This window comes from Lepisosteus oculatus, chromosome 13, assembly GCF_040954835.1.
Source record: "Lepisosteus oculatus isolate fLepOcu1 chromosome 13, fLepOcu1.hap2, whole genome shotgun sequence".
NCBI classification, from domain to species: Eukaryota; Metazoa; Chordata; class Actinopteri; order Semionotiformes; family Lepisosteidae; genus Lepisosteus; species Lepisosteus oculatus.
The window spans coordinates 7,206,713-7,350,891 of record NC_090708.1 but is presented as its reverse complement, the minus strand read 5'-3'; the positions used below and the strand labels follow the sequence as shown (position 1 = coordinate 7,350,891).

General features: G+C 36.2%; 1 long non-coding RNA gene across 2 annotated transcripts; it reads left to right on the top strand.

Moving 5' to 3' along the window:
• The first annotated feature begins 56,872 nt into the window (after nucleotides 1-56,872).
• On the top strand, nucleotides 56,873-136,907 carry LOC138242222 (uncharacterized). Of its 2 annotated transcripts, none has more exons than XR_011191475.1 (4): nucleotides 56,873-56,937; nucleotides 91,170-91,230; nucleotides 113,436-113,575; nucleotides 136,858-136,907. It is a non-coding gene; the product is annotated as an uncharacterized lncRNA (long non-coding RNA). The 2 variants fall into 2 exon arrangements; XR_011191476.1 differs by lacking the exon at nucleotides 136,858-136,907 and adding an exon at nucleotides 114,605-115,104.
• The last annotated feature ends 7,272 nt before the right edge of the window (nucleotides 136,908-144,179 follow it).

Below are 144,179 nucleotides of genomic sequence, written 5' to 3'. Positions count from 1 at the left end.
AGGACCCGGCACCTGAACACAATTTCTTCTCCCTTCTTTCTCCCTTCTTTTTATAGCAGCGTAAAATGCGACCAAATTCAGTTTTTTTTTTACTGCAATCAGACCAAAGTCATTTTCAGTCAGTTGTGATTCTGAAGTCAGCCCTGGATGTACAATGTCCAGTTTGTCTAGACAGCTTGACATCATCAATATTACGGGCAAACAAAAAAAATTTGAAAGGAAAAAAGTAGTTTTACAATCTAACAGCCTCAGAGTTCTGGAGTTAGTTATTGGTTTTACAGTGCTCAGCTTTGAACAGTGAACTTCCCAGCCTATGTTATTGTTATTCTCTAGTGCTATGTTTAGACTTTGGCAGTGTATTTTTCCTGATTAAGAACAACAGAATAAGAATGATGAATAGGCCCCAAAAGTTCTACTATAATGATCATTACATGTATTGAGACGATGGTTTTAATATCCAATTTCCAGCCAAGGTGTTTTTAGAAACTACCCTAATATCTCTATCCAAGCATAACATATTCACTTCGTACTGCTTGGTCTCCAACTAGATACTTCATATTTGTTCTGCATCATTAACTTCACATAAAAAGGGAATGGGAGGGTTAATCAATTAAAAATATTCACTTTTTATTACTTTCCATGTAAATTCATTCTCATCTCATCTCATTCTCATCATCAATTGTGCTGCTACATAAAACAATGCTAATGGTAATTTTGACACAAATTGTGTTTTTGTTTAATCTTTTTTTGTGGCTGTAAGATGGTTCTCCTTGGCTGTCTGACCACTACAGCATTTTGAATAGAACAGCCTGCGTGCTTTGTGAAAGTTGCTGCTTTCATACTCTTGATGATTGTCAGATAAAGTGTGTTCATGTTATCACAGTACGACATTGCTTAAAAACATAGATCCATTTGAAGACTGTAGTTCTATTCTCTCCATTTGCAAGGGAAGCAGCATTTCACAATTACACAGCCAATCTTCTTGACAACGTGCAAATCTTTATGTTAGATGAAAAGTAGATTTTGTATTTGCTGTATCTATACACCCATTGTTTTTACAGATTTTACTAACACTTTTCAAGTCTAAGTCTGACTTGGAAAGTCTCATCAGATCTGAATTTCCATTTTTTCTTAATGATAAGGTTTTAACTGCAAAGTTTTGGAAACCGTGAAGCTTAAATTGATGTGTTTCAAGAGCTGATGTTAATCTTCACTGTCATGTTATTTATATTTGTTGACATCTAGGTGTGGCAGTATAAAAACATTCCAAAGTGAACATTCTAGAGTCTTCACATTCGTTAAATATCAGATAATTGAATTGAATGGGTAAGCTCTAAGGACTAGTTTTGCAATATGTGAAAAATGGTTACCTACAGCCTAGAAAGTACAGTGTGTAGACATTTTACATCCATGCTGCAGATCTATCTTTTAGACAGGAAAACTTCTTTTTTTTTCTTTACTTGCCTTTCAATTTAAGTAACATCAGTCAGTTTTTTAAGTGAATTTTCTTTTCTGGTGAAGACAGCATTCACTTTGCACCTCACCTCTGATGTATTCTAACACAAAACTAACAGAATGTTTTTAAAAGACAGTAATTTCAACCATCCCTGGATCTTATTGCAGAAAACTATTTCACCCCCCCAAAGTCACTTAATCAGGGCAGTAGTGAGAAAATGAAATAAAAGGGTTTAATGAAGGGAAAGCAAAATTGTAAAAAAATATCCCTCCCGAGGGGGTTTTTCAAAAGAATCCATTGAGAAAAATGAGAGCATGCTGTCTAGGATGTCAAGATTCTATAATGTTTCAAATCCAGATTTCTTTTCCCAGTCCTTTTGTGTATCCTTAGATAATATGACAGAGAGTATTTTTTTACAGATTGACCAATATGGCAGAACTAGACAGGCAAGACCAGCTGTTATGTTGAATTCCAGCTGCTGTCTTTTAATACCCATGAAGCATCAGCAACCAGCAACGATTCAACCAATAACACATATCCTGGCTGCTCTCTAGGGACAATCCTCACCAGGGGAGGCAACCCACACTGGCCATCATGATTGAAATTCAATAACCCATCATCACATTTTAAAGCCGTGTGTCAGTTCACAGCATAGGATAGAAACAGTACAGAACAGTGCAGACTTCTATTTTTAAGTTTCTCTGTTTCAAATATCCATACTGGACCTATTGAACCTGTGCCAAAGTCATAGTTTTTACTCAGGAGTTTCATACAACTTGCTCCTTCAGTTTTTACACGAGTTTTAATTTCGCGATTCAATGAGCAGTCATCCCATAGATATCTTCTTCCTCCAGCTAAACCCTCCTGTAGTGTGAAAGACAAAGCTTCTGAAGGAAACCTTATCCCACGAAGCACCATATGTTTTTGTGGAAACCTATCTAGGTGAATAATTCAGATACAAGGGAAGAAAAAAAACACTAAATAAAATGAGCACCAGCTTGTTAAATTCAACCCTCAGACTTCCAACCAAGTGTTTAAATTCATGCAGATCCTGGATACATACTGATTACTGAGGGATTCAGCTGTAAAGTTCTCAGCTCTATGTCATAGTTTTACAAAAAAATAATCTGCAACTTAACCTCCAGTGTTAAATTTAAATAGATATTGTCTGTTTAAAAAAAATAACAAAACCTGACCTAAGGCATCAATAGAAAATGTTAACTTTTGAAGTTTCACTTGAAGGGGATATGCTGCATTTAAAAAAAAGTTTTTCCTTGTACACATGGCAGCATATAGCTTTCTTTATGTTTTACTGAAAGGTGATACTGTGTTATTGTGCAGGAAGAACTGAGATCACTTTGGAGTTTGAACTTGAAGAATATAATCAACCATAAAGACAAAAATACCTATTTTTAAGAAGAAATTTTAAACCTGCAGACCTTGTCAGCTTTGTGTTCCTTTCCCCGTTTTTCACTTAATCCTATTTTAAATACGTGTCAAATGTGGAAAAATTGAGAGATAACTTCACTTAATACTGATACCAGAGGTAATTCATCAGTGACTTTCTACTTTTTAATTCAGAGGCTTTGTATTTGAGACCAATTAAACCACTACAGTCAGAGGTTAAGTGTTACTGATGCAAGTGAAAGTGGTCGAGAAATGTAGCCAGCTTCAGTTCTTGCCGGACAATATGGCGACACTGATTTATACTGAGTTACTTATGGTATAAACCAGAACATTGTTCCAACAAGGATGAATCATTGATGATGAAGCCGTTTCTAAGACCACATCTGCAAGGCAATGTGTTCCAGATTCTTACAATTCTAAACATTTTGATGATGGCAGATGAACTTTTAATGCATGAAACTCATGCTTGCGTATTCCCTCACCCACTAAGAATTTGGAGATCTATAAAAGATTATTTTATGCTGTGTAATACGTGAGTTCAATAGTAATAGTTTACAGACACATCTCAACATGTGTACATTTGTTTAATATATACATTTCAGGTTCAAGATTACAAAAATCTCTCTACAGATTTTTAGACATACTGTGCTATTACAAAAGTCTTACACATCTGAGATGCAGAAAAGAGTTAGAATTATGTAAAATACAAATGTCAACATTTTATTCAAAGCCTCTGCTAAGTACATATGAATCAGAATCTTCAAAAATTTCACTACAAGTGAAATTTAAATCATGTAGTATCTAAGTATTTTAATGTTTTGCACAACAGTGAGTTCCTTACAGTTAAAGTAAGGAACTTTCATTCCAAAACTTTTCACATATATAGTAGGAAAGGACTAATTTAACCCTATTTTCTCTGGCCAACTTCCATTCTGCTCAATCTAGTTTTTCTAAAGCTTCTTTTTAATTCAGTTGGTGAAGCCATTTCCTACCCCTCTGGTTAATCGGCTGTGAAGTGGGGCTGCTAGTACAGAATGACTGCTCTGTATCACCCAGTAGGCTGGTCCATTGCAGTGGTACTATAGATAAACAACCCCACTCTTATAGACAGTAACATAAGATCTTTCATGAACTATTAGTCATTAAATGAAGTCAGGATCTTGGTTCAACATCTCATCAGAAGGACAGTAGCTCCTACAGCAGTTTTCCTGATCACCATAATGGGAAACTTTGACTATTCTGGTTCAGTGGAAAAATACCACCTACTGGTCCAGCAGACCCCTTGCACCTGTAATCTGGTTTACCTTAATGATGTCCCATCCCTGTACAAGTCCTTGTTTAACTCCGATGGGATAGAAATGTTGCTGCCACAAAGCAGTGTACCACAGCGTCTATAGTGTGACCAGCAGAATTCTAACCTCAGTGTTACTGAACAATTTCTAACAGTCTTTGGAAAACAAATGTGTTGTGTTGCTAGAGAATACACACGCTTTCTTTGTCTTAGAAAATGAAATTAGTAAAACTACTTTCGTACAGGTCTGGTTTGTTTAATGAACATTTCTCCTTTTAAGTTAATTTGAATATTATGATGTTTTTCGGGTTTTTGCAGTAACACAAAATTCCTGAGGAAAACAAACGTAACCCCCTACTCTCTCTGAGAAAAAAATGGCATATTACCAGTCCTGAATGCTATAATGTTATCATCATGCTTTGCTTGCATTTTTCATATAGCCTTAAGTGTAAGAAACAAACCAAAAAAACTTTCATAAAAGGCAATTTCTGAAACATAAACGCCTAGAGGTTCACTGACTACTAACATATGACATGGAGAACCGTCCTTGGAAAAGACAGACTCATATTTTCCAGAGAGAAAAAAACGTAACCCTTTAAGCAGAGTTGTGGCAGCTGGTGCAGCTTCACACTTGAGTAAGTGCTTATATCAAAGACTCTCCTGGAGTCGACGGCAGCCATTGGCATTATCTTCCAAATCTCTGAGGTGCAGATGTCCTCTAATGGCGGGGATGTGTTAGGCAGATTACTAATCGCTAAATCAAGCAATCTTAACCACTTGGACTTAATGCATTATCTTTATGTCCAGCTGCTTCGACACTGTGGTAGAAAATCTCTTCATTCATGTATGTGTGTATGCTCAATTTTATAACTAGCTACTGTATCTCAGAGTATCAAGAATGCAGCTTCAGCATTTGATCCAGTGATTCCTCCCCCTTGCCTACAACTTAATTAATATTGATCTTTGCGACGGAGATTTACAATGCCTCCTTATCTTTTTTTTTATCCCATAGCTGCTGTGGTTGCTTTGTACCCTGCTCTGTATTACAAGGAATATTTTACATTTGCTTCAATGGACTTTTCAATAGATGGCTTTCATATTCAACTTAACTAACTTTGACTCCAGACATTCACTTCTTTTGCTCGTGCATGTGTTTTTAAATGAATTGTGCTCCTTCATCGTTCTCCTCCACGTTGGCTTAATGCCTGCCCAAGAGAACAATAAGCCATCATTTTTTAAAAACAACAGATGTGATCATTGCTCTTTAAGTCAGTTTCACCAACATGGACTGTATACCCTCATTTTCAAAGAGGACGAGTGATGGGTATGGTATTGCCATTGGCATTTCATAAGAAGACAAAAATAAACAAAATATTTTAAATAATTGAATCTTTCCCTGACAGGAAAGAGCAAAATTGAGTTTCCTGCTTAAAAATGATAACATAAAAAAAACTACAGTCATGAAAATACATTTTATTCTACAATTGTTTTAAATAGGGACACTGGTATACATCATTCATATAATGATTTCCTAGAATTATATTATAGCTTTCAAATAAAATCAATGACAAAGGACGTTTTTTCTGTTTAATTCCTTTTTAAAAGTTCCTTGAACAAAAGACAGATATCTTGGCTGCTCAGAAAAACATGGAGATATATAATAAAAGCATTAATGTTCAATTTGTATAGGAACTGCAGAGCAACGCAATGTATATAGAACTATGCGCAAAGTCAGCAGTAGTGAAAGAATGTGTCTTAATAATCTACTTCAGCTCTTAAAGTGAACATATACTAGTTTTGTAACACTACACTGTGGTATTCATTTTCATCATTTCGAAAAGCGTTTTGCTGTTATACAGTACACAGTACATACAGTTTCCTGTTTTCAGATCGAGGTTATTTGATGAAGTCCTCTTTCCCGTATCTCTAGGCTATCAGAAAGTACCTGAGAACTCTGCTTTAAATAAACTTTTATTTAAAAAAAAATAAACATATGGTATTTAAGTTACACAGGTTCAAGGACCTTAGAGAGACCTACTGTATACAGTATAATGGCAATATGGCCGCATTGTCTTCTCTCAAGATATACAAGTACAGGGGCGGGTTTGGGGACATTTGAATGCTTAAAAATTGTTGTTACCGTGTCACAATTTTCACCAGGCCTGACAGATATTGGCTATAATTGAAGTCAAACAGTTTTGTCTTTGGGGAAGAGCCAGAGAAATGCAAACCTCTAACAGGTCATAATGGAATCTTGATGAAACTAGGCAGTGACAGATTAAAGTTTCAAAGGCATTAAAGATTGAGCTGTGGTCATGAGGACAACCAACTGCTCCGGTCACTCCCTCTGCTAGCTAGCCAGTGCATAAAACTTCTTAAGGTCAGACAATTCTCTATGGGATCTGAGTGATGCTTGATACAATTAATTACCAGACCTCCCGTTTACACTCAGGACAATTTCACCCCATCTGTGTTAAGCTTATTGCCTCAAAGATTTTGCCAGATTAGCCACATGTGCTGCTGCCTGTGCCAGATGTAACCACCTAACAAGTGCTGACTTATAAGGCTACTGGGAGATATTTGTCAAGAAATAAAACCCAATGAAGCAATCAACCTTGTCTAGTAAATGACCATCCAGGGTATTTAAACTTCCAGTGGAAAAGCTGAACAGGTTTGCTGTTAGATTCCTTGCTTAGCCCAGCACAGTCGTTAAGCCAGGATCCTGTGGCACCTGCTGAGAAATTGATTAATGCAGTTGGTGTCCTTGCTCAATTGCGAAGCTCATGGTCTGTACCTCACATTTGTTTCCACAAGATACAATGTCAAGTACAGCCTGCTAATTTAATTTACACTGATGTTTGATAATTACAAGAAATGTCAGCAAAATTAAGATGATTGTTAATTACCATTATTACTGAATGCTGGAGAACAAAGATTAAAGGAATAATTATTACTCAGCCTTTTGCATTTATGTTATTTGTTTAATATTCTATGTGGTTGTCTTAATTAAATGAATTTGAATTTTGCATGGAGATTCACATTGAGACCCAAATCTCCTCCTTACTCTATGATGTTTGCACTGTCTGATGGTGATTGCCAAGTTCACAGTCATCTGCTCTTTAAATGACCTTGTTGGGAATTCTTGGGCAATTTCAATGTACATGTATAAAATACTGAATTACAATAACGCTACTGCTACTGTACGTATTGCATAGGAAAATGTTTCTTGGAAAAAGTTTCAAAACCACACAAGCTGATGTCTCTTCATACATGCACACCAGAAAAAGGCTCCAGAGCTGAAACGATGTGTCTCTTTTCTTTTCATTTCAGCATGGAATAAACCTTTATTTGTTCCTTTGCAGCCTACTCTCTCTTGATTTATTACATTGGGCACCAAATTTCAATATATACTGTCAGGTTTACTAACCATCATTTTTTGACCTGTTTAAGTAAGTAAATGTACCCTTTTCCCCTCACATATAAAAACAAATAGAAGAAAAAAAAATTCAGTTTCACTAATACTGTAGCTGATGTGACCACGTATACCAATTTAGTAGTCCCCCAATGTTAATCTAAAGAGAATGTAAGGTACTGCACTTTTTGTAAACAGACAAAAGCTCTTGCCTCAGTTCAGCTGAACGTCTGAATCGTGCGAGCTGGCTTTAAGAGAAAGTGAATGATGTATTGTTCAAGAAGATACAGACTAATGGCTTCTTACCGACTAGGCCTAGAGTAAAAACTAATGGAGAGTGACGTGTTCAAGAATGGCCTGTTTTCAATGACAATAATAATAATAATAATAATAATAATAATTGCTTACACTTATATAGCGCTCTTCTGGACACTCCACTCAAAGCGCTTTACAGGTAATGGGGACTCCCCCCCACCACCACCAATGTGCAGCCCCACCTGGATGATGCGACGGCAGCCATAGTGCGCCAGCGCGCTCACCACACACCAGCTCAGTGGGGAGGAGAGCAGAGTGATGTAGCCAATTCATATATGGGGATTATTAGGAGGCCATGATTGGTAAAGGCCAATGCGAATTTTGGCCAGGACGCCGGGGTTACACCCCTACTCTTTTCAAGAAACGCCCTGGGATTTTGAATGACCACAGAAAGTCAGGACCTCAGTTTTAGGTCTCATCCGAAGGACGGTGCCTGTTTACAGTATAGTGTCCCCGTCACTATACTGGGGCATTAGGACCCACATGAACCTCAGGGTGAGCGCCCCCTGCTGGCCCCACTAACACCTCTTCCAGCAGCAACCTTACTTTTTCCCAGGAGGTCTCCCATCCAGGTACTGACCAGGCTCACACCTGCTAAACTTCAGTGGGTTGCCATTTGTGAGTTGCAGAGTGATATGGCTGCAGGCTATGACGGCCTTCACAAAGCCTTAGCATTGAAAAAAGCAGCACAGAGAGGAATTAAATCAAATAATGTAGCAGCGGTGGTTATGGCAAACCATGGAAGCCATTCAGCAGCACCACAACCCTGTTGAATCCCCCTTGTAAACATTTATTAGGCGGAATTGCATGGTAACTCTACACAGGATGCCTTTACCCCAGATAATCTATGTTTCGTTTAATCCCGTGCTTGCACTGCAGAGGGGCTGAATACATTTGATTTGAAAGGTTTTCTTTTAAGACTCTATCATTACTTTGTAAACCTGTCATTTTGCACTCATATCACAATCAATTCTCTGTTGGAAAAAAAAACCACATACACAAAATGATTTATAGATTGGGAAATTCCATAGTCTGATTATTGCCTTTTTAACTTTAGATGCTTTTTAGGCTGTTTTTAATTAAAACAGGTTTAAATAAAATGGTTTATCATTCACAGTCCTGTGCACATTGAAATCCTTTCCAATGAACTCCTTTTCTCATTTTGGGCACACAACAGGTCAATACAGTCCAGGCTATTTTCTTAAATTGCAGTCCTGTAAATTGCTGCTCATTTCATAAACCTAGATATGACCCTGAAGTACCTATGTGTATTTCATGATGTTTGTTTGTATTTTCTCATTTAGTCTTCTCATAAGGCAGCTTGAATATTTAGCCTTTGGTTGAATTCCAGAGGTTGTGCGGCATCAATAATGCATTCTGAAGTGTCTGCAACCATTCTGTTTTACTGCAGGGGGATATACTGTCAGAGTCATCTATATTTCACTTTTGTTGACTGAACAGAAGAGTACATTTTACAGGCAAATTGTTATTCTTTTAAAAGACTGCATTTCTAAAGTTGATTGTCTTCGTTGTAGAGGAACATAGCAGTCCACCTGACACAGAAGCTCTGTAATAAATTATAAGTGATAGTGTCTGAAGTTCAGGAAAATGGTGAGTATAAAGTTTTTCAGTTTTTGAAAATCTTAATTTTAATCCATCTATCCCAACAGTACATTTTCTAACTGCTTTACCCAGTACAGGGTCAAGAGGAAACCAGAGCCTATCCCAGCACGCATCTTGATTTTAATGTGCTTTTTAGAAGATGCTAAAATTGTACAGATACAGTCTGGTTGTGATTTGTGTATTATAAGATTTATTACTTGAAAATGGTTAAATAGTTTTGACATGTTAGGTTATACTCTAGCTGATAACAAATGTTCTAAGTGGTATAGAGAACAATTCATGGTTTTGTGGTTACAGTTTTAAATCAACCTTTTGCTGAATACAGCACAGTTTAAGACAGGTGTATTGAGCCCTGGAGCAGTAGGACTATGAGGTCACTACATCCCAGACTCGGATCTGTGGGGAACTTAAAGCATCAGAAACACCACGCTGAAGGGCTTACATTTCATAAAAAATACAAATACCAGTGAGCCTAACCAGGAGCTGGGGATTCATTTTGTTATTGTGTTGGTCTAGTTAAAATTGGATGGAGAAGCAGATACAGTTCCCTCGTTTTGGAAGATTAGCAATAAACCTTAATAAGCTAATATAATTTAATGAGTTTAGAATATAAACAAGCAGCTCAAGCCATCTTCCACTTGGGGTTTTTTGAACTGGAAAGGGACAAGGCAGGGTGGCGGAGGGGTTAGCATCTGGAGCACAGCTGATCCTAGCAGCTTCTCCCCAAGTCAATAATGTGTGATTACGTGGTCATTAAACGATGATTGCAATCATTAATTAGTTTGCCACTGAGTCCTTTGATCTGTCAGGGGCTGCACAGGCCTGGGTAGCTATCACCCTCAAGGTTACATTTCAGGAGACTCTCTTGCATTCTGCAGTCTTACCGTATTACTCACTGTAATCCCCTGTATCAAAGAATGCTGCCTACAATACATGAAATGTTCACCACTACAAACCAGATTTCTTCATTTTTGTATCTCCTCACTGTCTCACAGACAAACCAGCTGCCTGACCAAACTACACCCATGGAAGTTACAAAAAGATCTGTTGCTGTATACAAAACAAATCCAAAGGTTTTCTACCGGAACAGCTGGAAAGCTTCTATGTACGTTGCAAATATTAACTGCTTTAATAACATTTTTTTTGGCGGCTGTCTACCGGAGGAAATTCCTCTCATTGCGTGTCTGCAAGATGGGCGGTCTCGCTCGTCCATCCAGAAATCCTTTCCCAAACGTGTCACTATGTGATCGAGATGGCGGCGTGCTCTGGATTCAGCTTCTCTTGTGTTTGACAAAACTTTACAAAACAAAAGAGCGCTGTAAGATTGAGAAGGGTTACTTGATTTTTTAAAACCCGACCAACACTCGAATTTTCTGATCTAACATGAAGACATATAACATTGAGCTGAAGCAGAAATAAGTTATCCACAACTCAGAAGTTACAATTATTGTCTCACCTAACACAAACTTTTTTTTGTTGGGAAACAGAACCTTAATTGGCTACAGATTTTACTAGTTACTGAAAGAAGGATGCATGTTTTGAAAATTAAAATGCATTTGGACCAGTTATGGTATTTTAATTAAAATGCAGAAACACATTGTAGCTTTTAGCTTACCCAGCTCCTTTCACTCAGGATCCATGAACAAAGTTAAGCAATGAATACTGCCACTGTGCTTTTTTTTAAATTTACATGCACATTCCTGATTCTGTTACCATTTATTTAAAATAACAAAATGTAAAACCATCTCCTCCCCATTAGATAAGGCCTTCGAGGCCAAGTTCTTTTTATTTGGGCCCATGTCAGTTATAATCCTCCTGCGTTTACACACTGCATAATCCATCCAGACCTCTACAAAACGTTTTGCCCGGCCACAGATATCCAGACCCGAAACAAGAAGGGCCTTCAGGTTTGTGGGAATGAGCGTACCGCTAAAAATAAATAGAAACGGCCGTGCGGTCTTAAGCTGTCCACGGATTTATCTTTGAATGTAATATTCTGTTCATTCTCAAAATGGGAGCGAAAGCTCACTCTAATGGGTATTGCTTGACCTTTGACCCTGATGACAGCACTGTCTTTCACATCTTCTCAGCACCCCAGCCTCTGGATCTAGGTGCTGACAGACTGTATACCCAAACCAGGCACCTTTAATGACATTTGCACCGACATGTTCTTGGATAATGGTAAAAAACAGAATTTCTAAGGGTTTTTATGTATATTTAATGTATATAAGTCCAGATTTCTACCCTTCTTTTGTTCATTTACAAAAATGAAAAATATTTTCTTACAAACAAAATATATTCAACTTCATTTAAGGTGTGTGTGGTGCTCTGTGCAGAAAAGGGGAGCTTTATTTGTGGAATCAGCTGTTAGTTGATGTTTAAGTTCTCGAAATAATTAATAAGAAGCACTTCAATGAGCAAACCAACTGCACAGAAATGATCTTTCTGTGCAGTTTAAAATCCCAAACAGGAGGCTATTGTTGAACACATTCCAATTTGCAGGACTGGATGATTGGATTTGTATGCCAGAAGGTTTATGTTCAGTTTTGCGAAACACATCTAAAGTATGCGGTCCTGGCTGAAAACCTACTTTGGCATGCAAATTATGTTATTTTTTTAGTTTTATCTGAGTTCAATCAGAGTGAGGACTGATTATAGTCAATAAAACTATTTCCTGTTGCTCTTCATACTACATGCAATACATACATGAAAGGTTTATGTTACTCCTATACTTCCTGCCCCTGACAGTAGCCACCAAACAATGGGATAGCAGTGCCAAGGAATTTTTGCAAACCAATCCAGAAACATCTCATAATTAGACACAGTGCATTTTCAGTTTAAAAGAAAGTAACATACAGTACCGGGGCCTCCGAGCAAGATGTTATGATGTCACTCTCCATATCCATTCCTGTTTCACAGTGCTCATAGACAGCCTTCATTGACAGCAGAGCTAACTAAGGTGCAGGAGACAAATTCTGTAGGGCAATACTCAGGAAGCCAGATTATCACAGTTTCTTGACCTTGATTACTTGGCAGATGGGCAAGTGCGCCAATAAAAGGTGATACACTTAAAGTGCTTTTTTTCTAAACCTGGCATGAATAATCCAGTTATTAGGGCATAAATTAAAAAAATATATATTTCTGAAAGGCAGGCGTAGGGAGGCACGATTGGATAACATCAGTTTCCTTTCCTCTCCACATAGCAGAACACTAGTCCCTGGCCAATAGACAAGCATGGAGATGTGAAAAGGCTGTTTTCAGCTATAAACTTAAGGTATTCCAATCTTGGTACACTAGAGACTCTTATAGAACAAATTAATACATCATAACATATGACAAACAAAACCTCTGACAACAGCTAAAAGTAAAAGAACTATTACCAATTATAGAGAAAAGAGAAATTTTCAATACACTGCTAATTCAGAGGCTCCCCATATTCCTCTCTCTGGCCCTCATATCCTTGTAGCTCCTGAAAACATCTTAATTTTAACCCCTGAAGTCTCACTTTTGGTCTTGAAACTTAATTATGACTATACTAAATGTCTGGTTATTAGTAAAACGCCCCACTTCTGGGTGGTGGTATGAAGGCTTCTGCAGCTGAGCTTGAAGATGTGTGTGTGTGCATCAGCATTTCAGTTTATTTGTGCCTGAGATCTACTGCAGTGAATTTCATGCTGGATCATGGCAATGTAGGACAGCTCGAGGAGGATTACAGATGAATTTAGCTGAAGTATAAATCTCCACCTTATAAAACACTCCGTATCCTCTTGAGCATTAGACAGTTCTAAATGGGAAAGCTCAAATAATTTTGAAAAAAACAGCCACCTAGTGCTTTCCTGCAGAAACATTGAAGATTGACCTTAAGAAAATCAGCAGGTGATCTACAAACTGTAACGTTAAGAAAATGTTCTTTCTCTTTAAGGGCTTTTGAGGCAGTTCACCTTTACCCTTTTATGGATGTAACTTCCTGCACGAAAGAGGAAAAGAAAAGGGGGTAAATGGCCTGTTTGTGAATTTGTTTATTTTTTATTTCTCATGCAAAAGAATGTTTGTTTTTAGCAGGAGATGTTTTCTGTGCCAGTGCACATTCGCTATTAATATACAGTGGACTGTGTCATGTGATTGCTCAGTATTGCAATGCTTAGTCTTTTGCTGTCCAGATTTTTATAGATAAACAAAAGGCACAATGGACTAAATGAATGATGAAGAAAAGTTAGAGTTCATTTAGTATTATCTTTCATATACAATGGTGTTAAGAAAGTATCAGAAATATACAACTGTAGGTTGTACTGTGGTAAATCAGCTTTTCTGTTTTAGTACAGTTACCTAACAAAGAATAAGAAGGTATCTCAACACTTTTAAACGATGATGTACATTTCTTAACAGGTAGGTTTTTCATGTTATCCCAGCATTGGCTCATTTTCTGCTCTAGTGGCCGACAATTGTGCAAGAGAGTAAGAGGATTTCTTTTGGAACGGTGCTAACATAAGGCCTTTTTCTTTGTGATGGGGTTTGGTCGCTCAAGAAAATGTGTACATGTCTTGATGAGAGGCTTTGGAGTATGTCAGGAAAAGTAATTTCAGTTTTGAGGGAAAAAAGAACATGAATGCTGTGGGTACCTCCTTTCGCTGGCTGATTGAGCCAATCACTGAACGGTGGTGTGTGCTGAATGAACAGGCTTGCTTTTAGTTGTCTTCCTGCAAGTAATCAAAGGCATACCAATGTCTGGAAAAAACAAATAAGAAATTATTGAATCACTGTTTGATTCCTGCTTAACTAAACAGGAAAAGGGCTGCAATCATTGGATTGAAGTTGCAATCATTCCCCACAACTCCCCATATAGGGCTTAAAATCATTTACTGACTAACGGGAAACGGATACAAAAGACTTAACTATGCATTTTTTGGTTTCTTTTAATTTCTTTGAATTAATAATGAAGCTTGGGATTTCTTGTCCTATATTTAATATGTGCTACGTGAAGTGTGGTACCCCATATTTAAGTGTAAACATATTCTGTTGGTGCCTACATACTGTAGTTTGTAACAACAAGCAGGGCCTATGATTCTGACTGGTTGCACACTGTTTTTAAACTTCTGAAACTCAAAAAGCATTTTACCTGCAGTAGATGGAGTTGCATAGCTTTTCATTATAAGGTGCCTTCCACCCCATGATTCACTAGTTTTGCTTTACAAGGTTTCTACTTTTTATATTATTTAATACAATGTGGAGCCAAGCTGTTTAGGCATACAATACATGAAGGGAACAGAAAGCTGAGTGCTGTGCATGAGGTCTGGACAGTGTCCACAAAGCAACAGGACCATACTGTCCGAATAATCAGAGACAACACTATTGTGTACTTTCACAATAAAACTGCCCTTTGTGAGGTTTCTTCTGCGCTTGAATTCGGCACCAAGGGGTGAAGTGCTGCCAAAAATACTCAGGCATTCTTTCTCTCCCACTGATTGTGTATCATAATAAATCTCTGCGAATGAAAGATAGCCCTTTCTTTGAATACTGTATTCCTTTATTTGTACTTTCTTTTAAATGTGCCGATGCCAGAAGTAGTCTCACTGTTTTGAAATCCCATGGTGCGTGTACAGTATGTTGTTCAGAATAGTTTTATGCGAGCGTAATCTATTTTATCTGTCAAACCACCTTGTGACATTTCTGAGCCTGTTAAGAGTAAAGGAAACTTGGCCTTTTATTAAAAGATTGTTTGGAAATCATAGCTCTTTTTGCCCAAAGTGTTCTGTGCTTTTGTAACCACCTCCAGAGAGGTGGCTCTTAGATATTTGTTTTTGGTGATTTGTGGGTAAAAGAGTGCAATGGTAAACACAGAATTCTGGCGGTTGCAGAAAGGGATTATAAAACCCCTTATACAAGAACTTTTTCAAATGTTTGGCAAGTATACAAGAGAAGTTAGCAATAAAAAAAATATAGGATTGTCTGCAGGTGGTAACTACTTAATCATTTCACTAGAAAAGCTCATCTGAAGTCAGAGTGATGTCAATTGTGTTCTGTAGAATTTTAGTCAGTTTTTTGTCAATATTTTGATAACATTCATCTTCTATGATCTGAGAATGTCTTTGCTTCAATATTTAATACCATTCATCTTATGTTATATTCGTGCAGACACAAGCAGACTTATTACTCATCCAACTTCTTATTAATTATTAAGGCTATCAAATTTATTACTTTAGAGAAATGAAAGTGAGTAATGGTCAGAGAGCTTACATGCTTTGCTTATTAACAAAATTAAATAGAAATGGGAACTGGAACAAAAGAAAATCAACAGCTAAATAAAGTCATTAATTAATTACGAGGTTCCTTGAAGAAAATACATTGCAACATTGCAGAACAATTTAATAACTTCTTTCTCAGCTGTGAATGATCTTGTGTGGACTACTGTAATGTGGAGAAAGCATTAGAATGCTATTCAGGAGCGTCAAGCCAAATTAAGAGAGCTATTTGTTATTGTGTACTGTAACATTTTGTTACATGACACGCTACAATAAAGTCACTCTCCCAATTTATAACATATTGGAAAATTATGCTTCAGTAACACAAAGCGATGAGCTCAACAGGCAGTTGCCAAATAGGGAAAACAAATTTGCTCAGTAGCTGTTTGTAGCAGAGTGCTTTATCTTCTGGCATTTTTTTAGGTTTATCTTTATGCAAGGAATGCTAATTGATTGTTAATGCTCTTTTTGAAATATCTCAACAGTGCTTTTATATGCTGTCCAGTTTTGTGATGATTTTGAGAATTGCATTGTAAAACATAGATATGTAATTTGCAGCTCTGTTACAGTTACAGATTAATTAGAACAACATCAAGAAAAAAGCATGAATTAGTAGTCTACTAAATGTCAGATCAATACAACAATTCAAAGTAATTATATTGCAGAGAGGTGGGTTATTAGATTATTTCAAAAAATGTCTTGGTACGGAAGAGGAAGGTTTAATAGTACAAGTCACAGTGCCAATTTTCTTGGATTTCACAGATATGAAATTAAATGACTCTTTATAGAAATGTCACCCATGATGATAGCCATTTGCTGCAGATCTCAGATTTTAATCCTTTTGCTTCCAGGTAGTAAATTCAAGATGCGATCTCTCCATCCTACACTTTCCTTCACTAATTTGTTTTCACTACGTAACAGATACTGATCAAGCCTGGCACTATTGCAGATGTGGCCCTAGTGGAATAAGCATAGCTAGAAATCCTATTTTCATCTTCACTGTTATTAAATCTGCTAATCAGCTGAGTACCCATGTCCTAGTTTTTAATGTTTAACTTGGAACCTCTAAGCAAACACTGCACTCATTTCCCCAGTTCACTGTTTATATTCACTTTCCCCATTCAGATTACCCTAAGTGAAAACAAATATTCAGAAAGGTTTGGAATGTTCCTATGCTACTCTGTACACTATTCTGGGGAGAGACAGACTGCCTGTTTCACATTACGTTTTGCTTCTTTAATTTAGCACACGAACTTTATTGTTACCTGCACAGCTTTTTTTTACATTTTCTTTTTAAGTATAGCTCAGGAGATGCAGTTTAACACTAAGAAGTAATGAGTTTGTGTTAAACAAATGAAGACTTACAGTATGACCTGTTTTAGGTTTAAGCCACTTGGTTTGCAGCACAATAAGTAGGGTGTGTGGACAAGGTAGTAAGAAACACCTGTAAACTGATCCAGGGCTTTACGGGGGGAAGATACTTGAACAAAGACTGCTGGGAAGGAAAGTCTGATGTTCTATATTTATTGTACCAGATATCAGGTGATTTGTGAGAATCGAGGCTTGCCTTCCACCTGATCTGTTGTTGTTGAAAAAATAAAAATTGCATCTGTTAAATCCACTTATAAATCCACAATAAATTTCTAATAATAATTTATTTTAAGAACAAGTACTCGTGAGGGGGAGAGGGGCAGGGGTAGTGTGTAAAAAACAGCATGAATTCAACTTGCCCAATGAACTGAATCTGCATGCATAGGGCTGAGTGCCATAACAAAATGATTTACTTTTAAGATTTTAAGGTTTTACATTTCCTACTCCTCCATTTTAAAAGCCCTAGCTGTATCATGTGACTAGGCTGTCAAAACATGCGGCTCTTCAAATGCTCATGTGAAAGACACACAATAACTAGCATTGTGGGTCTCTAGTAATCACAGGTAGAGCAATAGCCAGAGGGCAGGAGCTTTGCAAGCAGCATGGGTGTGTTTACAGCGAACTTTTTAGAGCCTGTGGAAAGACTTGCATAACCACCACACTGTACCACAGATTCCACACTCTAGCAAACAAACTTCAAAGTTCTGGCTTTGTTGGGCGCAGTTGGGCTTTCAGTGGCAATGATCTGCAGCCGAACAAAAAAACACTTTTTGAAACATGGAATGGGGATAAAGAGAGAGAAATACAGGGGCAAGCCATGGCAGTACTTACAGAGTGCATTTTCTGAGCAAGAGAGCATAAAAAAGTGGGAAAAGCACTTGAGAAATTTAGTGTTTATATTCTGGTGTTCAGCTGTTTGACCTGCATGAATATTTAAAAAAAACAGCTTTTTTTCCTCTCCTATTTCCTTCCAACCTTTAAAAATGTGCCTTTGTTCCGGAAGAATGAGTCTAATGCCAACTCACTTTATCTCACTGCAGTCACTTCTTGAAAAATGTTTGTTTTGCTGTGTGATCGGGTAGTGTCTTCATCAGGTCTCCAGTGTCAGACCAGAGCAGTTTTACATTTCAGTGGCTTCTTTTCGGTGTAAGGAACTATTTGTGTACATAACCTGAAAAATATGAAAAAGAAAATCCTTAGATTTGTGGAGAATACAGTTGAGATGGTCAAAAATGTTCACATATATAGTGTTAATATGTTCTAGGCTTTCTTGTGTTTAATGTTTTTTTCCTTAACCTTGTATGAGGCTGCTATTTATCTTGGTAAATATTGCATACAGCACTAAAATTACAAACATCTTCCAGCAGCTACTATTTCAGTGTTTATTATGTTATGGTAATGAAATATACAACAGTATATTAATGTATATAATAGTAAAAACCGACTTTCAGATGAGAAAAAGCAGTGAATCCTTACATTTTCCCTTCCTCAAAGTGGGGGCGGGGGCTTTAAACTGTGTATACAAGGTTATATAAAAAAAGAAGAAGAAAAAAATTAACTTTGTCACAAACCTAAAGTTTTAAAACTTTAGTCACAAGACTAAAACTGCTTTCTGTTCGTCAAGGGATTTCAGTTTTTTATCATCTCTCAATCAGAAAACTCAACAGTTTAATTTTAGGACAGGGGTACTTTTTTCCCTATTTGATTAATTATTACGATAATTATTATTATATGACATTTAAAAAAAAATATATATACAGTATTTTGAACTTCTGGCATCCAAAATTAAACTATTTCTAAATCTCAGTATAGTATTATACATATTTGCTTCTTACAAATACAACTACCTTCTACAAAAGCCCTAATCAGTTCTGTTTTCTGTAACATTTCCTGTGTTCTATATATTCTAATACACCCAGAGATGTGTTTCTTCTAGAGTACATATGAGAATGTGTTTCCAATTGACACAATGAAGAACTTAAATTATTTTATTTTTTATCCATTAAAAATATGCATGGTACAAGTCAGGTTTTTATTGGCATAGATACTGTATGTGTGTGTGTCTGTGGACAAAGCTTACAATTAAACATTTTTTAAAAAGCCACAGCTAACAAAACATTTATTTAGGAAACAAAATAAACAAAACACTTTGTCTTGTGTTCAAGAATATAAAAACGGCAAACAGAGAGATGGATCAAAGGCATTTGTAATCTTGTGAACTTGAATCAGAACGTAAATTGATTGGCTTCCAGAAGGATCCCTGCTGTTGGGGCTGAATTGTCCACTCATCTGTATATTTGAACAAATTTGTAATTGGATCTGAACGTTTTGCATGGCTCTGAGTAAATATTGAGAAATGTCTATCTCAAGTGGTTAAGCAATAGTAAGGTAAAATGTTTTTTCTGTTGCCTATTTCAATGGGTGAAATTCACAGCATTTAATATTTCTGATCTTTCTATGCTATCTTTGACAACTGATATTGATTTCCAGTCAAATTTACTTTAATTACTGAATGTTTTGTTATTCTCTTGGATATTCAACACTGAGTAAAGGTCTTAAAGTGTTAAAGATGTGACTTCTTCTTAATCCAGGGCTGATTAACAACAGAGAGTAATAGGAAATAGGGAAAGTAACAGGCCTCTCCTGTACAATGATCAGCCACTATCACAGCCACTATTACTCTTAAGTCCCTACACAAGAACCGAAATTCAGGTCCTATTTTAGATTCAATTGTATAAATATGAGTTTAAGGTATGTTCCATTAATGAGTCATATGATAAATAGACTGTAAGTAGATCCTTAGGAAAGTCCTGGAGTCGAAGGCTTACTTTTAATCGTTGTAGTCCTTAAAACCATTATTTTAATTTGCGTTTTACTTTTTTAAAACTAATTGTGTATTATTATGTAATTTTGTCTGAATTTTCAGATTCAAAGATGTCTTTTTTATGACAAATCCTCTGCAATCTGTTTGATTGGCTGGTAAGGAGGCCCCCATTTTAAGATTTAAGGGATAGAGGCAGTCCATAAGGAGTACATTATTTCTATCAGATCTGCAGGTTTGCTGTTAGGACAAATATTCATTCCAGTTTCCTGTTTTGGATTTCACATATTAAGTAAATGTATGCGTTCATTACAGTAATAAAATTGGACTGTTCAGTATTCATTAATTATATTAAGGTGCTTTTCAATTTTCCAGTTCTTTAAACTATCATGTAGAAACCAGAGCAAATAACGTTTATATAACATTACCAAATGGTAACATATTTTAAACATGATTTTTATCATTGACAATTAAGTATTGTACATGACTGTCTGTAATGTTTGCTTTCTGCTACCCCTAAGCAGTTTGTTTCCATACACCTTAACACTATTTAATAAACTCAGCACACATTCAGAACTGTTATCTAAGTTCAATATTCAAATTCTTCTCCAGGCTTTTCAAGTGAGTATATTTTAAAGGTGCTGTTATACAGAGTCCTGTTATACAGAGTAAAGAAGACTTTTGTTTTTTTTGTTCTGCATTTAAATACGTTATGGCCCCTGCGTTGGCCATTGGGAATTCCTGAGTTGCTTCAGAAAAATCAATATTGCTACAATCTTTCGTAGACTGCCTCTTGACATTGACATTTTTCTCATTCTCTTCAAAGGCTAGTTAACTATGCGATGAATAAACCTGTCACTTTTAATTCCCGATATCTATTCTGAGCCAGTACCCATAGATGTGTGCATCACTGCCACTTTTCAGCACTCAGTATCAATAAAGGCCTGGATTGGTCTGTAAGAACAATGATGGTGACTGATGGGTTTGCTTGATTGGTTTCTCCAAACAGCAGCTCTGACCGATAGCTGCATTTGATTGGATGCTTCTAATTGATATACCGGATGATGAATTGTTGAACTGCCCATCTCGCTTAGTAAGATTTGTTTTGCTGTTTGCTTTTTATAAATGCCACTAATTAAATGGCCAAAAAAGGAATCTATAGTACCTAGAATAAATAATGTTCTCTTTACTCCCCTAAGATAGGAGTTTTTTCATACATCTAGTTAAAGACCTAACATGCATCCATCACAAAAAACACAGTTAAACATCTGATACATCTTTAAAACCACTTTTGTTTAGTCAGATACAATGCGATCAAGAAAAATGCTGACCAAATGCAGCGTTAAGAGACAATCTAATTTTGTATAGCTACATTTGCCAAATCAAAACCGGAAACAAAAAGGACAGTCTACAAAGATCCGTTAGATGACCCCATATTTTTATTTGTAAATATAAATGGAAAAATAACATCCCTCTTTGGTTACTATTAACCTTCCTGTCTACCTTTTTATAGTTTTTGCATAGCTATTTTTTCATTATTTTCAAATACCCACTCCTATTTTATGCAGAGGATTTTCTGAGAAATGGATGGATAGACTTTTTAAGGACAAGAAATACAACCTGTTTTCTTTTTCAGGGAATATTAAATTGAAACCAATACTGTATATAAGAAATGAGATTGGAAAGTAATAGTAAAGCATGTAAAGCATATTACTAGAAAAATCTGGAAATGCCATTTGAATTCAATTTGAAATCTGGATTTCAAAACGGCACTCTTCAAGTCCAAAATTGAAGAATGTTGTTCCTAACGCATGAGTCTGTAATTATTAAGCTTTCACATTTGTGTGTACGGAGGAAGGGTTTCAGGCTTACTGTACAAGCACTGTTTAAGGACAACAGTGAGACAATATATAACATCTAGCACAAGAAAATGGGTTATTTAATGTCTATGTAAACGTCCAACATTAGCAGTAAACATAAGATGCACAAGAACTATGTCAAAGTGCTGGAAGTCTTGAAATATGTCCCTTTCAGAAGAGCTGTATTCTTTTGCCAAGGCTTCTTAATTCATGCCATACCTTGTATTTTTTAATACTATTTGGTTATTAGCAGATCATAAAGATATATGACATAATGTGGTTACTGGGAGCCATTGTGGTAAACTAGCCCACTGGTACTTGACTTGGCTAGAGCCCTGGCAGCATTCCTTTGCTTTAGATTGAAATAACAAGTCAGCGATTTAAGCAAATATTTAACCGCATTTTCAGTTGAGTTTTATAACCCAATATTAAGCTCTGGCTGAGCTCCAGAGACTAATGCTTTGTTTCCTTTTGCCAGATAAGAAGGAATCCTTGGATAGGCTCACAGTTTCAATACTAGGAAGTAAAAGAAGACTGCAGCTTTGCCAGATTCATACCATTCTCCCAGGTCTTGTAACCAAACCATGAGCAGTAACCAGAGAGTAAGAGGAGGTCCATACTAAATTAAGAAACACCAGCCCAGATTTTTCACGGCCTTTACATTCCAGAACATTCTTTTTTCAAGAATAAATTAAACCCGACGTAACCAACATATGTGGTTAAAAGAAGGACCATAATAATTATTATACTTTTTCTTCTTCTTGCATCAGCTAATTACTATAATTATTTTTTAAAAGGTAATTAAGACATCTTCATAGCCCTGTAGCTATGAGAAGGCATGGTTTATGACACAACTTATACTGTATATTAAAAAACAGTATTTTTAGCAGGTATTTAGTAACTGTATTAGATGGGAAATCTTGCTGCAATTTATGTAATTTTCATCTAAATCGTTTTTGATAATGCACACCCAGTAATCTGGTTTCAGGGGTTTTTAATCAGTTTATCCTCTGAACCCCCAAATAAACCCTGATAAACTCTGTCTGGTAATGTTTGCTGTGCTAGCTGTATGATGAAATGTGGCTAAGACTTCCTGAAGTTCAAGCCATTGCGAACTGGCTTGTTAAAATACTGTCTGGGGTTTTGTTTCATGACTTGTTAGAAATCCCTGCAGCCACAAAATATTATTAGACCTCCTAAAAGTAAATGTGGAGAGATTAACAGGGGATATGAAATTATTTATATTTGCATATACCATGACAGTTTTTATTCTCTGAGAAATAAATGTTTCCACTCAGTACCCAAGAACTCATCAAATCAATGTTGTGAACATATTTAACTTTCTAAAACCATGACCTGTCAGTGTATCTACCTGTACATGAGTGCTTTCAGGTATAGTTAATAGGTATTCTCAATCTAAACTCCTGGTATCGATATCTGGTTGAGACCCAAGGGAGTATCCCAGATGGTGTAAGGTGTCATATGTAGACCTAGCTCACAATATACACTACACTTTAAGGAAACTTTGGGATGTCAAAGTTGACTTATTGTGTGACACAAATGGTGACATCTCAACAAGATCACAAGAGCTTATGCAACACCAGTTGACAATCTTTCTAAAAAGAAAAAATCTAAAAATGCCAATTGAAAATTAATTTCCTGTCATCTAATGCAACCTCTGCTGTACTTAACTCATTTTCCTTCAGTTGTAGGACTCACTGTTTTCAGGAACTCAAAATTAATTGGTTTCAAATGTTAATCCTTCTTACTGAAAGGCAATCTAATCATTTCAAACATCGATCTGATCTATCCAAACTGAATTAATTGACTAAGGACTGATAGAGGATAATGAATTCCTGTTCATTTTGAATAACTGTTTGTAAGAGTACACCTGGCTTCTGATGGATTACATCTTCTTACCACAGACCATGAATGAAAACAGTTTTCACAGTGTTGTCATTCTCATGGAAGACATGAGACTTGATTTACACCATACCTGATTTATGGAGTTTGCTGATATCTTTAATTACACAATTTATTGATGTAATAAGTGTATATCTTAATTTTTAAAAATATTTATTATGATGTCTCTGTAGATATACTGTAGAAACAAGGTGAATATTTAGAAGGTACAAAAAGAGGCATTATACCCACCTATAATTTTGCCGACTATCAAAGATCTTTTTTTTCAGTAAGAATTGTACTTTATTAAAAAATAAAAAATGTAGAAGTAGGTTGTTTGTTTTTGTAGCTAACAAGCTATAAAAATGCTGTATGGTACTGTATGTCCATTTAGATCTAAAATACTTGGTTAGTCTGGTGGCTTTGCTATTTGGATACACCCTTTTATGCAGAACATTTGTATTGCATTATGGTTTGGAAAAGATTAATGCTTTTACTGTACACCAAAATATGTCTTAGGATCTTTGTTGGTGTGTAGCCCATACTCAATTATATCAATTATTTTGAGTTCTTAACTTAAAAAATCATATTTGGTTGAGTCTGTTAGGTTTCTATATTTTATTTAGGTTTCCAGTGGCAGAGATAGCTAGTCTTCTTCAGCACACTATGCTCACATTGTTAATGGACAGAAAAGTGAGGGTACATATAAGGCATGAATTTTCAAATTAGGGTGATGCAATTAGTGGAGTTATTACAGGGATCTTTATTAGTACCAGTGCTCATCATGATTTATGTACAGATTCTGAGATACTGTATATAGCAATCTATATACAGTATATTCACTAGCAATCTAGTGAAGTTTGTAGATGACATCGAAATAGAAGGATAAGAAATCACTGTTGAAGCAACGGAAAAAAATTAAAAACAGACAAAATTCAGAACTGAGAAAACACCTGGCGATATTCGATGTAGACAAAGGCAGACTGGTACACACATATGGCAAAAACATAAACATAAATATAAAACATGATACATCAAGCTTGAAAGGCTTAGGTGTTTATGTTTACATTTTATATTTACTGCATGTTTACATCCTATAGACTGCGGAAAGCTAAGGCACAAATGACATGTACATGATGTGCAGTTAAAAGTGTAGAATTTAGGTATGTGAAGATTCAAGTGATGGTATCTTAAAACGGAGCAATGCTTTTGTAAGACTGCTTTTAGCATATATCGTAAAATGTTGCTTACCCCAACGCAAAAAAAAAACAGCTCTAGAATCACTACAGAGTACAGCAGCCAGATTCATTCTTGTGGTTGAAATGAATGTCAGCCATCGATGGGCTAACAGAACTGAATTTTAGTCTTAAAGCCGAGAGGGCTAAGATTCAAGTTCTCAAAATGCTCACAGCAATTGACAAGCCAATGCTATGGTCAAGTTCAGAATCTGAGGTGGAACACAAACCAGAGAACAAAAGGGGAAACTTCTGGGAAGTGCATTTAAATCTGGGACCAAGAGGCACAAGCAATGGAGCCTAGGAGAGGTCACCCATCCATGCTGCTGGAGTTGATATCCTGGCTTCAGAAAATGGCTGGACGAGATCCCTGGATCAATTATCTACTAAAATTCAACCGAGCTAGTCGAGCAGAAAGGCCGTCTCTGTTTTGCAACCACTCCTATGTTTTCATGAGATGTAAAAAACAGTTCACCCGGGGATGTGTATGAATGTGTTCTGCTGCTAAGTTGCAGAGCAACTTTTAAAAACAGTCTTGCTTGATCTCTTGTGTCTCTTGTTATAGCGGCCCTTTAAACTGAAAGCTGTGAGATTTACCCATTTTGTTTTGCCATGTAGCATTAATATTTTTATTGTTATTATCAGATTGCTGCTTTGGTCCACTGACACACTAGACAGGATCCCCAGTGAAACCAATAGCATTACAGACATTTATCTATTCCTCATATGTGCAACTTAAATACTAGGAACAGGGTGATAGTAGTGCTCTAAAATCATATGATCTTTGGCCATTATTTTTAATACATAGTATTCCAGAATAAATGGTTGTGAATCTCTTTCCAGTCCATTACTTGCTTTGGCTGTGTTAAATTAATTCAGTGAATGATATGGGTCGTACTGTACCAATGAAAAACAAGCCACTTTTGTAACTCACGTTTTTATGCTGTGGAAAAAGCAATTGGGGAGGAGTTCATGACTTGACACACTTGGAATGTGAAATTAGTATTGTACCCTGGAGGCGGCTGGTTTGAATCCAGGCTATGCCACTTGCCAGCTCTACAAAATTAGTGGATTGCTGCCAGGTTTGTATAAGGGTGGAGCCAACTAGGGTATTCTCAGCTTACCAGACACTGGTCAGGCACCTGCAGGCCTGGGCATTATCAATGAGAGCAGTATCCATCCTCTGGTGCACAATACCTTTGCTGTTCGCTTTCCAGGATTGGAGATGACAGGAAATAGTTTAGAAAATCCACTTGTCTCAGTGGATGTGTTTGGGTTGTTTAATGCTCCCACAGGCCAGTGTAGGTTTGCCATGGCCATTCTGATAGAAAAGCACTGCAGGCTTCTGAATAGGACAAACCTAAAATGTTAAATTACACTCATTTTACACTCATCCGGCATCACATTCTCTCCACTACGGATATAATTTCCATACCTCCTTCCTCCTCATCCAACTTCTCTGGTTCCCGTCTCTCCAGCTTCTCTCTTCTTGACTCAGCATCCCTAAACAAACTAGTTACGCGCATGAAACCCACCACATCTATTTTAGATCCCATTCCCACCACTTTATTCCAGTCCTGTTTCTCTTCTCTCTGTCCCATTGTCCTCAATATAATACATGAATCCTTGAGCACCGGCATTGTAGCAACGGTCCTCAAAACTGCTGCTATTACCCCAGTGCCAAAGAAGCCTAACATGGCTCTCGACAATCTTAACAACTTTCGCCCCATCTCCAACTTACCCTTTCTCTCTAAAATTCTAGAACGTGCTGTCACACTTCAGTTACATAACCACCTCATGACAAACAACCTTTTCGAACCCCTCCAATCTGGCTTCCGTCAACTTCACAGCACAGAAACCGCCCTAGTCAAAGTCACCAACGATCTCCTAATAGCTTCTGATTCTGGTTCTCTTTCCATACTCATCCTTCTTGATCTCAGTGCTGCCTTTGACACTGTTGACCATAACATCTTGCTTTCTCGTCTCGAGACTGTGTTTGGAGTCTCTGACACTGCCCTCAAATGGTTTAAGTCTTACCTCACTGATCGCTGTCACTTTGTCTCTCTCAATGGGTACAGGTCTGAAATTGGTCTTGTCAAGTCTGGTGTCCCTCAGGGCTCAATACTGGGCCCCTTGCTCTTCAGCATTTACATGTTCCCACTTGGTCAGCTTTTAAGATCACATGGCCTCAGCTTTCATTTTTACGCTGACGATACTCAAATATACATCCATACCAAACCCGACACTGATGTGGCTGTCTCTATTCTATCTAATTGCATCTCTGACATAAAAATTTGGATGACTCAAAACTTCCTTCATCTTAACTGTGACAAGACTGAAGTCATGCTTATTGGTACCCCCCACCAACTTCGTAAAGCCAGTCCTGTAACCCTGTCTGTAGATGGCTCTGTACTTGAGCTCCAATCAAAATTGAAAAACCTTGGGGTTATATTCGATTCTGGCTTAACATTCGACCCACATGTACAGCATACTGTCAAAACATCTTTTTTTCACCTTAGAAATATCGCAAGACTACGCCCTATGCTATCATTAACTGTGGCTGAAAAGCTGATCAACATATTTGTATTCTCTCGAATTGACTACTGCAATGCTCTGCTCCCTGGGGTATCTAAATCTACTCTGAACAAGCTGCAGTATGTCCAAAATTCAGCAGCCAGAATCCTGACCAGATCTAGTGCAAGTGTTCACATTACTCCTATCCTGGAGTCCTTGCACTGGCTTCCGGTCAAATTCCGCGTAGACTTTAAAATCCTCATGCTCACCTACAAGGCTTTACATGGCTTGGCACCTCAATACCTGTCTGAACTTTTATCGCCCTACTCCCCACCTCGCAACCTCCGCTCTTCAAATTCTGCCCTCCTTACTGTCCCCCAAGCCCGTCTACATTGTATGGGCGACAGGGCCTTCTCCTGCTATGCCCCCAAGCTCTGGAACTCCTTGCCCAAGGATATTAGAGAGTCACCTTCTCTAAACTCCTTCAAATCCAGACTCAAAACCCTCCTTTTCAGAAAAGCCTTTACTTAACTGGTTCCATTCTTCACCCCTCTGCTCTTCTTAATACCATCTTCCACGGTCTCCTCTATTGTTATTGTTGTATTGTTGTAATTATAATTGTGTCCTGTCTTGTGAAATTTTCTTATTTATTGTTGTAGTCTTCTTATTTATTGTTATTGTCATCCTGTAAAGCGCTTTGAGAAGCCACCTTTAAAGGCGCTATATAAAATAAAGTTTATTATTATTATTATTATTATTATTATTATTATTATTATTATTATTTACTTTGCTCATGTACAGTAAAAACTATAGTGTGGAAATTACAACTGGATTCTTGGGAGTTTACTAAATTAAATTAAAGATATAATATAATATATTGGCCTTGCCAAGTGTAGAGCTCTGAAATAAATGGAAATGTTTCATGGAGAGGAGCTGTAGGATGTTAAAGTCTCTCAGCAGGAGATTATCTAACAGGGCCACAGGGCAGTCGGAGCCTATCCTGTCAAGTAATGCCAGTCCATTGAATGACACACAAAATCACAAACTTGTACACACTCACACCAGGGCCACTTTTTCCAGAAGCCAAATAAGCTGCTGTACTAGTATACACTGTACTGTATGTCTGTACTGCGGGATAAAAAAAGAGAACCTGGAAGAAGCCCAAGTGAACACAAGGAGAACATATAAACTTTACACAGACAGAACCTGAGGAATTGAACCTAGGACTCCAGTTCTGCAAGGCACCAATGCTAAACACTGTACCATAGTACTGCCCTACATTTAATTTTGGTGTAAGAACCTTTGAAAACTCACATGTAGGTAGCTAGATCATTTTGCATTGCATTGTACTGTGATTGATCAAAAATAACTCAAATTAATAAAAAGTGACTAAAATAAACATGACAAATTTCAAAATCTTACTTTCTGTATATCCAAAGATACTGAAGTGTCATGGTGCCTTAAATATACTGTACCATGGCTATAAACATATAAAACTTAAATGAACAAAATATAATTTTGTTCACATTTTGACTTATTTTTTTTTAAATATTAGACATACAAAAAAATTGTACACACAAAGCACAGAAGGTAGTTGGATATTTTTTCTCTTCATTACTTATTATACTTAAAATAATTAAACCTTAAATAATATATTTTATGACTCGGAATATATTATAAGATATATTTTGGACACCATTGCAAAATGTCAGCTCAAATGAAAAAAACGTGAATCCCTAACATAACTGATAAAACGAAGACTGTGTGTGTGTATTCTTTAAGCAGCACTTAGTATCCTGCTCAAAGTTTTGAATACTAATAACTGCTTCAATATTCTTGCACAATATGTTACTCACCTGTAGCTCATTTGGGCCTTTATTTTTAGAAATCCACATTTCATTATTTTCAGGGCTATCGGTTTCATATTTGAAAAGGTATTCATATTAATATTTATATTGGGAAATCTTGATTACTTAACTGGTTTGCAGTTCTACAGTATGTTGTGACATCTTAACTTTGCCAGACACCCTTTGATCCTAGTATTTCCAGCCATAGCAATTATCCAGCATTCTGTCATGCTCCTCAATCAGTTTTCTGGAGTTACTTTAAAAAAAATGCTTGCATCATCTCTTTGTGTCTTCTTATATGGATGTTTCTTTCCCAACTAAATGTCTGCTTTCAAGGGGGGATTCTTGCATGTGTCACATTCCATTTGATTGGTCTGTCTTTAAAGTGGACGAACTTACAGTACCTGGAGAGCATTAGAAGTCTTTTTTCAAAGCTACAGTAGTCAGTCGTAAGCTTTCTCAATAAGAATATGCAGATGAAAAATTAAAAATAGCAGATTCCATATTTGAGGAAAGAAGGAACCATAATAATATGCTGTAACACAATACGTCTTGGACTTAAATTTCACAACAGGACTTCATAAAGTGCTGGTGCTGCTATTAAGAACATTTGGAAACAATTAGAAGACATTTACAGAGAGCTTTGTTTATGCAGCTTTATATGGAACTTGGGATTTCCTTTGACTCAGTCACGCTGTCTGATTTTATAGGTCTATTTTATGGTGAAAGATTTATGATAATTTAGAAAACTGTAGTTTGGCACAGTGGTGTGCAGTTAGCACTGCTGCCTCACAGCTCATGGGTCCTGGGTTCGAGTCTGGACTGGACCAAATTCTGTGTGAAGTATGTTCTTCTCGTGTTCGTGACAGACATACTTTATAGTCTAATCTGTGTCTGTATGTCTGTTTGTGCCTGTCTACAGTATAGCCTGATTTGTATCCTATGTTTGAGAGTTATGCTGCAGTTTGCTGATGTGGATAATAGATTAATTCAAAAGTGGATGGCAAGCTTGTTTGTATGATACTTTGTTTTTAAGAACATGTTCTAGCCAGTTGCTGAGGTGGCTTCTCTTTTTACTGTCTTCATAATCCCCTGAAAAATAATATCTGGACAATATTTAACAGTCACATGTACAGAACTACAAAAATCCTTTGATTTTTTTGTTGTTGGGAGAAATAGAAAAGACCAAAATTCAAATTTGTCTGTGGAGCACTTTGGCTCTTCTAAGCATCAGACATACGATATGTACAGTAACTCACAAAAAAAACTCTTTTCAGTATTCTGGTGACTTTCAAGAGATTTAATTCATTGCAACTTCTTACTCTTGAATGACACTATAGCCCTTTCAGAAGAGTAATTCTTATTGTGTAATATATTTAAATTCCTTAAGTTATTTTAACCTGCTTTTCTGTTGCTGAACTATTTCATTTAATATAAAAAAGACCTAATCGCGTTTGGACCACTATTAGTAGTACTAGTAATAATGCTGCTGAATGCTGGCCTATTGAACCCCATGAGTCATGACTGTAAATAGAGCACATAGAGACAGCTGGGAAACTAAGGAGAATCCTCCCTGTCTCCTTCAGATACCGAGGCGTGAATGGAGAGGTGAGGAGAGGCCATATCAATGGCATGTTAAAAACAGCACTGCATTTTTAGATTTAAGGTGCCGAGTTTGATATAAGATAGCACAGCTGGCCTGTCCAAGCCTTTCTGAGCCAGAGTCCTGTTTTTCCACCCATTCCAGTTCTCCATTTCTTACCTGAACAAAATGCTAAATTATTTCGTTAAAATGAACCTTTTCCAGCTCTTTGAAAAGTTAAGGAGGTGACAAAGCTGTGGTTGAGTCCTAAAATGTGCATACATTTAAAAACAGACTACAGCAATTATTGAAACATGTACAGTATTATGTAGATTACAAAAATAGTTCTTATAGGTCTTTTCCAAAAAATAAAATTCTCCATATACTGTCTTAGCTGATGTTCTGTGTGTTTACTAAGCATAATAAATTTATTGAGGAGCTGTGCTGTTCCTAAATAAATTGTAAACTCATTTTTCACATAAACACAATAATTACTATAAACTGATCAAGGAACTAAAGATTTTAGCTTGCCTCACTCATCATAGATGCTCCAGGTTTCTTTATGTGTGGTACAAACAGCTCGTAGAGAGCTGCTTGTATAAAGCCAAATTTAAAAAGCAAGTGAAGTGAATTTACTGGCCTGTGACATTTAAAACTGTACCCAGGCCTCCAACATCAAAAGCGTTCCAGAGCCATTGCAGCAATAAAGTGAGCACCAGAACTCCACTGTACTTTTACAGAGCTGTTAAGTTGCTGGGACAAATGCAAGGACCGCATGCAGTTAGTGCTAGAGGGATGCAAACTTTGGAATAGCAGCAATAATAGACGTGATGATTACATGATTAACACTTAGGAGCCTCAGTCCCATGACCCACAATTACAGCACTGTCACGGTGTGTTAAGCTGAGATATACCTGAAGTGGTTCCACTATTAGCTATGAAAACAACCCATCTAGGATAATAACCCTATAGGCTTGGAAATTCTCCATGAATGGATGGTTAGTCATACAGTAAGAAGCACAATGAGCTATCTGTAATGGAGCTGGAATTTAAATTCGTTGGCAGGAGCTGAGGTAGATTGTAGTGCAATGCCCAAAATTAAATCGTGGACCATGCAAAAGGGAAGCTCGCAGAAAAGAGTCGTTTTTCATGCACACTTAAATATTATCATTTTTATTTTATTTCCAAGAGATGTTTGTGTTATTTTGCATTGTTAGTTCACTTAAATCAATAAAAGCAGAAGCTTATAGGTATTATGACTTTTATTTATAATAATCTTGTGGTCATGTGTTGTGTCATTGCCTCATTTTATTTTGGTACATTGAAATTGACCAAAAAAAGTCAAGTAGCGATTAACAGAAGGGCATACCTGATAAAAATGTCATGCTTACTGTAATTGCATTATTTGTTTAATCACTTCGTTTGCAAAAACACGCCTGACTATCCACATTGCATTATTTAAACCCTTAGTATAATCAACAGTGACAAGATTGGTATTGGACTTTTCACAGAATATTTAATGGCATTACAGTATCTCCCTATTTCAGAGGCTTATAACAAGAGTTAAAATGTCAAACTTTGATTGCCTGTAGTTCATTACTCATGCCTCATACTTAAACTGTAACTGTTTTTCCCAAATGTAACATACAGTAGTTGCAAAAGTATAAATAAGGTAAAAAGTGTTAATGTCAGAATGTTTTCTAATTAACTGATCTCACATGGAATTAACTGTTCTTTTTTTAAAAACTGTATAAATCGTTACTATGCAAAAAAAATTGAGCAGGTAAACAGAGTTGCCAAACTGAGGCAAATGCGGTTGGGATCACATCAGCAGTAGTAATGGTATACAGTTTGAAAACATCTGTTCTTTACTTTTGTGACATAAAAAGTAAGAAAATGTGCTTGTCAATTTAAACTTTGTGATGTGAGAAATTGCATTGAAGCCTACATGTTTTTTTGCTTTTCCTCGAACAGTGTTTTTCCCAAACAGTTAAAAAAATGCTATCTGCCTCAGAAACCATATGGAAGAAATTGTCAAAAGACTTCTTAATTTCGCCACTGATTATGCCTTTGCTATAGAAGGAAAACCTCAAAATTTCTTCCCCTATTACAAAGTTCTTGAAATTCCTGTCATGTAGTTACTTCTTTAAAACTTCGAGTAACTTCGACAGTAAACAGCACTGTCCAGCTTGTCTCGCTAAAGGTAAGCACTGAATTTCTCTCATTTATCCAGAATAACCATGTGTTGTTTTCTTTGAAATTATGTTATCGTACAGTTAGAAGTTAAAAAGACTTTACAGTTAACAAGAGCATTGTGCTTGATTTTACTTACTCTTTTGCTACAACTTGCAGCTCTTTTGATGATAACTCATGTGTGTTAAAACCAGCAGTAATGCCTTATTTGGTTCAGGGTGACACTTTGGGGTAAAATGCGCTCAGCGTATAAAAGGAGCCCTTTGAAGAACAGCGACCGCAGCAGACATTTAATCCAGGGCTTTAAAGCACGAGACGTGACAGCCGTGTTATGATAATCATCAGAAAATAGTGTGTGGAGGAAACTATTACGAAATTGTTCACGCAATTCCATTTATTCATTCCTGTCAAGAGCTGTATGTAGCAACAAAAATGAATGTGAATTATTGAAAATTCCAGCCATCCATTATCACAAAGTCACTTTTTTTTCCCTGGAATTCACAATCTTGCAAATTTTTAACGAGGATGGCCTTCACCTGTTCCAAGACCTGCTATCGCAGTGTGAGCTACAGAGCTCTTCCTTTTTTTTTACTTATGTCTACACTCTGCAGTGCATGCCTGTGGCTCACCCTGGGGGGCGAGGTTGTGTATACAGTACACCCAAAGCCTGATCTCTTTGATATTGTGGTAGAACAGAGGAACAGACTTCCTGCTCTGTGCCTTTTTATTACAGGTTTCGAATAAGCTCTTTGCAGCCGCAGTGGCTATTTGGAATAGGACTTCAGTGTTGCAGATGAGGCTATTTCCTCAGTCAATATTTGATACAATGCAAATTGCACCTCCAAAAATCCTAATCGCTGAATGACCCATTTAAACTGCATTCACAGAATGTATTTGATCACATCTTATCAAAATAGACCATACACAGGTGAACATGTTAAAAGTTTTTGAAGTGTCCAGAAGTTATTAAGTTCTGGAAACTAGTCTCTTCCTGTTTGTCCAATATCATAAATACTCATATTCCCTGTTAACATTTCATACCCTTGCTGGATAAATAATCTAATCCTAGCCTCTCACAGCAACAGAAACAGGCAGACCTGATTCCAATTAAATGGTTGCTTGCATTGTATTGGTAGCTTCCACAATACCAGATTGTTTGACCGGCACCTAAACTAGAACTATTTACACCAGACACTTTTTGAACTAACAAGTTATGAAGTACAGCAAATTAACAAGTGGAACTTGTTCAGTACTCCAGACTGAAATTACTTTCTTTCTAACTACTGTATGCCATCACATTGTCAGACTTGATATGACCACTTCTTACCCATTCAAATCCAACTGTTCTGGCATGTACATATTTTTAATGGATCTGTAGGTTTTTCTGGTGATTATGAATGGTCAAGTATGCCCTTTTATCAAAAAGCCAGGAATTTGTGAGATCACAGTGTGCATCAAGAGCGATTTAAAGAAGAACTACTATAGATTTGCAGGGTTTGTTTTCTGTAACCACATGTTGAGATGCTGTGATAGCTGCTGTTAGAAAAAGGCCCTGTGACTGGGACTTGTCTGGGAAGCAATTGCTGGATAACTTTGTTAGATTTCTTTTGAACCAAATGATGACAGTTCCAATATTTCATCAGGATCAATAAGCTGGGCCTGCTTCCAGTTAAACAGCACAATCTCCAAGACCCCGAGGGAGAAGACACAATATTTAAATGGACAGAAAAAATTGTATAATCCTGTCATTTACAATATCAATGGCAGTGCAGCAGCAGCACTCTTTTTATGAATATATTTTGCCATGCATGTAAATTACAGTGTTAGTGCCATAATTATATTCCAGGTTTTATCTATATGTTCACTATAGAACAACACAGGGTACAAATCCAGCAGAATCCAATAAAATAAAATGACTCTTATTTCAATTCAGTCACCAGCACATTATTAAATCTAAAAAGAAACAAATAAATCGCAATCTGTCCAAGGCTGCAGCATTTGTTTGAATTCACAGTGGAAACACTGCTTCTGACCATCCATTGGATATAAGGTTTATATTCAATTTTACAACTGATTATCACATAGTTTAAGACAACAAATCTAGCAAATTTAAAGGAAAGTTTAAACACTACTTATACTATATTTTAATTCCTAATTCCAATACAATTTATCTTTAATATTTATTGATGTCCTGGTTCAAGGGGAAGTCTAACACTAACTCTAGCGCCAATTCAAACCAACTAAATATACTGTACAAGCTCTTATGTTAATTAAAATACTTTAAATTGGGATTATATTGTGCCCTGCAATGGACTGGTGTCCTGTCCAAGGTGTAGTTCACCTTGGGCCCGTTGCTTGGTGGATGAGGCTCCAGCATCCCCAGCAACCCTGTACTGGATTAACAGTTAAAAAATGAATGGATAACTTATATACTAGTGGAAATGAGGAGGTCTAGGGAAGTAAAGTTAATAAATGTATATTTTGATGACTGAATGACTTTTGAGTCACTTTTCCAGTGACTTTTTTGTCACTTGCCAAGATTGTGGATTGAGACTGAAACTACTATTAAATGACCACAAACTGCAGGGTTAGAAATAATCATATTAATTCCTTACACTTATATAGTGCTTTTCTGGACACTCCACTCAAAGCGCTTTACAGGTAATGGGGACTCCCCTCCACACCCACCCATGTGCAGCCCCACCTGGATGATGCAACAGCAGCCATAGAGCGCCATAACGCCAGAGCTTCAATGGGCTGCCAGATGAGAGCTGCAGTGTGACATTGCTGCTGGCCCATGCCACTGGGCCAGAAATAGTCCCTGTTCGTGGTTAAGGTTAGATACCATAAAACATAGTGTTACAGCAGTGTTTTACATGGCCTAATTTACAGACGGTGAGGTCAAATTTAGGCATAGGTTGAAAGTTCTCCGTGACCTTGACGTGGTAGGTATATAGTAATGTAGGTAGGTGATTATCGTAATGCAAACGCGATCCCTGACTCCATCCAAACAATATGACTATGAAGTCAGGCATAAATGTATTTGTAGCATCAACTGGAGCGTACTGTACGTTCAAGGGGAACCGCAGCCCTAGGTCAACTTAAAACCTATAAAACCTATAAAATTACATTTAAAATTTTTTTAGAAGGGCTTGATTTATTTTCTGTTTTAGCAAAACTTAACAAAAGGAAGCAAGGCAAATGTACAGTACGATTGTGTCTTTGGACTGTGCGAGGAAACAGGAGTACCCAGTGAAAACCCACACAAAAACAGGGAGAACGTATTAACTCTACACAGACAGCACTCCAAGTCCAGAATTGAACCCAGGGCTCCAGCACTGCAAGGCAGCAATGCTCACCACTGCACCAGCATGCTGCACGACCCATGACATTTTTTTAGAATTCAAATTATAATCTATTTGTATTATATTTCAATGAATTTTCAGATTTAATGTTGGCAGCAAGATTTTTTGAAAAAGAGAGGAGAAAAAAATCTTCAGAATTAAGTAGGAGAGCTCTTTCTTTAAAATGAGTTTACTATAGTCTCTTGTGATGCTGTATTACATTAAACACAAGATTTTAACATCAGTGCTTAAAAAAATAAAAGATATACAGTAGGACTACTGAAGCAGCTTTAATCTTAAATGTCCTTAGTAATATAGACATGGACACATGCATTCACCTTTAATATTATAATTCAATGCAATTATAATGTGCTCTCTTGCCCAAGCAAATTTAATTAAGAAGAATTTCTCATCTGAAATTCAGATAAGCACAGAGAGAAAAGAAAAAAGTTTTCCTAGTTTTTCCAGAGGTGCACTGGCCTTTTTTTAAAAAAAAAGTGAAAGACAATATTTGTGGAATCAACGTCTGTGTTCTTAAAAAACAGAGAAAACGAACTGAACATAATGATCCCAGCCCAAGGGCTGGCACAGTGATCCTGAAGCACGTGTGAAAACAGAACAGCCCTTAAACTCAAGAGGCCATCTGCTTGGAAGGCTCTGAATGTTTTGGAACTATCCATCAATTATGATTTGTGCCCTGGAAACTTAACCATTATACTTGTGATGAATAAGTAGATGCCCCTGTGTACAGTACATTTCCAATTCCCCCTTAAGATATTACTTTTATTTTAAGGCTTTCCCTCAGTTTGTGGAGCTTTTGTACTGCACAACCTTTGAAGGCACAGTGCTTTGGGGGATCAAAACATTCTTCTTCACGGACTGTTGCTGCCAAAACTGGCATAAATATAAGGGCATCATCAGGGGGAAAAGTGATGTTGACTTTTACAGTTGTTCACAGCAGGTTGCTGTCTGAAAAGCGCAGGACCTCTACAGTAGGTTATGCAGAAGACAAATAGAAAATACAGATATACTTAGAAAAAAACTAAAAGTGGTAAGGGTTAGAGGAAAAAAAGTTCTCATCCATCTGTGATTTTGACTGTGTTATTGGATTATTTCATGTCCTCTTGGCTTCCATTGGATACCAAAGGGGATTTGCATAACCAGACACCCCATTACCAGCGTCTGACAGGGAAAAAAACATGGCACTTTTGCTCTAATATGGATTGAGCTGCACAGGAGCAGAAAAATGGAATTGTCATCGAAGGAGAAAGGATTAAGGGAATTTCCATGGAGGACTGATGTTCTGGTAGAAAAAAAACATGAATTCTAAAGACTTCAACATGAGAGGGAACACAGCACTGTCCACAAGAGTCCGTCCCGTCATAAAATGAACACAAAATTGCATAGCCACAGTCCTTATCTTAGAGAACAGACTGCAGTGAGATCACAAAGATCAAAATCACAATAAACACCTAGAATTAGTCAAGAAATACTGTGTGTAGCAGGAATGTACTGTAACTATAAATATCTCAAGAAATTATTTGTAATAGGAGCTGTCTGGGATAATTATAATAAAACTATTATAGTATGTTTGTTCGTGACGTTTATGGAAATCTGTTTCAGGTGGGTTATAGAATAATTTCCAGCAAAGTCAGAGTGACAAAGTGAGAAAGTACAGAAGACAGCTGCTCTAACATAGTAGACTAACATCTATCTTCGGCCTTACATAACCTCCATCTGTACCCAATCTTTGAGGAAGTTCTTATTTCCAAAGGTTCTCAAGTGAAGATCATCTGTCAGCACACTTTTGGAATTTAAATAGGAGAAAAAAAACCCTTGACATTTGACAAGTTTGTGGGCAGACAGGAAATATATTTTAAAAAAAAGTTCAGAGATACTCCTGCATTTCTCAGTAAGGAATGTTGTAAATGATTCTCTAGAAAGCTACTATGGAAAACTGCTGTGAAATGCATATAATGTACTTAACAGGAATACATAAATATGGAGTTTTCTTTATAAGTGCAGATTTATTATTTTTTGGGAACATAAAGCAGATGTGTTTGAGAAGTCCAATATTTTCTTATTTGCTCCACTAGGAGTCAAAGTTTATTGACAGATCTGTGTTTCTATCTTATCTTTTGCACTAACCAAATTAATGGCAGAAATGAAAGGTAACAGTTTTCCTATAATCTTAGCAATACCATAGAGTAAATCATTATGACTGGTGCAGTGATTGTTTAGAAAGAGATCCATAAGAACATTTAAGAAAGGGACAAGGCCTTTCAAAACCTCATAGCTTTATTTTGTGTTACTGTAAACGTATGACTATTCTTACACCATTGATGCCTGAACATTAAATACTCTTAAAAGGCTACCTTGTGAAAGATGATAGCATGTGATGGTTAAACATGAAACATCCGTCCAAAACGTTATTTTGAAACCCAATTTGTTGGTTCAAGAGCCAATACTTCATCTAGTGTGGAGCCAGTTTCATGCATCATTTTCAGGTGTGTGTGATTAAGCTTAGATCTGAGCACAGTTTAAATTTTGTTATGTCTAAAGTCTTTGCTCAATTTTGTGCATTGTATCATAAGTACAAAGTTGTAGGAAAATCCAAGAAAAGATGAGTGTATAAGAACATACACAGTAGTGAGACATCTTATCAAAGATCTCAATTTTTATTTAAGCTTTGAGAATGATATCCTGTGAATGTATGATTTAGTCTTTTCACTCTTTATATTAAAAACAGATGTTATTACAACCACAATCTGAGAGCCCTGACTCTTTCAAATCCAAAAACCTTAGCAAAACTTAACAAAAGGAAGCAAGGCAATTATTTTAATGGATGTAAGGCACAACATCCTAATGCAAATATTACATTGTCTTCTTTTGAGTAACTTTGCCATTTATGCCCTTCTTATGAAGCACACTTATCACAAAGGCAGTGTGGAGCAGTAGTTATTTTTCTAGGCTTGTAACTGGAGTGTTGTGGGTTCAAATCCCAGGTGATACACTTTTGTTGTACTCTTGGAAAAGGCACTTCACCTGAAGTGTTCCAGAAAAAAAAATACTCAGCTCTAAAAATGGTTAGAAATGTAAAGTACTTTGGATAAAAGTGTAATCCCAAACAAATAGTAATTAGCACAAAACTGTATGTACAGTAACTTCACAGGCCTCATATTATACAGGAATCTCTGTTGTAGCCTAACACTGCATGTGTCAGTCATCTGTGCACAGGACAATCCAATTAACACAACAACGGTGCAGCTATGTACTAGTACATTGGACCTATCGAGCCATATGCACAGTGACGCTGGTGCATTTTCATGGTAAGGTGTCATGCTGACTGATAACAGATTGTATTTCTCCCTAAATGTTGTGGGCCATCAGCTTAGGCAGGCTCACTATAAATGTGATGATAGAAAGTGAATTTGAATCCTTGTGCCTTCTGTTTAAGCAGTAAGACCTCAGGATGCCCCTTGCTTCAAAATCATCACTGGCTTGTTGGACCTTTCCTAGTCAGTACCAGCAAGGTGTGAAAGCACTAGACTGCTTTAACTCCAAATTTGAAACCCAGATCTATAATAATTTTTCAAATGTATAAATATTTATGCACATGTACTTATTTATGTATGAATATCGCATGACAAATTAAAAACAGTATATAAATTAGAAATCAATATTAACATTTCTTTTCAGGAAGGAAAGACATCATAAAAATATTGTTGTAGCATATAGGGCAATAAAACCTGTGAAGAGCACCATTAGCTAATTCAAAAATGGGATAAACAGATAAATATGTTATATTTTCTTGCGTATTTTTATTCACAATCAAAAAAATAAATGACACTTTTTTATAATTCTACCTTCTTAAACATCATTGTTGTGGTGAGCACTGTGGTGTCTGTTTAAGCGAGAGTTCACCTTCAACACTGGTACACCTCTGGTGTGAATCGATGCAACTGTACTGCTCAGCGATTGCTTAGACAAAGTCCTCCCAGGTCCAAACAATGTGAGGCTGACAATGACACGACTTCAAGAAGACAGTGTTTTCTTGCCATGACCACCCTTTTCTTCTGACCTGAGCCCAACAGATCGTCCGTGAGACCACCTTGCAAATGTCATGAACATCCCGTATCTGTGTCTTTCAGAGGTTGATCACATTTATGTATCACTGCGGTTGTGATTGTGTTAGCGATCAGTGAGGTCACACCTGCCACGTTTTCATTTTCAGGGATCATGGTACTTTGATGTGTATTTTTGTTCGTGTTTCTGGATTGTTGTTTGACACCTATGGATCCCATTTTACTGCTTCTGAAACTGTAAACTTACATTTTCTTTCTACTTAATATTTTCTTCCAGTCTCAGTTTTTAATAGTTGTTTTTCCACCAGCATCTGATGTTTTACAATAATAATCCTGATGCTCATTATGCAGTTTTGTCACAGAGAACAATTTCTCATTTAGGAAGCATTGATTTAATTATGCAAAAACTGAACACTGTTAAAATTGAATGCAATTAAATATTTTGCCTAAATATGCATTTAGCTAATGTTATTTACATATATTTCACATGAAGCAAAGCTTTAGTTAACACTGTGCATTGAAGCTATATGCCATACAATATAATGCATTGTGTGGGTGTGTAAAAAATATGATTTTTGACAACAGTTAATGTTTTTCTCTGGCTATGATATAGAGAAAGGAAGATCATCATTTCGGTTCCAAAAAAAAAGCAAAACTAGGAGCTTTGTTGCACTTTTTTGCCTTGGTTGTCAAATCTTAGCAGTGATCTAAGTGTCCCTTTGTCAGAGAAGGAGATGCTTATGAATAACCTCCTGCATTGTGTTTGTTTACTTTCTGATTGTTTTTCTGAATTTTCTCCTTTAGTGAGGAAATGACAAGCAGATATACCTTTGACCTTCTCTCCCCCGAGAAGCCAGTCTCAGTCCAACATGTGCTTGCCTCATTTGGGAAGGAGCCAAACTGTTTTCTTTAATTGGCCGTGCGATCTCTCACAGCTGTAAGAGATTAGTGACAAATTCCCCCTGTACAAGGTTTGCAGGTTTATAGTGTGTAGGAAAAGAAGGAAAGAAAGCTGGGCCAATAAAAATGTCAGATAAGAGAGTGACATGCCATCTTTTTCCTAATGCATACCTAAAGTTATGGAAGATATATTTTCGTGTTCAAAACCATCGGAGGAAGATAATTATTGATGCCAGGAGTGCTGTGAAATAAAAAACCCATAGCCAAAGCATGCAAGGTTTCATATTAATCACAGCCCACGTTTTTGATCAAGGACGCTGTTAGATTTTCAGAATCAAATGGTATGACTGCCAGCTTTCAGGATGAACAGGATTTAGATGGTGCTTAGGGTAAAAAAAAATGGTTTGAAGCAAGGTTTTATGAAACACATTTTTTTGGATTACATGTCCCCAGCACCTACTGAAGCTAATTCCTCCAGTCCAAAAACTGACACTGAGGAGCTGACCAGCTGAAGAAGGAAATAAAATGTGTGAGGTGAAAAGAACAAATGGATCAATAAAAAGAACAACGGCATCAGTATAAAAAAAACAACTTAAATGTCAAATTAAACAATAAATATGGTGAGGAAAAATAACCTGGATAGAACCGCAGTTACAGAGAAATTATTGTACTGTATATCACGTTGTCGTAACCCCTCTTCTCTGCTTCAGCCCTTTGTTGAAGGCTTTTTTTAAGAGAGAATAAATCTGTTGCCATATCTGTAACAGACTTTGTCATGCTGTGTGCTCATTGTTCATGCTGTGTCCTGTGTAGATTGTCATTACGCACATTAGTTGGCATGCACCATGCTGTGTCCTGACTCAAAGAGGGAAAAAAAAAGTTACATTTTGTTAGATTAACAGAATTTTTTTTTCCCCAATTACAAGTACATGTTAAGTGAAGTGTTGGCTAATATGTGCTCTGTAAAAAATGTAAAATCTACTATGTTTTTGTGATGAAAAGTGCACAGAAGGATTGCATTTCACTATTATTGTGGACAGAGAAATCTTTAAGACCTTTGGGTTTATCATTGTAACTTTCCTTATTAGTTAACCAGAGTAACATTCCTTCGCCACTAATTGACAGTGTAGCTGCAGGTTTTCGGTTTGAATATTCACTGAAATATTAGAACAGAAACTGAAAATTATCTGATACTATCATCTGTTTTGATAAGAATATTCCCAACGTACTTGTAGGAGGTTTTTTTTTTTGTACCAGGTGATTTAAACGCAATGCAATGTATTTAGGTACAGACTTTATATTTTAAAAAAGTTTTCAAAATAATTAAAATTGCTTGAAATATAGAATTAGGGAAGATGAAAGTTTATATTTTGTAAGTAAATGTTGTTGATGTCATTTCTTTTAAAGGACTCTTCCTTTAACTGTATTATGCACACTCATACTCCAGACCTGATTCACACTTGTGCAAGTCAATCAGATTCTGCTGCCATACATATATCAAAGGCAAGGCTTGTTGCTAAATTGTTCAGATGAGCATTCACAATGACATCAGAACTCAAAACCTTCCTTACTCAGAACACCTGCATTTGACACTTTGTCATTAAATTGTTAATGAAGTAGCCATATGAGTTGGAATTGAGAAAACCTAATCAGATTTAAAAGAGTGTAGTACCTATCCATTTGAACAATGTGGATTAGTCAGTGTTCTAAAAGTCTCTTGTCTGTAGGATTTGTCTTTAGTCGAAATATGTACAGTATTATCTGGAAGATTCCATATCTCATTGGAAAATAAAAATAATATTGTGTAACACATTAAGATTTAAGAACATTCTTAGTGTTCAATGAAATGTTTAAGTAGGAAGAAGAAAGACTGACCCTTAAGATTTTAAATTAATAAAGTTTTAACATTTGTCAAAAATAAAAAATAAAATAATGTTCGTAGGTGTATTTTATGTAAGTAGCCAGGAATAAAATAAACTTTAAGGTATTTGTGATTAATGTGGTAACAATATGTTTCATGAAATTTCAAAGAAGAATAAAACAAATTGCCTGGTGTTGTAAAATGCTGTCATCTATATTTTCCTAACACTGCAAGAGACAGCCCAGTAACAAAAATTCTGATATTTGCTAAGTTATGACACTGGTGAAGAAAGATGTCCCACCATTTCATTACCAACTTTCACATTTGCTAACATGTTCATGTATAGCATTCGTCTTGCATGTCTATCATGTTTAACAGGCTATTACATTAAACTGCTGTTTTATGTTTTTCGCATGTGTGTACAGTATGTACAGCATATGCACACTGAGTCTTTATAGACTTGGCTGCATGATTAAAAAAAGTATGGCTTTCAATTTTAAGAGCCTGAGTTGTGTTTTCAGATATGTTTCAGATTAATATTTTGTGTGTCTATTGAAGTTTGGCATACTGTATAATTTGCATGCATTTGAAGTCCACTGGTTTACCAACTTGTTGTGAAGACAATTGCTTTAAAAAAAATGAAACGGCTGTTCAAAACACCTTGACAACTCACATTGAAATCTAATTACACACCAACAATACGTAGGTCATAATTATTAGAGAACACTAAAACATGTTTTGAAGAGCTAAGACCATGTCCTCTGGGATTCATTTAATGAAAGTTGCTGATAGGTCACCAATAAATACTGACTTTTGAACCTTTGAAATTATTTTATTTTTCTTCAGTTCTAATAGCCATTATATTTCTACTCATTATCACATAAGAGAGCATAAATATACATGCTTTTGTCAAACAGCTTCTGGTTCCAATTGTATCGTGCTTATCAAAAGCTGACATTTTTAAAACCTCTTCAAAATACAGGTACATTAGATGAAGAGCAGATGATTAGGAGTTCTGGGAAAAAAAGGATAAAGGTGTGGTATGCAGGGTTTTTTCGGGTCATTGTTTTAGTACATTACAACTATGTTGCATGATTAATTAATAAAAATAAGTAGCATTTCTTGACACATCTTGAGTGTTTGAAAATGAGTTCTGAATAAGTCTTCATTGGGGAGGCAAAAATGGTGGCAAGGACAGATTCTGTAGCCACATCTACGCAGAGAGTCATGCACACTTGTAAAACAGAGGGTGCTACAGTAGATGAGATTCAGGTTCTTCAAATTGTGAAGTAAAAAATAAAGGTTTCTATTACTACCAGCATCGGACCACTTGCTGAAAGTCTATGCTGAAGATTTTGTGCTATCGTGGTCTCATAAATGATAAACAGTCTCATAAATATCTACTGTACATACAGTATAAGTAATATAATACTGTATATATCGTACATCTGTATTTACTGTATGTATATACAGCAAACAGTACATTAACCTCCTAATTTTAGCTGTGTATAATTCTTATTAAATGTATAAAAACACAACCAGTATTAAGGAATACATTTGTATTGTACACTTGAATAAAGAAATAACAAATAAATGCAATACAACATTCCTAGCTTGGGAAACCTGTCCTCAGTGACCACCACTGTTACAATACTAAGAGCTCTTCTCAGCCTCTGATTTTGTTGGTCTGCTACAATGCATGCATAGTCTCTTTGAAAAGAAATCTGAATAATTAGGATATTTCAGGCCTAATCTGTTATGGTTGCTTAGGGAAGTCATTTGCTGTGTCTTGTTGAGTCTCAATGTGAGCTTGCTCCTAATTTGCATCAGCTGGGCTAACCATTGGATATGGGGTATTTTAATGCAAATTAGGCCTCCAAATCCAACAGATTTTGATAATGCAGAACAAATACATCATATATTTTGAGCCATCAACTGGTATGCATTCTATTAGCTGTAGCCTTGGTACATTGTAATCCATATCACTTTCATTAAACTCAGGACTAATCCTCAGATTTCCTCGGAAATTCCCTTGGATTTATCCCCCCTCCTTCTCCCTTTGTTCTTCTTTATAATACGTTTCCTTTTCCCTGCTTCTCTGATTTGGTAATAACAGTGTAATTTACATAGTTGTACTTCATCTACAATAAATCCATATCCGGGAGTAGTAAGACTCAACAAACTGTACTCCCTGCTTGCTACTACAAGTAACTGTGTACAACTGAAAACATCAGGGTATGAAAAACATTACCCATCCTGGTTTTCTAAAGAAAGTATTCATTAGAGTATTAAAAGTAAGAAGTGTATAATTGCGAAAATACCCCGGTTAAGAATCAGTGGGCACAAAATAGTAGGTTTTATTTTCTTTAGTGTAAAAGTCATGGAAAACATATTACAGTGTAAATATATTGAAGTCTTACTTGTTGTTTTTGTGAAATAAAAGGGATTCTCTTTTTGTCACTTATGAGTACCTTTTTCAATTAAAAAATGTAATTGCAGCATTGAGAGAGGTACTTTATTTTTCTGCCAGATAATGGTGGAAGGGCAAAGAGGCTGCTAATACTGACACAATTCAATACTGTTGAATTGTCAGGCTCTGTGGTTACACTGCTATCTGATGTGGTCCCCTAGTTACAAAAGGATATATGCATCATATAAAGTAAACAGTGCTTATTGTGTATTTCATGAGGTCATTTTTTATTGCTTTATCAGTCTAAATGAACTGCAGAGAGCTGGTTTGTAAAAGACAAAGTATTTAAAAAGCAATTTCATAGATTTAAATACAAGTCTGTCATTGTGCTCTAGTGATGAAGAATATTGACTTGTTTTTAAATGAACATATTAGTTATACATTATTGTCCTATGGCAACATGTCAATCAAACATCTTTTAATGCTTGTACAGTGTATTATGAAATCACAGCAATTCTTTTTCTTAATTTACGAAATTGCTTGTTTTCTTTTACTTCTTTCTTATCTCCTTCGGACTGTTACATGTCAAAGACCATGTGGCTCTTGATGTTGTGAGAAGAAAAACACATATAGTTTCCATGTTTTCCCTTCCTAAAACTAAAAATCATATGTACATGGAGAAAAGCAGGCACTGAGAAGAAAATATCTATTGTGGCTTGAAGCTACAGTTCAATACGTCATAACAAGTGAGTTTTGTGCACTTGACACCAACACAGTCACATAAGAAAGACAAAAGCACTGCCTTTGTAATAGGGTACAAACTGTTCTGGAAGTCTAATTTTCTGAAAGTGAAATGTTATCAAAATCAGAACAGAGTTTATGTTTAGACATTTACAAATGTAAACTGACTAATCTTGAATTTTATTCCTCTCCTGATGCTGTCATAATCTCTATGCACTTTGCATACAGTAGCTAACTATAGTACCTATACTGTATATGGGTGGCCAGCAATTTGGCTCAATTAGTTACTGTACATGACTTAGACTCGTAAATGAATAGTTTCATATACTATAGTTTGATTTTCCATTTGTTTATTTTAACACTCTCAGCTTCAAACCCATTGATATCTAAATGATCGAGCCCACTGGCACATAGATTATAAATATCTAATAACTTAATATACCATTTTTCAATGTTTTTGTGCGTATTCAGACAAACTGTAAAAATATCATTTTGAGACGCATTAAAAAACCTTGTTATATATATATGTGTCTTCACCTCCTACAAGCAGAGGGTAGAGTGCTTTTTATTACTTAAACTACAGCTTGAGCCTAGCAGTATATACTTGCTCTCCAACTTGGGCCACCCGAAATAATGGAGCAATTTGTCAAAGTGATGGATCCTGTGACTTTTATAACAGGACTTCAAAGAAGTTTTAAGGTTAATGATATTAGAAAGAAATTTCTGCAGAAACTTATCATTTCCTCCTTTTCCTAGCATGCTCAATTGTTTACTTGTAAGAAAGCTCTGAGATTTTAAAGTCCTGCTTGAAAACCTTTCCATTTAGCAGTGGAGAACGCTTTGGAAAAAAAGCGACTGCTTTTCTCACTATGGAGTAAAACGGTGGAAAGAGCATTTTATACATTTATATAGCAAAATGGCAGGGTTATTACATGATGTAATGTAAAATAAGTATTATATTGTAACACAGTAAGAGTCTGAGTATTTTTTGAAGGAATTAATTGTAGGTTTTTTGTAAGCTAAAAAGCTGTCCCCTGAAGAGAGTAGATACAAAAGACTAGGGACAACATTTTTCTGATAGAATCTACGAGAGGCCATGTACAGTCTGTGAAGAAAATTGAAGTGAATAATTTGATTTTTATTATTTTTTAAAACAATTTATATCATCCCTTAATGTAGTTATAGCAAATTTCTTAATCTTTAACATCTAACAAGTGCCTGCTCTGAATAGTAAGAACTGCTACATGTTGGTATCAAGCCTTTAACAACAACAAATTGAGGAACATAATCCCTTAGGTTTGTCCTTGAAATCCAGCAGATTATGCACTGGGTGTGTGGACTACCTTGCCTTACATCCTTACATGCACTGCAGGAAGAAGACACAAGTAAAAAAGACGAAAAGAAGAGCCCGGTAGCACACATTGAGACTGCATATTCTGGAACAAGCAAAGAATGTCCTTAAAATACTAGTTTTTGCAAAAGGAAGAGAAAGGATACTTAGTTTGCATAGAGTTTGTGTTTAAGCATTATGGAGTGTGGTAATACCACGATTTCTGGAAATTTTAAAATCTTTTGCTTAACACCAAGTAGTAATTAAATTTCTAACTATAGAACACCAGCATAAATTAAATGCTAGAGTTTGTTTGGAAAGACCAGACTTTCTTCAAGTGGATGCCAAGTGTCAGAATTAAACCGAAGAGAGATCTCTAAACAAAGGACTAAAAATAGAACTTAACGTTTGTCAAGACTTGGATTTAATACATGATTGCTCCCTTCTCCATAGGATAGAAAGTCTAATATGCAACCTATCCCAGTACTAACGAGGCAGAAAAAGGAATCATAAAACTAAAAAATTCACACGAGGGAGCACTTTAATTTTTATTATGGAAACATACATTTGAAGAGAATTGGGAAATGTATTCATATATTCAAGGCGGTGTCTACCTATTTAAAAATATTATTTTTTTCTGTAAAAGTAAGTAAAGGAGACTAAATCTCAGTGCCAAGGTATACAGTATGCAGTGTTTGTCAAGTGGCACAATCAGAGATGAGCTGTTCTTTTGCATTACAAAACTTAACAGTGATAGGCTTAGGCCAATTCATTTTTGAGTATTTCATCCTGAACGAGCACAGAAATCATCAAAAATAGCTGATCTGGAAAGGACATTGTCGACATTGTCTACATATAACAATACATCATCAGCACAGAGCTTTATGCAATATTTAGTTTTTTGCTGAAAAAGTGGTAGTAATTGTAGATTGACAGACAGCAAGGAAAATTTGAAATTGGGGATTTGGGATGATTACACTTACACACTGAAAACTGGGAAGAACACTTGCAGTCTGTTGGTTTTATGCTGTAATAAGTTTACCATATTAGTGAAATCTGATCACCAACCAGCGTTTTCTATAACTGACCACAGACATCCCCATTTAAGCCAGTCAAAATCCTTTTCGGGTTCCTAGGAAAGCCCAGTACAGGAAGAGGCAATAGTTGTAGCCATGTGTATAATGAGGAGTAGGCCGCAAATGTTATCAGACACAAGACGCCATTTAATAAAGTCTGTCTGGTCATGGTATAGTAGCTTGGTCATATAGTCTATAGCTGGAATGATAGTACATTAGGATACCACTTGGCATTAAAACAAATTAGAAAGATGGGATGATAACTTATACAAAGTCTTTTTATTGCTTTGTCTTTTTTCAATAACAGGGATATAACAGCAGTATTAACATTCTATTAAAATTAACCTTTCCTTATAGCAGTTTTATATCATTTCAAGGAAAAGGAGATCCAATTAGACCCCAAACTTCGAGAGGCCTGCCATCTGGGGATTTATCCTTTATGTCCAGGACCACCTCTCTGTGCTCAGACAGAGATATAGGTGCCTCCATTACAATAGCCTCAGCAGGGGAAGACTATGTAAATGAAGAGAATATAGAAAAACCTCATACAAAATTTAAAAAACATTTTAAATGTCAGAACTGTATAACTGAGAAATATGGAGATTACCGACACGCAATTTGATTGGGATTACGTCATGTGCCAAATGTAGAGATGGAATGTCTGCATGAGTTTTTTAAAACTAGTAAAAGACTGTGTTGAGTCCCATTAATGTAGTAATTTAGTTTTGTGATTTCAAAACAAATAAGCAAAAGATACTGTACCACCACATAAAAGGCTGCTTTTTGCCCATGAAAAACACAGCTGTTATAGAATCAATGCTATTTTATTTCAATGATCAGTGTAGTTTCGTAGTCAACAGAAATAAAATGCTCCTGTCAGGTATGCCACATTCACACTGACTACAATATGTTAAATATATTTATTGCCATGCATGTGGTTGTGCGCTTGGTGGTGTTTCTACTCGAACTACAAAAGACCTAGAATGGATACTCTCCCCTAAGGCTAAAAAAATTCAAATTCAGCCTCTCGGTTTTGACCAAAGGCACACAAGAAAAGGCGTAGGATGATACAGTACTGAGAGTTGAATAATGGTTTCTCCCTCTGCGTCTGAACCCCAAATTGGGGTCATTGTGACTTTTTTGTGGCAAAGGTGACAGCTGATCTCATTAGAAAAAGATTGACCAAGGTGAAGGCATGTGTTCCATTTCCTGCATTCAAAGGCATGTGCAGGGAACTCTGCAGGTTCTCTATCAATCTGCTCAGCCAGCATAAATAGCTTAGTCTTGTCTTGGACAGGGAAAGTTGTAAATATAGCAAATGTTCTAAAAAAGCAATAAAACTGGAAAGAGCTGAGAGATTAAGTGAATTGGTCTCCTGCCTGGGTGCCTATGATTGTCAGCTCTCCATTCAGAAGATGTCAGTTTTAAAATGCCATGAATCTTTCTTTTTCGTTCTTAAACGTTCTTCACATGTTTCATTTACGCTGACTGCACTTCAACTGCTTTCAGTGTATGCCAAAAGGCGCCTGACTATATGAGTCAAAAAAGCCTTAATAGAAGACAGATATTTTTCCTTTTAGGCATATCACATTGGCAGGAAAAAGAGAGCAGGGCTTGAAGTAAAATGATTAAATGCCCCACTTACCCCAGTAGAGGGTGGTCCTTTTTCTTGTGCTTCAATAAAGGCTGCCACTGCATCACACTTATCTGTGTAGCATCTAGTCTATAAACAGAGATGGTAAGATGTTAGTCTCTGTGACTTCCTTTTCCAGTCCTTTTCCTTTATGACCACTTAATCTATCATGAGTTGTAAGCAATTTATTTTTTCTCAAGTGCCCTACAGAGTTTTCAACTCTAGCACCCTACAGATGATGTATATAATACTGAACTAAGGCCAATGTAGCATTTATTAGTAATCATAGTAGTATTACAGTAATGTGGATTGAATTTTTTTTACTTGTCAAAGATAGTCTTTTTGAAGTAAACCAAGGCAGATTAAACTTTTGTAAATTAAGTTTTAACAGCAAATTCTGTACTAAAGGGATTTGTTCAATACACAGTTTCTATATTGTTCTTTCCTCTAATGCAATCATTCTTGATTCCCTGCAGTAATGGAACTTCTATATTATAATAAAACAGTGGAGTTCTATATTTCAATGTTGTTTTTCAACATTTTTGTTGATAAACTGAGCTAAACTGAGTCATTTGTACTGAGTAACTGATAATGGATCCTAGATCAAGCAGAACAAATAAATGCAATTTATTTAATTTTCCAGTCCTGAGTTTAATATTATTTTTTTAGGATTCCTGCAAAATTTTCAGGTTATAGAAGTTCTAAAACACATGCATACTCTTCTAAAACACATAATGGTAACTGCAAATTGCATATGATTTTGCATTCACCCCACTTCCAAATGTAGGAAAATTCCAGTGGATTATGCTATGCACTCGATAAACACAGTTTTAGATGCTAACTGTCAGCAACACTACCAGGCAAAGAAAAAAATAACCAAAATTATTTCCATTTTGGAAGTTTTGTGTCACACTGCTCAAGTGGAGACCCCAAACATCATCTGTACTTGTCTTCTTTTGTGATGTGCTCTATTTTTCATCTGCACTTCAGCAGCATCTTGCTGACTGCCAGCGATGAAAACTAGTTTCATCAGAAAATGTTGCATTTCTAGAGAACACAAAGTGATTTTTGGAATTCGTTTTTTTTCTAGCTCATATGGCATTTTCAGAGTTTGAATCTATTTATCCTTTCCACCTCAATTTACATGAAAACAGGCAGCAGAGCCTGATTTTAATGTTCTGTGATCCTGATGTTTCTTTGCTTATTAAGGATGAGTATATAACTGCAGGTTATTCAGAGGAATGACTAACGTTTATAGTAACATTAAAAAATCAATGAGAAAAAAAGGCTGAAACTAAATTTTCAATGTCTAATTTCTAATTTTCTTAATGTCTTGCAGCTTTGACACCAAATATTTGACGCTATTTTGGCTGTAAATAAGCTAATTTATTAGCACCTTAGAGATGTTAAATATCATATGTAGGACAAATACTCAATTATGAATAATTATTAAAAACTCTTATTCAGCTCACTACTTTGTTTTGTTTAAAACAATTAACCTAAATCAAACCAAACTTTAATCAGCATTTTGACACAACACTAAGATTAAACACACATTAGCAAAAAGCAAGACTTGGGCGCAAGTGAATTAACAATATATTAACCCCACATAATCAGTATATGTTCTCAGTATTCACTTATGTAATACCATTCTCTTCAACTGTACCTGTACATGTGTCTAGTTTTAAAGTCTTGTGTAATTGCATAAACCAACTTCTTACAGAGTTAACAATCAGATCAAACTGAAGCATGTTCAATTACAAAAAGCATCTAATGCCTGAGGTTTACAACTGGATAATTAAAGCCAGCTATTGAGTAGGGGTAATTCACAGACATCACAAATCTAATCACACTGTGTTCATACAATAGGTGAATTATACTCACATGTGTACAATTCAAAATTTCCTAAATAATCAAACCCCTAAAATCATCACCTGAGCTCTAAACAAAAAGGAGCTAATTCACAGACACTTAAGAGATGTTGCAATTGGAAAAATCTCATTGTCTTATCTGGTAAGTGCCTCTACTCCAAGATCAGATGAATAATAAAGTAATACAAGTTGAGACTGCAGCTGTTACTACAGCCTTTGCCAGTTGCTAATCAGGGGCCTGTCGTGGGGCTGCAGAACAACTGTGATTGGGTTAGGCAGAGTTCCATGTGAAACCCTTTTTTCCAAAATTGAAAACAGTCAGTAAAGTGAAGTAGATCACAGGCAAATCAAGGTAAATCATAGGGGTGTACATAATGAAAAGCCATGTTGCAAACACTGAAAAGGAGCTACGTATGTAAATGTTGTGTAAACCATTGGAAAATTGCAAAATTAGGATGCAAATATACTGTCACATAGACTAAGGGTTAGACAGCTGCTTCACTTACCTTCTATTGTTGAAAGTTAAAATGTAGCGGAGATTTCATTTCTGTTTAATTAAATATTAGTGTTCTTCCTGTGAGAAAAACATCTCCAAGGCCTAATTTATTTTCTTTCCGTAACGGAAAAAACTAAATAACTAATGACAAAAGCATGACTAATTTCTTTGTTTTATGAGCTAATTAACATGTCTGAGAAATGTTGTCATCTCTCCTATCCTTTTTTGAGACTGTACACGATTCAAGAACGAGGTTGAAGTAAGCTGCAATACACCGAACCCCAATTTCACACTAATCAGCAAAACAGGCATCAGGCAAATGATCCTAAAATGCAGCTCTCTTCAAGACAAGGCAAGAAGGTCACTTCTGTATACTAAATAGATATTAGAACCATTACTTACTTGTGCCAGGAACTATAAAATTACTTTTCTGGAGTTATAACTTCCTTAATATCTGCACCGAGTGCAATGGTATTATTATTTATGTCCTGAAGACATCGAAACGGTTAAGTTTCTATGTGTACAAAGGAGACATAAGTGTCCCATTTATCTTCTACTTCAGCTAATTGGAAACTTCCTTTGGCAGCCTAAGCACACACACATCTTAACCTGACTTGCAGTACCTATGCTCAGTAATATGCCTTGAGGCAAGTGTAAATATCATTTTCTTCTTTGTTACCTTCCGGGTGTTGTAAAATATTCCAATTAGCCTGTTTTTAATGTCCATACTTCAGCTGGATTGGCAGCACATACTATATTTAGTGTGAGGCATGCACCTCAGTTTGAGGGTCTGCTGTTGGTCTTATGCAGCTTGTTCTTCACCCCATGGTGAAAGTTGTAAATCTGAAAGCAAACCATATAAAGATGCAAACAGTGTTTATAGACTATTATAATTGATGAGGCATAAAATTTAACATGAGCCAGTATTGGTCTTAGTCCCCAAAGCTTGGAAGGAGGATTTTATTTATTTAATATTTATTTAAGCTGTCTGAATGTGTGTCTGAGTTATTATTTAAAAAAAACTGAGAATATTGAGAATATTCAGTGATCTAAGCATTAGGAAACCTCCCATTTAGAGCAAGAATGAATCATGAATGATGAAACAAAATGATAACAACTGAATAATACAATATCTATTGTTTGGAGGAAAGCCCTGTGAACTACTTCTATGTTTAGAAGACAGCATGTTTAGACAAGAGAAAAACGTTGAAGGGTGTGAATGGTGTTTATTTATGAGTAATACTTTGTCTCGGGGTTGGATTTCCATATTCATAATTTCCTTTCTAGTAAATGCAAGCATGGTTTTGCAAAACGAAGGGAAATTAAGGGTTCATATCATTCTCAAGGCAAACTGTGATTTTGAATCATTTGCAACGAATCCAACACAATTCCATTGTCTAATTATTTGGAATGTATTTCTGATGGTGGGTCTGCCCTGGCGTGTTTGCTCAGTTGAAACAGGTTGACCCTGAGTTTCCTCCCTCAAGCTGAGGCTTATCCAAATAAACGGCATTGGTGAGCACATCTTACATTTGACAGGCACACCGCTTAAACAGCTTCCACATGGGAGAGCAGGGTAGTAGTTAAGCTTCCGGGATATTTTACTCTTCAGAGGAGCACCTGCACATAGTTGGGCTTTAACACTGAATTATCAGCCCTGAGTCTATCAAAACAGATAACAGAACTAGACCTTTAGGCTCATGTTTTTACTTTTTCACGTTGAAAAGTGTCAAAACAAAACAGTCCTATCGCATTTGACTCAAGAAGGACCAGCCTATTTATATAAAGCTGACTAACTACAGTAGATTTAAAATGAACAGCAATTACTGCAAGTAGGAATGAAAAAAGTGGGATTTTTAACTTATGGAAGTGTGCACACAGTATGTATCGCTATGATTTTCCAGAACTAATGAATCAACAAGACTCATATTTTGCATGACTTCACTGAGGCATGACTTCCGTTCTATTTTTTTTAATTTTTTACAGAACCCAAGTGTTAAGTGATTTGAAAGAATGAAAAATAAACAGCAATTAAAAAGCTTACCATCATTTGACACCTGAAGTATCCAAGAAATCGTTTCCAATTCAAATAATTAAGAATGCAAATGTACTTATAAATATTTCATGCAAGTCTGTGTTAATTGTGAACAGGTGTTTCAAGGCCAGTTTAATTTATGGTATATTCTGTGACTATTTTACTTGAAAGAAAAAAAAAAGAAACTACATACTTGGATTTCCATTTACTTTTTTCTCCACTTCCGTAAGGGATGTGGATATGGTCTGACTTTTTTCCCTTCTAATACAATTAATATCTAGCCCTTTTATGAAACCATGTTAAAATACTGTGCACAATAACCTTTACAATTCAATATCCTTTGATCTTTCTCTAAGCAATATTTTTCCCTTTAATGTTCTGAACTTTTTACTGTATTTGCTTTGCCAGACTTGCTGGCTAAAAAGCATGTTGTATAAGGTCTAAATTGAAAAATGGGAGTTGTCTTTAGGAAGTCCCTAGGATATAACCACATATAGACCTTTTTTGCGCCAGAAAATTAAACAGGTTTATTCTGATGGCAAATGATGACTAATACTCCTTCCTAAACTAAAGTTTCCATGATCACAATCCCATTTTGGCTGAATACCTGGAATATCAAATAACACGTTTGCTGACACAATGGCTAATGAATATCATAAGGATGTTTTTTTTTTACTAATTTATGAATGTTTCTCTTATGCTTTGTTAAAACTTTCAAATCCAGGATTTTATAATATGTTAATGTTTAATATCATTAGGGTTACCACACTGGACCTATTTACTACTGCTATACCAATTTGCTCTTTACCAGGCTGAGAAAAATCTCACTTACTGTATATTTAAATGAAAATGTGGGCTTTGCTTTGGCACTCACTAGTACGCCATTAACTGAAGCAGTGTGGGTGTGTTGTCAAAAAAGTTAAATATGTGAAATACTGTAATAAAAACCCATCAAATTAAGACATTTTCTCAAGGTATTTTGATACTTTCCAGAGCAACCTTTTTTTCTTAAAACATACCCTTAAAAATACACTTTTAGGAATCATTTGCTACAGTACCTGCAGCATACAGGACTTGATTGTCGAGGTAGAGAAAAATAGCAATCCAAACAGGACTCTGAAAACAATACTGCAATCCAACAAAGCTGGTAGAGCACAGAATAATTCCTGCTGTTGATTCACCCATCAATATTAAAGACAGGATAAGAGCAATTAAGCTTATGTTGTATTAATCTGAATGTGCAAAACCTGAAACATCTTTAAATATTTATCCCTCCCAGATAAAGAAAAAAAAGGCTTGTCTGCTGTTCATCGCCTGTACTCATCTTTACCCAGTTCAGTGCTATATTCTGTTAAACCACTGTGCCAATCTCTAGAGCTGTACTGTCTTTTCTTTCAAAGTTGCTGAAGCTTTAATGCAAAGAAACCCTTTAGGCTGTTTCTGAGATGATGATTTATATAAATATACTCCCCTGAGCCTCCGGCGAAATAGGCCATCTTCTCCAATGAGTGGAAATTCACTGGGAAACTGCCAGCCTGCCTGAAATACAGATAGCAGGGAAAGATTCATGCCTTGTGCCGTAATTAGTTTTTCTCTTGTTGAATTAGTTGTTTACGCTTAAAGCTTTTAATAAGAAAAATTACCAAAGCTGCTATTTAACTCCTTCACTTTCATAATGAATTAAGCATGTTGAATTTCACAAGAAAGAATAATTCAAGCCAGCACTGTAAATTAAGAATTAGAGGAGCTTCTGCGATTTTCAGTGCAGTGCGCGCTGTATAATTAACCCTTTGCTTTGCTTGGCAGATTTACATCTTAGGTGCCCATAATAGCCTGTGAATGAATCCCTAGATCTGCAACTTCAAAAGCCTTTCAACACAAGCCACTTAATAGTTCCCTTGACTGATGCCTGGATATGTTATAAGGGATTACGGAAATATTTTCCAGTCAATTAAGGCGCATACAGAAGTGGGAACACCTTTTGTTTTGGTTACAGTTGTTATGAAAGGTTATGATTGTTAGGAATGTACAGCCTCTCTGTCCTTCCCCCACAGAGGAGTCGGGAGCTGAAGGCTGGCCAGCAGGATTGTAAGTATTACTTTGCTTTGGGTGCTGCATGCAGTTCAGCTCAGTCCAGTCCAATCCAATCAACACTTCATGCCGGTACTGCATATAATCCCCCTTCACACGGCAGGCTAGCATTGCATTTCCTTGCCTGACCCACTGGGAAGACCACAGGCTGTCTTGCAAATGGAGTTCACCACAGCCTGTTGATGAGCAGCCAGCACTGTGTGTGTTTGTACAGAACTCTCTGATGCCTTGTTCTATTATTCTCTCATGCTAAAACAAAGGGAACATTACTGAGTATGTGTTCAAGGTCAACGTAACGTTTCATTTGTCTTTCTTACAGTGTTTGGATAATTTTGAAAAGAAGAAAAATTGTAAACAGCTAGGGTAGCTTCAGGTTACACATTTCTGAAAACTCTAAAACCTTAAAAAGAATCTAGCCACTGAACTTGTGATTTTTCACTTGGGCAGGATTAGCCTTCAAATACTGAAAAGTATCTGATTTCCAACTTGCCTTGCTTTGAATTGAAATGTACATTTATAATTAATAACAAGCACTAGTTAATATAATATTTAGGGTCAATGAATTCAGATCCTGTAAGATTTCTGTTGATCTACCCATAACTGGAGTATCAGTTATGTATGTGAAAAAGAAAGTGCTGTGGTCGTATTTTGATTCCACCAAAAGACGGCACAACGTTGAAAGGTTTTGTCCTGTTAATAGGAGAGGTGAGCATTTTTGTTTGAAGAGATGGAAAAAAGGGAGATACTGTATAACAGTAATTCAGCAGATCGACCTGTTTGGAACGATACCGGTGCAACGCATGTCCTGGAACCACGCTGCTGAGTGTGCCTGATACCATTATCTCCACATGTGTCAACACTTCAGCATCTTCCGCACAACAGCTGATAGTGACTCAAAGCAGGTCTGTAGACTAGTCTATTGCCTGGGACTACTGCCTGTGGAGGGCTAACAGCAAAAAAACATTCTTCCACACATTTAATTGTGCACAATCAATAGATCAAATTACATGCATTATGACAGCCGTTGACAGACACCCTTGCCTGCAATCCAGTGTAGACAGCTTTGCTGAGTTTTGAACTTGACCTGAGTCAGATGCAGGCATGCTGATATATTCCTAAGTCTAATTGCATGCTGATTGAAGACCAGTCTCCTTAGTGGTAAAATTGATTTACTCCAGAAGAAAGGGAGATTGCTACCAGTCCTCTTGGTGAACCTCACACATTCATGTGACTAGATGCTAGAATGAATATGCACTGCTTTCGAGCTCTTGCTGCTGTCTTATTAAGAGCCAAGGGAAGGAAAAGTGTTGATAGACAATATGCACAACTGTGGCTCAGAGGATTCCTTATAGAGAATTACAAAGTGAATGCAAATTCTGTGTATTGTGGAAGACAGCCAGAAATCTATCGGTGAGAAAATATTGATTAAATCTCAACAGATGCACTGGGACCTTCATATTTAATTAACCATTAAAACTCTGTCAGTCACTAGACAAGAATGCCATCAGCTTTTTCAACATTCAGACTTTGGAAACCAGTACATTTTAAGAGCTGTATCCTCTAACACTGTTTTCTGTTCAAAAGTCAAATTTATATTTACAGATGATGAAAGCAGCACTCATTAACAAGAACACAAGTCTGATTTTACAAACTGCGTGGCATGTAACCTTTTCTTTGGCAAACTGAAATTGGAATTTTGTGTTTATGGAGCTCGAGTCATTTTATGCTAAAGAAAAAAACCTGAAGAATTAAATGCATGTTTTTAATAATGGTGAAAATTTGGCAGTCTGCTTTAATCATGGTTCAAAACTAAACTTTCAGACTCTCATCCCTAAGGCAATACAAAATCTTCACATCCTTTATCTGGTATAGAAGCTCCAGAGTCTCTTTAGAAAGATGAATGTTCCTTTCTCAATGAAACATATATAATGAGATTGGAGAGGTAACCTTGACTGTGTTGCTGGACTTGCATTCGGAGATCAAGGAATTGATTATTTTATGCTATTAAGTTCTATCTACCATGCCCTAGCATATTAGAATTTCAATCTGAAAATGTAAAATGCTCTCTCCTTTGCTCTCCCCTTGCAAATGTGGTAAACAATTTTGTATTCAGACATAACCATTTGTATTACATTTAGTAATAATAATTATGATAATTTTGTTTCCAGTGCATTGAATACAAGAAAAGGCATTACTACTGTAAGAACAGATAAAGATGGTGGCTCTGAGCTCAGGCTGGGCTCTACGACTCAGATGTCACAAGTTCAAGCCTGGATTATATCACTAGCCAACAGCTATAGACATTCCCTACATGCCAGCATCCGATTGGCTCAGTACTGCCTAGAGTGGGATTGGTCAGGCAGTGCTCTTTCCTCACAGTGAAACAGAGACCCCTGCGACCTCTGAGGTGCCTGTGAGCTTACAGTGACATCGGCAGGAGATGGGCCTCTCTGTCAAACAATGCCAAACCTCCTGTGTACACCACTGTAGAGTTTATAATCTGTGAAACGATGAACAGCTGTATGGGTATAGAGGCTGGAAGGCCTTGTTTACATCTCCTCATGCCCCTGTTTGGTTACAGGACTTTTCACTTCTGAGCCACAATACGAAGACACTGTAGGTTGTTCCAAATTGGGGCAGTATGTTACCAATTACTGTATGACTGGTGATTCGAATAAAAAAACAAAGAATTGCAATTTAATTTAACGCAGAATTGCTGTTGTTTTCCTCAAATATTCAGATGCCCTAATGTCTGTCACCTCAACATTGTTTTCTCTGGTCAAATTCTCCCTTTTTATTTTTATTTATTTTTTAATATGTTCCTAGCATCTTTTTGTGGTGTTCTGGCAAATCCCACGCCATTGCTGACCGGTCGTCAACACTCACTATTTAGATTTGTTAGGAATCCATTTAAATATTCTTGAAGCTTTGAAAGGGTTTAATAAAAAGTAGAGAAGATTTGGTATTTGCATAAAATTTATTAAACATGTTTAACCTTAGATCGCAGTACTACATAGAACATAAAAAAACAGTCAGAGTTGAGCTCAGTAGCTATTCTCATGAGAATACTTTAGCAAAACACTATTTTTTTTAATTAAAAGAGTAAAGCTTTGATCGTAGAAGGCCAGTATGATGACTTTTTAAGTCTGTAACTGACTGCATATTCTGTGTGCAAACTCTTGAACACCAGATATAGAGGCCACTGTCAATCCCTGGCTGTTAAAACAAGTCTACCTCCTCATCTAGAAAATCCAGGTACTGCTGATAAGATACTACAGCCAGACATCCTGGACCTGGATTTATTGCACATCTCACTAATCCCCATCTCATCCCCAAGTGAAATCTAATTAGCTTTCAAGGTCTTTTTTTATTGAGCTATGTTTTCAACATGTCTGCCTAATAGACCTTTTACTGCTTTATACTATAGTGTCTCTGGCACTGGTATGTGAAGGGTTTCTATGGATTTTGTAAGGCATTGCTTGCTTCTTCTAGATTCTGAAGATCTATATAGCTGACAGAAATATTTTTCATGGGGCATACAGGAATTATGAGCATGTCTTATGAGCACTTTCCACTGTAGTCACCTCTATACAGTCTTCCACTTTTGTGTGAAGTTATTTAAAGCTCATGCAGCTCACAACTGACAACCCACTGAAGGTAAGCAGGTGTGAGCCTGGACAGTAGCTGGATGGGAGACCACCTGAGAAAACTAGTGGAACCAGTAGGGTGTGCTCACCCTGCGGTCTGTGTAGATCCTAATGCCCCAGTATAGTGACGAGGACTCTTTATGTAAAAATTATGCTGTCGTTCGTATGACACATAAAACTGAGGTCCTGACTCACCATGGTCATTAACGCCAGGGCATTTCTCAAAAAGAGTAAGGGTGTTAACCTAGGCGTCCTGGCCAAATTTTCTCCAAACCTTTACCAATCATGGCCTCCTGGTAATCCTCATCTATGAATTGGCTTCATTACTCTGCTCTCCTCCCCATTAATAGCTGATGTGTGGTGAACATTCTGGCGCACTATGACTGCCATCACATCATCCAGGTGTATGCTGCATATTGGTGGTGGTGGAGGGGAGTCCCCATTACCTGTAAAGCGCTTTGAGTGGAGTGTCCAGAAAAGCGCTATATGTTCCTACTACTACCTCAGAATTTTGAATGAACAAAATATCTAGCTGTAATACTTTAGTTCATAAGAAAACAAGATACTACAACCGTTGCTTGAAATAGATATGCCACAAATTTAGAACAAAAATTAAAACTTGAGCATTAAAAAGATATGCAACGTCTGTCCTTCATTAAACTCTGAGTTTATGTATATCATATATTTCATATCACTCTTTATTGTAAAATCTGGTGGCTTTTCATAGGTAGCTTACTGTTTAATACTATTCCCACAAAAATATCAGCTTTTGTATTGGCAAAACTATAAGTACTGTATGTTACATTCTGAAAAAACAAAGGGTAAACTCGTTTCAGATAGCTAAAGAGGTCCAAGTCGCTGGACTTAGTAGCGGGTGAAAACTTCATGAGCTCAAGTCACTTGACATAAGATGTAAGGTGGCTTCAATAGCTTTGATGTTCTTTGATGTGAGGCTATGTAAATACACCAGAACAACAATGTCAATAGGCTCATAGAGTTGCAGTAGTTAGTAAATGTCTTCAGAGATTTTAACAGTAATCAGGACCAGGGCTGTGGCCACTGTGTGGGGTCCAGGAGGATGAGGCTGCCAAACAAACAGGCATTCACAGGGTGTAACATCACATGGCAGATAGAAACAAAAAATAAACAATGGATGCCAGGAAGTGTCCATCCTTCACCTACAACAGTAACTAATCTTGCATTATCAACAGAATAAGAGCCTTTTTCCATGGTAAATGAGAGACTATACAATGAATCACTTTCTGGGGAAAATATCCAATACCTTCTCTACATTTTTCCATCTTTTTCGTTGCTTTTTGTTCAAAGTAAATATCAGTAGGTCTTTGAAAGACGGCGATTAACCTGATGAAAATTTATATCTAAACCGTTTGTGAAAAAAATCCCCAAAACTGTGACTAGGTTTTCTTAGTTTCCAGTTTACACTCCTATGTTTTAATACATTGTTTTAAATGATCACAAAAGTCATGGTTCAAATTTCTCAAGCAATATGTACAGTATATTAAAAGAGGGACTATGAAGAGAGTCTACAGTGCCTGGTTCACTTGGAGCTCTTATGGTTTAATAAGATGAGACAATGTTCTGATGAAACTTTTCTCAAAAAGCAGATTTTTTACAAAGGTTTTCTCTTCACTGGTTCCAAACAGAAATTTAAGCAATACCTTGTGTTTGTAAGGCTACTTATAAGCCTCACAACTTCAAGTGCTTCAGGAGATGCACACAACACTAGCTAAATCTGCTTCTCTACAGACATTACCTCTTATCTCTTTGATTCTAAGACTTCTCTGGATAAACCCCACAACTGCTAGAACTCTGCCCGAGGAATTTTGCAAGGTTCCTAATGAGAGGACTACATGCACTTAGCATTTACCGACTGAGATTACAAAAAGGCCTAGGGTCTCCATCTTTTGACATTTTGACAACTTTATCCTACCTTGGAAGGACGATTTGCCCTGAGTCCCGATAGTGGTTCACTACAGAGATTACATGGGACAGCACCAGGGAAATTGATGGCAAGAATGTCAAGGTTTCAGATTTAGCATCCAAAAACCAAGCCTGATTTCAATGACAAGGTCATGAGGTCCTCTGTTTATAGAAAGAGATATTCAGCACAGCCTAATCAATAATGTGTTCTGCCTTGAATCCACTATCACCTCTTCACCACCTTTACTTAAATCTTTGAATCTCCTGTTCTGTTGCTAGTTGACTGTCACTGCTAGGACTGCTTGTTGATACATACAATGGTCCAGGCTCTTTGAAGTCCTTGCAATAATAGTGAGTATCTGTTTAAAATAAACTAAGGCAAAGGTATGTATCCTTTCTAATCTTAATTATATTACATTAAAAAACTGAGTTGCCTTTATAAAAAAATCTTATATAATAAGATCTATTGTAACAATTCAAAGAACTAGTCACAGTTTTTGAAGAAAGACGAAGTTCTTTAACATAGACCTGATTATTATTATTATTATTATTATTATTATTATTATTATTATTATTATTATTATTATTATTATTTTATTATTATTTTAATAATAATTTATTATTATAATATTCAGTTGGCTTGTATACGCTGCTAGCAGGTCAAGATTATAGAACAGGATTACAGAAGTGATTGAGAGTATTGATTGAAATACTAGACAGACAGTGGTGGCCAGTGCAATTAAACGTTTAGCACTCCCCCCTTCTTAAAGAGAATGTGTACAAAAGAAATTAAAGCAAGTGCTGATGTTAGTGTTCTCTCATCTACAAAACTGAAAAACGATCGATTGTTGTTGACCTAAACATCGCTCAGTGTTACTGGACTTGAAACAATGCAGTTCCAATGCCGTTTCATTGGGTAGGAACAGCAGTGCCACATATACAATTTCAAGTGTATCACCAGGGGGGTTCAGCATTGATTGCAGAAGGATATTTTTACAAGCTTCAGTAATAAACCATCACATATGAAAGCCATTCGGGTCAGACTTCTTTTTTCCTTTTTTTAGAAATTCCTCGAATGAGATTAACCAGACTAGCTCTGATTTATGAGAAAATAGTGAACGCAACTTGATGTTCAGGAAGATACATGAAAAATCTGTCATCTCCCCCACCCCAGAGCTCCTCCACCCCTTCGCCAACAACAAAAAAGGCAAATCTATGTTGCTACATCAAAGTCCTCTCATTTTCCCATGCAGAAGAGAAAAGAAAACTCAATAAATTTTTCAATGATGGTGAAGCATGAAAAAAGATCAGGAATGTTCAGTACAGTGGGATTGAGGTATAATAGCTCCAAAGGCTTTCTTTGCTGATGGGCAAAACAAATGGATTTTTTTTAATCACAAAGATTTTCCGGAGAGCCTAGTCATTCCCAAGATTTCAGCTTTATATGCTCTGAGGAGTTTGCTTTTGATTAGATCTTGCGTCTTAATAAAATATACTCCAAGGTCAGGAAATGAAAATAAAATAATTTTGTGACTTTACTTTCTATATCAGTCAAAATCAGGAGTTTGTTTGGTTGGCTGCACTTCATCTAATGTTTGATATTTTGGTGATTATTTGTATCATGATGTAAACAATTTATTACTTGTACTAAGACCATAGCCTGTTATTGACTACCTTAATGTACAGGTGGTTTTACACAAATATGACTACTGACATTAATACATTGTTGAAACAACAGATACTCCCACTAGACTTTTTAAGATGAGGAATCCTTTTTATTCAGGTGATCTTTTTTTTAAAAAAAAAAATCTTCAAAAAGCTAAGGTTTTGGACAAGAACTCCTGTAAATTCCTATGATGAGAGGTTATGCAATGCGTCTCCTGACGTTTTCAAAAACGTTGAACTGATTAAAATTGAATAGAGGTCAGAACTTGTAATAGAGAACTGTCTCTTAGGCTTAGAGTTTGCTTGCAACATAATAGATGCGTGATTAGAGGAAAAGAGTCAAGGATTGTGGTCAGCAATCTTAATTTAACCCTCAAAGCAGTACTTCTGGATAGTCATCTGAACTCCACGGGATGAATGAATGAATTCCAGTGATATATAAATCTTTTCATGGTGTTGGAAAGCTGAAAACCCTGAAAATTACATTTTCTAAAGCATCCAATTTGTTTCAATAATCTTCACTATCTTAATGCCTGACTAACAAAATATAAGGAATCTGCATCTACTGGATAGGAAATGAAACACCCCCACAAATAAAACTGCTTATTTTACTTTTCCAGTTAATATTAATGAGCCACAATAATCAAACATTTGTCTCATGTAACAAGTACTTTAATTATTTAATTGCCCCCCCCCCATTAAAGTAAACAAGTGAATTAATTCTTTCCATATTATTGCAGAAATATGTTGCACTAACTGGGCAGATATAAAAAACCTTCTCCATCATATTTCTGTTTCCCTGTTTTCCAGTAATTTGTTGATGACAAAAATATCTCTATATTTTACCACAAAACCATTTTTAAAATAATAAATCCTGTTGATTTTGATAAATAACAAGGACAGGTTAATTTTTTGGGGGATTTTCACATCACATTAGTAACACCACGATCCTTGTTGCAATAATAATTTATGAGCTATAGTTTTGTGTCCTTAGTGGTAGTGCACTTTTAATGGGAACCAATGTTTCAATCTGTCATCAAATCGGCTGATAACAAGTTCTGCTTCCTGCTCTTTATTACAGTAACAAACCTTATCGCTCATTCTGGGGCTTGATAAGTCTGTGTGGAAAAATTCACTGCTGCTTCACAAGACATGCATGAAAGAGGAGATGGGCTTAAGCATGGAAAATTGATTCATCTGCCTCCTTTTTAGAAGGCAGCTTGGTGTATCTGAATAAAGTTAATGTTGCATCTTTGATTTGACTCCAGGAAGATAATCCCAAGCAATCAAGCATGGCTATTACAGCAGAAAATCCAGCCTGGGGATGAAAATGTTGATGTATTTGTAACAGTGACAGGTTTGTTTCTGCTTGGAGCATTGATTTTTAATTTTGTTAAAGCCTCCCGTGCTATTGAATTCTTAATGTAACTTTTCTGTCTGTTTCGGCAAAACTAAAAAACAAAACCCTTCTGGTTCAAAGTGTTTCCAGCAACCACTTTCAGTTTAGCCCTTACAAAACAATAACTGAACACTGAAATTCAGAAATTCATGTGGTCAAAGCAATCGGTTACATTGTTAAGTTCCACATCAGCTCCTCCCAAACTGGATTAAATCAGCTTTTGCATTGGTTTTGGTCAAGTGAGAAAAGAACAATAACATAAAAAGCACAATGAAAAGTTCCCCACAAGCCTTGAATAGCTTATAATATAAATAGAAAGGGAGAGTTTAATACTTGCGTTTAAAACAATTTTAATACTTGCATTAGATGTTTGTGTGGGAAGGCAGGTGTTGTATCTTCTGTTTTAACATAGGTTTCGTGCCTGATAATCAGTTTGGCCATTTATTTAATAGAATTTGCAGCATGAATAATAATAATAATCTTTTAATTAGTGTGCCTCCATTACACACCCATCATTTCCAGGGTTCAGTTATCTTATAATCTCTTAATACAAGGAAGATGTTATCAGGAAAAAAGCTCAGTGTCTCAACAGAGGTTTATTTCTCTAAGAAGCATAGTTAATGAAAGAAAAGATCTGAAGGTATAAAGATTTCTCTGACAATGCAGCCAAAACTCTTAAAACCCAAGTGCCTGTAGAGGAATCCTGTTCTAGATGAGTCTGAAAAATAAGTTTGGACTCGCTGGCTAGAGGTATAGTCTGAAATGTGTAAGTATGATAAATGTGGAAAATCCAGTCCTAGTTCTGAGCTGATTACACATACACTTCACTGTAAACACTGAGTTTTCTAAATTACATCTAATCAATTTAAATAGGGAATGTCAGCTCCCTGCTGTACCTGTTTATTTTTAGTAGGTGTGATTCGAACATTTGTTACTGAACAGTTATGTCTATAAAAAAGTACCACTATGTGTTTAAGAAGATTCGTTCTTTACAAATGAAGTAAGGGATGTCTTTTTTCTGTTTTTAATTTAAGATCAGGCCTTTAGGCAACGAGGAAAGCATTCTGACTTCAGCTGTGACTATTTAGAAACCGCTAAATTTCATAGAAAAGGCTATGCTTTGGACCCATCTAATTTGAGATATTTCAAGCAGCTGCATAATGAGACTTCAGTGAAGGGCAATCTCATTTTTTTAGGTTTTCTGTTTTAAGGCCACATTCACTAATCTCCACCTCATAGAAAACACATATATCCAATTTTAAAACCCTTTCTTTTCTCCCAGTTACTAGTATTCTAATGCTAAAATCAGTCTAAAATTAAAAATAAGGCCCATAAATGACTATATTAATATATTACTTATATATATTATATTATAGTTGATATAAATAAACATACAGTAACTTCAAATACTAAGCAAACAAATAGATTAAAACATCAGGTGTTTTTTCCATTGCCCTCTAAAATTATATGGCAACTTAAAATGAGTCCACAGCAATATACTAAATACTGTATATTAAGACAGATTTTCAGTGTCCTACTGTGACTTTGACCTACCCAGGTTAGCATTACACTGAATACAGTTCTTATCATTTCAAAATTTCAATTTCAAATTAGATTTAGTATCTGATTATATTTCTAAAAGAAACTTCATTTCTGTATTTTAGAAAATATAAATGCCTGTATCCTCCTAGGCCATGTGAAGAATAGCTTCTTAGATTTAACATAACATTCTCTCCAGATCCCTCTCCTCCCTTCATCATTGATAATTATCTATCAATTAACTTTGCATTGTCACGCTGTTTTTATTTTTCCCTTTTCAGACCTAGAGAGATTGTTTTCTCAATCCAGCAATATTCCCTTTTCCAAATCTAAGAGTCCCAAAGACTTGACAGCTTCCAACAGCTTTGATTTTCTCAGTTATTCTGTACTGTTGCCAGCACCATACTTTCCCAGGAACTAAGTACTTCCTTCCAAAACACTTCTGAGTCTGCCAGAAAACCCAAATCACAATCTGCACAAAAGTTTCAAAAAAAGGGAACAATAAAATGTGATTTTTAAATATGTTCAATGCTACATATCTCCAGATACAGTAAATTCAAAATGTATTAAAACTGTAATGCAGCTGTTGGTCTGTAGTGTATATTGGAATGGGGAGGTCTACTAAGGTTTATTCATACCTGAGGCTTGGAAAGTTAAAAATTAGTGGCCAAATCTGGCAACAGCATTCATTTTCTGTCTTAGAAATTATTCCATCCAATCCCTTAAAGTGTTAAACCAATGCAGACCATACATTAGCTTTTAAGTTAATTATAACTATTAAAGCTGAAGTATAACAACATTCTTAATTCAAAACCATCTGTGTCTGGATACACGTTTTGACTTGTAATTGCTCTATTTAATTGACCAAAATGATTACTGGCTAATGGCAAACTATATAAACTATATAAAAGCAACCACTGCCTACAGTACATTATACACTCTTGAAAGCAATGTGAACTCAGAAAGAATCGCTGGTGAAAGCACTAAGAAATAGAATTCTATGATCTGATTTTACTATACCCTTCTCAATGATATGATCAGTAGGCCATGTTTACTACAATGTCTCCATTCCTACAGTACACTGAATTCCCTTATGTACTGTACCTTGCACTAACCTGCAGTCTGAGCTACTGAGGTTAAAAAGAACAAGACCTGGAGATGTGGGTTTAGTGTTAAACTATACATTTCACAGGAATGGAAGTATTAAAAAACCCTAACACGAGCAGCAAAGCCCCTTGTGGAGTCTGTGGGCGGCTGGCAGAAAATACTGTATCCATTTTCACCTGACCCCTGACCCCTTGCGACGTCCATTCCAAAAACAACAACAAAAAAACACCAAAAATAGCTAGAGAGCAACAAGGGCAAGGCGTCACAAAGTTAAGAAAGGGGTGGAGGCTAGATTATTTTAGGTTTACTGGATACCCCGAACAGTTAGTTTTCCTGTGAGTTTGATGGTAGTTAGGTTCCTGACATAGCGTGTACATCCCAAATCACATATATTCAGAAAACCCCTCTTAGGCCCTTTTATTTCCTTTCTTAAGCAAGTAAAATACATCGCTAGTGTATCAGTACTGTATGTGTATGTATGTAGTTTAAAGTATCATGAAAATTATTACACCAAATATGTAGTATAAAAAATAGATCAAATAAAATTTAATAATAATAAAATGTAGGAAATACAGCAGATGCATACAGTATCTTTCACAAACAGCCTTCTGTCAGTCTCTAATCGTACCAATTGGAAATTAATTCTTGCTATACAGTACTGTACATACGCATCAATGTCACCATCGTCGCGCTTCTTAACATGTTCCAATTCTTGTTTAATAGCTCCTCATCGGTCACTTTTCTTGACTTTCCGTTTCGTACTTGTTTTCAGTTTACGAGCCATATATTTAGGGTGAGGCCGATACAAAAAAAAAACAATATGGCGTGCTATATGCTCTGTAACTAGTGCCCCAAGTGTAGCTCAGGTGTGTGCTATGCCAGATTTGCATTTGTGAAATCTCCTGCATTATTTGATTTTTTCTTGTTTTTGTCGCCAACCATGTATACACGAATTAGTACAAATATTTTGCATAAAACATGAGTCTACTTTATTATACTGTACTGTATATGCAAAAGTTCAACACATTCTTAAAAAGATATGCCCAGCATATACTGTAATATGTAGAAGTATATATACAGTATAGTTGATAGGAAAAACCACGTGACTAGGAAATGATGACACAAAGCAACAGAAAAATCAGAAAAAAGTTTCTTAGAAATTGCATAGAAATCTTTGAGATCATTAAGAAAAGCATTTTTCCTTTAGTATCTTCAATTCCAATCTAAGGTGGGGGCACAGCTTTTATGCCCTTAAGCAAGGTACTTCACCCAGATTGCTTTAGTCAAATACTTAACTGTATTGACTGGTACAAATGTAGGCTAATTTGAATGTATTCAAATAAATTAATAATGATAATAAAATCAAGGGGGCATATGGCATTTGTTATAAACTGGTGTCATTTTTACTTTAAATCCACTGGAATAGAAACTAAATTATAATTGATTTTAAGTATTTTACAAATTTGTCCTTTCTGTGTGCAGATCAAATACAAGCTTGACATCTTATCTCAGGTAAGTTCATATTAATGCAATATGTGATCAAATATGCCTGCTCTCTACAAAATATAAACACCTATAAAATAAGCAGATTAATTTTGTCTTTGTAGCTAAATAACATAGGTCTGATCTTTCACCATACAGTATTTGTAAGAAAACACAAAACTGTAAATTCCCAATATTATCTTTATCTAATTTATTATAAAGGATGTGTAATAATAGAATATTGTTTTGCAGGTTAAGATATGCTCCTGCATAACCTGTATTTCCTTCAGTATTAATTCAAATAAAAGCAATCCTGTAAACTTTTTGAAAGTTAAAGGCAAGTAGAGTATTTTAGTAGCTTCAAACCTAATTCAAAAACTTGTCCACAAAAAGTCAATACATCTCTGTACTGAAAACATATTGACTTTGAGCAGTTTTGGGCAGAATAAGTATTCATATGAATGCAATGTAAACAGAGACAGATTGATCCTAGTCCCAGACTGTACCCATAATACTGAGCCTGTCAAATTTTTCACTGTTGCAGGAAAACATGAATTCAGAAATACCTATCAATGGTCCCATGTTGTGCCAGCTATTATTAATGGACAAAAAGATAAGTATTGATTTTGGCACAGGGCAGAAAGCTGTACTCTGGAGCACAAAGGGAAAATGGAAGGAATACCATTTGGTATATTTCTTCTGGATCAAATAAATAAACAGCAAACAGCATAGAATGTCCAGTTAATGAAGACATGGTTGTAATGTAATGTGAGACTTCAAAATAATAAATACTGGAGACAAAAATGACCGGATGGGATAGATCTTGTTTGTACTTCTGTCTTTATATCCGCTCCAGTTAAACCTTTGTCATTTAGTGCTTTTCTTATGCCTATTGTATCTGCAATACAATATTAATGTACTGTAGGTGAGAATATTTTTTGGTCTTTTTATAAATTATTCAGTTGAGGCTAATGTCAGATGGGCAGTACAGATTAATTGCCTGAATGAGCAATAAAGATTTATTTCCTGCAAACCGTTGTTCTTAAACTATGCAGTTTTGAATATGTTACCCATACAAACAAGCCAAGGTAACCCATATTAAACACCTGTGTATCTTACAGTATGTACAGCTGCCTGCTTACAAGGCATGAAGGCAAATTGTATAGCCCTCAAGGGAAGTAGCATTTGCATATCATTTAGGTTTTGCTGGTTCCTTGAAACCTGTGCTAAAATTGAAATGTAAAGAATGGAGTCTTTTGTCCATGTGTTTACAATGACAATGGCACATTAAAATTCACTAGTGGTATACAGAACTGTCAAACATGACAACTGTGCATTGTTACCAGTGGGTAGTGATATTTTCTTCATTAAAAAATTGCTTTTACTTTTATGAGGTGTTTATTTTTATCATGTGGGAACATAAGACACTAATGGCATTGTCAGGATCTGAAATTACTGGGCAACATTTATGTTTGTACATTTAGATTCTATGATAACACATAACCTTATTCATTACACCTACATGATGTATTTGACAGGACACTGGAAGGTTTATGACATGGGCACTGAGGTTAAAGAAGGCACTGACCAGCTGAGATGAGTGACCTACAGTACAAGAGGATTTCAGTGAATGATCGGTCAGCAGAATAGTTTTGCTGCATGCTGACAGGTAGACCTGTCAGATTTCAGTAGCACCTTCCCATGCTGTGACGTGTCAGAAAAACACAGTTTGCAGTCTAATTTGTAGGGTGACTATGACACATTACCAGATGTGAACAGTTTCAGGCAGCTTTAGTGCCGGATCTAGGAGAAATCACAATACCTAATAAGGGCACAGACACTGTGCAAGAGAATAAATAAAAGGATTTAGTATAAAAGAAGTGCAATCTTGACAGAGTGCTCCTAAAGATCTCATTTTCCTCTTTTGGTAATTATACCCCTTTCATTCCTTGATGTCAATTAAACTTGTTTTTTTTTAACTGTGGCTGCTAATGTCACTATTCAGAAACACAAAGAATGATTGCGGTGTGAGTCATCAATGTAGGTTGCATTTGCATATATAGGTGTAAAACCAATTAAACATTTTTAAAAAGATGTATAGGTTGCATTTATTCATTACATTAGTTCAGTTTTCTTTTTTGTTTCTCATTTTAGCCCTGCCAGCTAAAAACATAACACTGCTCCCATTGCATTTGACCTGCATTTAAGCTGCAACCTTCCTGGAGCTTGTATTTCGAAATGACACTCAGCTGAAGCAAACCTGTGGAGACCAAGTGTAGGTGGTGTGAAGTCAATAAGATTCTCATTTCAGTTTTCTGTGAAATGTTCTTTCAATAGACTGCCGGCCAAAGTCTTGCCACGAGACCTTCGCCTGTGACTTGGTGTCCTCTCTTACAGCGGCTGAAAGAAAATCATTTAGAAAAGAAAGTTAAAATGGTCCCACATCACAACAACAGAACCAAAAAGAAGTGTTTTGTTTAGGCAAGAAAGTCCCCCTAATGATTTAAGTTACTGTCTCACCTCTATTCATGCAGCTGCCTCTAATTGAAAGCACAGACTGTGGACTGAACTAAACGGACAGAACAGAGGAGAGAATTACGATCATACATCATTCACTGTCCTGCTGATACACAAAGCTCTACTAATTGTAGCCAATGCTTTATTTTTGTCTGATGTAAAAAACCTGTACAGCCTGTCTTGAAATTGTCATATGTTTTGAGTTTCCTGTTGCAATGTTGTAAAGTAAGATATTCTGTTTTAAAATGGAGTAAATAATTTTGTAATAGTTATTAACAGGAGGATGTAAGAGTAATAATATCCAACCTCTACTGGAGTGATTCTCAACCGGGGATACGCGTACCCCTGGGGTACCCCGAGATGTACTAGGGGGTACCTCGGGCATCACCACCAAAATGGCGGATTTTCATTTGCTTAGTTTTTAGTAAAATGTTTATCAGCTAATTCTGAAATCATTTAGATTTTCAATGCTATATGCATTTTTAGGATATTCCTATTTCTATTGTTATGAGGAGAAAGAGGGGTGGTGCGATTGACACATAATTTCAGCAAAATCATTGAAAATCTGTCGCAGCAGGTCTCTCATAAGATCCAACTTTTTATTATTTTAATTTAGAGTCTTAATAAGACTTACAATTTTTTAGTTTCATATTTTAGGAGCAGCTATTCTTTTTTGATTCCGCTATAATACAGCACATATATACACGCAACCCCCCCGAAAAACACCCCTTTCTGAGTGTTCTAGGCCTACGATAATCTCAGGGGGTACCTGAATAACTGGCCGACCCTCCAGGGGCACCTCAGACAAAAAGGTTGAGAACCACCCCTCTTCTGTGGCATGCTCGTATGTTAGTAGAAAAACCCTATTCCTGAAAAGCCTAAATGATGCTCCTAACTTCTAAACCTGGGGGCATCTTCTTCTATTGATCACGCTTTATAAATGTATTAACACATGGCTTATCATCTGTTTATAAACTAAAACTTAACTATAAATTAACCATTCTATGCTCTATGTAAATCACTTTCCTTTTAGGAATTGATTCAAGTTCTTTCTATCAAAACTGAACAATAGCTGTGAATTAAACTAAGAATGCATTGCGATGTCTTGTGTCTTTTAAAAACGGGTTTTGGAAATTAACATGCAACTATCGTCCATGCAATACAAGTTAAAATAGTTAAAGATTTCATTGTTTCCATATTACAAATTGAGAAAAAGACTTGCAACACATTTTCTGTTATAATCACCATGAAAGGTAAATTACTGTATGTCCACAGCCACTTGAGCATCCTTATGGAAAAGAATATTTTAATAGAATGTTGTTATACAATATTTTTTATTGTACAAGGTTTCAAATGATCTGTGCTTGATACACTTCAAGGGAACATTCAAAATAATCTGACTGGCAGGGCAGGAGTCACAGAACAGATTTAGCATCCTGGAGGAGGTGGATAATTGCTGAATGTTTAAGCCTGAGGATGGTGAAGTTGCCTTTAGCTGCGCTTGGTTCTGAGGGTGCAAATCAATCTGACACGTTTCTCAATACCGCATGACTATTTCCATACGGAGAGAATACTGCTCTAGTACAACATGAACTGCAGCTCTGCAGGGAAAATCTAGAAACCTCTACAAATCCATTAGAGCTGGCCTGTCTTAGCGTTGTACAGTGACTTGCAGTGTACAGTGCTTTAGCTCATACCGTGTGCACTGTCTTGGATTTGTATGACATTCATCATCTACCAGTATTCGATTGGCATCATTCTGAGAAATGCAATGCAAGCGATCAGTTACTTTATTATTGGCAGTACAAAAGATTCCTCTACTACACTCCTGGTCTTCATATTGCTGGCACTGTTGAATTAGATGTTTGTAACTGGACATCAAGTATTGCAGTCTTCTCTGACTTTCTGCTGGGAACAATTGAGGATTGGAAAATAGTTCCCAGCTTTACTTCAGAACACCACAAGGTTGACCGGTGAATGTGACCACTTATTTGTTTTATTATGTCTAGTACTCTGCAGTTTTAGACGCCAAAATAGACATGTCACTTAAACAGCAGCGTTAGTTCTGTTTTCACAGATATGGTTTACACGTAACCTCAATGATGGGAGTCTTCACTAACACCTTCAGAAGTCCTAACATGCTCTACAGCCCCTCATCCCAGTAATAACACAGCTGTTGTCCTCAGGGTGTGTGTTCTAGTTCTGCAAAGCTATCTGTTATGTGCAGTAGTCTTCCCAATGGAAAGCAGCTGCGATCAATGAAAAATTGGACCTCGTTTTCAACACCTACAAAAAACACGTGTAAAATTAACACGCTGTCTGATAGATATGTTTAGCCATCAGTCTTTTCCAGGCACACACACAAAATGTAAACGCAGTTAATGGTAGTTGTCTAAAAAACACTGTAGTGTTAGGCAATGTAACATAGCCACTTGAACTTTGAACCTAATATCAAAATAAACTTGAATAGGAAAATAATACCCATATAGTCCAAATGAATAGTGGGGAGTGGCTCCTTTTTGAGAAGTATTCTGCTTTTTAGTTTAGTCATAGACTGTCACAACAAAACACACCCACCATCTGCATACGGATGAATGGAGCAATCATTAGATTGTACCTTACTTAACAATGTTAGGTTTATGTGGAATAATAAGAGTATGTAATTATTTTATTGCTTCATAATGTCATATGCTGAGTATCTTAGGAAAGCAAAGGGGTGTGTTTTAAAATATAGCCTATAATTAATTTCAGCTCAAAATTAGACAAGGTGTGCTGATCTTCTTGTTTATCTTGAAATGCTTTGGGAAAGGATGTCTTAATCCTCTCGTATATCCTGTTCAGTACTTACTGTATGTTCTCTCACAAAAGAGCACATATAGGTTCCTTAAACCGTGTATTCCTTAAAACTATTTTAAATACATTTGTCCTCATTTTAGTACAATACAATATGAACAACTTTTCACAATTTTTTAAAACATTTATGGGCGGAGCGGTGGCACAGTGGCTAAGGATCTGTGGCTGGAAGGTTGCCGGTTCAAATCCCACGACCGGCAGAGGAATCCTACTCCGTTGGGCCCCTGAGCAAGGCCCTTAACCCCAACTGCTCCAGGGGTGCTGTACAATGGCTGACCCTGTGCTCTGACCCCAAGCTTCTCTCCCTGTCTGTGTGCTTGTGTCTCAGGGAGAGCAAGCTGGGGTATGCAAAAAGATTAATTCCTAATGAAAGAAATTGTATATGGCTAATATCTTATCTTATACATGTCTAATGTATTATATATTATGTTTACAAATGAGATTCAGTGTTACTGACTTTCTTACAAGTTCTAGTCTAATACCACACAAAGGAGAAAATATCAATTCCTAAGGCCATAATTAAGTTCATTCACTGTGTCACTAGAGTACCATATAAAAGCCCAGTTTAGCTTCATCCAAAGCATTTGTCATCATAGAAAAAATCCACAAAAAAGGACAGGTTATTAACTTCAGAAGCAAATTTTTAAAATTACAATAGTGAGAAATTTAAAAAATCACCATTTCATTTGTACCAAATTATACAAAGTGATGGGGACTGAAGTCGAGGCTTGTCATAATTGACTTATTTTATTGGCTTGTATTTCTTTTTTAAATTTTGTTAGAATAATGAAAAAGTGGATAATTACTTTTTTGTGCCTTGAGCATTTTTTGGAGCTAATGCTTGACAAAAACAATTGCAATTTCTCAGATCTGCTGCATTTAGCAGTCTCGTATTGAGTCATCGTTATTTAATTATTATAGCTTAGGTAATAGTATGGGAATTTACAACCTGATAGAGGGTCAAAAAGAGACAAAATCATTTCACCTAAAAGCAATGCATCGCACTGTGATATTCTTTGTATCTGTATATCAAACAGTATGCCTAATATGGGGCTGACTGCAATAAAAACACTATAGGATTTCTGCCATGATATAGTTGTTGAGCTCAAATATTCTGGGCCTTTACAGAATCAAAACCACACCTGAAAAGAAGCAAGGTAGGTGGCCGTCGTCTTTTTGGCATTGACTAATGACTATGTTCTGTGGTGAGACCCATATGGGTCACTGGTTTTCAGACACAATTCATGTTTGCCCACTCTTGACAAAAATGGGAGCTCTTGTTGTCCACTGGGATGCCCACTTTAAGAAGTATAAACACCAAAATTGCTCCTATCTGATGGCAGGTCAAGTCTAGCATGGATTATTGCCAGCTCATATTCCTGCGAGGCCCTTGTGAATTATGCTTAAACAAAAGAAAACAAATACAAGAGAGTTGTCAGATATACGATAAATGGGCAGCCTTCCACTTTAATTTTGACATGTTGTGAGTTGTGCAATGGTTAGAGAGCTCAGAGATGACTACTGAGGTTTTAGGACAAGATTCCTCTACAGGGAGATCACTTCAAATCACTTCAAATCTCTTTAAAAATGATTGCCTTTGGCATACCTCATATTCAAAAATATACATTTCGTTATTCATCGTTAAAATGTGGGGTTACCAGATAACTCAAGAAAGATTTGAATAACACTATGGTTATGGTTAATTAATAAATAAAAAAGAAGTTTAGTTTTACAGACTAACGCCCAGGGATTTCATTATATAGATTAATTTAACTATCACAAAAGTATAAAAAAGTATATTTGTCACATTACCTATTATATATACAAGTCATGCACAAATGTAAGAACCAGGGGCAATAAGATTAAACAGTCTGTAACAGTAATAATATAAAATGCGATGCTGATGCTCAAGTAAAAACACATTTTTGTATCTCCTCTTTAAAAATACATTTTAATCATTTACATTCTGAAAGCTTTGGAATGGGTATTGTGTACTATTCATTTTTATTTTGAATCATAGAAATATAGTTTTAGATTAACATAAACAATACAATTAAAAGTGAATATTTTAAAGTGTGTGTCTTTACTCTTTACTCTCACTGAGTACAAAATGATTATGTGTTTTTGGTCAGTATACAGACATTTTACAGATTAGACCAAAAATGGGTGAATTATAGGCAGCGATGATATTGTGTTGGAGATTAAAGCTTAATATGAGAGCAGGAAAAATAAATCACATCGCCGGGCCACTCTGATTGCTTGCTATTACCTTTTAAATTTGTTTTGCTCAAAACCAGAAGATTGATTTTAATCAACAGCACCATATGTGAACTAGGAGGAATTCAAACTAGAATATAAATTACTTTAAGAACTCACTAAGGAGGTTGCTTTGGCTGTTAATGCCAGTGTAGAAAATGTGCTCGATATCAAAGTTTAATCATTCAAGGATCACCTTTTCATGAAAGAGGCGTAAACATTTGCATACAATCCAAGTTCAGATCACAGCTCCACTGAGACATTCTGATTTTGCAGATCTGTAACACAATTGAAAGGCTGTGTTGGAAAAGTATTTAGTCTTTTTTTTTCAGTATATATGAAGATAACATTCCATTCAATGATTATACCAAAACACTATTAAAAATACCTAAATACTGCATTTTTTCTCACAGATTCGAGTACATTAGAAGACCTTTATTATCCCAAACTCAGGAAATTCATTTGGCAATATTGCTTCTCAACCCACTAGTAAGAAGAAAAGACACATGCATACAAATACAGAAAAATACAATAAATATGAATGAAATGAAACCCTACAAGATACAACATACAATACTACAGTGATTCAATACATTTTAACAACTATAGAATTGTAGATGCAATTCAAGTGCTCATTTCACAGTGTTATTGCACAATATTATAGTCTGCAGGAATAATAGCTTCCAGGTCTGTTGCTGTGAGTCTTTTGTCACAAAAGCCAGCAGTTCCTCCTTCCACTATATCTACACAACCTGCTATAAAGGGGTTGACTCCCATTATCTATTTTGTCTTTACCTTCATCAGATTTTATAGAGCTCAAAGATAGTCCTTTGGCTTTTGCCTATAGTTCTACTTGTCTGACAGCTTTCTCCAGTTTATTCTGACCTCTAATTTGCATATTACAATATAGTATACACTAATGAGACAAAAGAGTACTCGTTTTGTTTAGAGGAATACAGTAGGACTGTTATTTTTCATTCAACAAAGCCCCTTGATAACTGTTCTGATCTGTGTAGAATAGCGTTCTTGGTTCTGTGATATTAGTATGCTAGAGAGGCAGTACCTGTTCTAAAGCTGTCTTGTAGTGTACAGTATGTGCCATTTCTATGGATATCACAGTTCTAACCTTTTTATACCATCCATACCCACTTTCTACTAGACAGTACCTTTGTACCTGTCAGAAATCTGAAAGCGGTGAGTTGTAGGACCCCTGTGTGAAGCCGTGAGGAAGGGAGTTCAAGGAAAAGAGTAAATCCAATATTCCTTCTGCAAGTCGTTAGGCAAGAGCGAAGTCGAAACTAGGAACCAGGCCGGGTAGCCAAAGGAGTCAGGTTGGAAAGAATATAGCGCACACAAGAGAAAGCTGTGGAAGACTTCTCAATAGTGAGCGTAGGTAAGCCAATGAAGAGTGTTTAAATATTGGAAGAGAGGGACGTGGTTGGATAATTAGCTCCTGGGTGATTGTGTGTAGAAAGCCAGGGCGTTTACGAGAGAAGGTACGAGTTGTGACAGTACCCTTTTCAGTACTGGCCTTTGCAAAGAATTTCTGTATAAAAATATAAAAGTGATTGATTGACCATAAAATGATTGTGTACTGTTCTCACATTGTAACTGTATAATGTTCTGTTTGTTTTGAAAGTGACACAGTTGGTGTTACAGAGATGTGTTATACTAGATGGGATTGTTTGAGTGAAAGGACTATATACAGTTTAGAAATCCACAAATATATTTACAAATTTATTGTTCTAGAAATGAGACACTGTGTCAATTACAGGCATTTATACAAATAGTGTATCTAATCCTTGTCTTAACTATATGGTACAATGAGAAAGATGTCACTTTCTGATCTTATATAACTAATACATTATTAACACCATGATTTACCTTCATTACACTTTCTGCAGTACACTGTTAATAATCAAGGGGGTAGTTTCAAAGAGCATCTTAAAACTAATTCCTAAAAATGGAGCTCAAGATCTATTTTTGCAAAGAGGAAGTGGACACTACCGGCTGTACCATACTGCACATACAAGAATGAAAAGGCTGTGAAAGAAAACCATTATTTTTCAGCTCAACTTTTCAACTGTGCAACAGGGAATTTTGATGGTGAAAAGTAATCACGGACTTTCCGTTAAATTAGCTCAAGTGTTGTTTTAAAATCCATCAAACATAGAGAATTTTAAACTAAGGGATACAGCACATGACCATAATTTTACAACTAGAAAGACTTTTACAACTATGTCAATAACCTTGAAACTGGTTATATTTTTCATTTTCAGTCTTAAAAGTTGGATGTTTATTGTCAGTTCTTGGTAACATGTGCCCTGCAAACCAACCCTCTAACTCACTCTTTGGTTTGGATTTTGATGGGAGATCATCTGTAAGTTTGTGCATTTTTATTTGAATATTTATTTGGAAAACATTTATTTAAATGTGCAGGTGTCTGTTGTAATTCTACATTCTGCATCAGTTGATGTCAAAACAAAATAGGAACAACCCAGGTCTCATCTCTTAAAACTGATTTATTTTCTTCAAACCAAAAAAATATTTCAAATCATTTAGTGAATAAAATTTAAAGTAATTACAAAGCAGAAAAGATAATATCAATATCTTCAGAAGGAAAACTCTATGGACTTGATATACGTAAAATATTGATTAAAAACAGCTCACTGAAATCTTGAAGGACGTTTACAAAATATCTATACAGCAATCAAGCATTAATTGAAATGATTTATTACATTCAGAAAATAACCTAATTATTTAATGACTCATCATTTAATGTTGAAAAATATCTCAACAAACCTTGCTGTTCAGATAAAAATTTGCCTTCCTATTAAATTTGGTATATTTTGAAATGCATTCTAAACATTCAATGTTACAGTACATTCTCTAAAAGCAAGGTGTATCTGCATAATTATGATAATGTTATGGCTTTTCTCATGCAATGAAAGCTCCCTCAGAACAGAATTTGAAAATGTACCGACAAGACAATTAGGATAATTAGGTGCTTTGTCATAGTCTTTGATGACTTCACTACTACATTAAAATTAGCTGTTATAAATCCAGGACATGAGAACAGGCAATTTAATCCATCATAGATGCTTGTCCATGTCACCCAAAACTCTATGCTGAAATCTCAAATTAATGCCAGAAGCAAAAAATGTGCACAGCCTACCTGTATATCCTGAGAATCTTGCCTGGGCCTTTAATTGCAACATGGGTGAAATGCTAACAGTATGTTCTTGAATTTGAATGGGTAATTTCAGGCCTTGATGGCCAGATTCCTGCAGGTTTTACAAATGCTAATGTAGTAGCTAATAATTAAGATCTAAAAATATGGTTGAATCAACTTTTCATATTCAAATAATTAGTTCAATGAAGCAATTAAGATCTGGGAAGAAATCCTGAAGATTCTGCAGCCCTCAAATATTGGAGCTTCAGATCTGTGGCCCACAGTGTTGTATCAATCTTGTTTAAAGCGTCTTGAGAATAGTTTAGTTTTTCAATGTAGAAAATGCTAAAAATGGAAATTGTTTGATGGCATGTGGTTTGTAACCTTGTAGAAGCTGGAACATTATTATACTACCAAATTGGGATTGCTAGATTCAAATATACTATACTGCCTGTCCTAGAATTCAATTTGTTAGACTTTTTTCCAGGGCTTTCATGTTGTAAAAAAATTACAAAACCCAACAATATCTGTGACACACTGGGAAACGTTCAAAAGAATAACTTCTAAATTCAGTTCATGTGAAGTGACTAGATTTAAAGTCTCAACAACTTACTGTTGTTAGTTCATGATGTGTTGGCTTCTATGTAATTGAATGAACCTCCTTCAAAAAGCATGAAATTGCCAAATAGAAGCAGTCCAATGTCACTGGTTTTCAGATAATGTTATTAATCTATTATAAATAAAGTGTGATTTGGTTAAAAGAAAACAGTGTTGAGTTACATCTAAAATGTCTTAGATTTACATTACATTTAAGACATTGGGGCATACTTGTGTTTGTAGTTATTTTTTTAAAGAGACCTTATCCCCAAGCGCTCTGAGGACTGTGAAGGATATGGGTACACTTTTTGTTGCACTGAAACATAATCCAAAACAGCTATATTAAATTAAAGAAAGATTACCAAATGAAATTCTTTAAATGCATCTTTGCATTGCCTGGGAAACAATGAGCAAGAAAAAAGAAAATAAGTGAAGATGCAGTCTTGCAGTGTTTGCTTTGGCTGAAAGTTTTCAACATAATGTTAAAAAAAGAAAATTATCGCTTCTATAGTTTTGAACCCCAAGGATGTGTGAAATGGAAATAAGAACAGATGTTTCACATTTTGCATCAAATGTAGAGGCACTGGGGTTTCTCCCACTAGTTGTTTATGCCCCAATGTGACCTTTGAAAAGAGGGTGCCTAAAAACATTCTTTATTGCATGTGTTCAAGTCTCCTTATAACATTCAAAAGCAATGAGATTTGTGCTCTCATTAGCAATGAAACTGATCCTCCCGTGTGTAGCAACAGTACAGAGATATGTCAGCAGATAGGCGTCTCTTTTCATACTAAATTTGACCTGAGATTGTGTTGAATATTGAAACTTAATACCGAAACAGGAACTCTTGCAAAAGATCCGGTTTGTGTCCCAAACTACCAGAAAGATTTAGTTTGAATCAGCATGACTTTTCCCCCATGGTTTAGACAGTGAGTCTCAGTTCAAGCAAAAAAGATATGAAGTATTACTTGTGGGAACTAGTCCAGAAAACTAGAGTCGATATTGTTTCTTGGTTTTAATTAGGGTAATGAAATGAGATTAAAAAAAGTGAAATGAGTCTCAGAGCCTTATTTTAAATTTGTTGCTGTGATCTTGATTGCCTGTTTGGGAATACCATGCCTTTAAGTGACGATGTGGTGGTCCAATTTCACGGTTTTGCAAATAGAATCAAGTCATGACCTCCGGAAAAAGATGCATCTAGCCCCCAGTCATATTTTCTTCTTTATGGCTGCTCATGATTCTGGCGTCTTCTTCAGTGTTAATATTCATCAAAGGTGGTCTGAAGTCATTAGCAGCTCTCTTTCCTCTCAGTTAATCTAGCCAAATGCATGACGACGGCATACAGGTTTTTTAAATTAGGACAGTGCTTAACTTTGTTGTCCATTACACACAGAGCAGGCAGTAAGGTCAGTCATGGATGTCTGTAACAGGCGTTTTTAAAGACTTTTATGTTTTCCCAACATGCTTTACAGGGCATTATTGAATTTCATGGCCAAGCCGTCCACTAATTAATGTCAAAGCCTCTTTGTCGTGACACATATGTAAACTCTCTCTTCATTGAACTTGCAGAAAACCTTCAAAAGAAAAGTATATTAACAACCACCAAACTCCAAACTCCCCCTCTAATTCCTCTATCACACAATCACTGCTCTGATTCTGGCATTACTTTAAAAATGTGTACAACACTCATAAAATCCACAGGAGTTTCATCCCATTGAGGTTTACTTACAGTGATCAAATTAATCATAGTGTCTCATCCAAAACCATAAATGTTGAACAATCAGACGATTTTCTGAAGACAGAAATGACAATACATCCAACCTGACTCAAGCAGTCTTAGATCACGTCTAATACCAAAGCTTAACTTTGGTATTTTCTCCATTATAACTGATTTTAGCCGGCATCAATGATGTGTTTTCACTTTATTTTTCACTTTTCACTTTTTTACTTTATAAATTCAAATATCTATATACATTTTTTTTAAAACTGTACTCTTCACGGAACAGGAAAGGTTTAGTTCATGTGCTTACATGCTATTATTCCTGTTGCATGTATTCTTATATGTGCATTTTGATATGTCATTCTGTTGTTTATTGTTGTTGTCCTTAAACATTCTCTAGCATGCACCAGTAGCAAATGCCAGGAGCTGTGATAAAAATGTATGTTTTGTGCTCTGCACCTTTCTAACAAGCTATGGAGAGCTTATGTACTGTATGTAGCATACCTAAGAGTGACCCCAACATTCAGGTAAATTGTAGTTGACTTTGGCACACAGCAATTGTAAGACTCATTTTCCTCTGCAACAAGTTTTCTGTATCTCCCAGAACCACCTGTGCACCCTCAGAACAGACAAGACAGTTAACACACACATCTGTAGTACTTTAGTTCACTGACAACTCCAATCAGTTGCTTCTATCTAATAACACAAAAACTATCCACAAGGGGCACACGCACTCACAGAAACACATGAACCCCAGTTACTCCAAAAACACTGTCCCCACAGAGCAGTCCAGTAATGCTGTTCCCCCAGAACAGTTCCGTCTGGTAACCTTTGTACACAGAGAAGTAAAGGATGAACCTCTGTGGAGTCCTTTTGGTTCCACCAAGGCCTTCTCCTCAGTCATGGCCAAACAGCATGGTACCTTATGCTTTCCTCCAGCCTGTTGCTCTGTGTCCCATTACAGGGTAAGAATGCCTGAGCTTTCTTTAGCCGCTCTCTGTAACGTGCCCCCTTCTGATGTCCGGGTCCTCTCAAGTATTCAGTGGTGCACTGTCCTCAAATTTTCTCAGATCCTTCTTTTGCTCAGTCTTCCTGGGCTGGGCTTCTATCTGCCCTTCCTGACCAGAACTCCAGGACTCCAAATGAGGGGCGGGAGTGTCGTGGTGATGTCTTGGGATCAGGCAGAGCTAATTGATGAACTGACTGTATATAGATTGACAGCTGTAACAATGCTTGGCCTAGTTGAACCTTTCCTGCCATCCCACTCGTTGCCTCTGAACTGTGGGGCAATTGACTGGCATCTAAAGGGCTAAAAGATGCTTTTGTCATTTAATTATCATTATACATTTGATAATATTACGACTTATAAAACTAAAAAAAAAACAATAGGTAGAAACTGAGCTGTTTACCTATCTGTGGGTGGGCTGTCAGAGACAGCAGTTCAAAGGAAATCTTCTACCCTGGTTAATCAAAATGGAAAAATAAACATTTAACACTGAGGAAGACATCATAAAAAGGTGCAGGAGAGAGAAGGGTCATAGAACAGAGAAGGAGACAGGAGAAGGAAACAGAAGTACCAGGTGAGAGCACCTTATTCAATGTCTTGGATTTGCTGACATCCAAACTTGTGGTCATCCAGGATTATAGGGAGGGAGATTTAGCATTGGATTGGTTTTGGACTCTGGGTGTTTCTTTGGTTGGCCTGGTTAGGCATTATGCAGGATTTCAGGTTACAGGGGGAGCATTCTGGGTTCCTTGGTCTGTATAACATAGGCCTCTGCAACACCTTGTTTCTTAAATATAATAATATAAAATATACAAAAATAATAATGTTTATTGAATAACATGTTGAATATTGTGTAATGTGTTGTTTAGTTGTTATTGTAAATAACTACTCATTTAAACTCTCTTCATCATTAACTATTAACATCGCTATCGATGTTTATGATGCCCTTATTGAAATGCCTAATAATATTATGTTCAGATGCAAAAGCTCTTTTAAATGACCTTTTCCATGTTCAAATATGTTTCTTCACTTGCTTTGAGTTACAGTATCCTTTTTGATATCAGCTTCAGGAAAATAACTTCAACATCAACAAACATTCAGCTGTTCAAAAACTGCAGCAAAATGAAAATATTGTGGAGGATTTCAGTGAAATGAAGGGTTTGAGAGAACACTGGTAGATTCTTGTGAGCTAGCTGAAGAAAAAGATTTTCCCACAGACTTTGAGCCAGTGCCAGTTAGCATTGGGAAACAGAAACAACAGTTTTCTTATGAACAAAGAAACACCAATTCAGATCCCCAAAAAAAGTTTCCTAGTGAAGTCCTACTTTGCAGTCTTGATACTGTTAATCACTCAAAAGAAAAAGAAAACAGCAGAACAGGCAAGGGAATAAAATTGTATAAAACTGGAATCAGCATTCACTCATGGAAATTTAAAAGACATTGATGCTGTAGATTTGAGGCTTTTTTAAGACGACTTCGGAAACATCACGCTCCTTGGGAAGTACTGAAGGTTATTTGTGAAAATAAACACTCAGACAGCTTTCCAAACACTTTCATAACTATGCATTCTTTTAAATTTGCAGTTTCTATAGCTAGTGGCAAGCATACTGTAGCTTGTCAAAAAGAAGTGCTAAAAACATTCAACAATGTGTCCACCAATGGTGCAGGAGAGACTTGTTGGACTCAACAACATGAACATAAAATTGCTGGGAAACTGGATCTAAAAAAACTAGTGGGTGAGTCTGAGAAACAAGAAAAAGCATTTAAAGAGCACAGAATGTTTTCTTTTTGTATTTTGTAAATCCACATTAAAGGTCATTGAAGAGGTTTTTTATTTCTTAATTTAGATTCTTTAATTGGATTTCATGATAATGGCAATTAAAGCAAGCTAGTTTGTGATTATTTGGGATTTGTAATAAAAAATAATTAACATGCTTAATGTTTTTGTTTGAAATTGGACAAATATATTATCTGGCTGTTGTGTACAGATCTATTCTGAAAATGTTACGTCTATTTTTAATTGATCTTAGAATCCTTGGACGAAAACACTGAATTATTGAACATTGGACGTAAAAGTCCTTTAAAAATATAAAGAACGAACCAACCAGATTACCAACCAGATTACCTGAAGGTGGGGGCAAGGCACAGATTGCATGGCTCACCTAGGGGAATTGATTTAATTGAGGGGAAGCTCTAAGAATAAAGAAGAAAGACAAACAGATTAATTGCACGTTCCCAAATGGTTTCCAAGCTACTGCTTTACAGTACCTCCAATTTGTCTCACTCTGTGACACTTACCAATGTTAATTTCATGGAAATACTGGTCATTTTTTGAGGGGGGCTTATACACATGAAATAAAACATTTATACAGCCAGGGCATATCAATGCATATAGTTTTTGGTAAAGGGGATTTTAAACTAGTGATACATTTCTAATAATATTTTGTGATTTGACTGTTTTGTTAAAGACCAGAAAAGCTGTTAAACCACAGTTAACACAGCAAGTAAAATATAATTGAAATTAGGCCAAAATGTACCAACAGGAGCAGTATCCTCTCATTTTTGGCTTATTTCCTTATGTTTATACGTTAACATTATCCACTATGACTGGAAAATTTGTATTTTTAGGACAGCTTGCTGAAAACCAAACCAAAAAGTGTTACAAAGGAACAAGCAAATACACCAGTAATTATTTTGCCCCACAGACCTTGTTTATTGTCTTTGACATATTTTCTAAGCAGACAGTCTTAGAGTCTTAGCCTGGGTGGATACAAATGGAATATCAATTTTGAGCCATATGAAATTCTATTAATTCCAACAGCTGAAGTATCTACTGCTGCGTGCTGCTCCTTTCTTCTCTCAAGGGAAGCACTAGGGAGACAGGGAGATTGTGTACAAGCAGAAGAGTGCTGGCAGTGTTTCTCCAAGAAAGTATGGATTAAATCCTCAGCTTTCTCCTCCATCTCTGACAAGTCATTCAGAGGACCCTTCTGTCTTTAGAGACACATAAAGAAAAAAAAGTGTGCATTTTTGGCGTGCAGTATTCCAGGCACAAAACTCTGCAAGTCTTCAGAAGTTCGAAAGCCATTTTCTTTTCTATTGAGCTGGCAGCCTGCCATTGTTTACACATAGCTGTTCCTCATCAAGATGTGTTTATGTTATGACTGTCATCTGCTGTGGATTGCCTTTATATTTTTTGCCAGCCCCAATCATTCCTTAAAATGTTTTTTTTTGCTCGTCTGTTCATATTCTTCTCACACTGTTTGCAGAGACTGCGTAGCTATATCTGTGAATAATTTATGTTAAATGGAACAAGAAACAGAATGTTAACATCAAGAAAGCTGTGTGAAGTTTGATTGACACAAACAACATGGAATATAACAAGACTAGTTCCCTTTAAATCAACTCAATATTATGTACAGTGCAGTTTCATCAGGTATATTGCTGGCCATGACTAGGTTATTCCAGTCAGAGCATAGTGTACTTATAATGTACACTACAACGTTAACAGATTCATCTCAGCTTGTACATTCCATAGACTTACAAACCGAATATGGAGGTACAGGGTAAGGTAGGTAGATTCCATGACCACCCACAGAACGATAGCTACCACCCAGGATTGGGCTTTGATTAGAAATCTGATTGTGCCTCATAAACCTAAATAATCTCTTGCTTATGCAAACACAGCCAGATAAGAAGAGAAAAGAGCTACAAAGGAGACAACTGACTGTGTCCAGCATGTTTTCTTAAAGAGCAATGAAAGAGTGACTTTCATCTGTCAGCCAATCAACAATCTGAGTCCATTAAGTATATTGGGATGAAACAGTATATTTATTGCATGGATTGTAAAGAAACCAGATGAATATAGGAGCCAAGTGCAGAATCATGCGCTTTATTAAAAGCATATAGTTTATTTATATAGAAAAGCAAGTTCATATGCAGGAGCATATACAGGATTGGCATTAAATAGCATGCACTCCCATGCAGGCAGCTACAGGACAGACACACTCTGAGCACCTGCATGCTCTGAATTCCCCAAACCCAACACAAGAATCTCAGACTTACACCCTGTTCACACCTGCGTGCCATCAGAGCACAAGAGAGTCGCTTACTCTTCATGACATGTTGGAAGCTCACTCTCTCAACATACAACTGTCATAAGTAGCCCCATCCAATCAAATCCTGGAGTCCAAGCCCTGCGCAGCTGCTTCGCACTCTCCCCAACTCCTGCACTCTCCTAAACACACATGCAGACAACACAAGAAGACATGTGACTTCTCACAGTGCCTAAAGACAGCACAAAACCATTTCAGCTTTTCAGCAGTTTCACCAGCTAATGCAAGAAATAAAACAGAGTACAGGTACTATGAACAGCAAAACCAATATTGATCTTTATATAAATATTGTATCACCAATTTGGTATCTTTTTTTGGGTCAAAGTATACAAATAGTTTAAAACGCATTTGACGTCTGTTCCCACTGTTTTTCAAAAAATAAAATCTGATTAAGTACTGTATCTGATCCACTTTGTTAAGTGGGATCTTAATATAAAAAAAAATCCCTCATGAATTACCTACAGTACCAATCCAGAAAAACAGATTTTAAGATGTCTTTAAATGTTCGTTTATAAAGATGTTAATATTTCACAATGGAACGCCTGTTTCAGAATGAAATCAATGTTCCCCAGAGGAAGAAATCAGATTAAATTAAATGGAAACTTAAACAAATAATGCACAGATGAAGCTTAACCATCTATTATAAAACTCCTGTATTTCATATGGTATAATTCATTATACCTGGTATCCCCCTCTGTGATATGTTAAAATACATGTTTCATTCATATGCTTTGTGTTTTTTGTATCCTGTAGAAGTATCAGTATAAGAACTTTTAGAATACTTTAAAACTTTATTGCAAATAAATATTCTTTTTTGAAGGGCCCAGGTTTCCCATACATGGTTCTCAAAACAGAAACAGTTAGTGCAGCTCAGTCTCCTTGGAACTGTATATGGCAAAAGGTTACCTTAAACCAGGTGTCATTTCATGCTTTCAATGCCTAGAGAACTGCTTCCAATATGCATACAGGAAATGTGGTCCCTGCATAACTTGTTTGTGCTTGGTGAACAGTTACCTATAGTAAAACTTTCCATATGGAAAAAAACCAAAGCGAAGCATAAATCTCATCAAGGCTCTTGAGTCTTGAAACCAAAATGATTGGAACGAATACATCTTTTCACAAAATACTGTGGCTCAATACGGACTATCATTAAGACAATGTTTCAGTCTGCAAGTGCCAGATGGCGAACATTTTGACACCATAGTAAATTTGGAAAGATAGCACGATTTTATTGCCAGTGCAGGAGTCCAGCTATCAGACTGATTATTCCTGGATATGGAATTTCAAGTCCTCATATGGTACTGTGGATGATAATAAAAATCACACTGCACGCTTGGTTGGTTTCTGTTGCATAGAGGACCTTAGGGAATGAGGTATTTGTTCTCCAAGGTACACCATTAATACATCGTTGTCAATGTGTATTTCTCATTTTTGAAAAGATAATCATTGACATTCATCAAGCGATGTATTCTTTAGAATGAATCATGTTGTGCTGTATGTTTAACTGTAGTTGCTGGACATTTGCGTGATCTATTATCTTCTGCATAATAGCTCTGCCAAATATTCATGGTTCAGAATGAACTTGATAGGAGAATTAATGGTGCAGGTCTGTTCTCATTTTCAGCCTAAGTTCTCAAGGAGTTCAGCCTAAGAATCCAAATTGTATTTTGTGTTTTCATACAGTAGAGACCTTTGACCTCTCAGTGACATGAACATGACTTGAAGCAATACAAAATGGCATTCCACAGTTCCTAAGATCTTGTTTCTCATTTGATCTGATTGCTTGTAATTTCAAGAACACTAGCTGCATGTAAATGGTAAATGTTTTACATTTTCATAAATTCATAGGTTCATGATGACTTGCCTTATTCATGAGTTATAAATCAGTTATTCATGAAAGTTTTCTATTAGGTCTGATTCTTCATGCTGTGGATTTTAGTTCTAGTAACTTCAATTTTCATGGCGCTAATATTGGTAATGCATTACACATGCTTGGCAAAGTAGATAAATATTCTTTATCTTCCTTTCCAGTGAAAAAGCTTACAGAGCCAAACTTTGGCCTATGACACTCTTATGACACTTACAGACATTAGGATAAAACTGCTCAAGTTCATTGTAAAAGCCTACATTTGTCTAATCCAATGTGTTCTCATGTTTTGATGAAGCTTTTTTATGCTGAATAATATGCAAATATATTTCTGCTCAGTTATTTTTATGACATCTGTGGATGGATTGTAACTTATTTGATTTTTCTTTGGCTGTTTCCAGCACTGGTTTTGATTTCGTTCTTCGACTGAAGTGAATAAATACGTCAGTAAAAGCTGCAACACTATACACAGGACTATGATCGTTTTCATATGGCTGATTTTATAGTGAAGTGGGTTACCAATTTACCATGTCTGTTTTTCATTATTAACCCCGGATTTAGTAATGCACACTGGAAATAACTTTATCTTGTGTACTTTTCTGCATATTTAAGACAAAAGAAAGTGGAATTTCAAGAAGCTTGAAAACAAGGTGATTAGAATCAGAATACAGACATATTCCACCTTATTCAGACTTTTGAGTCAGATTCACATTAATATAAATTTTAATAAGTAAGCTCCAGTTCCACAGCATACAGCATTAAAAGTAAACCCTTTTGGAAATACAGTAAGAATTTTTTTTTCACATTAGTAATACAGAAATTATATGATTTGCCAAATCACATTAAATGGATTACAAGACACGGAGGACGTATGCTTTTAGTTTAAAACATTGTTTTTCTTGTCATGAAAAATAAGATGTTATTGTCAAAAATAAAATCTAAATGTTTTCCTCTCCCTAGGATTTCTGAAATGTGCATTTAAAAAATAATTGTGTACATCTGTTTTTCTTCTACTGCAGTTAATATATAATAACCTTGCACTAACTATCAAGACAAATGAGTACATTTTATAGTAATATTAGACATAGATTTTGAATTTTGGCTTTGTTTTACCCAAATTTGATTGAAATTTACGTGAATAAATGTGTTCACCATTGGAACACCGTCGAAAACTGAATCAATGACTTGAGGAAAACTAATTGAATTTATTTAGACCTCAGAGTTTGACCCAACAGGATCTAATATCAACCAAAATCCTATTGGATAGAGATTCTTGAATTTTGGCTTACTTTTGAACTAGTCTTTTTAAAACATTTCACGGGTAATTGGTATATTGTGTTTCATTTTAGTATCTATACAGACTGTTGGCTCTGAAAATGGAAAAGCCAGACTGAAATCTTACCAGCATTGGTAAGTGACTTAACAGGCAGTTGTGGACCTTGTGCTCTATCCAAAAAGTGCTTATAATGCATAAACCCTACATGTGATCAATATATTTAAACACAGACCTGTCACACCTCATTAAATCTATTGGGTCTGGCCATTTCTGTAGGAGTTTGGAACCTTAAAGTGTGGGGTTTTATTGACATCCAAGTAGCCTTGTCATTAATGGTGTCCCATCTTTTTATTGCCTCTATGGAAAAGCATAAGTTTGGTTGTTTTCCTCATTACAGAAGAGGACGATTTACTGTTTTAACTCCACCACCTTCTCAACCCTCCAGACAAACAGGCATTCAGTTGGCAGTTCTCTGCAGACAAAATGAGACAGGGTTTATGGTGCTATCATGTGAAAAGCCCCTAAGCTGACACTGATAAACCTTTCTATCCCATTATTATCCCTAAATCACAGTTATACACAGTGGTTGTTCTATTAGCCTGTAAGTGACAAATTCGTTTTTGAAAATAGAGTTTCTGTCATCTAACAGGTGAATAATTGTTTGTAATTTCTACTCCTCCATACCTACCTTTTTAACCCAAGTAATACTTTGGAAGGGTGAACTGACTGAACTGCAGGGCTTTCAAAAGAGAAAGTATACCACTCCTTTAAACCTTCAAAACTGTAAATAAATGTATAATAGAAAACAATGTACAGGGTTATTGCCATTCAACAAGTACTGTATATGTATGTAATATGCATTTAGCTTACAGAGGCTAATGCCTATTAAATTGTATTCAATAAACTAAACAAGTTTAGTTTGTGAAATTTAAAAACTAGAAATGTTAATGACTAACAGGACAGAGGATTTTTTCTACTTCAGCACATTCATTTATGCAGACAAATTCTTAATTCTGTAGTACACCTTAGGCTTTTGAGCTTTGCTTCTGCTCTATTCTGTACTTATTTCTTCAGTTCCGTGGAAACATATAATCCAGTCTTTGTGTTTCGGGTAAAAGCAAACACAGATGTTTATCTACTAGGGCTGATTGTGGGATGCCTACCTTGGTATTTAGACTTCAGGCCAAAGCACTGAAACGTTCCTAAGAGAACCTTCTATTTATTTACAGCTACCATAAGAAGCCCAAATATGGCTACTCAGGTATGTTAGGTGATTGATAGTCTCTGTGAGGCTGAGGAGCTGATGCATGACTGGACTGTTCTTGACTTCCTTACTGTCATAAACAGGAAAACCAGTAGGGACCACTTCTATCTTAGTGTTTCTGCCATTTTTCTGTCTAGCCCTTACAAGGCCCACTATATACTGACTGACAAATTCGAGATTTTAAGAATGTCCCCAGTTAACAAAAAACAAATATTCTGTACATACTTCTGCATGCATATCTTTACATTTAACAGCAAGCATTCAGATCACAGATTATTACAAGAATATACTTCACTTTACTTTTATAAAATGGCCAGTTTCTAAATCATTCTATTCTACATTGGCATAGTAGACTGCTGTTTCTCTTTAGTTTGTTACCAAGGAACTGCTTAAACAAATGATAGGAGGTCTGCTGTAGACATCATAATTGCCCAATATACAAGCACGAAAATAATAATGCTTTGTGACTCTTTGTGAGTGTTATGGTGACTCTGTTTCCTAATTAACATTTGGACCTTCACAAGGTTATCAGAAACCCTGCATGCTGCTGAAACATCAGTCAGTATTTCCCGCAGAAGCCACGATCCTGCCAACCCTAACTAACATTAAGAATGAAGCAAGATCAAACATGTGCATAATTCTAGTAGCTCCCTAGTGGTTCCAGTGGCAAAGGTCTCAGCTAGGCAGTGGCTGACTTTTAATTCATGTTTGTTGTAATGCAGATAGGAGTTGACCCATTAGTGTGCTAATTCTAAGCACCATACCAATTAGTCTGTACATGATCTGACACTGAAAAAGTTCAGAACTGTTTCAATAATACAGTTATATGGCATTTTTACAACAGTCTTACATTTCAAAGTCCTAAAACTAATAGTTATTACACAGATGTAACTCTACATTTAAATCACTGTTGCATTTATTTTCTTTTTAAAGCACCATTTCCAGAGAACCTACAACTGCAATACAGTTTGTCTCTGTTTTAAGATTATAATATTTACTTTAATGAAATAGATACGCCAGTTACAATTCAATAGAAATACGTTTACATTTATCAGATAGGTTTTGTGAATGACTGTATGTGTGAATGCCAGAAGAATGTTATCAGTGCAAGGGAAGTTAAAAAGAAATTTTGGACTGGCATTCTTGTACAGCTGCAGGGTAGTGTAAGATGATAAATCTACAGATATAATATGAAAAATGGTCAGGCACATGGAGCCTGTGAAATCAGCCGGATTGCTCTACAGTAATTTTTAAGACACTGAATTGAGTACAATGGTGATTAACACACTACTTAAAAGATATGGCTGGTCTGGAATCAGTCCAGAGAAGAGCAACCACATATAGTCCAGGGCTTACAGGAATATAGTACACTTAAAGGCAAAAAGAACTGTCACTTTTTATTTTTTACAGAGATGACTACAAAGATCCCTGATTTAAGATGCAAAATTGTCAAAGGAATTGACATAGTTAACCAAATAAACGTCTTTGGAATCAACTATGAAACACGAATCCAGAGGACATAAGCCAAGAAAGTAAATCACTTTTTTACACAGTTATGGTGGCCTGGAACAAGCTACCCAGCCATGCAGTCAAAACTGATACCACAAGCTGTGGATCAAGCTACTACTAATCAAACTGACTACAGGAGAGAATGGCCTCCTCTCCCTTCTAACACTGTTTATGTTCTCTATATTTCTCTAAACAAAATGCTGCTGTTTCTTATTTTCTTTTTTTGCTGTTAAATAAAATGGATCATTATCATCACTCCCACTCTTTGAGCTCACCAAGGTGGTTATGACGTTAAAAGAGTTGAAGTCCTTCGGCAACGGTTTAATGTGACTGGACAATATAGAAATGACAAGTTTCCCTCCTCAAAAACTGCCAGAAATCTAAACCAGCTGGCGTACATGCTGTTGAAAACAGCCACTGATGAGCCGTGACAGTTGGAGAGTTTGGAGTTACTCCAGTACCGTCTTTTCCCAGCAGGTAATGCTGCAGGCAGTCCTGGAAAGGTACACTGTTAGCGAAAATCAAAGAGAAATGCAAGCTAAATAAGCCAGAAACAATCTAAATAAACTCTTGAACTGATATTATCCTTGAATCAACGCATCTTTACATGAATAAAAAAGTGAAAGACGCATTCAAGAAGCCTGCTGCTGTGTTTACAGTTTCTGACACTTTGAATGAAGAGGAAGTTGAGTTCAGTAAGGAAATCCTCTGTTTATATTTCTTTGGGAATCAGAAGCAGCTTTGGCTCCAAAGAAATAATACATCTAAAAATAAACGCATTGCAGCAGTTTTCCATATTAATGTCACCCCGATTCCTAGCAAATAGCTTAGTTCGGGAAAAGGGAAGTGGACCCAAACTCCAAAAAGGATACGCAAAGATAGAGAATGAGTGTGTCTGGAGGGTGGAGGAGGCCATTGCAGATACTGTATGTAGTTTGTGTGGGTGGGGTGTCCTCTGTTGGGTTTTATTAGGTCAGTGAAGAAAATAATTCTCAGACATTTCACTCCTTTGTTATTGATCCAGAACCCTTATCAGCTATCCTCATTTTTTTCTCCATTTTTTTCTCCCTTTTAATCTTCAGCATTGGAGAGAAAAGATTAACTGGATTGAAGCTTTAAAGCTCCTTCGTGCCTTACCATGACTTTAAAATTTTAACCACATTGCCATTGAAGGTTCAAATGTTCAAATCTTCAGTTTTGCAAGTCACTTTTAATTTTACCAATGTATCTCAGTTCAGAAAGTGTACATGATTTCTTTAAAAAAATGTTTCATTGAACCAGCATGAAATGGATATCAAATTTTAAGTAGAAGAATGAAAATAGTAAGGAGATGTAGAATTGATTTACTTGTCATGCTTTTTTTTTTAACTTGGCTGCTGTGAGATCCCTTTCTAATTGAAGACCGATACACTTCTGATCCGATGTTATAGGCACAGTAGGCCCAGCATGCTGTCTTAAAATAATTCCTTTTTATTTCAGTGACTTGTATGTGATGTACATATTGATTCTGGGTATTTAAGAACAATGTACATGAGCCATGGGGTTGTAATACCCACAACATTGAAAAAAGTTATTTTTACATAATTTACGTTCCTTACTCTAGAACAGATTAGATATGTTTTGGCAGCAGAATTTATCACCTCCTAGCCTGATCTCTTCAGATCCAAGAAGCTAAGCAAGGCTGAGCTCGGCCAGTACCAAGGAAGACCAGGTTGGTACTGCAAACCGTGCTGGGAGACCATCTTCCCACTGGGAAGATTCAAGAAGATTCAAATATAACCTAAATCCCAGCAGTTGTAGAAGGCTAAGACTTTTGCCAAGAATTAACCTTGATGGTGTTCCTGTCCGGATAAGTAACTTTTTCTGTTAAGACAAGCCAGCAGTCATGGATAATGGAAAGAGAAGGGTCAGCTTTAGGACACCACTCTAGGGACTGTCGGCCTTTGATAAACCTTAAGAGTTTGCCCTTCATTGTAAAGACTCCACTGCACTGCTCTGAACATAATAAAAAAGGCCTTTGTGTTTTACATATACTACTGATAAGGAGCTATTTAGTCATTGTAGCTCTTTTAAGGCTGCCTTCAGCCTTAAGGCAAGATGTGTTTATGTTAAGCACGGTTGTTGAGGACTTTAAGGAACAAGTTGCCACAGGGAACGTAGCGTGACAGCAGATTAGTGCTAACACCATAGTGGTGCTCTCCTGAATGAAGAGGCTCCCTTAACATTTTAGAGGAGATAAACATTCTTTCAATAAATCTATGAAAAACCTTCCATTTCTTTACATTTTGGAATCTTAGTGCTAATTAATTCCTAAATTAAAAGTTGTACTTTAAAAATGCACTGCAATTAATAAACATCTAGCAAGATCTACAGTAGAAAATCTTAATGTCATGTCCCATGAGAAATATGGAGCATTAGAATGGCTAATGAAAGATTATTATGAGTGTCAGGAATAGTAAATGATCGTATTAGTCATCATTTATTGGATATCCTTTAATGATGGAGATAATTGTCTTCCATGAACTTGAAGGTAACGGAGTCCAATGCAAACATTGCACACTCTCTGGCAAGATGAGCCTGTGTTCTCTTGGGGGGTATCTGGATGTCAATCCAGTCATGATGAGCTCTTTTCTTCGGTCTCACTGTGTTCCCTTGTTCTGGCACGTTGATGTTAAAGATCTGAAAGAGCACATCAAGACCACGACAGGACTTGATGTCAATGCCGCATTTCTTTTTGTTTGCTTTTACTAATTACTAATTTATTTGGCTGATGCTTTTATCCCAAGTTCCCGTTTATTCAGCTGGGTATGTTGTATCACTATTAATTGGTCAGTAAGGGACTTGGAGAATGTACCACATACTGTATAGTACCTAGATTGAACAGAATGGATGAGAAACCAAAGTTCTTCTTGACAATACTACTAATAACTGTTTACGACTTGTTTCTGTCCCATTTGGTCCAATGTTCTAAGGATTTCAGGAGTGGCATGCTTGTATATTAAGGCATACAGTGTGAAATCAATGTTTTGCCTGTTTGCAGGAATAAATGTTGCATTTACTGCGCTCAGTTAATCATAGTCAAGCACCACCTGTGTAAATAATTCAGCTCCATATCTGTGTTATTAAAAGCCTCGTGCATTTGGACCTTGCACAAGTTAGAAAGAAACGTTAGGCAAGGACACACATGGCTGAGATAGGCAAGTATTTCTTTTATTATTGTTCTTCAAGCAGCACACATTATATGGTCCTGTTGTCAATATTCAGTGTGATCCTGGGAGAGCTGAAATAGCCCACCTTCCTTTAGAGGTCACAGAGTGTAATTATACCTTTCCTGTAAGCTGAATTGCCTGAATCAATTTCTGAAAAGAAAAGACACCACCAGTTATACAGCTGACATTCACAGACTCTAACAATCTCCCACCCAGGCCTAAAACTGCTCCTTCTCCTTTTTAAACAGAGGGCAGTGTCGAATCCCTTAAAAAACCACAAAGAAAAATGTGATCTTGGTCTGAATGAATAAATTGGTAAATGCTCACAAACAGCATGTTAATTCTTAATCCCTACACTTCAGGGGATTGTAATTGACATCAGTCGAGAAAAGTTACTTTGAATGACTTTTATTTCAGCAATAAAACAAGCTTCCTTGGGGTCCTGCAATCTTTTAATATTTCTCGGACTTTTCAAATGTTTTCCTTTGACTGTAATCACATGTTACATTTAAGTACTAATTTTGCAGATTTCCATCTCAAAAGTATTAGATATGATATCGGTCCTCTTAAATATTTTTCCTGAGGTCAAAATCTTTTTATTTCATCTTCAACGTGTCTGCTCTGCCCTCTAGTCTTGCTGCCAGAAGGAATAAATGAGTAAAGTCTTAGTGGAAGAGCCTCTCCTGTCAATTAAATAAGCTTATCGGGTGGTCTGAACTGAGTGGGGTCAAGGCTGTGCTGGCAACAGTCCCAAGCTCTGTCTGTCTGTGCCGTGGAGGAATGCTGGAAAGCTGGAATGGAGGGATCCAAGCTTGTCAAGCGCTGAATCTTTATACACACCAGAATTGACCCAAGATAATGCTAATAATGACCTGTGGCACTACAGAATATTTTGTTTTCATGTGTCATCTGGCAACAGAACAATGGATAAATGCTCTGAGCTGATATAATTTTTCTAATCCTTACATTACCCAGCTTGTTATTAAGTCATACTGTATATAGGTGATGAAATACACATTTGTACCCATTTTTGGAAATACAAAGTAAATCACATTAATAGCACCTGACAGTTTTTTTTTTATTTGGTTCTACAATAATATATTAACTTATTATTGCCATTACTCGTACAGAAACAAAGTGTATACAGTAAACTAACCACAAAAAAGCTATTGTCAATGATTATTGAAGACCCTTTCTGCCGTGCAAACACACAGCTGCTCTGTATTTTTCCAATGTTAAATGGAAGCTGCCAAAAGAAAATACATGGGCTGTAGGGTACATGTGAAAAAGAAAAAGAAAAATCAGAGCAGTGTTATTTGAGGATTATACTGCATACAGCATCCATAACTGGCCTCTGTTTTCATTTAGAAAACTAACAGGTTTTTGCTGCTGTGCAATTTTTTAATCCCATACATCTGCACCGAAGGCAAACAGATTCCAGTGTGAGCTCTGGGGATTCTTCTTTAATTGACAGAGCATGTTCCTTTGGGGAAGAGTGTTTTCTCATGAAGTCTTACAGCACTACTCTTAATTCAGAAGGGTCATAACTTTCAGTTGTGCCACACTAAGGCTGCTGTGTGCTCTTGAATGAGAAGAAAAGAATTTGCAGTGTACAGCAAAGCCCCCCAAAATAGAATGTCCATCGTGTTAGCAGATCAGAGCTCATAAAGCACATCAAACCGCATCAGAGAGAATAACAGTATTTGCTTCTTGAGCCCTTTTTTCAGAGAGCTAGTGTTACAAAAACAACTTTACTTGAAATTACTCAATACTTTATATGTATAGAAGGGAGGTATTGTTTGCAATGGACTGACCAATATGAATAATACAAAAATACAATGTATTCCTTTCTATTAAGAAAATAATTCATGAGTGGCGCAGCTTCAAGTGGCTTTTTTCGGCATGAATGCATTATCATAATGCAAAACTGGGTAGTTGACAAATGCCGCAGTGAGCCTTTTAATATCCATTACTTCTTGTTGTTATTTATGCTTACTTCTTAAGTGTTCTTAAGAACTGACAGTTTTTCCCTCTGCCTCTGAACAAGTTAGATTTCTTTTAAGTAATCCTTTTTCAGTGTTCAGTACATTTCCCATCTGTTTCATTTATACAGTGTGTACTCCATGAGTGATCTATACTTCTGCAAATACTTGCTCACAGAATACAAACCATGAAATAACCTCAATGTATATTAATTTTTAATGATGCATGCTTCTTGTCCAGTAATTAAGAATATGTACTTAAAAAGCTTAAACCACAATGCTAAGAAAGAGAGGATCTGAATTAATTAATATAAACAGGCGTAATCTACAGTTCTGGGATTTTGACTGACTGAATTTAGAGTAGGTGGAATTATGTATTTAATGATGCTGTACATTTTATCACGATCTCCTGTAAATGCATTGGAAAGTGGAGGGCCCCGTCCCAAGTAAATCCGAGCTAAAATCCTCTCATCATCATAAATCCGAAAGGTTTCACATGACATGAAATGAAGGATCCCTGTAGAGGAAAAACAAGTCAAGAAACAGTAGGAAACCCTGGCAAATGAAGTAATCAAACCTGGTACCAAGCTGCTTTAGAGTGGCTTAGAGAAGTTCTCCCCAGGGGGAGGGAGAGAGAAATCTGCTTTTAGATTAAAGGAAAATATGAAAGTCGTTTCGATTATGTATTTAAGTGCAGAGTATGAGAAAGAGCTGGGGCGATCTAAACTAGTCTGATTATCACCTGTGGTTCTCATTTCTGGCCTTGATTTCTGTTTCCTGGCTGTATGTTCCACTTTGCTTTTCTTTCTGTTCTTTTTTTTTTGTTCCAAGTAAAGATACAGCAATCAGGTTGACTTAACCCTTGAAGAGTGTTTCTTTTTCAGGCAAATCGTAAGATTCACCATTCCCAAGCTTGTTGGGCTAAATTTCTTGTGACTTTGATATTTGGCCCACTTGAATTTCTACAACAGCTAGTGTAGTAGTAGCAGGTGACATGGCAATATTTTAAATACAACTATTAAAAGTTGTATATCATATAAACTCAGGTTCAACCTAAATGTAGTGGAATATACAGTATGATACTGTCAATATGAGATACACCTATATCCAGCCACTGCTTTATGAAGTGCTTCCTTGGGTTTTTTCATTCACGTTTGTTATTCTACAACAGTAACTGAAAGAAAAAAAATGTGGCATACTAATAGCTGTATATATAAATCCATCAAGTGCTGACAGTAATTACCAATGTTAAAAAATGATACCAAGTGCTGCAGCAATTTTCTGTATTATGATCCTTAATCTCCCTCTGATCCTTGCCATTTTCCATTTGTTGTCAATTCCTAGGAAACAAAGTACACTATGGTAATTGTGCTTTAATTTCACTCAGCTGTTGCCTGTTTAACAGCAAAATAGGAGATAAATCAACTGGTCTTAATGAATGATCCTATTAATAAAGAAAACACAGTTGAATTGTCAAGGGACTCAGTCAGTTCATAAACTGCTAGAACAAGCAACAAAACTGAAAAGTAACCTTCTGTACAGTACCAGGGCCCAACTCCTGCATTTCAAGCAGTATAGTTTATACTGTGGATACTTGTAAAGTAAATAGAATAAAGAATTCCAAACAAACAGCAAATGGATATGTGATTTAAATATCCATTCTTGGTTTCATTAATCATTGTTTTCAATGCTTTGTCTTACAAATTAGCTTTATACATACAATTGCCACATAATGGACCTTGCAAAACGTCCATTTCAAACTGGTTATTACATATCACAAAAAGACCAGCCTGTTTATGCCAAAACATCAGTTATGAAAATTGTCCTATAAACTTGCCTTTCTCTATGCACAGAAACACATACAACCATATCGAAGGCTTGAATGAGAAATGTTTTTTTTAGTCCAAGCAGGGAGACTTTCACCAGACGTTTCCCTCTGAGCTAAATGTAAATCTACTGTAATCCAAAGCACACACTCCATACAGTTGAACATGGCCTCTGTGGTTTAATGGGATTAAGAAACTGTTTGGACATCATCATTTATTTTTCCCTCCTCTGTATCACAAGCTCTGCAAAAAGCATCAAACTGTGAGAGGTGTAGCTCAGTGCTATCATTTAACTTGCGATCTGTCAGGAAATAATGAGGGCAGGGAGTCTTGACTTCAGAGGATTTAATTTATGACTAATGCAGAGATGCCAAGCCTAGCATTGACAGATATCCGTGCTGTAATTGCCTTCCAGTACAATGAGGTGTGGCGAATTGAAGTGAAGCTGGCCCTACAGATTGCTTGGGTTCTTCAAAGACGAGGGATTGTACTGAAGAATTTATTGGTATCATTTGTGTTCTGTTTCATTTTAAAACACAAGTGTTGATAACAAAGGTGGACTTAACCAGATAACCCAGAAGACAGAAAATTATAATGCCTCTATCATAAAGCCAAGTAGCACTGAATAATTGTCTTTCTTTCTGGAAGACTTTACAGAACAACTTGCTTACAATTGAAAAAAGTGATAGTAAGAGACCCATAACTTAACAAATTTAAGACCCAAGAAACTGTCTAGATTAATTTTATAGTTTTTTTAAACTATTTAATAAAAGTTATATTTTATTATAGCATGGAAATCCTACAACAAAATCTAATCATAAACAATTAGCAGAATTCAGCACTACACCAGGAATTATTAATTATAGTGATATTGAAACATTCTTCCCTGTTCTACTATGTTCATTATAAGTGTAATTAGGTTCATGTTTTCACTTTAACCACATTTTGGTTTAAAGTGTAATAAATAAAATAAAACAGGTAAATAAAGAGTATGTTTTATTTTTCATATAAAGCTTGTATGTGGCTTATTTATGCAAATAATAAATCTTAAAATTATAAAATGCTTAGAAACTAAACTGTTGTTACAGTTGTAAGTTAAATAGAATAGAACTATGCATAGTGAACACATCGAACTTATGAATAATAATAAGCTGCATATTCAGTTCTCTGAGGGCTATAAATTATAGAATACATTATAAAAATTACCTTTAGACAAGGGCCTCTAAATCACTGAGTTGATTAGACAGATAGACAGATATAGTGCTAAGAAAGACACCTACTTGTGTAGTGTTAAATGTGTTCCTGGTAAATACATCTGAAAACTAGTTTATTTCCTCAAAGAATCCTCTTTTTGTGCATTCAGTTTAACATAACAAATTATCTGCCTCCAGAGTAGATGTGTCAAGTACTTTTATGTACTCTTCAAAAAATGAACCTTTGATAAGCTGTTTGGTATTATCAGTTAATAAAAATCTCAACACACATAAGATTTGTGAACATTTTTAATCAGTGCTTGACCCTTGCCCAAAAATGCTTTACAGAAAGGTTTTCCAGCAATGCTGCAATGCTCTTGTGGTTTTTCTGTGCAGTTGTGTTTTCAAAAGAGAGTCTTTTTGCTTTTGTGGAAATATTTTTTTTAAATATTCAATTCTTAAATTAAATAAAAATACGTATTTTTTTAAATGTCAGAATAAGAACACGTTGAAGACAACTGTCAATTTTCAAAGCCTTTCTTAACCAGTATTATTTGTTTATATTCCCTGAAAATGACAGATGATGTGCTGTACAAAATCTGTCAACAATCTCCAAAAAGTTCACTGTGCCTGATGTGTTCTATACACCAACCCGTGACATAGACTACTGTACGTGATTACACATTCTAGAGAAGAGCATTAACAAAACTAGTGTTGCATTTATAATACTTTGATAAGATGAAATAAGGCTGAACTCCAGTCATTATTATTTCGGAAAGGGAAGCATTTGTTCTAGTCGGTGTTGTTATTTCTTTCTATTGTGATTCATGTTCTTATTGCATCAATATTTCCAGTCTTAGTAGTTTTCCCAGTCATAGATATAGCTGCTGTCTGAGGCGCATACACTTTGTATTAACACACTGCACAGACTCTGTCATGTAGAGTTAGAAAAGCTTTCCCTGTCAGCTGTGAGCCACTCCCCCTTTCAGTGTTTGAGTATTACATTGAGCAACAATAGCTGCTTGGCAGAAATTTGTAATTCAATATTTTAACCTGAGCTGACAAATTATCTTGTCACCAGATGCATGAAAGAAATGTCAACGATTGGTCATCTAATCAGGTCTATTGGATACGAAAGGCAAAAATAGTCACTGTGGCACAGAATGCATGTTGGGGGAGGTAACCGCCATTCACAGCCAGGGATATATAGACAATCAGAGTAAACACTGTATAACCAGAATACAAATTTTGCCTTAAACTTGAGGGAAGCTGTCTCTTGATTTGGAATCAATGTCTTGAAGGAGATCTAAAGGTCAAAAGTAGCTGGCATTGATTGCAGAATTGTCACCTTGTATCTCAGAAGCTAAACAAGGTCAGGCCAGGATGTTGCTGTAAGGGGTATCTGTGGACTAGAGGACCTATGCAGGAGGTGCTGTCCTTCAGACAAGATGTTCAACAGAGTTCATGACCTCTATTGGTTATTAAAGTTCACTTTTAAGAGTAGGGGTCCTAACCTTGATGTTCTGGCTACATTACACATCAGCTTTGCTCATTCTTGTTTACAGACCAATTCATTTAATTTGTGAAGAAACACCCAAGTAGGTTCTGCAGTTCACCCGTAGACGAAGTAGGTCCCTTCATAAACGAGCATGTGAAGAGCTTTGGGAACCTTTGGGATACAGAAGCTCAACACAAATCCAAGCAACAATTATCGTTATAGCATCAGGATGTCAAGGACAGTACCTGATTAATTTTCCGGCCTGACTTCAAACGAGCAACAGCACAGAATGATAGAAATGCCAAAAGCCAGCATGCAGACAAGAATGGGGCAAGGGTTAGACTGTGGATCTTCAGTAAGATATCTCTGGATGGCTGGGGAAAAAAAACACCTCTAATCTGCACTTTCCATCTCTGGATTCCGTCTTAACATTCCCAATGACCCCTGCTGCAAAACATGTTGACAATCTGTTTGATGTACTGGGGCAGTCCTTCCTCTCCCCAAGAATTCTCAAGTGCGGGTGATAACTTTCTGAAAGTGACAGGTGAAGGCTACTTCCTTGTTGTCCCTGTGTTGTGTACAGCTCATACTTGACCTCCTTTTTAACTTTTTTTTTAAATCCCTATGATTTATCATTCTTATTAAAGCAAAATTCAGGATGGGAATGACCCTTTTCTTTTAGCATGACTTGTGCTTTTACAATAGGACTGACACCTCTGCTTTGTGCATCAATTACTGTGTAGAAGCTTACACAAACTGTTGTTTCTCTTCTTTCTTTTGTGATGTGACCTGTGTACAAGGGTTAGACAGGGGCAATTATGTTTCCTGTAGTCTTAAACAGTGCTTTTCTTATTCTGTAATTTGTATGCAATTTAATGAATCTGGGTATTTCATAAAAATGTGAGCTAGAACACAAACGGAAATAAAATATTTACGTAATTGATATTTCTTACTCAAGAATAGAAATATACGTTTAAGCAACTGCACAACCACTTCGTGGCCAGATGTTGGAAGTTTCTCAAGGATGGGAATAGTCAAGATTGATATAGGAGGCTTCCAAGGTTTCTCCTGCAAGCTGTGCTGGTGGACTGGTGTTTTCTCTGAAGTAGAATTTCCAAACCAATGCACCAATATGGTGAATAGGCAAATTGACCTATAACCCTCAAATGAGATGTTAAACTGTGGTCCTGACTATTTAGTCATTTGTGCCATAGCACTTTTTGAAAGAACAAGGGTATAAACTCCAGTGTCCCAGCAAAACTACACTAGTCTTGTAAAATCTGCCCATCCTGAAGTTCCTCCTTAGCTTATGTGTCGTAAAATGGTATAAGCTACAGTTATTGTTGCCATTGCAACAGGTACTGCTACTATCATTCTCATCTCTAAATAAAATGTATAACAAACATTAATTGTGAGACAAAGCAGCAGAACAGACCAGATCAGTCTTGCTTTTCTAATTAAAATTTACCATCTGTGGTGTCTTCCGTGCCCCACTTCCTTTAGAGCAGAAAGAGTGGAGATTTCATGTCTTGGGATGGAATGGTGTCATACACATCATGTTTATTTTACAAATATTCAAATCCCACATAGTAATGATAGATTTTAGAATAACCAAACAAAAGATTAACGTAAAAGCAAATGATTGCTTTGCCAAAGAGGAGAAGTAACGCAACACCATTCCTCTATTCACAAGGTACTTGGGTTTAATCCCTAAAGAACTGGATATATGATGCTGTATTTTCATTGGTTACATCGCTTTAAGTTCATTATGAGCAGGGCAGACAACATGTACAAAAACAACATGCAATTATAAGTTATTGCTTGCCATGCCCTTTTGCAGGACCTCTTTTGGTGGGCAGGAAAAAAATTTAGTTTATTGTGTGAAATTATACCACAGGATATTTTTTAAAATTCTTGTCATTACATAACAGCCATTTTTCCTGTCTCAACGTAAAAGAGTACAGCCTGAGTTGTGTTGTCACAAAAACACCTTTGAGAAAGTCTTTAGCAGGGCCAAACTAGAGGGATTGCTAATTTTAAAGTAATTTAGAATAATTGGAGATGAAATTGGACACCTTGTGCATACTGAAAATCCAGACAAGCACTGGGATATGAATGTAGAAAAACGTACTAAACAGACATTTCAAGTAGGACAAAAGTGAAATAAATGACCTGAATCTCTTCAGGTTTACCTTGTAATAACCTCGGCAACCTTTTGAAACCACAGCAGGGAGCTATTGGTGTCCTGTGGGGCACGACTTGGCTTTCACTCTGGGAGTGAGATATTGAACTATTATCTGCTTTGCATTGTTGACAGATGAGTCTTGTAGCATTAAAACAGCAGAAGGCCATTACTGATCCCTGTGCCCTGCATACAAACTGTCAGCTTTGCCCACTTTCTTTGAATACAGCGCCAATGCATCATGCTTTATGTCCTTGCTTGCACTGAAGGAATTTTAAGATCAGTAATTTATATTGCTATTGCTCTATAGCAAAGGATTACTGATGTGTTCCAAAAAATGCAAAGCATGCACCTCATTGGTCCCTCCTTTTATGATACTTAATCAGCTTTCATCTCATTAAAAAAGCACTGATCAGGCACATTGTTCTGTTCCACTTATTTTATAACACATAAGTGAATTCACCTCCAGCAGGCTTTCCTTTAATGTTTCATTTGTAGTTCTCCTCAAAGTTCATGGGATTATATTTGGAAACAAAGAATATTAAGTCAGTGTTTGTCCTTTGTGTACTCATGACATTCAATACAGCAGATGTTTTTATTACATTTTTAGTCTTTTTCACCACAGCTAAATAATTTCTAAACTATATCTGGCTGTTTGTTGCATAGCAAAAGTTTACATTTGATTTATGGATTGATGTGGTTCAGTCCTCTGGTACTACACATTGCTTCAAGAGGATAATTTATTGTCAAGGAACAAGTAACAGGTTTATTCCATGCTGAAAAGAGAAGAAAGAAAACACAACGTTTCGGCAGTGGAGCCTTCTTCAGGTGACACCTGAAGAAGGTCACCTGAAGAAGTCTCCACAGCCAAAACGTCATGTTTTCTTTCTTCTCTTCTCAGCATGGAATAAACCTGTTACTTGTTCCTTTGCAGCCTACACATGCTGACGCAGCTCCCCACCTGAAGTAATTTATTGTCAGATCTACTGTACACTTTAAAATTAAAACAGTGGAGGAGGTGTTCTTATCCAGCACTTCTCTGCTCATGTGAGGTATTTTCTAAGCACGTTACCATATAATACTGTTCAGCTATGATACCTAAAGTATGCTTACCACATGTTTAATATTCTGCATTATCGTGATAAATGGAGCCAGTACATTTTTTCCCTTAAAGGTTAAATTATATTTCTCTAAATTACTTAATAACAGAAACTGTGTGCCAGGTGTAAGATTTCCCATGCCTTGGAGCTTAAATCATTAACTAATCCACCCATTATTAGTCCATTTTATTTGAATTTGTCCTTGAATGTTATCATGACAAAGAAATGTTGTAGCTGATGAAATATAGCTTGCTTTTTTGTGAATTTAAAGGAGGAATTCAGCCATGGGATTTCAGACTTAGGTGAGTCTGTTTTCCAATGTGAAATAAGCAGAACTTTTTTCATTATGAAAATTGTTAAGTTAATACAGATGGTAAGTAAAAGCAAAATTAAAGTGTCGAGTTCAATAACCTCTTATAAAGAAACCAAACAGCACCTCAAATTGAACAACTTCTAAAAAGTAAATCAACTTATCGGCAATGTCCCAGACTCATTTTTATTCTTTTTTTTGTTTTGTATTTCTGGCAACAGATGTCACCTTGGATATTACTGCGTATCTCGGGCCTGCTAACACAAGACAGTTCCCCTTAAGACAGAATAATGGCAAAATAAAAATTCACAGTGGAATACAACTCTGTAGAAAATTAATTTGAAATGCATTGTTTGACATCATTAATGAGATACTAATCAATTCCACATTGTGACTATCCGGTGCATTTTCCTTTGCTACTTTTGATGGCTTAAGGGACTACAAAAGGAAACATAAATTACCACCATACCTATAAAAATACAGAATGGCAGTGCATTGCTTTTGGGTTTAATGTTCCCTTCTTGTGTGATGGAATAAAGTGAGAAATATCCCATCACTGGTGAATGTCAGCTCTCTGTGCACTAAATAAACTGAGCGAGAGCCATTTCTTGCCTTTTGAATTTTCTTTCCTTCACTTTCCAATACATCCATCCCTGCTTTTCAATGCAGTGCTTCCTTCTGGGACTGGTGTCATTCACCCCCTGACCTGTAAGACTGTAAGACTCCTGTCAAGCTTCACCTGTGCTCACTAGGACAGGTAGTGTAGGCCTTGGAGCTTGATCTGTATTTTAGTAATTTATTTTCATCTACTGCCTTAAGCTAAAAAATTACGCCACCTGCGTCATAAATATGATACTTCATAAACGAAGATCTCGTGTGTCTAAAAATGTTGGTTTTATTACAATTAACTTTGACTTTGACTGGCAGCAACCCTCTATGGCACAACATGAGGTGAATGAACTCAGTGAAACAACGTAACAATAGCTCTGCCTTAATACTTCACTCACCTAAAACAAAAATCTTAACATAAGCCAGACAATGTGATAAGACTCGTTCAATGTTTTTGCATTCTGTATGTAGAAATGCAAATGCTTAAATAATCGTTACAATATCCTCATACAAAATCTTTATTAACAAAAAAACAAAATTAAATTTGGAGACCTTAAAGCTAAGAAATCAATGAACTGAGATTTCTTATGGATTAGGACCACAGACATACACCACAGGGGACATTCAAGTCAACAAAGAACAAATAAATAAATTGTGTTCATTGCTGTTTTATGATGTCTCATGGGAGTATAACACTGAATTATATATTCGGGATGTGGATGTTATTGCTATAATTTTGATTAGTGTTTGTGACACCAGACACACATAAATATTACTCCATGTGGAATAAGATAAGGACACTTGAGATCGATATAAGGCCCTAAAGGATAATAGACTCCTTTCTGCAGTCCCAATAGTTATTTGTACACTAAGAAAAAGCTGTTCTTCCACAGAATACAGTAGTTCAAAAACGTGCAGGGATGACCCATTTTAAATGCTCAATTTTGTAATGCTTACAGAAGAGTAAAGAATCTGTATAAATTAAATATACCAGTTCTGTATGAAGGAATGGAATGGGAGGTTTTACTGGAAATGAGGCCAAACATGGTTCTCATTGTACTAGGAAGATTTATATTATTATTTGAATAAATCCTCCAGGGAATGGGCTGTCAGGGATTTCTGTCACTTCTCAGCTGTCTGAAGACACCTGAGTCCCAAAGATGAACCCCACCCAGGATTACTGTAGCATGATCCGTACTGATGCTATTACATTTGAAGACTACAGGGAAAAAGCTTTGAGTTATTTGCCTTTGTTGTCTGAGATGTGAGGAGAAGTGAGATAAATGTATTGCCTGATTACAGAAGATTCTTATCACCTCCTTACCAAACCAATATATTTTTCTGTACTTTTGTCCAACCTACAATTAAAATTATGGCATTGTTGGGGTGTGGGTCTTTTCTTTCAATCAACCAATGATATAACAGGCAGAGCAATGTTGCTAACAAGTGGCCCCTTTATAGTGGTTGAGCAGAACAATGAGACGTTCTAGTAAAGGGATTGCAATATTTTTGAAACAGACAAATCGTATACTGTTATGCACCTGGAACAGAACCTCTAAAAGCATTGTTGTGACAGTACTTCAGGCCTGGGCTGTCCTACTACATTATAAACATGCCTGTGTTTGGTTAAACCTTAGAAGCTATAATATGAAATTTTAGCTTCTAAGGTAAATTATACCTTGATAGAAAATTAGTATTTTTTACTTCCTCCATGACAGGAATGATGTGCCCATATTAATAACCATCATAAAGACATTTCTGATGATAGCCCGATCAAGATCTGCACACCCTAGAGTAGATAAGTGCAAGATGGTCCTGTAAATCATGTATGAAAAAAGGTTTTCCGTTACAGTCATATAGTTTTCATTCCCAGACTCTGAGGTGCTGGTGGGAGAAACTAAATACATGTTTGTCACTTTCAGGTGTTTAGGCATTTGGCACCATATTCTTATGTTCTAATTAAAATGTATTTTAATGCAACGCTATTATGTGTATTTGGTATTAAGAATGGAACAAGTAAATTCCTTGCCCAGTGTTAAGTACTGGCACAAAGTTTGTATTAACTTTTCAGTTTGGTGAGTAAAAAAAGTGGTAAATTTCTGGGGATTTTATAGGCTCTGCTGTGTGGCTTTTTTTTAGATTCCTGTTACAATCCTGCAGGATTAATGATTCAGTGACAGTTCAGAGCTTAATAGTATGCTGTACACCACGAGACATATACTTAAAGCATATACACTCATCACAAAGGCACTAGACCGACAGTATTACTCTACACACAAATTAAAAAGAGGAAAATCAGACCTTACCCAACTCTTGTTTAGGTTTCAAATGGTCATAATAAGATATGTTAATGCTCTCACCCACAGTCAAATGACTTTCAAAGTATTTTTGTGCAAAGAATCAATGAATTCAGAAAGCAAGGTGCCAGTACTCTCTTCTTTGTGTTTCTTAATTTCTATCATGATATGTGACATGAATTGTGCTCACATTTGTACTTCTTTTTCCTGCTGTTGTATAAATATGATCCATGAAGCAGGTATGGGACCATAATCAGCCCACCCTTGAGGTCAGCCTGCCACATGAAACCTTCCTTGATGGAAACTGTTATTTTTCAATGGTCCCAGAATATGGGCTCCCGGCACCACAAGTCACAACTGCTTAGACAATGCTATCCACTCTCCTCCTTGTCTACCATTGGAAATAACTCCAATGGAATGGGCCATCCAGACACAATTGAATCGGTATGTTATCATACTGATCAGATTTCTTTATATCATCATCCTGACAACAGATTAGGACAGAAGCAAATTGTGACCTCTTGAGTGAATAATTAGCTCTGTTGAGTGACCACAAAACACAGAAGACATTCTGTTTGGGACTGGATTTGGCCACATTGTCTCAATGAACAGATTGAAGTAAAGCAATTTTACTTGTAACTTTTCAGGCACATGAAGAAATGGTTTTAAACATTTTGTTTGTATTTGCATTATTCTATATGAATATACTAATTAATTTATATGCATATAATTTCATAAATATGCTAAGCAATTGTTATAAAATCTGCAAATTTTTACTATTTCCATTCAAAAATGTCCTTATTATGAATTTTGCCTTTTTCCCGGCTGCTTAAATGAGTGCGGGTGTAATGGTTTTTTAATGCTTGGCTGCCTGAAGAATATTAGCAGAAAATAACATTGCATTCAGGAGCACCAAACTAGTTCCCAAACATTGACCTTCTTAATCAGTAGAGCTACAAACATAATTACCATTAATGAAAACAACTCTGAGATGTGAAACTTGTTTTTGGTCATACAAAAAGTTCATTAATACTAAAAGTATCAGTGATTTGAAAAGCCTTTTTCTGCACAATATTTACAAAAATAAAAGTGAAGTTAATTCAATAAAAATAGTTTGCTTGTCATTGATTTTTTTTCCATTTCCAGAATTTAAGAAGATAAAATGGTAGTATAAGTCAAGAATGTAGTTGATTTATCATACAACTATTGTATCCTGTAATTGTTCACATTACGTTCCACTACAATTATAGTGATATCTAAAATGCTCTCAAATCTTCTAAAATGATACAAAATAACTTTAATAATGTAATCATTAATTAATTGATTTGTTTGCTGTTACTGCTTTTCATACTTTTGTCACTAGATGTAATCAATTAATAATCTGGGAGCTATTTGTTACTACACTTCGTACAGTCTTTGTGTAACACGTTCATTGTCTTTAGAATGTCTTTTTTTATTTCCTCAGAATCCAATTACTTACATCTTTTTTTCTTAATGTTCATCATAGTGTGAGAGCTCCTTTAGGTGGGTTATTCTTTGAATGCATTCTTAGATATTTTTCAAGACACATTTTCTTAAGATTAATTTAAAGATATCTACTATCTTTGATGCTTGACTGAGGCTAAACGCTTTTATAACAACAGACTCTCGTGCTGCTCTTGTACTGTAGCTTCTGTTGAAATGTTACATGTGATAATAAGTGCATGTGTGAACCCTGACTTCCAAAAATATTTCATTAATCCAAAGGTTCACATCCCTTATGTGATTCAAGCCTCTCAGGACAAAAGGAAAATGCTCTCTCTGTCTATAATTCATTTAGATTATGGACTGTAGGTGGTATGTACTGTAAACAACAAAAAATTATAAAAACAGAGGCATGCAGTAAAAAATAAGGGAAGTTTCAGGTGTTCTCACTTAAAACACAAGTTAACAGACTAAAATAGATATGCAGTACAGAATAAATAATCCGTCTAACGAAAGTTTAGTATTTAAAAGGCACTGATGTCTTTTAAGACAGCCTCTATTGGGAACTTGACATATTTCTTTTGACACAAATCCATTTTACATTCTAAAATATGTAACTAAATGAAATCCAGATATTATTAGATAAAACTCCTGCTCCTGAGGATAAATACATCAGGGAAATCTGAACACAATACCAGAGGACAGAAATGGTATAAGGTTATAATAGGAACCAGATGGAAAACTCCATGCAGTGGAGTTGGTTTGGTTACTTTTCAACCAAAGTAAAAGGAAACTTCATTCATCTCATGTTCAACTCATCTGTCTTATCACAAGGCAACAGGGGGAAGTACTCCCATGACTCCTCCAATCCCTTCATTTTATTCAAAAACAGGGAAAGTAACCCCTGTTCTTTAAAATCCCCTCATTCCCAGGGTTCATGATAGGATCCCATTACGAAGCTTCAATGCTTACTTTATAAGCTAATATTTTGGAAAACATTAATGAAAACAGAATGTACAACATAACTAATATTCTTCCATCTTACAGCAACTAATATTCCTCCAGACAAATTATGTGTTTATTAATACAACATTTTTGTTTTTCATATCCTATTATATACATAAACATACTTCCCAAATTTGGATATTTTCTTCTATCAGTCAAATCAACACACTACCACATGAAAAAGCTAAAATGATTAAATTTCATACTATTATAACATAACAAACACATACAGTATGCCCGCAGAACCCTGTCATTTAAATCTCCTTCAGGAAAAACCTCAAGTGGCTGACTCCACCGCATTTTAATTTGACAGGCCCATTCTGAGATTGTGTTTACTGAACATACTTTGCAGACAAAGACATGTCTTCAGAGAGTGGAAGCCATGAGTAAACAAGCCATTTTCCCCAACAGAAAAGCCATTGATGCCAAAGCCATTGACAGGAATACAAAGTGGTGTAATTAAAAAAAGAAGAAGAACAAAAGCAAATCGTTTCCCTTTCGAAAAAGACCTCAGTCACAGTTTAAGAAGCGACCTGTTGTCAGTAGAGGCATGACCCGTTACCGGCCTGTCCCCACACACACCTAGCCTCTCCTCAGGTGACAGAAAGAAGTCCCTTGTTCGCGTTAGGGGGATGCACTGTTCTCATGGCATCAGGAGCAGTGGGCCCTAGCGACTTGAAGTACATCATTACCCATCTTTACCCTCAGGTGTTTTACCACAGACCAGGTATCATTTTCACAAGGAGCTCACCAATCCGTGGAGAATTTCTCAATTAATTACCCTGGCTCGCGTGCCTAAGAGGCTGAAAAGGGCCTTTTTTTTATTATCGCGGTGTGGTAATTATTTCGTTTGGCCTGGGAAACCAAAGGGTATTACTTTTTTCATTACAGCTCTGGACAGAATGGACTGAACTGACCGGGAGTTCTCAAGCTGTGGTGTTGAGTGCCCAGCTGAAGTCTGCTCGGATGTTACCTCTGACCCCAGGGCTTTCCTCCTCCTGGTTCCGCCGAAGAACCATGAAGCCTCCTTTGTAAGTGCGAGACCATCAATCTATCAGTCTGAGCCTCCAGGTCTTTTCAGTATACGTTCACTATACTTTGCCACATACACCGAGCCACTGATAACCAACATTTAAAACAACTGGCTCGTCGGGGACTTTGGGACTGGGACTTTTTAATGAAAAAAAAGAGCTGTACACTAAGACAGCAGAGTAAGGGCTCCCAACTATTTAAATCTGCTAAAATCAAACATAATTGGATAAAGCTTAGAAAAGGCAATAACACTAATCATCCTGTAGCATTGAAAACATTACACATGTGAAAGAAACTCATCTGTTGTAAAACCTCAACACAGGATTTTTGTTCCTAAATGCTAATTTCCAAAAATTGAGTTTAATGCTGAATTAAGCTAAGAGTGCTGTTTATTTATTTTCCTGGTCAGAGCACAAGGGATTTTGAAAATGGATTCCATATCATGGTTTGGCCATTCTGTTATTTCCTGCAAAGTCACTTTCATGGTATGAAAGGATACTAGTAGGATCAATTAAAACCTCTGTGCATTGATTCTTGTCTGCCTGGCCTGTGTACAGCTTCTGCAGCGCCTTAGGTGTGATTATGTTGCTTACCTGAGGTTTTATTTTGGTATTGCTGTGCTTGTATCCAGTTTCAATTTGATGTCTATTCTCATAAAATAATGTTCATGATTTCTTAATTCAAGTGAAATAATCCACTCTGCATGCTGCATTCATTTGTGCTATAGCAAAAAGATTATTTTGAATTTGAATCAGGCCCCTCTGTGTGAAAGTGGCAAAAAAGGTAAAATAATTAAGCTCATTGCGAGACACATTGGCAGCCTGTTGCTAAAGTGGGACTTTAAGCTCTTACAGTAGCTGTCAAGATTTTTTTTAGATGAAAACAAAAAAAACGTGTAGTGGCCTTTTAATTCGTGGTCAAGATGCAAGAATGAATATAACAGACTTTGAAAAAGGAAACCTCTGAAATTTAAAATCTGGAAATAATTGCCTGTGTCACTACTGAGAACTGTCTAAATCCCTTGACAGGATTTTCTTTTCAGCCTTGGCATTTTGTTCGGTAGCAAACAAACTAGTCCAAGATGTCCAGCTATGAAGTCATTCAACTCCTGAAGGCTCAAACAACCCCAGCTGCTCTGGAGACAGAAACCAACCCTTTTCGTCCTGCATATGTCTCAGCTTTTATTGTTGAGAACGTGTATTCCTACCCCGTTGTTTCCATGGGAACACCTGTTGGAAGACCCTTACAAAATAAGATGTATTTAAATGGTAATATATCTTAAACGATGCTTTAAACCCCACTTTTTTCTGTCATGACAAATTTAAGTATGGCTCATTGCATGGTAAAGACGACACAGTTGGACTGGGTTGTATGGTCTAAAAAGATTAAAGAATCAAATCAAATCTTAATCTTAAAAAGTAAAAAGCAACAATAATGAACCAAGGAGGTGGAAAGGGGCTCCGGTCTGAAATCTGAAATACTCTGCAATTTTGAACATTTTTCCAGTTTTATACAACTTCTATTCAACTATTAAACTTCACTAAACCTAATGTGTTATGAATGTATATTATGCAATGTATTAAGTATTTTGTATTTTAAACCAGCTGCAGATAAGGTAATTTGCATTTTTCTGAGTAATTCTGGCGTGCTCAAACTGTTGTAAACTGACGATAACAAAATAAATTAAGTACACTGAGTAGTTTAATCAAATTAATTATATATATATATTTCCACAATTGCAAAGAACAGCCCCTATATACTAGAGAGTTCATGCTTTAAAGCTAAATCAATGGCAGATCCTGTATACAGTATATCGTTCAGTCTACGGACATTGCTGATCGACATTAACATTGTTTTGCCGGTGACTCATCAAAAGAGATGACATTATGCAAAGTAGAAGCATGTAAACTGGTCTTGAGTTCCTTAAATCTGAACAAATTCACATATTGTAACTTAACCAAGGGCTTATAAGCAAACAGCATCAGGTTTATTTTAAAATTAATAATCTGATTGAATACATGTGGTAGATTTCTTCACAAAAACAATTTTAATGCATGTACAGGTTATTTAAAATGATAGAACTCCCCATTTTTAACTATAGATTTAACTATAGAACACATTACGGCTAAAGAATCCCCTAAAATATCCCCTCAGAGAAATCGATGAAGTAAAAATAAAGTAAGATCATGGCTCATAGTGCACTTTTACTTACAGTACCTAAACTAATTATTTAAAAAATCCGTGACTCTGTTTGAACTGAATTCTTATGTTCAATATAAATTGGATAAACGTGAAATTCCTTTCAGTCAGCTCAGTTCATGTATCCACATTTGACTGGGCTTGAGTTCATGTCACTGATGAAAACATAGCTGGTTTCTAAAGCCTATTGCTTGTATTGCTTTTTTACATTTAAGCATGTAAATTATATGACATACTTATCTAATACATTTATCCATAATTTTGCCAAATCAGGAGTTACAGACCACAAGCACATTGAACAAAAATATTAACAGAGCTGTTGTGAACTATTGTTTAAGTCATGTTTTTTTTTGTATAAATGCCTACAAAACCAGATTTTTCTCTTAACATACAGGAAGTTAAACCTAATAATTGCAGAAACACTCTTTGCTAGATTTACAGCAGATCTACGATTCTGCAAAATTAAGATATCGGTATTTAATACACTACATTCCCTTGAAAAACAGAATCAAGGAAAATTTTATTAGGAGAAAATATGCAGAGCATTTTGATTTGAATTAGTCTATGAACTATGTTTTAAATAAAGCCTGTCACAGTTTTAGCGCCTGTGTATTATATGTAAATCTGTTTAAGTCAAGCTGTTTAGAAGACAGGCAGACTAATTTAGACTCATATTAATATTTCCATCTCTTGGAAGCATTCCTGATTCGCCTGCTGCTTGAAGCTATCTAGTTACCCTTTAAATTATTTTAAAAATTACTAGAAAGACAGTAGTACAAGACAGAGCATAGTGATAAATGCATAGACATCAAGACAAGCCATTCTGTGCAGCAACTGTCAGTCCATCAATCTTAATTTGCTATAGCACTCTTCACAACAGTTTGCTCCGGAGCACTCTACAGAATTATACAGCTGTTGACAATCTTGTACAGCAACAGGAGACTATGTGGGCACAGAGAAGAGGCAAACAAAAACTCCCAGTGGGAGAAAACAAACCACTAGGGGTCTTGAGTCCAGAAGTGGCACTTCTTCCCCTCCAGGCAGGGAATTTGCGGTACATTAATTATGAGAAATTATAGACAATCTCTGCAACGTCAGGGGTTGGGATCCTGCTGTTATGAGTCGATCCTGTCACCAGGGTTAAAGGGAGACATAGTCTTCTTCTGATTTTTGGCTTTGGTCTCTGCTCAAAGGAAAAACGTGTTGATGTTTCTATATGCATGACATGTGTCTCAATTATTTGTTAAGTTGCTCAAAAACACTTCTAACCTTTTGTACTGCAATACACAAACAATGACTGTTACGTGATTTATAAAGTATATTATGGATGTACATTCTAGTCCATTTAAAGTCTGTTCCCAGTATATGTTCTGTAAAATTGATTTTGCAGTAGATTTGCATGCCTTGTGTGCTCCTGCAACATTTTCAGTATAAGGTCACAGGTGAAAATGTTGGCTTCTTTACAAGTGTATGATCAGTTTTAAAAAGTTTGATTGCTTTTTAAGACAATAATCTGATTCAAATATTTTTGGAGTTCAGAGGCAATATAATTGCAGGGCATTGTAGAAGTCTTTCAGTATCATGAAGTGTGAAGCAGGTGTCTTTTCAGAAGTTATTTGCAAGTCCTAAATCATCGTATGCTAAGGAATGTTAGAGTAAAGACAATCAAAGTATGATGTTTTCGATGTCTGTGTAAGATTATTTTTCTTTTCTATAAAGTTTTTTTTTATTTAAGGCTGGCTGAACTGTTGACACCTCACAATGCATTGGATATGATGAGGCTTAAAACAAAAGAGTCTTGTTTTCAAACGTTGCTTTCTGCCACTGAACCATAAAATCGTCCATTACCCAGTAAAGCTTCGAGGGGGGTTTATGTCATTGTTGGAGCTTCCTTTTCTTTTGTAATCCACTTTTTGTTAAGGGGGCTAGAGACACACAAAGAGTGGAAAATAACCCAATCCCACTGCATTTATGCTTCTCTTTATAACACAGGCTCAAAGCCAGCCTAAGCTCTAACCCTGGTGGTCATCCTAAAGCAAAAGCTTCCCTGAAAGCAACATTCCTGAAGCAGAGAAAAGTTTTGCTGCTTTACTATAAGATTCCAAAGTCCGAGTCAGAACAACTGTGTCACACAAACATCTTGAACAACTGAAAACATTTTATGTAAACCTAGGTGGGGCCTTTTATGTAAAAAAAAAAACAGGATGAGGCAGTGCAGGCATTGTTTTATTTCCGTTTAAAAAAAAAACGTGCATAGTTTTGTTCCCACAGAGCACCTGACATAGTTTAAAAGTCACCACAGTAGCTGTCTGCAGTAAGAACCTATGGCAAAATCTCACTTCCTTAAGCATTAGTTTAATTATGGTTTACTAAATATCATCAAAGTTCCAAAAGTTTTAGAAACTATAAAAAAAAATAATTGAACTCTAGATATGGATGCCAAGCAGATGCTACTCCCTTTGGATTTTGAGAGTTTTGTTGCTACAGAACAAAACCAAGAAATGTGCTTATGAAATTTTTCTTTAAAGCAGCTCTGTAAGTTCCTAATTTCAAGCTTATCTGTGCTCCTGGTCTTACACTTGATGTAATGTTAACATTTAGAATACTAGACAGGGACTGTGATTTGAAATTTGAATGGAGCATTGTGTAGGAGCAACCATACAGAGGTCCTTTTCCTGCTTTCATCTAAGACACTTTTCCTTAGACAACATTACTCAATGTGTTCAACCTACAACACTTAAATCCAACATTTCCCCAGATTCACAAGAAGCCTGATTCAATCTACTTCAGCAAAAATGTATTTGAGGCTTCTTCTCACATATTCTTTTTAAAAAGTATTTGTTGAAAAATCCAGACCATGGGCACTAGCATTCTTGTTATTCAGCCTGCGCAAATAATAATCCATAATAGACCTAGTTGTGTTGTTGTAATTTCACATCCCGAAATACTACACACTATTTTCTAAGTTGTTTTGTTTTCTGTCCTTTGTTTTCTCTTTTTATTTTTTCAATGAGAGCTCCAGGGTAATTAATCCAATTGTTTCCTGCTCCTGTATTGTGCGAAAACATTACTGTCTCTGAGTAATTGTGGCTTAAATTCCATTTATACATCTGTGAAGACTGATCTATTAATTACTTTACCTACTTATTACCCTGTTCTGTTTCCTTGGCTGTTCTGTAGCTGATGAACCACATTACCATCTCTACTTCGTCCAGGCACTACACTGATGAATACACACAGCATATTTACTGTGGATGTTTAATGCAGTTAACATGCTGGCACCTACAGAGAACAGCAACAAAACCCTCCACCTCTCATCCAGTTATTACTGCATTACAGGAAGCAGCATTTGTCTGTCCCTGATGTCATGAGTTTCCTCACCATTGAGACCAATTACTGAGCAAAAACAACATAGCATGTAATTAGAGGTGGTACAATGAGCACCTAGCAAAGAGATGCAGTAGTGTCAAATATTTATGATGCCTGCAGTAAGTAACTAAAAAACTGGTATTTTACAACAAACAGCTAATTTACACAGAAAATGGGAAAGGATGTTGAAATTACTTCATAACATTAGCATACCTGTAGTTACAAGCAAGGTATTTGGTGAATCATGTTTCGTTTGGTCTTGATTTAGTCACAGTAATTAAGGTAATTTAGAGTAGCTAATGAAAGCTTATTATTTGGAAGATACAGTACCCAGCAAGAAGCAACATAAACAAAATACGCAAACTCCTCACAGACTGGCAGACAAATGGATCCTGTATCACTGATCACCATATCACCATTCTGCCCTTGAATTCCACAAGTTGAATTTCTTTAAGATTTTACCACCTTTTTCAGCACAACCATCTTGCACATGTGTACAGTGTAAATTGTACACTGTGTAGCTGCGGTTGATGACAGAGCATAAAGAGTACAATTTCAGATCAAGCACATGTTGAGATAAAACAGTAAAGCCATTGAGAACTGTAAAAAAAAGTGTAAGAAATAAAGAAAACCAATTAAATTCCAACGAAAGGTAATTGTGCAATAATTTACTGATTTGCGAGTCATGAAGATTGCTCATAAAAGCCAATTAGAGAAATAGCTTTTTCAAAGTAACATGAAAATTAGAGTAACATAAAATTAAAAGAGGCCATCTTCATACGAACCAGAAAGTCCTAGGGGCCATCAAAGCTGCTGAACCTCACACTGCACGTAATGGTCACACTACGCACTTGGAGAAGTCTGCCAGCTTCCCTGAATTGCACGAGCAAAAAGCCACTGTCTCACCATTTCATTCCAGCTCATGACATTACAGTGATCACAAAACACGAGCAAGGCCGAATATTAAACTAGCAGCACTGACCTAACTTTAAACCTCATTTAAGGTTAACTGTCCTGTCCCTGACATCACAAATTGTTTTGCAGCATTCCCTTGGGGAGCTGTGTGATATTAGCTACAGTGCCATTGATTCACAAGGAGTATTAATTGCCCCAGGGTACCAGGCCCTTTGAACTGTACTGATGAGTGATTATTTGCTGTAAGATGTGTGTCAGCACTCTGCTGAGCCACACTCAGCCCCTATCCTACAGCAGCCTCAGGTTCCAGTGAAAGAACGTCCTGCATCTGGTTTTCATCTCTTCATGTCTGATGGATAGTCCGTGTCTTCATGCATTACTTAATAAACCATACTGGTGACCACTTTGAAATGGAGTCTAGTCTTTTATTGAACGATTTATAGTTTTTTTTAATATTATGTATCTACTACTTTGTATATAAGAACAGTACATGTATATAATTTTCTAATGTCACGACAGACATTCTGGTTTTGTGTAGGGGGGAAATTTGGTTTGGGCCTGAATTCAATGTTATATCATTTTGGACATTGTTATTCTCTGAGATGACCAGTCCATTTTCCTTTCATGGTCTCCAGAACGCAATCTTAGCTGTTAACATGTTCTTCTCGAATGATATAGCTATATACTTGGCAGAGAATATTGCTCAGACTTAAATGACTGTGTTGTTCCTAATTTTTCCATTGTTGTTGTTGTTGTGCATTTGTTTTCCAGATTTGAGATGTTTTGTCCTGGTTATGCTTCCAGGCTAGCACTTTTGCTCAGTGAACATAATATGGGTGAAATGGTTTCTTATACTAACAGATCCAATACCATAGGTTCCAGCTAAATGTTGTTATAGTTTTTAATTTAGTTTTCTGACCATATGTTATTCAGCATATATGTTTTGTTTTACAAATTAGACATTCACATGGTGAATTAAGCAGTGACATCCTTGATGAATTGAAGACAGTAAAGATTCTGTCTTGAGATCTGATGGAGCCATTGGTATTTGCGGGAGAATTAATCAGAAATGAAGAACCTACTGTCACTGACTGAGTTATTTCTCTGAGCTCATCAGACTTCGCTTCAAAGCTGTGTTGTTTGTGGGAGTCAGTAGAAAAAGTAAGGAGTGATGAAAGATGCAATTGATGCAGTTTCTTTTCTTGAGTTTCACAGTCTAGTCTAGACACAGCCTGGGCGCTTATTTCACTCCATGTAACACATTGCACTCTGGCGTTTCATCCAATGTAATGGCACATTCCCTCATATCAAGCCGACATGAGCTGACAATAATCAGGAGCCCCAAGGAATGGTTTAAACTTGTAAACTGGTAAGAAATCTATTGTTTTAGTGTTAAAAGGCAAAAATCTACTACAATAATTTTAAAAACAAAAGCAAATGAAGAAGTCTCTCACAACTAAATAAATATATACTTTTTCAGGCATATGCTGATGAAGGTAGTACTTAGCACTACAGGAGAAGTGCTAGTGATTGATGCTGAATGTACTGAACGTATAATCTTGCACCTTAGCAAAAAATGATAACTGAATTCCAGCTATTTCAGTTTATCTTGATATAAAAATATTTTCTTGTTTTTCCAGACATTTAACATCCTATGAAAAAGGACAAAAATGAAGAAAACAGGACTACTGTAGCAATTTAATCCACTAACCGAAATAACCAATATGTGAACTTCAGTATGGGAACAAGTGTTCTAGAAATGTGATCATCGACACTGTCAACTTTGTGAAAACACAGTTTTAACCCATCGTTGCACATGACTTTTGACCCACCTTTGATAATTTTTGCACAATTAAAACAGACACCCTCTGGAAGCCTTCCAGTGTTTTACTCCCAGAGACTCCAGGCCCCAGAATGAATAAGACTAGACTCAAAGACATAAAGAGGTGCTTGAAACGTTGCTAATGAGGTGCCATGTTTTCATGTACAAGACACAATGACAGGGCAACCAACCTTTGACACTCAAAAAAGGAAAGAGATCAAATGAAAACAAATAAATGCTCTCTATCCTCGTGTAATTTGTAATTCACTTTCCATTCAACATCCTTTAAAAACTAGAATTTTTTTTTTTTAACGGCATGATGAAAAACATTGTTTCCTTGACAGTTGTTTTAAAAGCTGGAAGTCTCTTTTTAAACCAATTCCAAGTACGTTTTGTAAACTTATCACACCAACCAACAAACTACCCAATGAAAGCAGGAACTCAGTTACACATCATATACGGAATTTATGTTTACTGTGTAACAGTGATAAAAGCACAGCACTAAATTCATTGTAGTATTAGATTACTGTAATTCTTCAAACCATAAAATGCTACAGCCTTTCACTTTTTTCCGGTCTTTACTGCTCAATGTATGAACCCTTAATTACTTAGATTTTCATCCGAGTTTAATAACCAGTGATAGAAAATTCTTCAGATTGTATTTTTTCTAACCCTTCTTTATTACGCTGTGCACCTGCTTGCAATGACTCAAACTAGATAGGCTGTGTAGAATACTAACAGCTTGCAATCAGATATTGTTGATGTTCCACATAGCCTGTGAAAATGATTCACAGCAGGAACTGGAATGGTTAACTTGTAAAATTCCAAAGCATAAGCTTGTGTATTTACAAAAATATTAATATTTCAGTGTAGTGGATTTGGCTCTTTATTGCAATGTTTCACAGGTCTAAGTTTGTTTGATATTTGTATGCAGAGAAATATAAATCTCAGTTGTACATAAAGATCATTAGGTTTTGTTTTCTGGCCTATTTCTTTGCTTGGTGTCACAAAGCAATCTGTCTATTTGTTGTCTTTAAATTCTCTGAAATATCATTTTCCAAACTATTTCATGACACTGTTCCTTTTTAAAAAGGTCATTTTAATGGAAATATAACTCCTGACAAATGGCCTTTTCCATTTCAATCAGCACTCTTCGTTCAAATGGTGTATCATATTCAATTTCACTGTACCATATGGTGCGACTTTCTGGTCTGGTGACCTATGATTATATTTTCCAATGATTGATAGCTTAAAATATTAATGTGTTATTCTGTGTTGTTTCCATAGATTTTTCTAGCTTTTTTCCCCAATCATTTTTGTTTACGTATGTGAATTTATACATTTATACGTAATATTCTGTCTTTCTCCATATATATAAAATTTGAATGTGCCCTTGGGAAAATGATAAGAATCTCGCATTTGTTGAGCAAGACTGTTTTTTCTGGAAACTGTTTAAAATAAATCTTGTCACCGTATGAACAAAAAGGCTTATTTCAGAAACATTACTTACTCATTATGAGGTCCTTTCAAATGGTTACAAATTTACTTCTTTGCCAATGTCAAATGAAGACTTACCTACATTTCAATGAGGATGTTAAGACATACTGATGATTAATGAAGTAATAATGGTACCACTGATATAATTTCTAGAGTACAGTTTTTATATTATCCCAAGGCAGCTCACAAATGAAAGGTCACACAAACACATTCACAAAGCAAAAACAGAAGTTTCACTAAGGATCAAATTAAACATCATAACCAGCACAGGGAATGGTGTCTGACAAATCTATGTCCTCTCATTTAAAGACAATTAAAAAATACATGTTAAGAGTTAATGCAAATTAATGTTTTTTAAAATAAATTACAACCCTACAGAATATACTTTGGAGCTGTTTTCTACAGTGAACCTGCAATAACATTATGTCCCCTGCCCTGGAGGAGTGATTTGAATCATTAGTAGCTACAAGATACGCCAATAAGGTGGAGCTTTCCCATTTACTGCTTTGTGGGGAACTAACAAAAACTTTATGACAGCTGTGGAATGTATTTCTAGTGTAATAGCATTTGCTGACAAAGTTAGAACTAGTCATATACTTGTAATTTATAGTTGCAAAAGTACTTTTTGACTACAGTGTTTTTGTATATAAGTACTTTTTCTGTTCATTCTTAGACGTGTATGACCAAATATTGCATAGTTACCAAATTGCAAACACCAAATAATTTCTGACACGAAAGAAATCAAGTGTAATTTCTTAAAAAGAAATATTCTTTTTTCTTTCCTTTGTAGATGTGTCCTTTAAAAGAGGTATGGACTAGATGTCAGCGAGCATGCTTTTCTATTTAACTGCTTGTGGAATTGAATTAATTATTTTTTGATGATTTTTGATGATTTCAAGTTTGAATTTAAATTTGAGAAGCACAACAGCAAAGTGTTTGCTTATACATCATTCATACATCATACATCATAAAGAGGAAATCTTCGCTATCCTCAGTGTCTTTTATATTGCACAATTTACATAGCTCCACTTCCACGCTCCCCAGAAGAAATCAGAAACCCTCCTGATGTAGCTGTGGGGTGTTTTCTCAGTCAGTCAATGTCTGGAACCTTAAAACTAGATGATGTGAAACCAAATATGCATTTTTGTTTAATTCTAAAGTTCTAATTTCCAGACTAGAAGTAACATTAAATTATTTTGTCCGTTTGGTTTCAGCTGTTGAAGAAAAATATAAAACAGACATCCCTGGACAATCATATACATTATCAGCCATGGCTTCTTGTTTGTCTGATCTGTATCCGTCAAGTTCTGTCTGTGCCATACCAATATCATTTTTAAAGCTGCAACACTAACTACAACAGCATGGCCTGACATCAAAGGCCTAAAACACGACTCTCGCAGATGTGAACTTCATGTTACCTGCTTCTCAGCCTTGATCGTTCACTTCCAGCACAAGACTTCCAGGTGGCCAGCGTTCACAATTGCACTGATTTCCTCGAGAAAAGAAACACTGATCCCACTCTTCCACACCACGCAATGTAGACACAAATCAAGCGCCAAGGCCCCTGAACAAAATCTGCTGCCATTTCATTGAACGATTTTATTTATAACACTTGAAATTGATGGAGTTTTTGCTGTTTAGTCACAGTCTGACTCTGTGGGAGCAGGACCAAAAGATGTATGGCTGTAACTGCCATTTCATTAAGACCTGCACTGTTATGAATAACCTTTTTAAAAGTTTCTCCCAAGGTCAGATAAGATAGTACTTTATTATATGAGGCACACTGAAAGAAGTTATTTAACGTTTGCTGAAAAGAGCACTAAAAATGTCTGTAACATTTGGTTTGTGCATAGGATTCTTCCCTTTGAAGCTTTTTTTTTCCAGGAATGTCAAAGTGTTACACATTTTTGTTCTAATTGCTTATGATATCTTGCTTCTCTCATACTTATATATTTCTTCAAGGCATATGTTTACTGTAATAACATACGAGTGCCTTCTACAGAGCTCCATTAGATTCAGTGCCACAGGCGAACACCAACCAAAACCAATAAGAGAAAGATTTATCCAACGTTTTAGATATCTGAGGCTGTGGAGGAAACTGCACAAAAACTTCCCTCTGAGTCTTCAGATTAAATGCAGACAATTAACTCCATTCATATTTGACAGAAAGATCACAGGAGAAAATATATTTTACTCCTCTATTGTATATTACTAACACCTTAAAATTCTATGGTTATGAAGGTATGAGGTATATTCTTCAGGCTAAGAAGCTTTGTTTTTAGGTTTTGATATCTTTCTGATTCCTGGTGATTGTGAAGCATTGGCATATGTCCAGAGAAGGTGATGACAGTTTTTTAATCCCCATATTTATACATATGCACCACAAAGTCCACTAGTGCTTTTGGTTTATTTTCTTTTCATGCTTAAGGGTCGTTTGCTTAAGAATTTCACACACATGACTTCCTCCAAGACACATTTGACTTGGAGCTTGTATAAAATATTTCTCCAGCAGCACATAAGACCGAGACATAAAAGGAAATGAAAGACCTTGTTTTACGATCTGAAATGCAGTCCCAATCTAGACAAATTTCGAAATGTTGAAAAATGGATTTAAAAAATATCGTTAGACAGGAAGAACAGTACAATGCATATCAGTCCTCTACGGCTTTGTCTGCCTAACTGCTGAATTTATTTAGATGACAATGTATTTTTTTTAATGAAATCTAAAATTTAAACAGTATTTAATTATTCCTTATATCATATGATTTAATGTAATTAAATCAATGTTTTTTTTATAAAAATGTATTTCTTTTCTCATAAAAATTTGTTTAATTGTCAGGTTTACAACATGTTCTCTAAATTCCTCCCTTCTGCTACAGAGGTAAAAGTGAAGTCCTTGAAAAAATCCAGAGACCAATATTTTTTGTGAATAATGGAAAAGGCTGATAAATATGCAGTCCCTGTTCGTGCAATGTCATGCTGTTCTGTTATCGATGAACAGCTGCATGTTTTAATAACTTTTTTTAAATTTCTGGTACTGCTTTTCAATTTGAAATGAACAATTTTATTGTAATGCTGTTTAAATTATCTTATTGAATGTAAAATGTGTAAAATGTAAGTATTTCAATGATTGCTGCTAATTACTAATTATCTGAGGCTGTGGAAATTTTGTAAAATTCCTCAGAACTTGTAGAAAATACCTAGGATACTTTGATAAAATAGACAAGTACAAGGCCATGAAGCATGTTTTTAGACAGTGCAAGGTCTTTTTTAATTCTTGTTCTTTGCTGAATTCTACTGAATACCTAAGGTTTAGAGATTTGGGCAAACATATTTTAACAGTAAATCCTTTTCTTTCATTATAACTTGTCAACATTGAAATAAGATTACTCTCAATAGCACTGGTGAGGTGCATAAGTCCAGCATTCACTGTCATACACTGTCACATTTAGTTAATTTCCTTAAAAAGTATATATATTTACCAGAATAAGCTCTGGCACCCTTGCAACCTGGCATTGAAAAAAACGTTTAGAAAATGAACAGATGTATACTGACATCAGCATCAAAATAGAAGTATTGTAGCAACTTCATAGACTTATCAGGGAAATGAAAAGAAAATTCTTGCAGATGCAGTGATATTTTACTAAACACATATGACATACATTAATTTATTATGTTGATTGCCCTTTGTAATCACCACAGGTCTTCTGTGAAAATCACAGGCAACACAAGTTATAATTGTGCAATGCTTGCCTTGTAGCATGTTGTAGATGCTGTCTTGTGGGTTGTCCCATTCCTTTAGTAGAGCCTAGGCAAGACTCTGTTACTGATCTCTGCACCCCAGAAGTCCTACAGTATGTCATCTCAGCTCAATGTTCCAAGGAGCTCAATGGAGCTGCCTTCGATGAACAGAATGAACATTGTCTTGCTGGAATATTGTCAGGTATGACTGAGCACACGGGCAAGGCAAGAAGTGAGGTCCCAGTATCTGACCAATGTAGTGCCATGGAGATCTATTGCAAAGAGACAAACCTGGCTAGACCCTCACACGTGGTCTCCAATTCACTCCATTAATCTTGGTGAGGTCGTGACATGTGGTCTCCCAGATTGTGGCCTATTATTAACAGACTGTGTTTGGCTGTAACGTCTTGCCAGGTTTGAAATTGCTGTCTGGGGTGTTCACAGCCAGTGATCAACAGTGCACTGACTTAGTCTAGGCTCTGACATGCCGATGACATGAAAGTATTTTTCTCTTAATAAGCGGCTCATATCGGTTCATTTCTGTGTTTTTCTTTCTTGATTTACACAGACCCTGATATTTAACAGATTGTTTCACAGTATTACCTATGCCCAATCAAATGTCTCACTAATGAGGTGATTTAATGCTTATGAAACAGTAAAAATCACTCGAGTGTATCACAACCAGTCATAAAAGATCAATTAATCAAAATAATGCCAAAACCATTTAATTAACATCCAGAATCTTTGTATTTTCTATCATGCCTGCATACATTCAGTAGTAAGGTCTTTTATATATTTATTCAGAATATTTTGTAATTAATTCTGTTAAGAAACATCAGCCATGCATATTTTTTCCTGGCACATGCTTCATGAACTTGCAGAACTTATTTTTTTCTTTAAAAATGCACTTTAGAGCCAAAATACCCAGACCACTTCAGCTTCTGCAGTATGAAATAACACAAGATAATGTTGCAATCAGAAGTACTTTTGTTCACTGTATAGCAAGGCAGGGGATCTTATCAGAGATTGATGTCTTCCTTATTGCCTCTCTAAGCCATATGGAGCTCTCACTCTTCTTTAAAGGTTTCAGGAAATTTAAATACTTGCACAAAATATGCATACCTACAAGAGAATGCATAGCTTTGCCTTAAAAATGCAGAGAAACCTACCTATTTTTAAGTGAACTGAATTCTAAACTAAAGCCAGGAAGTATGAAGCTTTCTCCCTGTAGACACATAAATCACCCCTGCTTCTTTCTGCAAGAGCTGTGGGGATGTCTGCTGTCCTTGGGGAGCTTTTTATTTTAGTCTTCATCTGAATAGAGAAAAGAGCACTGTAGGTATTACAGAGAATAGGTGACTGTCGGATTTAAATTATATCCTTGTGTCTGTGCATGGTATATATGCAACGTACTGTATCAAGAATTTTAAAACACTTGCACTGAAATTCAAGAGACATAGAGTGAACTTTAACAATCAACCCAGGAGTATAAAGTCAGGTTGTTAAAGTTTTATTTTCAGATATTAAAATAAATATTTTTTAATCTATTTTTGTCATTTCCCTTTATTTCAGCAGCTTTTTGAAATCAGCAAGTGTAATCGATTTTTTAAACATATTATATGCAAATTTAAAAGGATTTGTAATTCAAATTATACTCTCCTTGTCTTGCACACAGGCTCCACATGATCTAAGTTCCCAAATGCTCACATTTGGTGAAACATCACAAACATGTTTACCATCCACATTGCACAATGAAGAAACTCTTTCCATGCTTTGGAACATGGGACTTTTCAAGAAGTTTTTTGCAAATTAATCTCTCAGCACTTTCTCACATAATAGCTAAAACACAGCCACTAAACTGGCATGCTGCACAAATCCAGACAAGTTCGTTCACGGGTCAGTTCTTAAATGCAAAAGAGGCAAACCTGTTCTGTTCTCCCACTTGTTAAAAGAGCACTGGCTGGCTGCAGGTCAGTGATAACTGGTGAGGCAATTGCAGTCTGGCAAATGAGTACTACCCCCACACACCTAGAAATCTACATGAATCTAGCATCTAAATGTATTTCTGGTAGGAGTTTAAAAATCCTCTGCAATACATTTAGCTTGTGGACCAAGCAACATGTCTCTTGCTGTGTGGGCAAGCAATTAAATGTGACTGCTTCACAGTGATACATACTGTCCATGAAGCCTGTTTTGGGTGGTCTGTGCCTGGCCAGTACCTCCAGGTGGTGGTGTAAATTGGTGGACTAGTAGGTAACTCTTGTCCTTCTGGACTAGAAGTTTTCAATCAGACATGGTGAGAGGTGCAAAATCTTGGTCATTAAAAGTCTTTTGCCGCTGTTATAAAAGCTTGGTGAGTGCTCTGGTGTCCCAGCTAGGTTCCATTCTGGGCTTGTGCAATCTGGCTTCCCTGATGCTAATCCCTTAATTCAATTGGGAAAGCAATTTCTCATTTCTTCACATTAACTGCTGTGGATTGGGACTGCTGAAGCCTAATGTCTATGTGTCACTCAGGTGGGTGCAGCACCTTCCTGAAGGTTCTTGTGGGTCGCCTTTCTATATACAGTATAAAGCTCATTTGGATCCTTTGGGGTCAAAAGCACCATCAAAATACCGTTAATTGAGACGCGTTAATATATGCGTTAATTCAGACAGAGATCCTCATATTTGTATTTTTAATTTTGTATTGGGTTTTTTTTTTAAGTCCTCATAACTGCGTCCCCCCTCTCCATGAATCACTCTGTATCCCTACCCATTTCATTTTCTGGCTTCGCTGATGAGCTCTTGGCATTAGTAATATGTGTATGTAAAGTGCACAACGTCTATTTTTCCAGTGTGTCCTAGAGTCAGACTCTGAATTAACCCCACCATATCAGTCATGCCTTCATACTTCAAAGTTGCACAATCCACAGAAATGTTTCACTTGCTCTGCCAAGAAATGGATTACTAAACGCATATACACATCTACTGCTACATCTGTTCTCTTTCTTTTTCTTTTTCTTTTTCCCGTTTACAACCACTTTTGTGCAATATATGCCAGGGACCTGTGCAATACATTTATATTTATATTTATATTTATATCTATGGTTACATCTATATTTATATTCATACATGTGATACGATTTTCTGTGTACTGTTCTGTTTTAGTTTCCTCTTGTGTGTCCGGACTGTGAGTAACTCTTGTATTGTATTGTATGTATTGTACTATTAGTATATAATTCGTTACACTGTGGCTGTGTTGTGTGTGTTAAGCTGCTGTTGCACTGCAATTTCCCTCACGGGATCAATAAAGTATCTATCTATCTATTGTATGATATGGGGGATTCGCGTGTTCTTCGGAAACAGGAGGCGCAACCTGAGAATGAAAACTTCATTATATACAGAGAGCTCTCTCACACTTACCAGGTTTGTCACACCAAGCCTGTTTCTCCCACATGTATGTTTGTTTTAACAAGATTTGAATCCTCATCTTTTCTGTCTGCACTTTATATCTTCTTCATCCCTTATCAACTGTTCCCAGGTGAACAGCAACAATAATATATATATATGAATATAAAACAATATAAATAAACAATAAAAAGGAAACACCCGAAGAAGGCTCCACGGCCGAAACGTTGTGTTCTCTTTCTTCTTTGTTTCAGCATGGAATTACTTGTTCCTTTGCAGCCTACGCATGCTGATATAGCTACCCACCTGAATAAAAAGGAAATGTGCAATAATTGGAAAGATATAATATATGGAATGGTCACTTGATATTTTGAAAACAGCATTTATTTGTGTCTAGTGATGCCTTTTCCCATCTCTGGTTCAGATGCGTTACTGTAACAAAAGGACACCCTTTCTTCACGTAAAATTTGAATCAGAGACAGGGTTCAGAAAAAAGCTCATGATAAAGATGATCAAGTTGTTGACGTAATCATTTATCTAGGTTTTATTTAAATAATACCTAGCAACTTACCACTGGGAAACTAATGAACAAGCCAGTTGTATAGCAGCTGACGATTTGATTGTCTGGCCCAAGGGGAAACATAAACAGGGATTACAGCAGTTTCACTGGACATCAGCCAGCCTTTTTTACATAATCAGATAAGGCTAATTAAAACATTGTTAATCTGTTTTCGAAAGATGTGGTTGGCGTGTTGGTCTTATTCTCCATGGTAAAATGCCTTTTGAAACTGGGAGGACCTAACGCCCTAGTGGTTTTACTACTTTCTCCTACCACAAAACCTAAGGGAACTGTGAAAGATCCAAAATATTTCACTCAGTGCATTGTTTGAGATCAGATGAAACCACCAAATTTGAAAGACCGCAGCATAACACTGAAATGAGTAAAACAAAGATGGCACAGTCATACCCAGCTGTTAAGTTAAATAAAAGTGCATTTGTATTACAATCAATCTGCTTCTGACTCTTGTAACCACATATGTTTTGGACTGGGGTTTACCACAGGCTGTTCTTTTTAAATTGGCCCCAATTATTTGTTCATCAACAAGGTACATATGGCTATATATTGGTATTCGGTTAGAATGATACTGTAATATGTAGCATAGTGTTAAATAATAACAGAAAGATCCACAGCAGGAGTGGAGTTTTTAATGCCCTAGCTGAGTCCTTGAGCACTATGTTTCTGACACTCTATGTCATTATATTTAGTATCGACATGCAAACTGCACTAAAGCATGCATTCAGACCAGTAATCTTCAGCATATTATAGATAGCAGAACCAATCCTTTAATGTATCCTTCAGACGTGACAAGTTCCCATCAATTACTGTTCTCATGATTAATAAAAAAAACAACTTCTCTGACCCAAAGCTGACATTCAAAGGGGACTTAAAGGACCTGCTGTGTTTGCCCTTTTGTCAGTCAAGCCTCCTTGCCCACAGTGCCCTCAGAGCAACCAGCCCACATGCCACTTACCAAACTGGAAATCAGCTTCTATTGTTCATTTTGCACCACAGATACAGCAACTGTTACACGAGCAGTGAACCTTTACTGACGTGTCTCACTATCAAGGCTGCTCCGACACACTGCTAAGAAGCTGACAAGATACCGTATCTGACATCCAACAGCAATCCCCAACACAATCTCAAAGGTTCATCTGGCATCCTCTCTGCTGATACATTATTTTATTTTTTTGCATGACAAGTAGAGGAAATAACTTTAAATCTGTTTACTGAAATGTTGAACAATGGCTGTTGTGCTGCCCCATTAACTAAGTGAGTCAGAGCACTCCAGATAGGATCTACAATCGCAGCGTTCTATAGCAACATGATGAGACTGCTGACTGGGATAATTGACAATTACCTGGGTCAAATGGAGGGCTTGCAATACTTTGTTACCTCTACACAAGTCTATCCAAACAGGAGGAGAGACAGAGCAGTATGTTAAGGTACTGTTTCAACCTTAATTATTTCAACTTAGATCAGTAACTGTAAATGAGAGGAACAATATTAGAAGAGATCCTTCTCCTTGTGAACCCTTGAACTGAAATTTAGCTGCTGATAAATTAAACCCTCCTTTCTCAAAGTCAGACCTAAGGAAGGAAGGCAGACCAAGACACCTCTGTAATTAATTTCCATCCTTTAATGGAAGAAGCCTGATTTATAAAATTAATTGCTGCAATTTTATTTCCTCTTCAAGACTTCACTCTTATCAATGAATTAGCTTGCCCTGTGTGCTGTATGGCTTCTTTATGGTGTGTGTATCCTGTGAATTAGAACAAAATCGAGAGCAGTGTCACTTGCAATCTCAACTGCGGCTCAGGAGAAGAACAGACATGAGTCTGACTGACTTTGCTGTAGTCAGCTTGGCTTTCATTTGACGACATGTGGACATAATTACCATAAGAATAATAGAGAAGAAAAAGGTCACGTCGTATGTCACATGGCAATGTTGCACTGAAGTACAAAAAGCCACAGCCATGTGGACCCAGACACAATGGGCAGACAGTTGAGGATGAGAAAAGAGTTAATGCTCCCATTTCAGTCGCTCGTACTCAGAAATCAAGGATAAAATATTTATTTCCTTGAAAGTTACACTTTGATGCTATGCCATACAATCAGAGTGTACCAATCCCAAATGTACAACCTAATCTGCTGCTGATTAGTTTATGCTTATTATTTAGACATTTTGGTAAATTTTTGTTTAGCATGACATCCTCTACTTATGATGTGCTCAAGAAGAGCTGCCATATGTTAATATTTGGATTTTGTTTGCATACCAGACCTACCACTGGGCTTTCTTGCTTTCCAGGCATTTTTTTCCTTGTTGTTTTAGGACTGGATAGTTAGCAGAGCTAATATTAATCATCTCAAGAGTGCCAGTGGTGGAGCTGTAGAAAGTGCTGGTATGGGTGAATGATTGAACTGAATGTCTCAGACTAGGCAAACAGACCTGTATAAACAATGTTCATCCATTATCTTAGCCAGTATGGCCTCTGTGTAGAAATAATATTACCCACCTTATCAAAGAATGGGAAAAATAACATGGTTAAGGTAAATTCAGTAATGACATGCCTATTTAAAATATTTAACCATTTTCTAGAATATCTGTTAGCAGTATATAACTAATCTTTACAAAAACAGCTGCTGTAGGACTGCCTGGTTTAAAACAGACAATATGAAAATAGACTCCTCCTCCTTGTAGGAATTAAGCACAGAAATCTAATTGCACATTTAGTCATATTTTCACTCAATGACATCCTTGCAATAATTCTTAAACTGATGTATGGGGACCTCTGGGCTCCAAGGCACTTTTTAATATGGCAGCATTTTTTTCTGGAAAAAAATTGATTAATGTTGCAAACATTATCTCATCCTTTTTTTTTTTGCTGGGTCAAAGAAGAACCTAAAAGAAAGTGTCAATTATTAGGCACCTCAACTGTCCTTTTTTATTGAGGTGGTGCATTTCAGTTTCAAACTGCAAACAACTTGCAACAGATTATCTCTTTCACCTCATCTACTATCAACACCTGAGTGCAAAAACAAACCCATTCTTCAAGGGGCTGTTGAGAGGGGAAACAAAATAACATGCTGGACAAAGTTAAATATTTTTAGAGTGATTTGCATGAGGAGATTAGCCTGTGAAACAGGATAAAATGCGATGACCACTGACCCCTCTTTGGTTGAATTCTCGGTCAGTGCAACCTCAAATGGACACACCTCTGTGGGTGTTTTAGGATCAGGGTCTGGCTTAAAGTTAATTCAAGAAAAGAAAAGATCACTGAAAACAGAAAAAATAAATACTGCTATATTACCTCAGTATACCACAAGCATAAGAATGGCTGGTTCTTATGATTTCATAATTATTGAGTGCACTTAGAAATACCTTTATTTGAAGAGAATTCCTTTTAAATATACAAATGTAAACTGTACCTTGCAACCTTTTAAGTACTGTATTTCCTGAAATTTCTCTAGCATCTTTTGTTAATCTGTAACAAACCAGTGAAACAGTGGTGAGCTTTCCTCTTTTAAGTTATATTGAATGTACAACACAACAAAGAATGTGGAAATTTGCTCCAATGGAGGTCAGAGGAGGCTATAATGCAAAGTACTGACAGACGGTTCAGCCTTAGGTCTTCCAGATCAGTCTGGAATAAAAGATTTCACAAGTCTGGGGAAGAAAAGTATACCTGCTCTGGGGAAGAATCCTCTGCTCTGTAAAGTTTTTTTTTCTGAATTTGTGACATGAACCTAGACAATTGCTTATACCCTTAGCCGGTTGGAAATGTAGTTTACAAGCTTAGCAAGTAACATCTGTAAAAGAAAACTACAGATGGAGCTCACTTGCTTTGACATTTTATGTTTTCTAAAAATAAGAAACATAACAAAAAGCCTTGGAAACTTGTAACATATGGATCATAAGATAAAAAAAAAACAATGATGTCCTTTGATTTGATTTTCTATATTGTTTGATGCCCCTTAGATTTAATTATCTTAATTGTTGTCTGAAGCGTCAGTTTTCTATATTCAGAATATATAAAGAAACTGTTCATTGGTGAACTCTGAAAACCTATTACTTTTATACAAATGAAAATAAAATAGTTACGTATTCCTTTGTTTAATAATGAAAATAGTTTTTCATTTTCATCTTTTTTTGAAGCAAAATACATGCTGTGATTAATATTCTGAAGTGCTTAAGGAATTAAATTCCTCTGTTATACTTCTCCTTGGAAATAATGTGTCTCAGCAATTGCAGTGTCTTCCAAATGTAATTGGAGAACATTGTAACAATACATATTGCAGGTGTATACTATGCTTCTGAAGTCTTACAACTGAAAGAAAGAATGAATAGACATGAATTAAGGTGTAGCCCTATTTTAATGTCTCTTGACTTCAAGTCAGCCAATTACCAATGAAGCGGAAATGTGAAAACAGTTTGTAAAGATTAAACTACTCAAGAAAGACAATACACCCAAAGCCACTCCAGGAAAGCAAGTTTCAGAGGTTATTTTTTTTAAAATGACAAAAATGTTCCTTCACAGCGACTTTTGTGTTATATCCATCGAACTAATCCTTAATCTCCCGGGACAGCGTCTAAGGCTGGAAACCTGTTACCGCCCACAGTCCTGTCTTCTCTTAAGACATTTTATTCATGTTTCTATGGTAACATTAGCAAAGGGGCTCCATTTTTCCTACCACCTTACTGATAAAAAAATAAGCATTTGCTGATGATATGAGCTGTAGATCTTTGTGGATTTCTCAACATAACTAACCACCCATTAAAAAGAGTAGTAGTGGGAGCCAAACAACATATTCAATTTTAAATTTGATCAATTACATTTGTATTACTCACATTTCTGATGTGTCGATTTCTTGCTAGACAGTGATGAAGATATATACCTCTATGTTTGTGCATTACTCAGTTCAAATATATAAATATCATTACAGCAATTTGTGAAGTGCTTTAGTTGACAAATTAGCAGAAAAAAATAAAAAAACAAGCAAAAATTAATTCTCTAAAGTACATGAATTAATATGATCTATATAATCTAAAACCGTGACTTAATTCAGGACAAATACATAATTAATGACTGCAGTGCTGTCACTAACTTAGACTGATTTCGGGAGCTAAGCAAGGCTGGGTCTAATCAGCACTGGGAAACGAGACACTTAAGAAAGACTAGGCTGCTTCTAAAATGCTTTTAGAAAATAGTTCCTAAACGCTACATTCAGTCTCACAAAGAAAGATATATGAAAAATAGACTACCTTAAAAAACTTTTATTTTCATTTGCTAACTTTAATTGTTAACTTTAAATTAACATGTTATAAAAAATGTTCTAATTCAGAGTTTATTATTTTGCAATATACTAACCTGACACCTGAAGAAGGCTCCACGGGTGAAATGTTGTGTTTTCTTTCTTCTGTTTTCAGCATGGAATAAACCCATTACTTGCTCCTTTGCAGCCTACACATGTTGACGCAGCTACTCACCTGAACTACATTCACCTATAAAGTAGTCGTATATTCAATATAAATCATATTTTATGTTCATATATTTTGAAAATATATGTATATAAATAGATGTTTACAGCATCTAGTCATTCATATAAATTCCATATGTTAATACGGAAATATACTAAATGTAGTTCTTTTAGTATTGGTCCTTTAGAAGTTTAATTAGCCATCACAGGCTCATGGAAAGTAGATATTTCAAAATGTTATTTCTTCATTTAGGCTTAACTGTTGTAAACTAAAACACACCTTTTTGTCTCTTTTATGTCTGTCTTAAAAATAGAGAGACCTTGGAAATCCCAATGCTATAGAAAACTATCAGTTACAGGGTAAGCATTTATTTCTAATGTCTTTTTTGTGTCAATGTTGTCTTTCTCAGTTTAACATATGTACTTATATAACAAGATGTTCTACAACTTCTTACGGAGCATGACATTTGTTGCTACGGCCAGTAATTGAATATGCTGTAGAGTCACGGTAGTGACTCGAACCATCTCAGAATACAGATTGGAATGATAGTGGTGCTGTATACAGGACTAGACGTTTGATCAGATCTTGAAATATTGCCACAGCTGTTCTAAATGCAGAGTGGTCCACATTATTATGTTTCCAAACATTTCTAAGCACTTCAATATCTCATGAAAAAGAAAAGCACAAAATCTGTTAAGAGACATAGGAAACAAAGAGGCAGCCAAGTCAAAGAAAAGAATAACAACTTTTTCAACTACTGTAGTCTAGTGAGTATGTATAACAACTTTTTCAACTACTGTAGTCTAGTGAGTATGTATAACAACTTTTTCAACTACTGTAGTCTAGTGAGTATGTATAACAACTTTTTCAACTACTGTAGTCTAGTGGGTATGTTTGTATTTTGTGACAGCATAGGGAAACCAGGTCGGTGCCAATAAGTTTTATAAAGTAATTACTAAAATCAGGGTGGCATGGTGGCACAGTGGTTAGTATTGATGCCCTGCAGTGCTGGAGTGGTGTGTTCAGTTCCAGACTTTGTGTGCTCTCTGTATGTTCTCCCCTCATTTGTGTGGCTTTCCTTTGGGTGCTCCAGTTTTCTCCCACAGTCTAAAGACATACTGGCAGGCAAATTGGCTTCTGGGAAATCTGGTTCTGGTGCGAGTGAGTGCGTGTCTGCTGGTGCCTTGCTATGGACTGGCGTTCTACTGAGGATGTACCCTGCCCTGCATCTGTTGCTTGCCGGGACAGGCTCCTGCTCCCCTGCAAGGCTAAATTAGGCATTCCAAAAACAAACAAACAGAAACACAAAGAAAGACGTATTCAGAAATAATCAGCCTTGTGTTGTAAGTGGACCAGTAGGTGACACTCTTCCCCATGGAGCAGAATTTCCAAACTCTTGCCCCACATGTTAAAGCAAGGGACTGACCACTTGGTCATTAAGGAATCAATGGCACTATTCATGCTACAATATGATCTACCTATATTTCCTTTGGTAGAACTCAATATATATTACACAATTTCTCTTTTCTCCATCTGGAGCGGCATTTCAGTGTGTCTCCCCACTATGCAAAGCATTGTGGGATATTTTATTATTGTTGTTGCTAGTTGAAATGTACAGCTATGCCTGCTTTATTTGCCTTATTCATGTCCATGCCTTGAGGGGGTTTTGACCTAAAAGATTTTCCAGCTCTAATACCTCCTTATCAATGCTCAGACTAAAGAATTAAGCCACCTGTGACAGTAATTAGTAGGCCAACATTCCTATTCCCTCAGTTATAAAATATTCAGAAAAAGGGATATATTTAAAGCATGCGGATTATGAACTCAAAAATGTGCTGCTTAAGTTATCTTACAAAAACACTGAATGAAACTGCCAGTCTAATGGTATTATGACAATCTGGGCTGTAAATTGCAAATTCTCTTTTCAGCCAGTCTTAACGAGTGGAATGTTGCTCTTAGATGGATACACTTTCTCTAACAAAAGGACACAAAGATTCTGGGGTTGCAGTTGTAGGATTAATGTGATTTGAAGTGGTGTGCTTCTTATAAGGCTCTAATTAGGTTTCAATTAAAGTTGGAAACATTAAACATCCATTTTAATTATTCTCTATTTTCACTTTTGTTCTTGAAATGTCTAGTCCTGCTTTTTGTATTTGATATTTTTGTCTTGCATCTTTGTCATGATTGTGTTTCTTGTGCTATTATGTGAAGGTTTTCTAATGTGGCTGGATGTGGTAGCCAAGGCTATAGAATCCCATGTGGAGAGTCACAGGCTAATGTCCTGACTACAGATGCTGCTGTTGTATTTGTGAGCAAGGTACTTGATCAACTTGGTCAACCTGGATCATCAGTTTCTCCAGCATACTCAGATCTAAAACAGGACACAAACTGTGCAATGGAAAAATCTATCAGAGCAAAGTCAATTTTCATTTTACATAATGCTACAAAGCCCAGGTTAAGCTCCATCCTGATGAGAGACTTCACCTAATTACAACTGCATTCAGTTCATTAAGTTTCATCCATTTCTGCAATGTGGTGAGTATCCTTAAGCTTACAGGATACACAGGAGAGTAGTGCAGTGTAGTGTGTAAATCTCTAGCCTCATAATAGGTTGGATGTAGGTTCAGCTCCATACTGCAGACAGGCTGTGGCTCCTAGGATCAGGAAGTTTACCCCAGTTTCTCCAGTTGAACCAGGAGTGTAAATGAGGACCAGCAATGTTTGGGTTAATCTCTGTGATGTACTGGCATCCCTACCAGGGGGGACGTATGTGCTCTCTCATCCCTTAACACCATGGAAACCAAAATAAAGACTGGCCTGACCAGCCAATGTGGCTCGGATGTGGAATTTACTTAACAGATAAGCGCGTACTTTAAACTGTCATAGCCTGTCTTTTCGGCAGTGGGCAGAATCTTATGTAAGCGCCACAGTCACATTAAAGTTTCTCTTCTTTTGATACGAGCATGTCTTAAAAGAGAGACTATGAGAATGACAGTGATATGTTATATGCCTTGAACGTGCCAGGCACGAAAAAGGGTTACAGACTTTTAGCTTTTGATGACAAAAGCAATTTCCCCAGTCCACATAATGAGAAAGCCCATGCGTGGGTCTGTCTACCATTAAATCACTAAATCTGTGGCAGTGAACATTCGTTTGTCACAAGATTGGCACTTGTTTCTTTCCTTAAGTACCTGTGTGAAAGAATGCTAGAGCTTGAAACGTTTAATTTCCAAGCCTAAGCCATGAAGTCCCAATACAGATATTGTATAGCAATGTCAGTCTCCTCCGCTGTGACCTGTCAAGGAGTCTCCAGGAGAACCATTTTGCTGCTCTCTGTTCTGTCTCCAGCAGGACATTTCCATCATACACACCATTAAGCCTATGGGGTTTCAAAACACAGGCTGATGAATGAAAGTCTGTTGATGACTGTAGCATGGTGCATTGCATTATTTAAACAGTTCTGGCACTGGCATAGAATTCCTGTACTGCATTTTTCATATTATTTTTCCCTCTCTTAAATGACTTGTTTTTTGTTAATCCTCCAGTGTTTGTACAACTGAGCCATAAATACACTGATAATTGATCATGACAAGCTCAAAGTCCATTTATTTTTGTTGGTGATGGTAAAGTAAATGATAAGGGTAAAACAACTTTACAGATGACACTAATATTACAGATTTGTAAATATGAACATGTGAATCTTCAGTAACTTTTTTCAACAGAATACAATCTTTTTGCTATTGTATTGTATAAAGTATTGCTAATACTTTGTAATGTGTGCATTCTGGAGAAACAGCACAGAAGTTTTCATTTTCTTTTTTTAAGTTGCCTGAAATCTTGTTTGGCTACAAGTACCATAAGTGTGATTATGAAATTGCATTTTATCAAAGACTTCAACAATCAGCATTTATCGGTGTGGAAATGAATGCAGGAAACAGATGTTTGCTGATTAAATGTGTGAATGGTGCCAATATAGCCACATTTATTTGCTTTGTAGCAATGGTTTTCTAATTGGAGCAGCTATTTAAACTGTGTGGTTAATTTCTTTTTGTATTTATGAATTTATTTATTTTAATTACGCTTGATTGTGACAATCAAAGATTCAGTATATAGGCAAGCCATAATATAAGTGAAAGCCACTGCCAAGTTGGAGAACCGCTGTGATTGTGTTTCCACTATACAGTGGAGTAGGGGGATTGCTCTGGTGGTTTAAATATAGCAGGACCATATTTGTTACAGGACTAAGCCACAGGCTAATGTTTAGCATTCGTAATCAAGAAATGAGTTGTGGGCTTGCGATTACTTTTTTTTTCTGTTAACCCTAAACAGTTCCTTCCTGTTACACAAATTCTCTTTTTCAGGACTAGAACTTTGTGTTTTTTCAAGGCACAAACACATCATTAATTGTAGCTTCTAAGAATATTTTTTAGCTGTAATACCGTAGTACAATACCTATAAGCAAATACATGATCTACATGGGCTGAATTATTTCAAATCAGTGCCACTCTCTATGATAATTCTATGATTATTTGCAACATGTCAAGGATGAGGTACAAAGCCAAGGACAACAAAGCCATGCAAATAATCTTCCTCTTCATGATTGAGTGCAGCACCTGTGAGTTCTCTGTACTGCCTTTCGAGTGTGTGAGGATAATGATGGTCGTATACAAGTCATTTGAATCAGGATGACTGGCTGGTTCTTGGCTTAACCACTACAAACTAGAATCCATCTTTAATGGCAGGAGTATTATGGAATAGCAGAGACACACCTGGCTTATATCAATGTCCTGAAACCCCAGCCAAAGTTTTTGCTGCTGCTCCCAATTCTTCCAGTGTTCCCAAATTTACTGATCAGGTACTAAAACACTGCAGTAGTCAGTAATCTTGATCACCAGTGGGGGCTCCAGCCTTGTCATTTATGAAGGTGCTTAACCTTTATCATTTATTTAGGAAAATCAGGGATGTTATTTATAGACTCTTTGCTAAATTATATGAACTTTCAAGACTGAAACATTGCAAATGTAATTTCAATTCAAAGAGGTCTAAAACTGAACCAGGAAACCATAGTACAAGTGTTATTATCAAATCTATTGAGATATTCATAAACCCAGACTAGAATAACACTTACAAAATAATGACATTCTGAGAAACAGCAAGCATGGATTTAGAAATGCAAAGTCTTGTTTAACTAGACTAGTTATTAGAATTCTTCAAACATCCAAACATGCACAACATGATAACATGTCCACAAAGTTTTTGAAAGTTCCTTCAGATGAAGTCCATCCTCAATTTAAAAGGCGTAAAAATCCAAGGGTGTTTTCACAATCAAGAATCAGTCAGCGGGAAACAGCATGACATAGGGATATAACCCTTAACTGAGCAGATGTAAGCAGTGGTGTACCACAGGGATCTGTTTTAGGTATATTGCTCTTCCTGTTCCATATTAACGATTTAGATTCTGGTATAGTTACAAACCAGTTAAATTTGCAGATAATCAAAAAATAGGGGGAGTGTCAAACACAGAAACTTTTGTCCTCATCAAGACAGTGTGAGAAAACAATAAAAAATGCTTGACTTTATAACAAAAAGAACTTATGTTTAAGCTTTTCATCACACCAGTAAGAAATAGTGCTAGTTTTAGAAACCATTCTAAAGACAAGGATGTTGTAGCCTTGGAAAGAGTTCAAAGAAGAACAAAAAGACTGATAACAGGGGATTGTCATTTACAGTATAAACAAGTTAAAGGAGCTAAATCCAGAGAACTGGACGATTATATTCCAAGCATTTAAATTCCTAAGGGGCATAGACAAAGTAAACCTACTGGATATTCAGTAGTGAACAAAGACTCAGGATTCCAATTGGAAACTAATTATATAATAGGAAACACTTCCTTATTCAAAGAAATATGGGTGACAAGACAGGACCTACGCTCTGGACTCCAGGAAATGCCTGGATGAAAGTTAAATTCACTGAGCTACTAGCCCACCAGATAATACAAAGAACCGTATCGTTTCTTCTTGTTTACAACCTTTTTTATGTTCTTGATCATAATGTTCTTAATCTATTGTTTTAGTGTGTGAGAAAATGGATGGAGATTGCATCATGGTGTAGGTGTGGCAGAACAGGAGAAAAAAACTTGTTTATGAATGCATGTGTGTACACGCATCTTTACATGCGAGTATTTAAAGATTGTAACATACAGTATAGAGAGGACACGCAATATTAGCACACACAATAGGAATACTGTGTTTAAAAGTGCACAGGACATTAATTTTGCGAACCTAAAAATGACATAACTGATCCTGAAATAAAAATGGAAATGAAGGTAATCTGCATCAAAGATCAATCTGAAACAGGACTGAGCAATTTATGTGAATAGTTTCGTTTGAAAGGATTTTTTTTTACTCCTTGTGATTTATATGACTTTTTTTTTAAATTCAGTAGAAGAGGTGTAAATTGAAGGTCTGTTGGATTGAGAAGATCACTCGCTTCATCATGAAAAACATCTAATGTATATAATTTAAATCAATCTGATGTGCTATTTTAATAGGTTTCTTAATATAGGAGAGATATCTTAAGAAATAGTCTTAAATTCTTTGTGGTTTAAGCAGAAACTAATTTGCTTTTACTGTTCTCTCATCCTGTAATCTCTGAAATGTCAGAAATGTTAAGAGTTTTCTTGCTGAAAAACACTTTTCATATGTAAACTGTACTTGTACCAGTTTTATTTTCAGTGTAATCAATGAATTATGCACAATGTCAATTTTACATTTTCAATACATAGTCCTTGCAGATATATGTAGTATAACATACTTTGTGAGTACCTATTTATTTCCAAGCATTTACAGACTATTGCATTTATAATGCAAATATGTATATACAATTGTGCCTTGAGAGTCAACATACCTACTTTATTCATTCTACAAGAGAAGTATGATTAGTTACATTTATATATGTAATTGCTGTTACTGCATCTTTCTCTATCATACTGAGTCTGTGCCATAAAATCTTTGTGAAATGTAAAGCACACATTTTAGATAACAAATGGAAGTGTTCAGTGTCTACAAACTGGTAAAAAGAGATCTTGTATTATGGGTAAGGAAATACATAAACATATTAGTTAATTAACTTAATCTTGAAGTAAAGTTTGTTTTGTTGGGGAAATGACATGAAATGTAAGTATTACTGAGGAAATATACATCTTGATGTGCTGGGCAAATAAACCTGCACATATAGTAAATAAGCTACCTGGAATGTTTGAAAGGCACAGAAATCATTGTTCCTTCTTGATCATACACATAAATCACAAAATTGAGTAACATTACTGGTATTGATTTGCCTTCACAGAAAATTATAAGGGTGTGCCAATGTAATTACATCAGCACATTGCTCCTAGCTACAACACAGAACTCACAGACAAAAGCTGCTTTTCAGGCACAATATTGTTAAGTAATAAAAAATGTATTCAAGTAAAATTATTGTTCACACCAGAGCACATAATTCATATTGTTTACTCAAGAATCTATACATTTTATGAATAAATATTCCTCCTGTGCTTGTCAAGGGAACAGATTTTAATAAAGCAAAACTCTGAGCATTTCACATTTGCTGGGATAAAAAAACATAGGCACGTGC